General features: G+C 40.7%; 5 protein-coding genes across 21 annotated transcripts in view; 1 reads left to right on the forward strand and 4 right to left on the reverse strand.

Moving 5' to 3' along the window:
* Positions 1-3,103: 3,103 nt before the first annotated feature.
* SNX10 (sorting nexin 10) lies at positions 3,104-39,858 on the reverse strand. 2 transcript variants are annotated; one of them, XM_039712513.1, is made up of 8 exons: positions 39,725-39,858; positions 32,662-32,872; positions 23,954-24,009; positions 18,661-18,747; positions 15,635-15,735; positions 14,953-15,051; positions 6,915-7,130; positions 3,104-6,475 (listed from the first exon to the last, which is right to left on the reverse strand). In XM_039712513.1, the coding sequence occupies exons 3-8, from the start codon at positions 23,975-23,977 to the stop codon at positions 6,397-6,399; spliced, it is 606 nt and encodes a 201-aa protein (XP_039568447.1). In that variant the 5' UTR covers positions 23,978-24,009; positions 32,662-32,872; positions 39,725-39,858; the 3' UTR covers positions 3,104-6,396. The 2 variants fall into 2 exon arrangements, with proteins under 2 accessions (XP_039568447.1, XP_039568440.1); XM_039712506.1 differs by lacking the exon at positions 32,662-32,872 and having other exon boundaries at positions 39,725-39,854.
* An 18,695-nt stretch (positions 39,859-58,553) lies between these two features.
* Positions 58,554-72,783, reverse strand: CBX3 (chromobox 3). Of its 5 annotated transcripts, XM_039712527.1 has the most exons (7): positions 71,766-71,810; positions 70,218-70,268; positions 68,289-68,438; positions 66,344-66,486; positions 64,670-64,835; positions 63,217-63,311; positions 58,554-61,664 (listed from the first exon to the last, which is right to left on the reverse strand). In XM_039712527.1, the coding sequence occupies exons 3-7, from the start codon at positions 68,328-68,330 to the stop codon at positions 61,538-61,540; spliced, it is 573 nt and encodes a 190-aa protein (XP_039568461.1). In that variant the 5' UTR covers positions 68,331-68,438; positions 70,218-70,268; positions 71,766-71,810; the 3' UTR covers positions 58,554-61,537. The 5 variants fall into 5 exon arrangements, with proteins under 5 accessions (XP_039568461.1, XP_039568481.1, XP_039568471.1 ...); XM_039712547.1 differs by lacking the exons at positions 68,289-68,438; positions 71,766-71,810 and adding an exon at positions 72,628-72,783 and having other exon boundaries at positions 58,559-61,664; XM_039712537.1 differs by lacking the exon at positions 68,289-68,438 and having other exon boundaries at positions 58,559-61,664; positions 71,766-71,897.
* Positions 70,524-85,619, forward strand: HNRNPA2B1 (heterogeneous nuclear ribonucleoprotein A2/B1). Of its 10 annotated transcripts, XR_005627823.1 has the most exons (14): positions 70,524-71,120; positions 72,025-72,124; positions 77,227-77,337; positions 78,204-78,350; positions 79,625-79,835; positions 80,094-80,195; positions 80,281-80,370; positions 80,870-80,932; positions 81,389-81,508; positions 81,778-81,900; positions 82,922-83,004; positions 83,156-84,082; positions 84,317-84,447; positions 85,272-85,619. XR_005627823.1 is itself a non-coding variant. In XM_039712455.1 (11 exons), exons 1-10 carry the CDS (start codon positions 73,727-73,729, stop codon positions 82,981-82,983), a joined length of 1,263 nt encoding a protein of 420 aa, XP_039568389.1. In that variant the 5' UTR covers positions 73,712-73,726; the 3' UTR covers positions 82,984-83,004; positions 85,272-85,619. The 10 variants fall into 10 exon arrangements, 2 of the variants coding, with proteins under 2 accessions (XP_039568389.1, XP_039568406.1); XR_005627822.1 differs by lacking the exon at positions 70,524-71,120 and having other exon boundaries at positions 71,931-72,124; XR_005627824.1 differs by lacking the exon at positions 70,524-71,120 and having other exon boundaries at positions 71,931-72,124; positions 80,281-80,361.
* On the reverse strand, positions 85,176-109,760 carry NFE2L3 (nuclear factor, erythroid 2 like 3). 3 transcript variants are annotated; one of them, XR_005627815.1, is made up of 5 exons: positions 109,615-109,760; positions 96,789-96,893; positions 95,871-95,954; positions 85,998-93,492; positions 85,176-85,921 (listed from the first exon to the last, which is right to left on the reverse strand). XR_005627815.1 is itself a non-coding variant. In XM_039712418.1 (4 exons), exons 1-4 carry the CDS (start codon positions 109,621-109,623, stop codon positions 92,275-92,277), a joined length of 1,416 nt encoding a protein of 471 aa, XP_039568352.1. In that variant the 5' UTR covers positions 109,624-109,760; the 3' UTR covers positions 85,945-92,274. The 3 variants fall into 3 exon arrangements, 2 of the variants coding, with proteins under 2 accessions (XP_039568352.1, XP_039568365.1); XM_039712418.1 differs by lacking the exon at positions 85,176-85,921 and having other exon boundaries at positions 85,945-93,492; XM_039712431.1 differs by lacking the exons at positions 85,176-85,921; positions 109,615-109,760 and adding an exon at positions 97,306-97,365 and having other exon boundaries at positions 85,945-93,492.
* Positions 109,761-133,783: 24,023 nt separating this feature from the next.
* The window catches only part of LOC120499395, a 36,429-nt gene continuing 26,033 nt past the window's right edge, over positions 133,784-144,179 (reverse strand). The window contains exon 2 of the mRNA XM_039703118.1: positions 133,784-134,004. Within this exon, the coding sequence (XP_039559052.1) occupies positions 133,784-134,004 (221 nt within the window). The remainder of the gene's footprint in view (positions 134,005-144,179) is intronic.

The raw sequence follows: 144,179 nt of genomic DNA on the forward strand, positions 1-144,179 counted from the left end.
GAAATCAGAGAACGTGCAAATACTTGTAATTACAGTATCCATTTAAACTTTAAAATGTTTTTTTTATTGCTGTTTGAAATAATTCTAAACTCAGACATATGCTGGCACATTTAACATGGAAATTAGATGTGCCTGATCAACATTTTAACAAGAGGAACATTTGGACAAAACCTATAGCTGCAGCAGTACCTGGGTGGTTTGCTGCTCCTGATCATCAGAAAAGCAAAGATAAACTGAGTGAGACAATGGTTAAGTTGGGTGTACTCTCATGAACGATAAATTATTTCCTACCTTTTGGAAAATATGAGATAGTTGACATGTGTCAAGATTTTTAATGTATCAGGAGACAGTAAGACAAAATACATTCTTTGAATGAGAACAATCTAATTGCAATCTATTGCTCTGATTTTTTTGCTTTGTTTTGTTTTTACATCAAGAAGATCAAAGCTATGATCCAGATTACTGGCCCAAATTTAGGACTGAATATATTTCAGTGCCAGGTTTCATAAATTATCCCTACACAATGATGGACATCAAGGCCAACATGTATATAGTCAAAGGTGTACAGAGGATAAGAGACACATACTCCTTATTACCTGTGAGGTTTTTTTTAAATCTGCATTTGACTTTACAGTCTTTGCAAACAATTGTGGTTTTACTGTCCATACACGTTTTATGACTTTTCCCATCTCACAGCAGCAAATGGTGGATCTAAGCAATTGTGAGGAGGAAATGTTCAAGGGCCAAATGGCATAAAGCAAGGAAAAAATGAGAAAAGGAAAAACACTCCTCCATTTCTGCATGGTATTTATCACAAGAGTAGGTAAACACTTAGCATGTAGAAATATGATGAGGCCTCATGAAAACCTTTTAATGCCATTGCCAACAACTGTATTCACTACCAGGGCAGTCATTAACAGGCTGCCAGGAGAGAAAATATAAGCCCCTAGACTGTTTGCATACAGACTGCACTCAATGTTATTACTACCACATCAATGCCAAGAAATGATAATGGGATGAGGGCACTCCCCAGCCAGGCACCACGAAAAACTGAACTGAGAGGTTGTCACAAAGCAGCAGACAAAGGGACTTTTCTTTTTATTGTCTTTGTACTGGGGAACTTAAGGCATATAATGTGCAGTCACCCTTGCCATGGCTGCATGGAGGCCTGTCCTTGTCCTTGGATCACCCTAGGCATCCTTTTCCCTATGAGGGAGGGTGTCACAGTCCAGGCTCTGAGGGTGTCACAGTACCTGTCCTTACAGGTATACCTCCAGTCCTGCCTTCTCCAGGATCATGAACCAAACCCTTCTTTTCCTAAATTGCTCCAGCTCTGGGCAGCCCAGACCCTGTTCCCAGTGCCTCTGACACTGGCTCCTGGGAGGATCCATCTGAAGGTCGTCCCAAGAGGCAGCAAGGCCCATGGTGACAGCACAGACCAGTCTTCCAGGCACTTTCCACCACCCCAGGGCTGCCTTTGTGGCATTTCCATTGCCATGGAGCTGGGAAAAGCCCACTCTGGTGCCTGTGCTGTCCATGATACATCCCTCTTCTCCCTCCCTTGCTCTGCTCCATCCATGAATACATTTCTCGGGGTTTTTTTTCCTCTCTGTATTTTTTTTTCTCTTTCCCATTACCCCTTTAATGCAGAGCAGAGCTGCTGATTACAAAAGAGGCAGTTTGACTTGAGCAATAGGTCTTCTTCACTAATCCTCACTGTCATGGAAATTCCAGCTGCTACAAGAATAAGAGGCTCAATCCATATTTGCCAGCTCTAATATGAAATCTGTCAGGGCCCAAATTAATGAGTTCCAAATTCCTTACATCACGATAACAGGTTAAGACTGGTCAATTAATTACATAAATCCTTCCCGATTCATTGTGCATTTTCAGGCGAGATTGTGTCTTACATAACCGGGTGACACAAGGCCTTTTGGCTCTCGCTGTTCCGCACAAAGGCCTCCATTTACGAGCCACCCAGGCCGCCAAACGCCACACCTGGGCTCTGCGCGGGCCCTAACTGCCTCGGTATAAAAATATAAATAAATTAACTGATAAATAGCAACACGTGCTTTCAAAATGCGGCGGAGCTATGCGGGTCGGTGCTGGGGGGGGCGGGGGCTTCCCCGTGAGGCGGCAGGTGATGCCCCCGCCATACCGGCTGCGCCCATCCCCTGTTTCGCCGGCTGAGGAGCTGCGCGGCTGCGGGAGCAGCTCAGGGATGGGGACAGCCGGTGGGGAGCAGGAAAAGCCAGAAATGACCCAAAACCGCCGGGTCGCCCCCGCGGAGCGCCGCGCCCGCGGAGCGCGCTCCCGGCGCGGGGCCGCGCCCGCTCAGGCAGGGAAGGAGGGAGGCAGGGAAGGAGGGAGGGAGGGAGGCAGGGAAGGAGGCAGGGAGCGCTGCGGCAGCGCGGGCGGCCGCCCCCGCCCCGGCTCCCCCTCCGCCGTTGCCAAGGGCTGCGGTTGCCACGAGTTACCGGATGAAGGCTGGGCGGCCCCGCCGGCCGAGCAGCGGGCGCGGGGCGGAGCGGGGCGGAGAGCGCGGCGGCGCCAGGTAAGGCTCCGGCCGCTCCGCTCCGGGCCCCGGGGCAAGGCAGGGCGGCGCGAGGAGGGGCCGGGCCGGGCACGGCGCAGCGCGGAGCGCGGTCTGGGATGCTGCCGTCCTTTTCCCTTTCCCCGCCGTTGGTTGTTTCGGTGTTTTTCCCCGTCTCCCCGTTTTTGCAGTGCTCCCGGCCGCTCGGCGCTCGTAGCGGCGGCGGAGCCCCGCGCACACGCAGCCACGGCCGCGGCCGCGGAGCAAACACGGGCGCCCGAAGGCCACAGCTCGATTTCTGTTTTGCAAGGCCACTTGAATTCATTTCTAAGGAGGTTTTGTTCCAGAAGGCAAAGAAGCGACTTAACCCGTTATGGTGCATTTTGAACACCGAAGCAGAGAATTATTATGTAATAATTTCCTAAAGCGTTTAGGCCTTTCCTGAAAAGAACCAACCTGAGACTGGAAATTATTATTTACATTTTTGCCACCTGGTAAAAGCTAGGGAAAAAAAGTAAAGCCCCCGGTCCTTAGCCCTGAGCCTAGTCCTGCAATTACAGGGAAACGACATAGGACCATACAAGGTTTATTCTTCTTCTTACCCATACCGTGTATAACAGAGCAAGTCACAAACATTTTTTGTTTTAATGATTCATTGTAATTATATAAAACTTAAATACTAATCAGGAAAACAAATTCAGTATGTCACCTGTCAAAAAAAAAAATACGCGGACACTGAAGTTTGCACTGTTCTACAGCGTGGGATTTAGAATGTAAATTTGGATTTAGAATGTAAATTTCCCTCCATGCTTATAGAAATACAATGCGATGTAAACAACGATTTTCACTCCAAATACACCATCTTTGTGGAGTTTCTTTGCTATTCTTGGTGTAGAAAATATAAAGAAGTAAAAACCCAAACACAACAGTGTGTGTGTGTGTATACACAGTGTGTAAATGTATCCACACATATAGATACCATATATATATGTATACATATATTTATGTATATATACACATATTACAAAAATAAGTGAAGAGTAAATTACACATGGTAAGTCATAAAGTGATTAGGATATTGATATTGAAATAGAGGAAACCTCACTGTCGGGTTTAAACATGAGCTAGAAAGTAGTAACTTGTTTTATTTAATTACTTAAAAGCTTTTAAGAAATCATCATAAAAATGAGGATGTAAAGCTATAAGCAAAAGAGGAAAAAAAGCTTTTGAATGCAATCAGATATAATGTAATCTGATTACTACTTCTAATTTATAAATTAGGTATTATCCTGTTTTTTTTAAAAAAGCAAGCAGGAAATGTCAGCATTGTTCAAAACTTAAAAATGATAATCAAAATACCAGTGACAACTGATCAAACTGTGTGTCATAGTGCTGAAAAATTACCAAATCATTAAAGTAAAAAAAGACATTAAAATTATTTTTTGTTTAACATTTACATTTGTAGAAGTTACATTTAATGTTCCAATGAAACAAAATGCCTTAAAGCCTTTATATGTGATTATATATAGCTGATACATATATGGAGACACTGGAGAGCATGGAGTACTTTCCCTCCCCCATTAGAAGTAAAATTCTAGTAACACCAGCTACGCAAACAACATTCAAAAGATAAATATTTGAACAAATTCCTGTCAAAGCTGAGAGGAAAGTTATAGTAGTCTTAAAATTTTTTAACAGAATGACAAAATAAGAGAATAACAATAGAGCTATTAGAAAACAAATATTTATTTCAGAAACATTTTCATTTGGAAAATACTCGCTGGCGTATTGATAAGCTCCTAGAATTAAACAACACAATTAGCCACAAAGCCTCTCCAAACCTTGTGTTTCTGTAATTTTTGCCAGGTACTGAGGATGTGTTAGTAAGCTAGAACTGTAAAGTGCTTCAAGAGTTTAGCTCAATCTTTTAAAACAAAAGAAAAACCTACATTGTCTTAAATAAAAATGGTAATATTCTTCTCAACAATATTCCAGTTTTTCTTTTTAAACCCTTCCCATCTTTTAAATAAATCTGCTAAACAATTTTTTTGAAATGTGCCATCTTAAAAATAATATAGAAAAAAAATCAAGTAATCAAAATCTCTGACTGGCAGTAACAGCTATTTTTAAGCTGCTTTTAGTGATTACTTGTTGCTTTAATTAAAGTTACCACTTCTACATTAAAAATAGCATTGCTGCTAACTCACATAGAAGCTGAGACGGTGAGTAGATACATTTGTGCAATTCAGTAAGACCGAGCAAAAAGAAACACACATATTTATCTTACAAAGTGCTACCATCAACAAAATACAGTGGCTTAAAGTAGTTACCTAAGAGATGTTATTCTCAGGCTACTAAAACCTGTTTCTAAAATTACACAGATTCCCAGCTGGATGCTTTAAAAGAAAAAAAATATGCCCACACATGTTTATGCTACCCCTTACTAGCTGTCTATTTAATAATCTATTGTTTGTGTAATTCACAGATTTAAAATGCCCCTTCTTTGAAAGTAACCACAGTTTTCATTAAAAAGAAAAGGAAAAAAAAAAAAAAACAAAACCAAAAAAAGGAGCATGTATTTACATCCGTTTCTAGGCTGGTAACTACCACACTGAAGTTAATGGGAGCTTTGCTAGGGTGATCAGACCCCCTAGCTCTTTTTAATAGCAGTTAAATGTCAAATATAAATACAACACCACAGTGAAACATACTCCTTTGACAGGATCTGGGACAAGACACTGCGCAGCTGCTGTGAACAATAAAGAGCAAAACTGACACTTAATCAAAATAAGTGTTGGTGGTTAAGAAGTTGTGTTCAAGCCTGCCTTTTGGTTGTGAAAAAAAGTCAATATTCCAACGTGGTAACTACAGCCACAATGAAATCAGCAGCTCCTGTTGCTCATGGAGAGTGGAGAGGGCCACATCCATGCAGGGTGTTACAGCTATGTGATTATCATCATCTCACAGAGGGGGATACTCCCCACTTCAGCTGCTGAACTAAAACACCTCTACCAGCACCTTCAAACATAGATGCCTAAAGTTAAACACATTGGGTGAAAGCCTGGCCCTAGCGAGGTCAGTGCAAAATTCAGCCGCTGGTTTTCATGGACCTCATCCAGGCTTTTCACTGGGAACAAGTATCCATAATTCCCTGGGAGCTGAGAATCTCCAGCAAGCCTAGAAATGATGTAATTTTTATTTATATTTCTAAACTTCTAAGCAACCACACTCAAGAATTTTTGCCTTCAGTACTTACGCATGATAAAACCAGTCTTTCCATAAACATTACAGAAGGACCAGAGGAAGATGTATTTATATCTCAAATTGTCAGCAGCATATAGTTTGTACGAATGTTGTTTTGCTGATGTTGCTGAGCTACTTTAAAAAGTGAGTACCTTGGTGGGGTGTGTAATTTCATCACCAATGTCAAATGACTTCTAAAGATGAAACTTCTCTGATGCAAATGACTAAAAGATGCTTTGAATATGTTTGATATGATATACCAACTTTTAAGATGAGGAATTAAGCTTTATTTTTCAAATCCAAGACGCACTCACTGAAGGAATTATTTAAGCTGCCACATATGTCAGAAGAGCATGACTTACCCAATACTCAGATTTTTATAGTCACAAAAACATAAATAGGTAGCATGTAGACCTACACCAAGATACATGAAAAAAAATCACCCAAAATATAGTATCAAGGTCTGTTTTGAGTATTTTGTAAGGACATATGGTTGCATTAACAATGGGTCTTTTAGGTACATGTTACCAGACAGCCCTGTTTCTGTGGTACACATAACCAGTAAACAAAGCAGAAACTGCTCTGTACTGTCCTTAAAGGTGCAATACAGGAATGATTTTTCATGATTCTTCAGAAGCTGGGCTTGCTTTACATCCACATGAAATGCTGTCATCACTAGGTCCGAGCCCGGAGGATGAACTGCAGAAAAGGGGAGAGGGGGGAGGAAAAAAAAAAAAAAAGGAGGAAATTGGTTTTCACAACACACTCAAAGCCTGAGTAACAGAGGAGAACTTTAATTATCTCCAGTCACAAAGAGAGACAGGAAATTTGGACTTTTAATTAGCCATTTGGAGTGCAGTTGGATATTTTTTTAGCAAGATAATTTAAACGCGAATAATTCAAGTCTGACTAAATGAAATTCACATAATCAGAATGCAGATAATTGAATTTCTACTGCATTCATTAATTCAGTGTGGAGGTGTGTGTGAAGACTTCTATGATGAGCTGTCACAGCTCAATAAAATCTCAGTCAATTAATTTTTTCATTATCTTAGTATTACATCAACAAAAAAGTGAAGCATGTGCGCGTGTATGTATGGATATATAATCTCAGAAAGTAAGGATATACAGAAATCACCTCTCTGAATCAGAGTCTGCATCGTTTTTTCCTTTTTTTTCCTCTTCATCTTCTATAGGGAAACGTCTGTTCAGAGAGGCGAAACTGAGAATGGCATCAGCAACAGAGAATTTGGTCTGTCCAGAGACACAGGCCTCCATGTCTTCTGGGCTTAGCTGAGTCTGTAGGAAGAGGTGAAGCCTACTATCTGACAGCAATAATGCATCTTGTAGGATCCTGGAAAAGGAAAAAAAGGCAAATGTTTATATATAACCTGCACACACACACACACACACATATATATGTACAGAATGTATACAGAATATGTATATATTCTGAAGTGTTTTCCCAGAACAAATTCTAAATGATGTCCTGCTTTTAAAGTTTTCAGATGAATCCTAAATGAGTAACAGAAGGCAATGAACATATTAAAATGATTAGGTGCGTGTTACTTTCTTATTACATTATTTGGAATTTTAGGTGAGTAAAAACATGAAGCTAATAGTTAGGCACATCTGCTATTAGAATAACTTCAAGGACATTTCTTCCATTTAACCATCTGCTATTACCACATGGATCAATTAATGATTTTTAGGCAGTTAGAGGCATATACTCTTACAAAACTTTGGTCTCTCCCTTTTTTAAAACAGCCAAGCTTTTATAAAAATTACAAGTCACCGATTTGTTTGGTGGAGTAAAGAACTGTGTAAGAGACAAGGGTGTAGGCAGAACAGACTTCATACATGTGCAACATTAGGACTTTGGAATACCTGTCAACAACTGAGCCAACACAGGTCAAAATTATTTACACTGTTGCACTGGTTTTAATTTACTTGCAGATCGTTTTCAGGGACTTTTAAATTTTATTTAATTCCAGCTATTATTTTCAAAAATAGGTTTTAAAATTTGGTTCACATATATTTTAAATTAAGCCTCCAAATAAATTTAGCACAGAGTATTTACTTAAAACACGTGAAAGCAAACAAAATACAATACATTCCAGTAACATAGAAAGTTGTAGAGAGACTTTTCCAAGGCCTGAGAATTGAGGATCATTGTCTCTATTTTTAAAGAAAAGATACACAACTTTTCTTCAACATTTCTTTAAAGAAGGAATTCTTTACTATACAAATCCTAGAATGATTAACAAGAAACTTCTTCAATTTGTGTCTATTGTAATAAAGACGTCAGAGGTTATGACCACGCCAAAGAATGCTCCACATAAAATTATTAAAATATCTTTAAACTTCTCAAAGCTACTCAGACTCAATATTTACTTATTTATACCCGTTTAGGCTACAGTTTTTACCAAAAAAAGTCATTGCTGTGCAAGAGGAAACAAGAGATGACATTAATGTAAGAACTAGTAAGAGCAGGAAGAAATATTGCATTTTAAAGGTACTCTGACTAAAATGAAAAGTGTAACTGATTAGTTCCTTCTCTAGAATAAGATTAATGGTGTGTTTGGACTGTAACATTTTAAACACAAATACGTTCTGAAAACTGTTCTCTAAAGCGGCCAAGATTACAATAACATTTAATAAACACACAAAAGGATTTCTGGCTTCATTCAAGCCCATAAAAATCTGTCAAATTAAAATAAGTAGTAAGAGATCTCTACATGAAACCACGAGATACTTGTGTGCATGCACATTTCACTTGCCTAGGTGAACACGTAGTCTCAACCAAATAACTCTGACACCTTCCAATGAGGAAATGTCTCCAACGCCCCTAATGATCTACCAGGTGTGGGTGAAATTCAGTCTCAGAAAGACCAGATTTTGCTGAAGTTCAAAACAAGCACATTTTCACACACAGAGAAAGCCTTTTTAATCCAGTCTGAATTCTCACCATTTTAATAGCAAATAGACGTCTGTAAAATCAATGTGGGTAATGAATTAATAGTCTTTGTAGTCTAAAGTCCAGCAAAGGCTGTGTAAAATTGGTTCAAAACAGAATTTACAGGTCCACACACCTTGACAGCAACAGCTTCATGATTACAGTTTGAAAAGCCATCATTCAGCAGCCACTAAAAGAGGATTTCAGCCTTGACTCCTGATCAAAACACACATTCCAAACAAAGACAAACATTGCAACAAAAAGCAGAGGTATCATTCCAAACAATAAATCCACTTTTACAATTTATGCAATTGGGAGAGTAAATATTCTACTTCTCTTAAAAAAAACCAAACCAAAACTAAAAACAAAAAGAAGAAAACCAAAAGAAAAATAATGTGCCGCCTGAGTTTCCTGTAGAGTAACTACAGTTACTGTTTTTCCCAGGCACAGTGAGGAGATGCACATTTCTGCAATTCTAACATTTGCGTGTCTAATGCCAAGTAACACAGCAAAAAGCCAAGTCATTAAATTCTTTGAATGGCATTTAGTTTCACAGATTTTCCTCTTGCTGTACCTTCAAAAGTTTCCTGCCAACCAGTGAAAACACGAGTAACTAACTGTTCATGAGATTACACTACACTTACAGCTCTGTTGCTGTTTGAAATGTATTTTATTTTCTTTATAAAATAACGGGTAATCTTTAAAATTGATTTTAGATGGTTTGAGGCATTACACCAGAGAAGTAATGAGCACTAATGTCAATGATATTGGACACAAATTCATTTTAGCTTTATTTCATGTCCAGTACAATTCTGCTAAGCCTTGAACTGCTAAAGCACTGTTATTAACTCGGCAGTAACCTAACACATGGAACAGCAAACAAAAGTGATAAGAGTACAGACTGATCAGGACCTCAAGGCTACTGTCCTTTTTCTGCAGCTATAATTCAATTTCCAATTTTACTTTACATTGGACTCATTATTTCACAGTAATTTTCTTTTCTGCTTCATAGTGCCATCTGGAGGCGAAGGGAGTGAAGAGAAACCAAGGTGCAGAAATGGAAAGATGTTCATAAAGCTAATCACACCCACACTCATATATGTATATGTATGTGTTCACTATGTGTTCACATTGAAATACCCAATGCATTTTGCAAATAATTTAAGACCATCCTGAAAGTAGATATACAAATACCTTTTACCTGGTTTTACCCTTGAAGAATTTCTGTTTTCTCTTAATTAAAAAATAACTGCTGCTTTTCCCACCCCCTCTTAACCAACAGGTTAGACTGCTTTTTAATTGCAAGCTTCAAGCAATCAAAATGTAAAATAAATACGTGTAAGACACCCGTTAGTGTTATGCTTTTCCCTTCAAAATACTCTTTCTTCAAGGGAATACCCACACATTTGTCACCAGATGGTACTAGTAGTATTTAGTACTGCTATAGCAGTTGCTCTCTGAGGGCTTTTGCTGTCCTGGGGGCTCACTGTGTGAAGGGCTTGACATTTAAAAAGTAGACTTGGCTTCAAGGGCTTAAAAAATGAAAATTACAAACCACCACCTAACAAATTAAAAAGGCAGGAGGAAGGGAGGAGCATCAATGCTCGGATGTCTTCACGGAGGCTGGACGCGTGCGCGGTCCCGGCACAGCCGGCAGCGCTCCCAGCGCCGCTTCTGCACTTTCCCTGCAGCCAGTGCCAGGCAGGGCTGTGCTCACAGTGATGGAAATCAGCGCTACCGGGAGAGTCACGGCTCATGGTAATCATTCCTATAAACTGACTGGGCGCATTGAAGAGAACAACAGACCTTCTATGCAAGAAGAACGAAAGGGTAAACCCTGCAAGTCTTGATCCCATCAGTAGTCATTACTTGTCAGAGATTTCACTCCTCTTGGCCAGATTGCTCACATGCATAATGACTACTTATGTGATTAAGGGGGCTGTAAGATAAGGCTCTACATTAGAATTAGAGATAATAAAGTAATTTTTTATTCACAGCCATGTGAATCTTTGTTTGTAAGCTTTCAGTAAATGCTCGTGATCTCTAGACCTTTAAAGAAGCAAGACTGAAAAACATCACAAGCAGAAGAAATAATGTCATTTTTTAGGAAATGCTGGATACTATGTGAGGAATATTTCTCTTTTCCTGTGTTATGGCAAGAATATTTACAAAAGAAATAAGCATGTGTTTTTTGTTATTTGGACAAGGTCCAAAATCTGGTTTTCTTCACCATGATTTTATTATGTATATTATACACTGTTCTGCTGGAGAAAAACAACATATGGCTGAACAGTACAACTTAATCCTAACTAAAGATTTCCTGTATCTACTGTAACCTAATACAATGACAGATGCATACTTGAATGTGTGTGGAAGGTTAACACTCCGATTTTGTTTTCGACAAATTTACTCTGCCCATTTATATCAGCTCACGAGAGCAAGGGAAAAACCCAAGGAGCTGAGAGACGGATGACAGCCTGTACTGTGGTGCCCTCTATTGAGCATCCAGCCTCTCATTCCCAGCCCACACCAAACAAAGCCCCAGTTTCCTCTTTTTAAAAAAAAATGACTGTGCTTCCTCGTTCACTTTTTATATGGGAGGAAATGTTACTGATATTAAGCAACTGTGAAGCAACTGTTGGGTATGTGATAATGTGTGTGGTTAGGAGAAGATTAAGCCACATGTGCCTGCTACACATTATTCTCTCACCAGATAGGAAATAACAGCAAGGCTCCTCTGGAGAGAGGGAACTTGCCCAAGGTGGTTCCACCTGCCCCACAACTGCCAATGCTCCTGCCTGAGCCGGTGGCAGAGGCAAGCTGGCATCCATCCCTTTAGGAGCCAGTCTCCTGCTTTCACATCCCTGAGACAGCACCCAGTGGAGACACCTCCAGAAGAGACCTCTGACCCTGCACCAGCTGCAGCTCATGGGACTGCGGTGGAAAAGGCAAGGAGGTGCCTGACACCAGACGCCTTCAGAAAATGGCTCTGCCTTAGGCAGATGAATTTTAGGTGGCTTCCTCACCCTGGCTCCCAGCAAGCCCAATGCATGGCCCTCTGCAGCAGCAGCACTGTGGATACCCTGTACTCCCTGTGGATCCATGCATTTTGTTTCTCAAAACTCTCAGTGTCTTCTACCCCGTCATAAACAGCATGTCTGAAAAGTAATTGAAGAGTAATCCTTCTCCGTAAATCATGCAAGTTTTTGGGATCCGACTATATTCAATTAAAAAAAAAAGTCATCAACTGAACATTTCATTCAAAATGGCTTTGTTAATTCATTTTCTCATGAGGCAACCCGCTTGATCTTCTCTGAGGGTAATCTAAATCCCAAAGTTAGACCTGCACAGCTACAAATGGATGAAAGCAAAGAGGATCTTGCAGAAACTAAAATTTTAAGATAGTGTTTTAATTTTGATCTCTGGTTTAAGAATAAACTTTTCTGTGAATTCACAGGCATCCTCAAAGGACGAGGATATTTAGTAGTAAAAACACATAATTTTCCTTATTCTTACAAAGTAATTAATAATTGAAAAGGGGCTAGCTGACTTCCGTTAATGCAAATGGCCTCTTGAAATATTAAATTATGCCCAGACAAGAAGTGAGCTTTACAGCTCTTCATCACTCAAGAGATAATAACCTGTAAGACAAGTAGATCTTACCCTGCATTTGTGCAGTAAAACCAAATCAAAACGGGACACCTGTTCCCAGATTTCACCAAAATCTAGTGCTTAACTTCCCAGCTGTTGGCCTAATTCTTACGCTACTGTGCTCAGCACGGAGAGGCTTCACAAAGGCTCTAAGTACACACTGTGCCCTGTGCTAACTTGTCCTGGAGTGGAAAGTGAGGAAGGACAATAGAGCTCTTCAGCCATCCACATACAGGCAATATGGAAGTGCTCCCAGGGCCAGAAGCTGAGCACTAGAGAGCCTCCAGCTGCTCAATCCTGGCTCCTCAGGCACATGGCTCCTGCACAGGCAGGCACTACAGCAATCTGGTCATACAGCACAGGGCACAAACCACGATTTTGAAAGATCTAAAACCCCTCTTCAGAGATGTCTTGGATCCTGCTAACACCTGGGATTCCTGCATCACAGGCAGGCATTTAAAAATGTTACCTGTGAACCTCTCCCCAGACACGTCCACATAGGCTTGAACTGAATTTCTTACCACTGCCACAAAGAAACACCAGTAGGATTGTGAGCTTGTCATTGCTGGGGTGAATGGAGTTCTCTTAGCAGTTTTGGGTTAAGGTCCCCCCTTTCTAATGTATCAGAACGTGCAGCATCCAGACCCAGAGCTTCAGTAAATTCCAGTGTGTGTATTATATGTAATATCTAAGTAACATATGTATATTGTACATATAGAACATACATCTATACAGAATGCATGTGTATATTTTACATTCATATATATATTATACCTATATATTATACCTAGGTATACATATATTTTATACTAACTCTCATTAGGGAGTTCCACAAAATTCAATTTCAGAAGAAGAATCACAACCTTTGGTTCAGCGTCATAAATGGGGGTGGGGGAAGTATCACGGCAGCTGATCCAATAGGAAGATGCCTTCTGTGAGCAGCAGCAGCACAGCGGAGCCAGCCAGCAGAGGGCAATGGCACAGCACATACGGTGCCAGCCCAGTGCATCTCAACACAACCTCTGAAAATTCCTTCCAACTGCTCCCCAGGGCTGAGAGAAAGCTGACACTTTTCTTGCACTCAAGTTTGAACATTTAAATCATTATCTTACAATTGAGTTGCCTCTTTTCCCACTCCTGGACTAACAGCAGCATGATGAAATGCTCCACATGCTGTCATTTTCTGCTGTCATTATTCATTTAAACTACAGTCATCCACCAAACTGGAGCATGAGGATGTCTTTTAAGATAATCTACCTTTCTGTTTTGCCTTTTGAAGTGCAGACAGCAGATGTAAACATTCCTGCTGCTGATATACCTTGTTACCAGACTGGCCTCTTTCAAAATGAGAGTGTTTTTTGAAATGCACTACTCCATTGGGCAGCACAGCTAAGACACAACTGCTCAGACACTGGAACCTGAGCTACCACACTCTTCATATTATCACTGACATGCTTCTAGGAGCACAGCCCTTCCATTTCACTGCTTTTCTTTCCTGAGGTGTAAAAATACCCTCTAATCCTTTTCTGCTTTCTCTTCCCTGTCTCACATGCCTTCAGCCAGTATTTATTGGCTGACCTTTTGGCCACAGATCCTATATAACTGCATGCAGAATATTATTCCTGCAGCAGTTAGCTGTCCCTGCCTTCAGCTGCTAAGCCTAACAAATATACCTCGGGACCAATGATTTGTTGTCTGTTAGGGAGGCTTATAATACACTGACTGGAAAGAAGATGAATAGCCTCTACTTGCAGTGTTTCACCGTGCCCTTACCCCGAGCAGCAGCTAAAGACAGCCAGAGGCACACACAGCTCCTCCTCCAGCAGCTGTGAGCAGCCTGCTCTCACACCAGCAGTGCCAGGGCACAAGTATGGCACAGAAAAAGCAGAAAATAACCCCAAAAGGAGCTCAGCCTCTGCAGAAGGTGAAGTGGTCATAGCAGTGGGATTGAGAGATGTGGTACTGGAACTCATACGCTACTCCCTTGAAATGCAGGTCAGGGTCTAGCTAAACATGATGAATGATTTTATACAGATTGCAGCTGCACTGAAAATGGTCACAGCTGCTAGAGCTTGCTTATGCTAGTGGGATTGGTAAACAAAGCAATTTGCATTATAGGAAAGCTCTATGTTAGGAGATCTCACTAGAGAATTCTCCCAGGCTCACAGGGGTTTAGCCCACAGAGACACTGATTTTCCATAAACATAAAGGGGGGGCTTTCTTTGTACAAGAATAGCCAGCTCCTTACTGAAAGCTAGAAATAGACATCACAGTGAAAGATCTCCCAAACTTAGTATGCAATTGCAAAGTGATTTAAATTTAAGCCTATTATCTATAATCAGTGCAATGAAACACAATGGAAGAGAGCCAGCTGAAGCCTCCTTCTAACCAACCAATAGAGCTGAAGTCACGTGTATGAATTATGACAGTGCAAGTAAAAAATATAACTAAATGTGTAGCATGTACAGATGACCACATGGTGGCTCTCAAGTACCAGAGATGAGCTATTTTAAACCAGAAATTGATGACCTCATAAAAATTCCAACACCTCTGGATAGGCTGTACTCACTTTTCCAGGAATTCTTGCAGACCCTGACGGCGATGGTCCACGTGATTAGGATTGTTCATGTTGAAAAAGGGAGTTTTGGATGGCAGTTCAGGTAGCTGTCTTTATAAACAGGAAAAAAATACACAGTTAAAACCAAATGTGGAACAGCAGAGAAAAATGCAGAAAGCAAACGCCAACCCCAAGCATGTGAAAATCATGGGTTATGTTCCAGAAGCTCTTGGAATCAATTTGGGAACACAAGATTGAGAAACTGAAGGGCTTCTCACACACCTCAAAGGGGAAAAATAAATTAATCTGACTTTTCTGGTCCAATTGTTAAGCCTGCATCCAGGTCCGGCTGGGTCTCTATAGTGCATGCAAGACCTAAACACATAGAAGAACAAAGAGGAGGTACAAACACCTACACTAGATTGTTATTTCTGCTACTCATGCATAGCTAAAGAAAATACAGATCAAGCCTCTTACAAATTAGAGGGGGATTCACCAAAAAAAGGCTGTAAGTACAAACCACATTCTTCTGAGTTTAAAGCACATAAAATGCATTCTACAGAATAAACTTGTGCTAGTAAGAAACACAGGATACTTTCAAGATCTGATTTCTGTAGTTCTCTGCATTAGGATGAAACAATCCGTCCCTCCATGACTGACAGGTTATTAAACAGCCACATATAAAGTTGCTCACATAAGCACTGCATTGCTCTGAAGCCTCTGCCGCAGCCAAACAAATTCTCGATAGCGTCGTCTAACACAGGATGTTTTCCTTGTAAAGCATATACTGTTTGTCTGTTGGGAAATAAAAACACGTTTAATTTGCAAATCAGCTTAAGCTAAAGCGCAGGCATGGTATTAGCAACACATCCAAAATGTTATACTAATGCCCGAGACACCAATGGAAAGCTTGACATTGATTCAGTTTATGTTAAGGACTTGTGCTTTACCTCAGACAGGACTGGTGACAGTTTCTATTGCTTCTCAGGGAAATATTTTTCATTGCTTTCTTTTTAAAAGCATGAGATCTGGATTACAGTACAACTTACAGAAGCAGGAAAAGAGACCTCAGAAAAAAGTTTCAGTAGATAATGCCAATCTTTGCAGGGGAAAAATATTCTAATTATTCTAGTCACAATCCTGCAAACAGGTACACACAGTTTTTCCAGTGTGTGGTCCCAAATTAAATCAAACCAAAGAAACCAATGCGGCTGCTCTCTGCAAGTAGCAGCATTTGGAAATTTTCCCACAGAACACTATTAGTTCACTAGGAAAACGCCAATTCATCAAAAGAGAAACACTTTGTGGAAATTAAATACTTTTGCCAAATTTTCCCACGGAGCATACATTTAAATTAAATCCCATATACCAGACAGGACTGCATTAGCAAACTGCCTGCAGTCCAGCCCACCCTCCCTGCCTGCCAGGAGCCGTAAGTCCAGCCAGCCACAAGATGCAGACTGCAGAGAGCACAAAGACGTCAGCCTCCTGGAACAGAGGAGCACACCCAGGATACCGCACAGCTTAAGAAGATAAATGCTCTAAGAGCTGGGTAGAAGGGGAACTCAGCTGGCCTAAAAGCCAGGCAGACACAATACTTGGAGTCCACTGAGAAGTCTGGATGGTAGGACTGACCTAGGGACTTGGTCTCCTAAAGCCCTGCATTGTGGTGGCAGGAAAGTGAGTTGATGCTTGATAGCTTCAGAGATGCCGAGTGATGGATGATATATCACTGTATGCTGGCTTTGGCTGGGGGAGAGTTAACTTCCTTCACAGCAGTTGGGGCTGTGTTTTGGATCTGTGCTGGTAACACAGGGATGTTTTAGTTACTGCTGAGCCCTGCTTGCACAGAGGCATGTCTTTTCTGCTCCTCACCCCAGCCCACCAGTAAGCAGGCTGGGGGTGATGGGAAACTGGGAGGAAACACAGCTGGGACAGCTGATCCCAACTGACCAAAGAGATATTCCATACCATATGGCATCATGCTCAGCAACAAACTAGGGTGGAGGTTGGCTGGGGACAGCAACTGAGAGACTGGCTGAGCATGGGTTATCTGGCGCTGAGCATATGTTTTCGTTTGCATCACTCGTCTTCCTACAGTTTTATCTATTTTTCTTTTCAAATTTTCTTTATTAATGTTGTTATTATTACTATTTAATATTATTATTAATGTTATTACTACATCTTGGTTATTAAACCGTTCTTATCTCAACCCATGAGTTTTCTCTCTATCTCCCCAATTCCGGTGGAGGTTGGCTGGGGACAGCCACTGAGCATGGGTTATCTGGCGCTTGTTTTTGTTTGCATCACTCGTCTTTCTACAGTTTTATCTATTTTTCTCTTCAAATTTTCTTTATTAGTGTTGTTATTATTAATATTTAATATGATTATTAATGTTATTACTACATCTTGATTATTAAACTGTTCTTATCTCAACCCATGAGTTTTCTCTCTATCTCCCCAATTCTCCTCCCTCCATCCTGCTGGTGGGGCAGAGGGGAAGTGAGCAAGCAGCTGTGTGGTGCTTAGCTGATGGCTGGAGCTGAATGAAGACACACTGGGTCTAAACAACGTCTCCCCAACTCAGCAGTCATTCAGAAAACCTTAATACACTTTTATTCAGAGGCACTGATGTCTGTGAAACAGTAATACAGCACCCATCCTACCAAATCTACAGAATTTCTATTTACCAGAAATGAAAAATATGATTACTTTGGAAGTGGTACTGAAGCACATTGCAAATTAAAAAGTTTCACAACTCTGACTGCCTTCTATTTACCAGAAATAGAAAATTTGATGAAATGAAAAATATGATTACTTTGGAGGTGGTACTGAAGCACATTGCAAATTAAAAAGTTTCACAACTCTGACTGCCACACAGGAGAGAAGTACTTATCACACAGACATTTAATAAGTCATCATTTGACTGCTTGCTCTCATACACTAACTGCTGAACTCTTCCACACAATAAGTAAATGCTTTTGGTCTTGTGCCAACAATTAATCATGTAACTTGGTGCTCTCCAATACCTTTGTTTTACACTGAAATTAAAATCCTTGGATCTAGATTTGAAAAATTAGGATAATGCCTTCCATACGTCATCCACCAAAGAACAATCAAGAAAACAAAATTATGTATAGGACAGATTTATGGCACAAAAGCACCATAATGCCAAGTGCATTCCCATTAACATATGGTGGACTACAATCACAAACCCAAACTTTACACATGCAAGCACCACTAAATTAGCATAATATGAATATCAAGGTACAACCACATTGAAAACAACCACATTGCAGCAACCACTAACCTGGCAAAAAAAACAGAGGAGAATTTAAAGTACAAATAACCAGATAATTACTTGAAAAGGAAGTTATTTTCCCATGAATACCTGAACATCAACATTCTTCTACGACGGTAAGATATCACTGACTGTAACAGTCTTCTAGTCAATAAGTAAAGCTAAGGATTGTCTGTTGCAAGACACTGTGGAGTGCACATGTGAACACATTAGGCTCAACCCCAGCTCTGCCAGACCTATGAAATGGCCATTGGCAAACCCACTTTACCTGTTCCACTGCATCCCAGCTGTTAAAAAGAGAATAATAGCCTCCAGCATCTGAGAAGCAGAAATTCCATTTATATCCCAAAGACAACCCTGGCTTGGACAGAAACAGCAATAAGAGCCCGAAGAATCTGTTCTCATATCTTCATACTTACATGAATAAATATCTCATAGTCTATGTAAGAATGCCATGAGTCTTCTTTCTGTATCCTGGGGTCTCGCACCAAGACAGTTACAAATTCCTGTATGTGCATAATAAAAATCAAGCAATTAATTTCAGAAGACAAAGGCAGCCTTAAAGACTCTCTTGACTGTTCTGCTGTTCCACAAACTACTGAGTCAGATTAAAAGCTGAACTGCTGTTTTATTGAATTTTGCAACCCTATAAATGGAGAAGCATAAAGCAATGAATCATCTGAGCTACACCACATGTCTGGGAAAGTCCCTGCCAAATTGCTAGCTGAAAAGGAATATTTCAGATTAAGTAACACTGTGAAAAGTCATACATGTTTCATGCATGGGAGACGAGATCTTGGCAGCAACAATCTGAAAATCTAACATTCAAAGTCACCCATGTAAAGGAGGAGGCAGGTATTTCAGGCTTTTCCTACATTTTTAATCAACACTGACAAAGAACGCAACTGCAGATGCAGCACTGGGGCATTTCTGTTCCATCAACCTGCCCAAGCAACACAGCTACACTGCAGAGCAAAATTCCCCATTTTGAAGGGACAATCATATACAGTATTTGTTGTAGAAGTTGTCATATCTAGCTTACTTCCTTGTGACTTCTACATTTATATAATTTAGAAGGATCCCAAAAAAGAGAGAGAGAGAGAGAGAGAGAGGGCCTCTGTAATGTAACACTAATGGGAACTGGAAGAGACTGAAGAATTAAATGTTTCTCAATACTCTCAGCTAATGATCAAGATTTTGTTGTAGAAAAACAACACCAAACCAACCCCCAAATCCTGATAAATCTGTATATTCATGCTAGGATGGAAACTATTCCTTTAAAATACAAAGTTCAGAAGTGTGCTTAAATACCTGCTACTTCTGGAGCACATGTAGAGGCTGCCCTATTCCAACTGCTTAAATAAGCTATTCACCCCAAAAGCTAAGCCAACCACTTAGCAAAGACTTAAAGAAAAGTGTATCACTTTAAGCTGTAGATATATTCCCCCTGAGAGAAAGGCACTGCACAAGATCTCCAGGTACAGGAATCAACTGTAGGAGGAATGAGAGTGTCTCTGGTAAAAAAAAAAAAAACAACATGCTTTTTTTAGTGCATATTTGCATAAATCAAGAAATCTTGAACTAGAAAGCTCTCAAACTGTGTCTTCCTATGTCCAAACCAAAGACATCAGAAATAAAAGCTTTACTCTTCAGCCAAGTATTCTCCCCTAACACACACTTGCATGTACCACCACTGACAACCTTCAGTAGACTGACAGGAGAACAGCAACCTTGAAGGGTAAAGATACACCTTTTCTTGAACAGCCATTGCACTCTGTAGTAGCAGGGAGACATTCAACGTCTGGATTAAATAATTTTCCTCCCTGATTTCCAGGCGTTACGGAGATGGGGAGCTGTGGCTCGATGGCTGGACACAGCTTTTGGTTTTACGTCACTTAGCCCAGCCCCTGGTCCCAGAGGTGTTTTCTGTATAACTGGTGGCTACCCTTCTGGTGAGTATCATAAACACCTCCTGCCCCTCTGCTGCTTCTTTCATCTCTGAAGAGCACCAGAGGGCCAATCCTCCCCTGCAGCTTTTTAACCCCATGCCAGCATGACACAAGAGGAACAAATGATCAGAGCTTTAATCATTTCTACCAGCTGAGGGTCATGCCTTTACTTTTACAAAAACACTAGTAGGACATATGAGGAAGTTACTTCTGCTCCAGAGAAGATATTCAGCAATGTGCTAAACACAGGAGAGGACACCATTTTTGGGTTTTCTCCACCTGCCTCACGGTCTATAATATTTACCATACATAGGTAGGTAGGTAGGTAGATAAATAGAGCAGACTTTCAGAACCACTGTACCATCTTTTTACATCGCAAGTTTTTGTCTTCCCCAAATTCCTACTTCCCTGTGTCCCAATCTTCTCCAAAGCTGCAACCACTTCTCAACATACTTTCTTTCCTTTGTTGAGCACTAAATGCATCAGTCCTGCAAGTGGAAGAAAAGAAATTATGCTAAGAAGCTTTCAACAGGACACTGTATTCATCTTCCCTTCAACTGCTGCAGCACAGGAATCACAACCTCAGGCAGCCTATTTATAACCTGACCTCAGTCTCCTTCTTCTCATCTACTGCTCTATCAGCTTCTTGTTAACTTCCCTTTAGTCCAGGTTCCCCAAATTACTCCATTTCCAAATAACCTTCCACAACCTTCTCCTTTGTACAGAATCAAAACAGTCTTTAAAGTAAAATACTTCTTTCAAACCTTTATAGTACCAAAGTATTGTGACTAAAAGTTGCTAATGGATATGCTGTTGGTTAGCTATGACTTACCTTGCAAATCATTCCAGACAACAAGATTTGCATTGGAAAACTTCTGTACACTTTTAACTTGCAATTAACTAGTCACTGAGTTTCAACAAGGAGGCAGTTAAAACCCTTCAGACTCTACCTACCAAAGAAATGAGACCTGCTCTATATGCCATGGCAGGAAGTGTCTAAGAAGTAAAGAACTGAGCCAAAAGTAAAAATGATGTGCAGAACAGCAGAGCACCTCAGCAAAATGCAGCCCTCAGACACAGTCACTGTCAGCTTTGATTTGAAACACTAGGATTTCAACAGAAGACTGGGTGTTCCTTTTTTCCCCCCCTTATTTACCGAAAAAATGACAACACTGAGTCTAGAATGAAGCAAGATAAAAAGTAAGCAACTAGAAATGAAAACTAAAAATGTACAGCCTTTCTCAAGATTTAAGGTTACTTCCCCTATTCATCTCTTGAATTCAGGAAGTGTTATTCCCAGTACAGATTTTGCTGGTCTGAAATACTGGCATTGCACAGGTAGACTGTTCCTTCCCTTGACCTTTAAGTCTTCTCCAGCATACAAGATCCCACTGGGAAAACAGCACTGCTTCTAATCAAAGCAGACCTAACCACCCAGTATAAGTGATGATCCACTGCCAGAAAAGTTGCCTGTACTTTTGCATCCCTAGAATAAAGATGAGTATTCACATAAGAGACTATGTTATGGTACAAGCAGAGTTAGGTGGCAAAATACTCAGTTCTCTATGAGAATAGTGTTATATGCTCAGTCCATCCTGCATTCACTGGTCACAAACAATCAGGAGATTACAGCAATACTGGGTAATAACTGCCTTCTCTTCTCTCTGTGCTCCACTCCCTCCCCATTTTGTTGTAAAACTGAGCATACTCTCAATAGATATGTCTGTTCTCAAGCAATGCACTGTCCACCTGGGGGAGGTGACGCTGACCTCTCCCTCCCACAGACCACTTGAAGACTAAATCATCTGTCACAAAACTGTATTGCAGTCCAGCTGTACAACGTGGGAGACTCAGTACAAAGACAGCCAAGGTTTCAGGGACTTTTTACTTTTGCCAGCTGCAATCCTGTACAAGGTGTCTTCCTCCCCTTCCCAGTGCTGCTTGGTTTTTCCAGAACTGCAGATCTATCTAGCTATTATATCACACTATACATATTTCAGTTGTGGCTTTTTTTTTGTTTTTGTTTTTTGTTTTGTTTTGTTTTGGGGTTTTGGGGATCCTTTTGAGTTGTATTGTTGGGTTTTGTTTGAGTGGCACAATACATGATTCATATATCAATGCATTCAAGAATATGTGTCCTGTAATGCTTCTGTAATGCTTCAGAGCATTAATTCTCTCAAAATCAAAATTTGCTGATGACAGTTAAAAGCGTCCAGGCTTGGGCAAGAAGGCCTCTTGCACTGGGAACAGTATATACTCAAGGGAAAGGTACTGAATGATGTGACACCTCCATTTATTCCTTCTCTCTGGAAACTGCAATATTCAGAGGCAAACAATTTTCTGTCCAAACTGCTGAAGCTATAGCTTTGATATGGATCGCAGCAGACATGCTGACCTAAACATCCTCATGAATATTCAGAATCTTCAAATCTGCCCCAAAAGCAGTCAGAACTACTTAACAAGCAGGAATTGCAGAGCAGTTTCTCTGGCTGGGTGTGCCTTTTAATTCCTGACTAAACCAGCCAGTTTAAGCATAGCACTGGTGGTGTTTTGCTACCCTGTCCTCACGGCCAGGAGCAGTCCAAGTAGATAGGGTCACACATAAATGACAAAATGGCCAAAGTGACACCCAAACCTGGACTACATCTACTCCCTCATGGTTACAGACCTGTGCAAAGAACGTGAGTGTTGACAGGAGACTGCAAGGACAGCGCTGAGGTCACATAGACACAAGCATGGAAAAACAAAATGTTCCATTTTGGATCTGCCTCTAAAGGAAAAACAACCCATAAAGGCAGCTGAAGCAAACACAATAAATCTTTCTCTTTTAATTTTTCATTTCTTTTTTTCTTCCCCTTCTCTCTTTTCTTTTGTTGGATATATTTCTGCATAATGCAATGGATTCCTCAGAGAAAAAGGTAAGGCAGAAGCCTTCCTACATAGAATTTGACCAGAAAAAATGTGGCTTTCTCAGAAATCTCTTAACATTTTCCTACTAAGAAAATAGGAAATCTGACATGGAAACATCTATTTTTAATATGACGGAAAAATCTACCACAGTAAGGAGAAATAAAAACAATCTCACATTGGTTGATTAGTTGTATTAATCATTTCAGCTGCATTTTAATTCAAATGTCTGTGCTCAAGACTGTACCAGGTGATGAGCTTGTGCTCCTATTACACATGTGATTAGTCAATAACCCTTGAAGAGTAATTTTCCACAAAGAAAAATACCATATCCCATCAGGCTGCCTGTTAGTAAAAGGATCAGCCACAAAGGACATGGGACTTTTCATGCTGTGGGTGTTGGCACTCCATGCATGCTGTGTAGTAAGGCTGATAAGAAACTAAGAGCTAAGACAAAATAATTTGTTGAAACTTTTAATGTTCATTGGACTGAGCAGAAGAGAACATGCCAGTGGGATTCTTGTGGTCCATGCAGCTGGTAATCAGAGTTCAGACCCAGATCCAAGTATTAGCCCTATAAAATATCTAAAACTGATAAAAAAAGACTCCATCCAAATCCTTCTCTCCTGTCTCAGTGCCTGAGCCCTTTATGCACAGTCACTTACTCTGAATGAATATCTGATTCTTCTATCAGACTTTAACAGAAGGAACTGGCACTGCATCATTCCAGCATATTCTGTATCCTGGCAACTAAAAGTATGAAGAATACAACCAGTCTTCCCTGATCCATGCGAATCATAATGAAATTCAATCCATAACTTGAATCCATTTTTATTAAAGCTTAGATACCACTTACCTGTTTTTCATGTTTTGGCGTCATCTTCACTGGTTTGTAGTAAAAAAAAAATTAACCTGAAAAAAAACAAAACAGAATAGACATCAGATTGGTATTTAGTAATTATTTAAAGGTCATTATCACTTTTGCCCTTTATAAATAGACAGTGGAAAAAGCCAGGCTTAGTGCCATATATGGCAGAAAACGCATTGCATTACCTCTATCACAGAATTTATTCATTTTTTAAATAATCCCTTTTTAGAAGCACTGGGCTAGTCCCCTTCTCTATATATGTGTCATACTTGACAGTCCAGTTCATCTCTGGAAGTCAGTGCTTTTCTTTTCTGCTCCAAGAGCCATCTCAGGGTTCATCCTTGCACCCACCTCCCAAGAGCTCCCAAGAGCTCAGCCAGCACTCCCAGTGCACAAACACAGCCGAGGCAGTGCTGCCTGTGCCTCACCCCAGGTACCCAAGAACGAGTCTGCGGGACTGCAGCTGAGGTCCAGAGACCCCAAAACATCTGAGTCAAAAGAATCAAATGCCCATCTCAACCATCTTCCTGAAACTCAAAGAACTGGAGCTGCAAACTGCTTGGATCCTTCAGGAGAGCTAAAACTCAGGCTAAATTTCACAGCATTAGTGTTTACAAACCTCCATGTAGGGGAGGATATAATCACACCAAATCAAAACATCCTGTCATTAACTTACATTTTAAATCTACTCTCTCACCGAAAATCCCAACAAATTTTTACCTGTGTCTGCAGTCCAATAAACTGGACAGTTTGCTCAGAACAGGTACCCACATGGGAAGGGCAGGACAGCTTTATTTACTTGCCAGCTTATATACACACCACCTCCTGTTTAGTGATACAGAGCTTGAACCTGCTCTTGCTATTATACAACTAAATATTCATGTCAAGCCCAGCCAAGGAGTGCTGAACACCCCACCCCTGCCCAATGCCTCTTACAAACATTTGAAATTACAGGCTCCACCCATTTTAATAAAACTGGGCACAAAGATAAGCACACATACATTTCTTAGACCAGGAAATTATCCTGAAACAAACACTTTGTTGTCAAATTTCTATAGGGTCAGTCATATCAACGTAGGATACTCTGTTTCCAAATAAAAATGACCATACATAAGACTTCATCCTAAAGGGTGCCATTGTACAGTTCCCATCTCCATAAAGATAAGGCCATCATTTCACTTCTATAGCTAGAATGGTACTGATAAAGTAGGAATATAAAAAACACACTCAAATACTCTTTTTTATAAAAACCCTCTATTTATATATGCTTAACTAGCATGTATGTTTCAAGCTGAAGTTATAGAAGAGCACTCAAACACTTGCTGCACAGGCTCAGCAGTGTCAAGCATCTGTGCAAGGTGGGGGTAAAAATTTGGCTCACTGGTGCTAACTGCTGCTAATGAAAAAGTGTATTAGAAACTTACCTTTTAGGGAGACAATTGGCTTTTTACTTCACAGGAGAGCAGAAAAACACATCACAGATCTTTAATGGAATTGCATAATCATTTAAGCTGTCTCCAAGATCAGCAAGTCCAACCTTTGACTGACCAGCACCTTGCCCACTAGACCATGGCACTAAAGCCCACATATAGCTGTTTCCTGAACACCTCCATGGTGTCTCTACCATCACCCTGGCCAGTCTATTCCAATGCTTAACAGCCCTTTCTGTAAAGAAATTCTTCCTGAGATCCGACCAGAATCGCCCTTGGCACAGCTTGAGTCCATGTCCCCATCCACTGTCACTGGTTGCCTGGAGAACAGGCTGATCCCCAGGCAGCTACAGCCTCCTTTCAGGCTTTTGTAGAGAGCAATAAGGCCTGCCCTGAGCCTCCTCTTCTCCAGGCTGAACACCCCCAGCTCCCTGAGCTGCCCCTCACAGGACTCAGTCTCCAGACCCTTCCCAGCTCCACTGCCCTTCTCTGGGCTGGCTCCAGCACCTCAATGTCCTTCACAAGTGAGGGACACAGAACTGGACACAGGACTCCAGGTGCAGCCTCACATGTGCTGAGTACAGACTGAAAAAACAACTATGTTGGGCTTGGTCTGTTTGAAGAAGATTCTTTCTGCTATCTCTCCCCACTGAGTATAGCTGTAAATCTATATAGCTTGAGGTAACTTCCCCCTGCCCCTTTCTGATCTGGTTGAACGTGCTGTGGCATTTTTTCAAAATGGCAATTAAATTTTATTTTTCCAGTTATGTATCTTTATTCCATCACATTCTGCAGTGCGTTTCTCTCCTGCCTCTAAGCTGATTTAAGTGAGAAAATATGCAAGCCCAAAATATCTCATTCCTAACACTGTTAGCGAATGACAAGGTTGAAATAGCATGTTTCATTTTGTCATCTGTTTTTCTAATGACTGAGTTATGTGTTGGTGCAGGTTAGCAAGAACACCTTAAATTCCAACTAACCAGAAATTTTAAATATTTAATGGCAAAAAATTAATATTTCAACACCAAAAAGCTTCCTAAAATATTTAAAATACATCCATTTATCATCAAGTAATTTGGAAAAAAAAGAAAAAATCAATAATGGAAACACAAGCCCCCTAAAGCTGCCTTTTTTTTACTGATTTCAGTGAGATTGCCCAGTCATGCTGCAGCCACTATATGCACTGAATGCAATATTCTGTCTGGTAGCAAGATATATATTTGGGGGCGTCTGTAACACATAGAGAAGCCAGTGAAGCAGAACGCACAGTGAAGCTAGTGAAATTTCTGCTTAAGAAGTTATCTTTGTATCTTGAGAAAAAACTACCCAAAATACCAGTGATGGAGAAAAACAGCCACCAGAAGACAAACAGAAGGCTTTTGGTCTTTTTAGTCTAAGCAAAATTTCCTCTGACAGGGAAATGAACAAGTGCTGGGAAACGGAATCAAAAAAGCCAGTGGTCAGTCTGTAGTTTTGATAAAACACTCTCTGTTGAGACTGGGAAACCCCCCCACACTGCTTTGATTACGTTTTTGTTCTCCTTCTGATCCATTATCAGTCTGAAGACTTCTTTTTTCTTTTATTAGTTTCATATACTATATCAACTGCTCCTTGCAGTACATATTTTTTATGGTTCTTAATTGCATAACCAACAAAACTGCCAGGGAACAGCTCCACAACTGCTAACAACAGCCACTCAAAAGCAAAAAGATTACGTAGGATGAATTGCCATACTTCCCGTGCCTGAAAAAGAACCAGGAAGAAGAGGGAGGAAAAAACACATGTACTGCAGTACTTTTCTTAGAGAAAACATATAAACTGCAGTGCTCTTCTTAAGGATAAAATATAATACTTGATATTATTTACCTATTATTTCATATTTTAGAGATTAGTTTCTATTTTAAAATCTAAATTAAAACAGATAATCTAACATTACTGAGGATATACCCTTTTATCATGTAGATGGACTGCTCCTAAAGGAGGAAGTGAATTCTCCCCAGCATTTTCATACTGAAAGATGAAAACTCAAGCAGTAGTGCAGACAAAAACCACATCAACTTGCTCCAAGAACAGCATGAACAAATGCAAGCCCTCCTGGCTGTCTCACCAGTAGATGTATTTAGCTGCACTGAAATTTTACTATTTCATTCATTACTGGGCAGTGGCCTATGCAATATCCTTACCTGCTCTGGGAGTGCTCAGGCATTCCATGCGGTCAGTGTTTCCTCTCAAGGATAAATGCTGGTAGTCAGCTCATCCATCCATCCATCCATCCATCTTTGGTTATTTCTAATCATATAGCTAAATGACCACCTTCAGGCTTTAATGGGGAAGTGTGATTTAGTTTTAGACCTTGGTGATGATTGAAAGTACTATCCAGTCATAAGCAAAGTCCTCAGCTGTGCTTTCAAGGTTGTTCCCACTATCAGTACCAAATGAAACTTTAATTCAAGGCTTCAATATGACCAAGAAAGAGAGAAAATTGAATCTCAAATGTTTACAAGTCTTTCCTGCGTTTTGGGCTTTGCTCACCTTAAGACTCATAATAATTTTCATTTACAGCCTGTAGAAAGTTCAGCTGCATCCATATGTGGAGTTCACTGTCAAAGAACATGCCCATGTGCGCCTGGCCACACTATGTTCCTGAAAGGCAAGTGATCTGTCTGGATTTGTAAGGAAATTACACGTGCAGGGGTGATGGTGGAACCAGGAGGAACAGGAAGAATAATTAAAAGATGTTCTGGAAAGCTCAAAAAACCCCTAAACCTATAAAACCACACCATTTTCTGTTGCCGAACTGACCACATCCTAACACAGCCTGGCATTTACAGCAATTGGATACATGGCTATCACAGAACTACTGTTCTTGTTGATGGGAAAAACCTTATTCAAATGCTGTTCCCTCAAGCAGGGACTTTCAGTTGATCCAGAATAACTCAAACTCAGCATAAGCAAATGCCTTCTACTTCACCTGTTCCTCTCAAACCTGGGGTCAACCCAACTGTACTGATCAGACCCATGAGTTCACTTCTGTTCCTCACTGTCCCCGAACCAGATGGCGAGGACTGAAACTCCAGACTGTGCAGGTCACAGAGCACATTTCCTCCTTTCATCTATCCTGATCATTATTTGCTTCGCCCTCGCAAATTACTGAGGATATAAAAATATAAGGACCTGTTGGTCAGAAGTGAAAAGAGTATGAAAGACACGAGCATTTTCATCAAAACTCTACACAACAGTCAGGGGTCTGCAGCCTGCTTAGTGAAGTCAACAAAACAAAGTACCCCTTGAGCAAAGCCTTCTCATTTCCCAGGATCAAGGGATCATCAGCGTTGTATCACAGTAGGAGCACAATCACTTCACTGCTGAGAAAAAAACAAGCGCACTGTCTAAACTGCTTTTAAAAGAACGAGAGCTTTCCAAACCCTGACAGAATTCACACACCTTCCTTTCCACCACAATGCAATGTAGAAAGGCACTGCCAAATATCATGCCCTTGTGGCTGCACTTGAAATTCCCAGGCACTGTTGCCAAGATGCTTAGTTAACTACTCCTTCCTATGGAATTTCACTCCATTTGGTTTCTAAACACTTTTTTATGGCCATGAGGTATAAGACAGCTTCTCCTTAACCACTACATTATCATTTCTCCCCAGTCAGACATTCTCTTGTCCTGCAATCTTCCTGGTTATTAAGATGGATTTTACTAGAAGGATTAATCTCTATCATTAAAAAAGACAATATATAAGACATTTTCTTTTGTTTCAGAGGAACTGAGAATCAAAGAGTTAATGAAAAACACTAATTTCCCTCTTCCTTCCAAAATAAATACATCACAAGGATTACAGTGTCAGGTGTGGGTCACAGATTTCCAATTACAGTGGTATTATACCATGCTTTCAATTGCTTCAAGTTAATACCATATTGCTGGACAGCAGCATGACTTATGAGCCATGCCTTTCTGAAACCTCTAAAAGCCTAAAGACAAACAAGGAAGAAGTACTAAGAAATCTGTTCAGAGTAGGAGAAAGCTGTTCAGATGTTTCCCCATTCTCCTCTTTTTGTTGTTGATGGGTTGGTTTGGTTTCTGGGGGGGAAAAGGGATTTTGTTTGGGTTTTTTTTTGTTTTTCAGGCTCAAATTGCAGACACAGACACCACCAAAGGACTTCACGGATATTCTGCACTTTCAGTGGGTTGCTGGTCTCAGAGGAACTATTACTTTGGTTTTCTCTTAATAGAAGCTACTGGTAAGGCTAACACTGGCATCTTGGGGTTTTAGGTAACAAGTACAGAAGAGTAATTGTGGGTCAAGTCACTGAAAGAACAGTACATGCCACAGATGGTCATGGTAATTATTTATTCCTCAGGGCTAATGCTTGCCACTGCTTCTGCAGACAACTAGGGGACCACTCAGAACTTTCCTGCAGCTCCAGCTCCTGTGTTTTCCAGGCAGCCTGTCAAGCTGGTCTGCCATGTGAGCCTGCCTTTGCTATTATTTCCAGTTCCTATGGTGTGTAAGAAGTAGATTAAACTACGCAAAATTATTTTTGTGCCATACATAATCACAGGTTTTGTTGCTAGGACATTTTCAGAAGGCTGACAGAGAGATACGGCAGTCTTTGAAAGTAGTATTGGTGACCTTCAAGGTAAAGTTTCAGGAAGTGTGCTTGCTCCAGGGAGCTTTTGAGATTCCTTGAACTAGAAGAAAGAGATAAGGCAATCTTTGAAAGTAGTATTGGTGACCTTCAGGAAGTGTGCTTGCTCCGGGGAGCTTTTGAGATTCCTTGAACTAGAAGAAATCAATTTCAGAAGAAACAGCAACCTTGGCAAGCCAGCAAGTTCAACCATCTTTTCATCTGTACTCAACATGGAAAACACTGGCCAGGCACTAGGCTTCTTACTGATACTTACACAGAGCAGGCACACTGCTGAAACTGCCTCTGAGAAGGGAAAGAAACAAGTAATTTCCAGGCTAAACCACCTGCTGAATAGCACTGTGCATTTTGCAAGTGACAGTTTTGTTCAGCTGCAGAAGTGATGAGTGAGGAGATACACACTGTGAACTCAAACCACACACAGATCTTATGATGTACACCAAGACAGACAGATAAGCCACTCTTAAGTATTTTTTACATGATGCAAATTATAAACAACACATCAGACAGCTGTTAGTTTTAGAAACCAACAAGGTGGGGGTTGCAAAGAGAGACTAATGTCTCAACATTTCAGAACACAGATTAAATTCCTAAGAAAAATATTAAATGCTGCTTCTGAAGGAAGGTTCAGAGAATGTGTATGTCTTTCTTTCAGAATCACTTCTTTCTCAGGAATTAAGTATTTCATTGCATTAAATAAAATTAAGTTGCCTTAAAATAGTATTTTTCTCAAGGTACCTCTGTAATAATTAATTTTTACTTATCACAGGAAAAGAAAGGCTGATGGAAGATATATCTTTGCTGCTGAGTAAGCAGAGCAAAAGTCAGCAAATACTATGCAGTCTTATCACTACATTTCCTTCTCTGTGTCTCAGATGCAGAGGCTGCCATCACCTGATCCTTTCCTTCCTGACTTACCCGCTGGAACACTTTGAATCTCATGTGCCAGAAATTTCTAATTTTTTGCTTATTTCAAAATCTTTTAATTTATGATACTATATTTGTCTGCTGCTTGAATTGCTATTACTTAGCACTCCATGTTGTAGCTTGGCTTTTTTCCTGCTGTGGATTTCCTTATGCTATCAAAGCATCTATTTTTGTGATCCTGTTACCTGCATCCAGGAAGTGTTAGTGTTTGGTCTTGTGCCCAGAGAGGAAAGCAAAGCAAAAGTTACAGTTTTGGCTGAAACCACAGAATTAGAAGTCTGTCTCATGACATGGGTCTGCAGAGATGGCTGGGAAAGACCCAGCACAGATATAGTAAAAAATTAAATGAACAGCTAAGCAGTAACATCCTGAGGCATGTTGATCCTAAATAGTCTGTATAACTGCAGCTCAAAACAGTGGGTAAGACAGGAAATACTGCAGTCAATACAGTGTGCCCACATGCATTCTGATCAGCATTCTGATCAACTCCCTTCAAACTGTTGTGTCTCTTGTGTCTTTTGAGTTGACCAAGCCCATGGCACACCATTAAAACAGCGCAGCTGGATCAGACATCCAGTCTTCCACACAATGGCAATTCACTCTTCAGGCTCTTTTCCCCTGAAGAATGCATCAGACGGCCCATCACTGACATAAAATCTTACTGTTGTCACATTTGTGTAGCATCAGCCACATATTGCACTGCACTGTGGGCTGGGTCTATCAACCATCAAATTAACCATTAAAGAATGTATAGACAGTGAGTTTGACTGGGCAGCTCACTTGTTCAACAGGCTTTGTAACCTTTCTAGAAGCTAGACTGTGCCAGCAGCATGCAAACAGTGTTTTGGAACCAAAGAGTTTCTAAACAGTGCTACTTATTACTAAAGCAGACAATTCTGAGAAACAAATTGCATTTGGCAGGAGAAACTTGTCATGAGACTGACCAGTAAGAAAAGCAAGCTGAAAATCAGTGATTCACCCATATACCTGGATTTTCTACTTCTGATTTATTTTGTGCCTACTGAACATTAAGATGTGATTTTTATTGCTTTCACCCCAGTGCTGCACCCTGACTTTATAAGAATGATAGCAGCTTTTGGCCAGCTCCCGGCACAAGAGGCTCACCTGTGATATGGCAAACTTCTTTATGAAGTTGTGAGAGAACAGCAGGAGACATAGCAAATACACAAAAATGGGAGGGAGAGAAGAAAAACAGCACTTGGCTGCTCTGCCATCACAGCCAAGTCAAAGAAGTTGCTGGTCAGCCTGGAACAAATACTGTTCAAGATAAAGTAATAAAAGAAGTAAACACAGAAAATAGTACTTGCGGGACAAGTAAGGCTCACACCTTGCTTTCACAGTGCCCAAACCCATGTGATATTTTTCCAACAATGATTTCAAGTAGACCACTAAGTAGTCTGAACAATAACTTCTGCCTTCAGTAGGAGAAAGATTTCTCACTCACAGAGCAGGTGCTGCCAAACTCAGCAGAATGCACAGATCTGTATGGCAAGCCTACATGTATGGCAAAGGTAAATGCACAGATCTGCATGGCAAACAGTAGATCCAGAGGAAACTGGTTTGTGTTAAATAACATTTATTCCAAGTTCACTTAAATATATTTACTTCAGGCCAAAAAAATATATTCCAGTCTTAGAACAAGTATCAATTAATATAATCATACCTTTAACTAAACCAGTTGAAATCCACACATGATGAATGGATGTATTAGAAGTACTTCTTTGTGGTCCTACAGTTAAACCCATACCAAATGTCCATCACATGGCTGGAAGGATCTGGTAACCATCAGGAGATCCTCTCCAGCTCTACTGGTCTGTAGAAGCACAGCGATGCTGCAGGAACAATGGCTTTCTGGCCTGGGGCTACACACAGATCTGAGAACAAAACCACAATCACAGCACCTCCATGAATGAAATCCACACATGATGAATGGTGCAGAAGGCACCAGCTACCACACACCCCTGCAGCTGGAAGCCCACAGAGGAAAACCCCACTGCAGGTATCCAGCCTACACCTCACTGCCTAACTTTTCTGCAGAAATTACACAATTAGGTCACTCAGTGCCACCGGAGATGTAAACAACTATTACTGAGGTTTGAAACTCACCTTTAGAGGTCAGTTTCAAATCCGGCACTATCTATATTATGCACAGCAAGTGTTTTGCACACTCAGAAAACACTCTGTAAAGATAGTAGGATCCTTGACAGGGTCTGTATTATTGTTCTATCAGGAGAACAGGTTAGATGTTTTAGCCATCTGGACTAAAAAAATGCAACTTTCGTAATTATAAAAGCTAGTTATTAAATGACTGCTGAAATCGAGAGTTTCATCTACATTAAAGAGAGAATAAAGCTATTTGAGTCTGGAAAGTTATCTAACTTAGCCAAGCCTACAGAGAAAAGGCAGCACTCCTTAGAATTAAGCTTTGCCAGATATCAAGTGAAAAGGAGATCATACACATGAACCCACATGATTTTTCCATACTGCTAACAAACTTCTATTTCAGATGGTCTAGGACAAGTCAGTTACCACCCAAGGTTTGAATGAAGCTCTAGTGATCCTCAGGCAGCCAAAATAATTCTGGAGTGTCAACTAGTGTTTACACAGTGTTGTTCATATGCTGTTAAGTCCCAAAGCCTTATTTTTTCAAGCAAACCAATAGGTTTACTCAAAGAAAAGATATTTAAAGTGTACAAGTTGCCTTGGTCCAAATGATCTGTGACTCTGGAAACCCTGGAGAAAAAGAAAGAATCTTTTTTTGATAGAAAATCATTGCTTATGCACATATGCCATAGCACAGGATATTATTTTCCCAGTCTGACTGAAGCCAAAGTTTGCCTTATGTTTTCTTAAAGACAGCCCATAGGACTTCAAATTATCTTGAGGGTTATCTTGCATTAGTTATGAGGTTTGGTGCAAATACTGATGGATAGTTTTCCTGAGAAAATCAAGATGCTTTCTTTGCAAGCTGACCTGGACTATTAACACCAACCTGCCATGGTTTGCATTAAACCCCTGTAATTCAGCTGTGGAAAACTCACCAAAAAAAAAAAAAAAAGAAAGACCTCAGCTGGGAGAGGATCTTGCATTTCTACTCTAAGGTTTAGCACTGGATTACATACCTACTGTTGACATCTTTTTCCTAGCCAGCATATCAAACAGATCTTCCAAAGTGGGCAGATTCTGTCATTCATCTTCATCCACCCAGAGAGGGGCAGAGAAGGGGCTTTCTCTCATCTGGAATTAGTCATTGCCTTCCTGCCTCCCCAACTCCAGTCATACCTGCAACCAGTGGCCAGACAGATCTAACAAATGCCACACAGTCTGAAATCCTTGGGGAGCACAACAACTCGTGTCTCAGCCATTAAACACCACTCCTATTATTTCACATGTCTGAAGACATGTGAGGTTGTCTTTGGGCTGTGCATGACAGACAAGGCTGTTAGACTCAGCTGTTCCCAAAGCACGACTGCAATGACACTATGTGCCAACGTGACTATTTATACACGAATGCCTGGCACGTCATAGGCTCTGGCATTATCAAGATGTTCTTCAGTGCCTGAGACTTGCAGATATGTCCATTCTCCCCATAATCACTCCCCAACACCTCCACTGCCACCTCACCTTTTCATATGTCATTAGTGGAAATTCATTTCTTCTGGGAAAAGACACACTGCTGTTGAGAAAACAAAGCCTTCCCCTCTGGGAAGACAACTGAAGATCTCATTAAAACAGAAGCCGAAGTTATGACTAATTTAAAACCACACATCACCATTACACAATTAAAACAATGAGACTAATAGAAGGCAAAACTTATAACCTGGTGACTGCTGTCTTGCACAAGAAGCAAGGCAGGTGAGCAGCTAGGGCCTCCCCGAGGGAAAGGAGGAGCAGGAACTTGAAGGATGCGTGGGCAGCACACAAACAAAGGTCAGTGTAAATTACTCTTTGTCAATTCTACAGTAAAATAGATGCTTTATTACAGGAGTAGAACATTTGGCTTCCAAACATAGTTTTAGCTATAAGTGAGTGCATCTTCCTAGACATCTTTGGTAGAAAAGAAAGGGAAAGGAAGAAGTAATTTTCTTAAGCCTCAAATCCATTCAATATCAGGAAACAGGAATTCCTTCACACCACAAAAAAGCAGGCATGGAGGGTAAATTGCTTCCTCTTTCCACACACAAGAGAGAAGATCCATAATGAAATAATTGCTGGTTTACCTGTTCTCAAACAAATGGAACTTGCTGGTGTGCATCCTGCCTCAGCTCTGTGACAGTCTGTAACACCAGGCACACAAAAATGCTGGAGCAAAGAGAAACTCCCTCCAATCCTTCAAGTACTTCCTTTCAGGCCAAGCCCACAGGGTGATGCTTTTTGTAACAATTTTTTCAAGGTTCATATCTATTGATGAATTCACCTGCCGTACTGGGAGACAGTTTGACATAAGTCATGCTGAGGTGCCAGCGGGACAAGGTGCAGTGCTGGCATACTGCAGACACCTTGAGCAACACCTGCACAGTATCAGTCCAGAGACATACCCTGTTTAACTGCAGACTTTCAGCAAAATAGCAGAAAACAAGCAAGAATGCAATATGTATGTTAGTTACATCTGTCCCCTAAGTACTGAAGGTAAAGTGCACCAGGGAGCAAGTCAAGGGCCAGCACAAAGGCTGGCAGACGGTGTGGGCTCCTTTCTCTGTGGAGAACAGGCCCAACAAAATCAGAAAGGAAACTGAAACCAGGAGCCCTGAGGATATTTAAGGATTCTGCGAAGACATTTCACTAATTAGGCCTCGAGAAGAAAAATACTGGTTTGAATTTCTCCAAGTTGAAAGAGGATCCCTGGAGGAACACTGCGGGAATTGCAGAACCATTTGTGATTTCATCATTGGATTATGCTCCATTAGAACTCCCACTGCTCTGCCTGGTCTACAGAAATCTGGACAAGCAGGTTTCAGACAGCTAAACTTAGATGTTCGTGTCTTTGTGAATGCTCATAAGGTGTCCTAGTTAATTTTCAGCTGCTGCTCAAGAAGAGGGTGGATCTACTATAGATCATGTGCCAGTCTCACAGAAGTGTTTTAGATCCCTCTGGACAGTCACCTTGAAAGGCATCAGTCACACACACCAGGCCACTGACCCGTGCTCAAACCTCTGGATGCTGCACAGGCAGCACTGGTGCAATGTGCAGCGTAGATGGATTCCTCAGGAGACCCTGCTCCTTCTGCAACATCTCCCACCAGGATGGCTTGTCTGTGCCACGGCTGCTGCAAGTGGTTTCAGCTCCAAGCTGCCTTTGCAGTCTCTCTGCTTCTTCCTTCCCTCCCACAGATGCTTGATCTTAACAGCACAGAGAGCTGCTGCCCAAGCTCTCAGCAATTCAGTTGGAGCTTCTGCCAACAAGGAAATCGTGATGGCAGTCTGCTTTCTGTGGGTGGAGAGGTCACACCTGCAGCCACCAATGAAGTGGCATGACAAGCTTTTTATTTTTGCCTTCCTGTCTTTCAATGTCTATATACAAAACATGAATGTTTTGTAAACATACTAATCAAGGATTCTTCTGGGTTTCTTTTCTTTTTTTCCCCCTCCAAGCTGGGGAAGAAGAATGCTTACAAAAGGTGTTTCTATTCTTAATTTCTGTGCAGAGATTTAGCAAGCAATGATACAAAGATACAGAGCCAAACACTACGCAGCAAACTTGTGTATGTAGCTCCCTGTAGACATGAAGAATGATTTGCTTCTCTTTTCCAAAACTTATCTTGCCAAGAAGTTGGGAAATTCCTGTAGAACACATAGCTGTGTTTTTCTCTTTGTGTTATTATCAGAAGAACAAAAAAGTTGCTGAGGGTTTGGGTTTTTTAGATAATAGAAATATGCAAAATGTTTAAAGAGAAGAAAGAAAAACCACAATACCCTAAATTATTGAGATCTCTTATATTCCTCTGTTTACAAAAGCCAAAACCTTATGCATACTACACACCACACACATGGAAATAAGATCCATGTGACACATTGCAGAGATATGATACACCAAGTTGTCACCTGTCTCATACTGCCTACCTACTTCCAGGAAGAAAGAAAGAGCCCCAGCAGTCCTCCTGAGTAAATGTTCACAAGCTTTTTGTTTTGTGATTTATCACAGTGTGGGTTTTGTTCTTTTGGAGTTTTTTTTTTAATTATTTTTGTTTGGTTTTGTTTTAATTTTAAAATCAACGTACCAGAGGAGTGCTTCCTTCTTTCACATGCAGAAGTTACAAAATTGCATGATAAAAGCAGAGAAGGTTGCAGTTGCCTCAAATGATGGCCATTAGGAAACACACTGAGCAAAAACTGACTAAAAAGAGGCCACAAGATTGATTCATCCTTTTATGGTCAGAAAGGCCCCAACTTCTGCATTGGTACCCTTGACAGCATCTCTCACTCCCCAGGAGAAGGGAGGGTGGAGGGGAAGGACGTGCCTGATCTGCAGGTTCAGCCCAGCAGGCCAAAGGCAACGCTGCTCTGTGGCAGGGGCAATAGGCTGCCAGGGGAAGGAAGGAAGGAAGGAAGGAAACGAGGCTCTGGCAGGCTGCCAGGGGAAGGAAGGAGGGAAGGAAGGAGGGAAGCACCAAGGACAGGTGCTCTAGGGTTTCTTAGCTAGGTATGCGCAAACTGATGACTGCCATGGCCTGTGTCTGGCTGGAAAAAGCTATTCTGTAAGAAATCCATGTGCCGCAGCAGCACAATGGATCTAAAATTTCTGTGAACAGAGCCTTCACCCTCATCATGTGCTGCTCCTCATCTTTTGAGTGGTAGCACTGAACTGCCTTGCATCAGTCATGCCACCAGTGCTGGCTCAATGGTGACAATCCACCAAAGGTCACGCCACTTTGCCAACTGATGGTTTGATTCAATGCTCCACTTGTTCTTACACCTGAGAATTGCCCAATTTCACCCAAATCCTCAGTAGTCTTTGCTCAGTGTGGATTAGTGCTTGCGAAGGGAAATCTCAGGACACTCGGAGCCTCAGCACAGCAAAACATCTCTCATGTGCAACCTGTACACTGCACCTATGCTAAAAGCACGTCACTGCTGTGGGCATGCAGGGATCACAGAATTAGCTCAAGCAGCTACACCAGGGCTGCCTAACCTCCAGAACAGCTGTTCCCCAGAAAACGTGGAAAACCACAGCTGTTTGGCAATGGTAGAAGAGCACAAATCCTTTGTAGTAATATTTTCAAAATATTTCCCTCCCTTTAAAAATTAAGTATAATTATTTTCCTAATAAAATTTAAGATAATTATAATAATCTATAATAAAGGTACAAGTATTTCTATTAATACAACCATGGTGTACCAATGCAAGATCGTTAAAATCATTAAAAGGCAAATACTCCTTAGACTGAGCACAAAATATACATTATAAACAAGAGGTTTCTGGATTTCAAGTCAAGCATCATGAATAATACCCTAGGCTGAGCCAGGCATAATTATTATTTGCATAAAGAAAACATTAGTATTTCCTGCTTTTCTAAAGAAAGTCCAGTATTGTGTCATTCAGGAAAGCCCTGCCTTGCATTACTTTCAGTTTCAGTTGTCCCTAGCACAAATAGGAAAATCTCTCCTTCACTTGAGCTAATTCTGTCAATATGAGAAGCAGAGTGGGCAATGAGAACTCCAGCACATTTTCCCTTGGGTCACGGGTGATGTGGGCACATCCAGGTGGGTGCCTCAAACACACCCGCCTGGGCCAGACCCTGATCCTCAAGAGCTTGGCTCACATTTCCACCTGCCTTTACTCCCTGGACACTGCCAGCAGAATCAGGCAGTATTTACTTAGAACTGCCACATCCTTGAAGGGCTGTGAGAACAGCCAGCCAGTTGTCCTGATCCGATGGCGACTGCGTCTCTTGGGGTGCGATCCCAGCAAGTGGAGATGAGCAGCAAACACAGGCACCTCAAGGAAAAGCACTGCAGCTGCCCCCGTGCCTCTGTGCCCAGCTCCAGAACATGACCCAAGGCTAACCCGGCAACCCTCAGTCACCAGAACTTCCTCTGCTTTATAAAATTAGTTAGTCTTAACTGCATACTGTGTTTTCATAGGCTGTCTTCATATGTACCTAAAAATTTCTCATGCTGCTTAACTTAGATAACACAGAGTTTAAAAATAAGATAAGGCAGTCCCCTGACTAACAGAATAGTACATCGAATATACTACATTTAATACAAAAGCATCCTATTATATATATTATATATTTGTGTATGTATATTGCATGTTATATAATGTATATACACAACAATAACAACATGTATATATATATGTACACACAGAGCCTTGGCACATCCCTGTGATCTTTAGATCACAGTTGCCATAGGCGATGGATTTACTACAGCAAAACAAAGAGGAGCGGACCAAAACAAGATTAGCAGTTGCTTAGACCAAATCTTCCCGCTGCCCGGCGTTAATCATTGCCAAGGGCAGTCATTTACCGCGCCGTAACCCGCGGCGGAGCCCAGAGACCAGGGAGGAAAACACACTGCAAAGGGCCGGGAGGAGCCGAGCGCCGCCCCCGGGCCAGCCGGGCCACAGGGCTGGCTGCCGGGCCACAGGGCTGGCTGCCGGGCCGCCCCTGAAGCGCGGCCGGTACCGTCGACCCCAGCAGCGCCCTCCGTCCCCCGCAGCCCGGGGCACGGCCCGCACCCAACCCCACACCCAGCCCCACACCCAGCCCCACACCCAGCCCGTACCTCAGCCCCGCTCGGCCGCTCCGGTGGGCCCCGCTTGTCCGGAGGTCTGGCACCCCCCGATCCCGCTGCCGGTCCCGCACGGCTCACCCACCGCCGCCGCCCGGAGCCGGGAGAAGCCGGCGCGTCACCCACAGCAGGCGGGGCCGCGCTCCCCGCCCCGCCCGGGCCCGGAGACCCAGAGGTGCGGAGAGGCTTTCCACGAACTGAGGATCTGTCAGTCCCAGCCACCTGGAGGGGGAGGAGGCTGAGCCCTGGGGCCGAGCCGGTGGAGCGGAGTGGGCATGGAGGTGTCCCGTGACCTGCATCCTGATCGGATCTGCGTCCCCTGATCGAGTCACCTTGATTGAGTTGGGCTCCTTGGTGTTTACCGTTAAAAATAGGTTAGAAACTTCTCTAAAATAGTTGATAATTGTTAAGCATATACTGTTAGTTTGGTTATGGTAGAAGGGGTTAAAAGGGTATTTGTAAGAAATACGGTACTCGGCGTACCATGTCACACCTAAGTGCGCCATCCCTCAAGCGAAACGAGCCAGCCTGGACAGCACTGTAATGGGACAATCAAGCCCCTTAAACCTTCATGCAAATGAAGGATCCAAACAGAAACCAATCCAAAAGGACAAAAAAAACAGGATAAAAAGGGGACTTCTGACCCACTGAACCGGTACCGCTCCATCTGGGAAACAGGGGACATCACTGCTCAGGAAGACCCAGCGCCGGCGCTGCAGCATCCTCCTGCTCGGCCCGCAGGCCCCTATGCTTTAGGCCTTTCTTTTTCTTATAATAAATGCTGAAATCACTTTAGTACCGGGAGCCTGCTCTCGTTTATAACATTTACTTGCAACACCTCAGTTGTACGCGCCCCATGTGCTTTATGAGATTGCATCCTAAGTACTCACCTTGCTCTGACTGAAAAAGTCCAGGTTTACGGGGAGCTTTTTAGAAGCCTTTTAGTAAAGAAGGGAGAGGAAAATAAAGAAATTAAAATTATCCCTGGAGTTTTACAAGAAATTACACAGGGGTTAATGCTATGGTCTAGTTGACAAGGTGGGGAAGGGTCAAAGGTTGAATTTTATTATCTTGGTGGTATTTTCCAACCTAAATGATTCTGTTGCTCTGTGATTGACAAATCAAATTGCCTAGTTTTTAAAAGGTGAATAAAACACCTCCTGAAGGTTTATTTTCAGCTTTACTTGGTTTCTCAGGAAATCAATGTTCTAGTAATTTTGTTTCTTCACTGACTAGGTTTTAAAATTCTAAGAGGAATTTGAAAGATATGATTAATGTTGTGTGCCATCACTTGGAGATTTTCTTCGTAATAGTGTTTATGCCACTACTCTAAAATCTTGGATTCCTGGGTTTTGGAATCTGTCTTCTGAAAAAGAGCTTGGCAAGCTGGGGGAAATAATTTATCTGTGACAGTGCTTGTCTCTTGCTGTTGAGGCTTTTCTTTTGTGCTGAAATTTGTTTAAGAGTGATAAATGAAAGCACCTTGGAAAATATCCACTGATGAGAGTGGAAGGAAAAGAGTTAATTTTCTGTTGCAGTGAGAAGGGGTAAGGGTTTCTGCTTCTGAGGAGCTTGAATGATCTTTACTTATCTCAGTGCTGATAAGAATCCTCAGAGGATCTGAGCAACTTCTCCTATTTTGAAAGAGAGAAATAATTTTAGTACCATTATAGATATTTACTTAATTTCTAAATACTGAAAAGGCTATAATATTTTCTTTTCTTAGCTTTTTTTTTCCTTCTGTAAACTGTGGACTAATTTTCCATAATACATCAAACTATGAAGCAAGTTCTGAGATAAAAAATTCTCAAAGGAAATAATTATTAATTTGTCCTGAGTACTCCAGAACTTTTATCCAGTAAGAGCTCTTAAGCAAAACACTGCAGAGATAGGTAGAGATCAAGAAGAACAACTACTGGAATACAGTGACAGAGTACAGAGAATTACTGGGATGTTACATGAAGTGTCTGCATCAGTCTTTTCCATCCCCTGTGGGTGTAGACAGGGTTCCAAGTGTCACTTATCCTGTAGTGGCAAATTTTGTGGTAGGATGGTGGAAGCACATAAGAGCTGAACATCACCTTTTTTGTCTTTGCTGTAAGATGTTGCTTTGAGCAACCACCCTGTTCAAGGAAGGATCACAAAGGATGGCCAGAATAGGAAAAGGCTGCAATGAAAGGAAAGCATGAGACTAATATAACTAAATAGCTCTCTGTGTGATTGCCAGTATAAACTTATTTTCAGAAATCAGGTTTGGTTTTTTTTCTTATATTCTACCATTCAAAAATTAATATCAGTGAGATTTGTAAACCTTGGTTACCTGTGCATAAATGTGAAATAGCGCTACTGTCAGCCACACAATTTTGACACCAAAAAAAAAATCATAACTAGTTATAGTTAAATTTAGCAAAAGTGCAAGTGTTCTTAATGGAACACAGGCAAGTGTTCTTAAAGGAATAAAGAACAATTATGACAGGGAATAATTTTTTTTCTTTTGGAGAAGGCCTGTTCAAACTTCCAAACAGCTTATTTGTGGGATTTCAATCCTTCATTCATTTTCCAGACTTTTTTTGTTCTGTCCCACTTCAGTGCTGTACTGAATAATCGCCTTTCATAAGGCTATGGTGTGCAGATATATTCCAGGAAAGAATGGAAAATGAATGACCTTACTAAGATGACTGTGACAAGCAGCAGAATGAAGATGTGAATGATGCCCCTCCAGAATTTTTCTGCCTTCCTTTTTTATAGGAAAGCTTGCATCAGGAGGGCCAGATGCCAATCATCGTAATATTCACATTTTCTGGTTCTCAAGTGGAAGATCTGTCCAAGCCCTTCTTGATGGATTTCCTCACAGGGGTGAGTTTCTCTTTCCATAACCTAGTTTGGTCAATGAACCCAGTTTTTGTTAGCATGGTTATTTTCCTAACTTAAGTCACCTTCTTGATATTTCTTATTTTATGTTTTTCTCTCCATCTCTCATGGATGATGAGGGCTGCATACTGCAACTGCTCTTCCTCCTTGCTTTTGCCATCAAAACAGGCTCTCAGTTTGCCTTGATCTATATAAAACTGTCTGGCGAAAGATTCAGAAGGACCAAACTTCAAGATTATAAATAAATAAATAAAAAATATAACATCCTAGTTAAAAAAACCCCAGGAAATATGAAGGAGAAAAAGATGAAAGGACTGTAAAAATGAGATTGATTTCCTGAGGAAAAGGACAGAAATCAGGGCAAGGGGGAGTTTTAGAAAACTGGTGTTGCCAATTTAGTTCTGTTTATAGATGAAAATTTGCGTCAAGGAAATTCCTGTGCATTTTCTGTGAAGTCCTCATGGTATTCTTGTCCAGTTTTCTTCTGCCAGTGGCATTGTGTCCTGACACGATGTCCAAGTGTTTCTCAGGGTGCTGCTGTGGTGCTGGAATGGGTGATGGGGCCTGCTGCTGGCACTGGCTGACCTGCTGGTCTCTTTCCCTATGACAAGAACTTGTCTCTCAATGCTATCATAAACTAATAGAGCTTCAGGGAGTTATCCAATCTACGTAAAGTATTTTTTCCTTGTTTCAACAACAAATAGAAGAGGGAATGTTGTTCCACAACAGCTCTTTCTTAAAATTTCTACAGAAAAAAATTTATTCTGCTGTCTTTCCATCAGTTTGATGTATTTCAGATTAAATCTGCCTCAGATATGACCATCCATTTATTCATAAGGGTAAACTTAGGTGTGCATTCATCTACACTGACATTTTGTTTTAGCTGAGGTATGTATTTTTTGAAACTGCAGTCCAACCACAGATGAAGCCAGCCTGGAACAAATCTTCCTGAGCACACAGAGGGAGAAGGTGACATCCTCCACATAAGCTGGTTTGCACTGCAGAGCTTTTCCTGTTGGAGTCCTGCTTTTTGCTAACATAGACCTAGCCTAAGTCACAGAGTGATTACAATGTTGGTTTTGTTACCCCATCTTTATAATCCCTCAATTATTTCTTTCAAGTTGAATACATTTCTGCATCCAGGGAATGTTACAGGACTGGATTCTGACTGCTTGATCATATAATGAAAAATTCCAGATAAAATGGAAGATTCTTAAGTTTGCAAAATACACTGCTTCAAACTAAATAATTAAAGAACAAAGAAATGTGGGATATTATGGGCACAAATTAAAACATTATTTTTAAGACTTTCCTATATTTTCCTTTTCATGGCTGAAGAGGAGGAAATCATTCAGCTGTAGGCTGCAGAGGGATTCTTACGCATTACTTTTAGAAAGCATTAATAAAAAATGAGAGGAGTTGTGTCAATGATTGCAGTTCTGAAAAATGCTTGATGAAGATGCTCAGTGTTTTCATCTTGTGGAAGGTGTAAGGATTGAGAAAAGAGTGGGATGAACAAAAGAAGGAATTCTGTGAATGTTTCCCCTTACGGGTTTGTGTTCTGAGGTAGAAAACAATTTTCCCTCAACTATGGTGTTGTGTTTAGCAAGGAGGGATTTCTTTGTAGCTTATTTGCAACAAAGCATGAAATCAACACATTTTCCAGTGTCTTGCTACTGATTTGTGGCCATTTTCCAAGTATGTAGGGCAACGAGCAGATGAACATATTTAAGTACTCCCACCTGCAAATAGGATGGGCAAATGTTCTCCAATCTAAAACTGCTGAAGGAATGAAACTCTTGGCTTTAGCTTGTCCATTTAGGTGGCCATGGCTAAGGGAGGACTTTTGGTTAAAACAATCAAGTTAGCAGGACCCTGGACATTTTCATGCAATGGGTGCAGTAGCTTTAGACATGGTTTTGCAAGTGCTGTGCTCTCACATTCAGTAGTATCTGCTAAATTGCTGTCTCAAAAGTGCCAGGTTTAGAAGCACAAAGTCTGCCCGAGCAAAATTGGGTCAGACTGTGTGAGGGAGAGGATTATTTGGATTTGCATGTAATATGAAAAAGGACTGTTTATTTTGTTTCTTTTTTTTTTTTTTAACCGATAATTCCAGTTTTCCATATTATATCTGATCTGAAGACAAGGTCAAATGGAAGGCCTTGATGGTTTTAGTGTGGAGAAGAAGAAAATTATCAACTGACAAGAAAAGGATTACTAATGAAATTCCTTTGCCATCTTTTCAACTTGAGCTGAAGCCAAGAGCCTTATTAAAAACTGAAAACCCTCAGAAAGAGCTATGGTTCATTGCCACACACTTGTTTTTGCATAGCGTTGTCTAGTCAACCTGCTGGACTTGCATGATACTCTGCAAGAAAAAAATAAACAAGGAGGAATAAAACATGAATATTTTCATGTTTGATAAAAGCAAAGTAATATAGACTTTCTTTTCCCTTTTCTCCCCTAGATTTTCTTCTTAGAGGGTTGTTATGGTTTCCTCTCTTTCTTTCTAGGCAATTTTTATTCTACTTGGTTTTGTTTCTCAAAGGTTAAATAAAATAGCACAGAGCCACTGTTTATTTTACATGAATACACCAGACTGACCAACTAAAATCAACATCCAGGACAAATTCTAAAGTAAAGATACAGATACAGCCCTAAAATTTGGCTTGATATTTATTACTATTTTAGAGAAGGTTATGATAGTGTAAAGCAGTGGTTGACTGGAAGAGCCTTATACACTGGTTTTCAATCTGCAGTTTCTTATTGTTTGTGTGCTGGTTTCTTGCAGAACATGAGACCTGAAGTCTTGAAGGGGACTCCAGATAAATGGGTTTTCTCCATCTTTTCCATCTTCTCTTTCTATTTATGTCTCTTTCTAATGAGATGCAAGACACAAAAGCCAAGCATCTGGCTGCCCTGTTTTCCCTGGTTATACAGAGCACTGAGATGTTTGTAGTCACGGCAGGTACAAACATCTCCTTCAGACAGCTCAGATTGCCCAGGATTTAATTGGTCCTCCCAAAACACCTGTGCCCCCAGGGTCCAGAGCAGCAGCCGATGGCAATTCTGTACCTCAGGTGGGAGATGTCTGGGTCAGACTGGCTATAAAATGGTAGCTTTTTCTTTCAGTTTCCAGAGGCTTGGCCATGAGCTGCCATTTGGTTAGTACAGAAAATGTACATGTCATTTGAAAGGCAGTGCCTGTGTGCATTACTGTGTACTGCCCACTGCTGTCCTGATACATTCATAAAAAGAGATAGAATAAGAAGAGGCTTGCGATATTTTCAGTCCAAATACTCTCAGTTGGTACAAACCTTTCTGGTTTTTCTTTTGAGAAGAAGAAACCAGTAATGAACTGTCATGTGCTACTTATCCCACATCTGGAAAAAATAAAATAAAACTTAAGAAATTATCCATTCTTCATACATTTTAGATGGAGCCCTGCTTTAAGCAGGTTGCACATGTGTATTTCCAAATGAGCATCTCTTTCCTTTGGCAGATTACCTCACAGTTCTCACCACACTGCTGAATCCTTGGAAACTTTCTTCTTCTACTGATGGGACCCCAAACCTGAGGGGAAGGTGGGTCTCACCTAGTGAGGTGAGTGAGACTTCTTCAGTTGACTTCTAGACAGTGTCTCTGCAATGGCTTGATAAGGAAACTTTTTGTTCCCTTTAGGCAGAAGGAAGTTGGAATACCAGCAATGGGAACCAGCTGTGACAATAAAGAGGCTGGGAGGAATTAGTAATTTTGAAAGGTATTTGGATTGATAGTTTTTGTCTGAGATGAGCATGGATGGGAGGGGTCAAGTTAGTAGTTTAAGACAAGCAGCAGCCAAGTGGCTACCAATGGAGTTAGAAGATCCAGAACAGCAGAGATGCAATTAGGAAAAGCAGGCTTGGAAACAAGGTTTACAGGGTCTGGTAAGACCTAACTGACAGTGGTTAGGATACTGGGGAATGGACCCCTTTTCCTAACATCCAAAGACATCCTAACATCCTGGTCACAGCCAGAACAAGCCTCTCCCATCGGTGCTTTGACAACAAAGTCTCAGAGCTTGCACCTCTGCTGAAGATGTGGCAGCCAAACAAGTTGCTGTGCACCTGCTGAGTTTCAGTGACTCTGCTGTTGGTTCATGTAAATTCCACATCATATAATCTCATTTAGCAGGAAACAAGAGGGGTTTAAGCTAAAGGCTGTCACCTTGCTTTCCCAGTGCTCTGAGATGCTGCCTGTGGATGGATCTCACCAGGCCGAGGAGCTGCTCCCATGGTTGACTCCTCCTGCCTTTGCCCCTGCCTTGGCTGCATAGCCTGGTTACATGCAGGGTTTGTGCTGATGCAGGAGCCTTTTAGGGTGGTATTTTTTTGCCAGAATAAATACAGTAGTACAATTCCTAGTATTAATGTATTAAGTTGATTTAAAGCTACATTACCTTGTACCTAAGTTACATAACTTAGTCTCTTCCTCAGCCCAGGCATAAACATATACCCTCCAAATGCCAATTTAGTGAACTCTTCAACAAGGCTTTATCATTTTAGGCAAACCTGCATAGTTAGACTGAGACTACTCTCATGTGGTAATAAGATTCCCATAGGCAACCTGTACCTCCAGTATTTAACATGTCAATGGCTATCACTTTTAGTTGTATCAAAACCTTATTGCTGCAAATAAATCTTGCAAGTACATGTGGTTGAAATCTACTGAACAAACTGGTTTGTTCAGCAAATGAGATGGGCAAGTAAAACTATCAGTTGTTCAGAATCACCTCTTGTATTTTAGGTTGTTTTGCTTAGTTCTTTTAATTGTAAATCAGATGCATCAGGTGCCTCTTGCTGCCTGGCACAGCCACATCAGACAGGTTTTGCCCTCCCTGTTTCCCACATATTCTGTTCCTTTCAGAAGAGTGTATTCATTGTCTTAAAGTTATTACAGTGAAAAAAAGCTGCTACTTTTTTCAGACTCAGTCTAAAATGTACATAGAATAAGCAGTCACATCTGTGTAATATTTGAGCTTGCAATATGAATTACACTGTATGCACTAGTATATTTGCAACAGCTTCTTGATTGTCTGAGAAACACCTGCAGTGTCATTTACAGCCAAAGAAGCATGTTGTAGGGTGCTGGACTGTTGTTGCCTCTTTGCAGTTGGCAGCCTCGGCTTTGTGAGTTTATATGTGTGAGTTACAGCAGTAGCTCAGCACCACAAGCAGCCTCTGACTATTACCTCATCATGAATCCGTGTGGTCTGTTATTCCATTTCCTTCATTTTGTACATTTACAGTGAAGGAGTAGTGCACTTTGGATTGATCTGTGTAAGGTGGTTACTGGGAAACAATCTGAAATGCAGAACTGAGAGCCTAGAATCTGTGGTGCACCAGTTCCTAAAGAGGATGCTCTTATTTTCCATGATGGATGCTTCTGTTTGCTTTTAACACAGCTCACTTCTCATGGTCAGCTAAACCATGCAAATGCATACTTAATGAAAAAAAAAAAAGTCCCCATGGAAAGCTGTTGCAGAACAGACACTCTGCAGTGGTTATTCTTAGCTCTTTTCTGTGTAGACAAGTCCTGTGATGTAGATCATTGCTTTGTCTGCCCTTAATGTCCTTGTGTGAGGTTTTATATTATATTACATGGCCAAAAAGAGCTAATGCTGAGATCTATCCGAAATGTATTACTTGATTAGACATGGCTTTAGGAATTTGACTGACTCTAGTTTCGACCTGTGGTTCGATTTCCTCTTTCTGACTCCAAATTTTAAAACACTTGGTTTGTTTTTTAATTACCTTGTAAATTACCAATGTTGGATAATAACATAATGTGGGAAGAGTGGTAAGAATTCCTTAGTTAAACTTTTACAAAACTCATTGGCCTGATCTTCAGGTTTGTTGACATTGCAATACTCCAAGGGAGATTTGTAATGCCTTCTGTCTCATCTCAGTTTGGGATGTGGGACTCTACTCTGCACTTGCTCTGATTTCATGTAATTATTTCCATGCTCTGCTGTGCTGTGTTCTCACTTCATTAGCACAGTTAAGTAAGAAACCAGAAGCATTTTTGCAATTATTTATTTATTTTCCCAGAAAGTTTTTGTATTACTAAGCCAAACCAAAACGAAATAATAGAGAAGCGTTTTGCCAGTGTGAATGGAGAGCATGGTAATTGGGTTTGCTGTTGCCTTTACAGAGATTATACTCTGATTACAGAAACATTGTGTAGTATCTGGGGAACAAGGAGATCTGAGATTTCAAGGGACTACATAAGCAACTCTTCTTTACCTGTAGCACTCACCTGCCTTTGCAGAGCATGTATTCATTCATATGTGCAATGTCCAGGCCTTGATATACTGACCTCCCCTCAGACCAGCCTTAGTAACTACAGAATTAATTTCTCACTAAGTACAGGAAAGAGGCATGCAAATGTCAAGCGAGACCCTGCCAAATTATCTTAATAATGACATGTGGCTGGGTCAGACACAAAAAAGATGAAGTTGGATCTGGTTTTGTGCTTATTCAAAACAGACACAAGCAGTGGGCTGTCTGTAGCCGTTCTAATTGAGTCGCTTCAGATGGCAAGGAATATGAAGGTGATAAGCAAGAAAAGGAAGTTTGAACCTCAGTTTTGGTTCAAATGTTTGAACCTCATATTTGAACCTCATTTCTCCACTTAGACAGAGTACCTCTTAAGATTGCAACTATCTTTGAGATACTACTACTTCAGTGCTGATGTGTTTAGGTACATACATCATCCTCTGCTAATTGCTAATGCAATTTAGCATTGCCTTAAACTTTAATTTTGCTTTTTCAAAGCACTCTCAAATGGATTTATGTATTTTTTAAAAATACAGCATTGCTTATTTTGAGAGAAGTTTATATTCATCATGGGAAGGAGTGAAGGATTAGGGATCAAGCCTGTGATGGCATTGGTGTTATAGGTTTCTTGCAGCTGTGTAAAAAAAAATGCTCTCTGTCTTTTGTTTTCACATAGCATCCCCAGTGTATACTCAATCATTCTATCAGTATGGGTAAAGTGCTCTCATTTATTTTCACTGTTCTTCTTCAGGTGCTGTGCTGCATCCTCAGCCTTGCACTGGTAGGTCAGCTCTGAGTCTAGTCCAGCATTTACATGTTGTAGAGTGTGAGTGGTGTTATGCAAAGGAACAGGAATGTTTCGGTAGGTGCTGCTTCAAGGGCTGTGTTAGCACTACAGCTTTCTTGGAAACATAGTGATTTATCAATGCATGGTCTTTTAACCAATTGAGATATTCACATTTTGCACTTCCAGCTGTTGAGATGTGTCCCAAATCTCTGTTTATCACCATTTGTTCTGGTTCTTCTGTTGCTCTTGCACATATGCACAGCAGGCAAACTGCACATTGCTGTGTAGAGCTGGTCTGCGTTCCTCGATACCTGCTCTCCCCTGCCACTCCACACCTGTCCTGCATGAGGTTAACAACTCCTGCCTCCTGCCCAAATGTTCAATGAGGCCATTTGTAAGCCAATGAAGCAAATAGTAGGTCTTACATTTAGGGCATCACACCACCACCAGTGCAACACGCAGCCATGAAATCACAAGCAGGAAGGCAACAATGGCACCCCCAAAATCAGCTTGAGAAGCTGTTCTTTTTCATCAGAATTGTTGGTAGTTTAAAATAGTCCTTTACAATGTCTTTGGTAAGGGATTTAAAATCCTAATCCATATCATTTTACATATGTATTGAATTTAAGTTCAAGATTTGTCATTCATCCTAAAAGTGCATTTACAAACTTCAGCATGGGTCTTGCATATCTGCCATGAGATAAAGAAAATAAAAATCTCATTATTCAAGCCTTGACCCATATTTAAGCAGTTAATATCAAAGACTTATGTTACTATCTTTATTCCCCTGGTTCACTTACTTCCCTTTAAACAATCACAACATCCTCTTAATGGAGGCACTAATCTTCATGACAGGAGCTGTGACTGCTGATCTACTGGCAGCAAATAGATCAGTCATTGGAAAGCAATGAACATAATTAGATTCCTGGACGAGATGTCAATATGTGGAACCATCTTGAGGGAAGTCACCATTCATCTCTGAAATTCTTTGGCCACTGCTTGCCATTCCATTCTTGGGACTAGCACATCCTGAGTGGACCTTCACAAGGAGATGGCCACACAGAAACAGCTGCTTTTGTGGTCCCCCTTCTCCATATCTCATGTCACAGCGGCATAGAATCATTGAATCACAGAATGATTTGTTCTGGAAAGGACCTTAAGGATCACCTAATTCACCCCTCTGCCGTGGGCAGGGACACTTTCCATTAGACCACGTTGCTCAAAGCCCCATCTTCCAACTCTTTGAAGTCATCCACCAAGATAAGGGCCGATATGGTGAAGAACAGTTCAGTATTAGTGTCTGACAGAAAGATGGTGCATGGTATTTTGAATATGGCACTCAGAACATTAGCAGCAAATTTAGTCTGGAGCACTGAACATCCCCAAAGGGGTACATTGTTAGTTTGACCCCTTAGGATGAATCCTTAGTATTTTCATGGGTTTTAAAACACATTGCGTAGGGCAGACAAAAGGTATTTCACTGCAGAATAGCACTCAGGCTCTGAATTCTTTGCCGTTATGTGGAGAAACCCTAACATCACCCCCCAGCAGCACCTTTCTGAAAGTGAAACTCGTGTAAGAGTCTACAGCAGGAGGCACAAGGATGACTGACTCGCTGCAAGACCACGCCACAGTTCCCACCATGCACAGCCGGGTGTTTCCAGAGGATCCCTGTGGCTCCCCATCCTCTCCTCGTGGGTGCCCGCTCCACCTGCTGGGCACTGCCAGGCGCGGGCAGCAGCGTGACTCCCGGGCTGGAGTGCCATCTGCCAAACCGCCACCCTGCCACCTTGGCAGCTTGGTGATTCAGCCGCAGGGGTGGGAATTAGAGCAGCAACACCTGAGGTATTTAAATTATGTCGTATATATAACCACATGTTTAAATGCGTAAACCTCGCAATTGTGTTCTCCACTGCCCCTGAAAGGGTAAAATCAGCTGTAAGTCAACAATCCATTCAAAAAAAGAGATAGATTTAACTAGGTTCTTTTCTAAATTGAGGGGATAGCATACATTTTCTAAGCAGTGATGTGCAGAATACTGAGACACGCCACCTGTACATCTATGACACTTTAGAGAAACAGCAGAATTTCAATGGGAAGCACACAAATTCTGCTATTTATCTAAGAACTACCAGGTATTATTCTGTAAAAGCAAAGTTTTAAGCACCTCCACCTGGGTCATTAATCCAGTGGTTATTAAGACTGTCAGGACACAAGCATTTCCAGGTGACTGGAAGAGTGCTGCCTGCACACTGTTTCACCTGGCTTTTGTTCAATAGAAATGTTGTGTCCTGTCCAGGCTTCTTGGGTGCTTGGTGATTGAAGGAGCAAGCAGCTTTTCAGTTCTTCACCTTCCCAGTACATTTAGTACAAAGAGCATTTGGTGATTCTGGGAAAACCAAAGTCACAATTCATTGCCTGCCTTTTGATTGGTAATTTGAAAGGTGCAGTAAAGAAATTCAAGCAGCCTTTGAATTGCAGACAGTAGAAGAATAAAATGCATTCAGTAGCCTTCTGTTGTCCAACTTGTATGAACATATTGGCTGCTGTATGGTAGCCTCCATAACTGTATGTGTCTTGGTTAGTGACATTCTCTTGGCCTCTTTTGAAACAGATTGTCCACAAAAAGGAAAGATATTTTTAGCTTGCTGGCCATAGCATGTGCACACTAAGGAGAAATTGTTATTGCCTATGGGACAGCAAAAGACAATACAAATCAGTATTGTAGTAGTAAGTGTTATTGTTCTCTGTAGCTGAGAATTGCTTTTAGGTATTTCTCAGTATTTTCCTGTTTTATTTGTGTTAAACTGTAGTTATCTAGTTTAAACTAGCTTTTTGTTGTCATTAAAGGAAAAGAAGATCTGACTTTCTAACATCATTTATGGAATACGTGAAAATTTGCAACTTGATCTGTTAGGGCTAACATTACTGAGAATTATTTTGAAAATCAAAATTTGTAATTCCTAATTTCTTAAGGAAGCAAGTACTGTTTATTCACCTTTACATACATCTCAGCTGTATCTTTGTAGTATCTCTTGCCTTAAATTTCCTCATCCAGAGAGTTGCACTGACCTATTTCTTTGCCAGATTTTACACTGCAGTGAGAGAAATGGGGGAGTTGCCAAATATAAAATCCTGAATTCAGAGAAATGCGTTTATTAGAAAATCCACCATGCTGTCAAAATCAAGAAATATTTAGCAACGACATCCAAAACTGCAGATTAATCAGCTGCAGTAGATGGAATCATAGGGAATAATCAGAAATGCTGCTCAGTAACACACACTGATGTTCCTGCAACAGCTGCAGAATGTCTGTGACAACAATGTGAGATGCTATTTCTCCCTTGAATCTCTGATTTTACTGCCTTCACAGGATATATGGTTTATTACAACTGCTGGAGGATCAAATTTAAAGATTCAGTATATAAGGTAATTGCCTTCCTTGCCCTGGTGAAAAATTTCTCCTTTCTAGTTTTGCAAGTATATGTCTATGTTTATTTGTTTTGTTTTGTTTTGGTTTTTTTCAATTAATCAAATAAATGAAAATTAACTGAAAACCCAAACAGCAACTCTGTTCATATGATTAAAAATTAATTTATAAAACTATAATTTCTTTGTTACACAAGGAAGATTCCTTTATGTATCTATGATTTCACCTTTTCTGAAACATTAAGACATGCTTTTTTGCAGGGTTTTTTGGTTTCAGGTCAATAATTTCAAATGATGGTAAACAATCCACTGAACACAAAGTCTTGAATTACAGTAGGGTCTGGTAGAATCATTAGACCTCACCCAATTTTCTGTAACAGCTCCTTGCCTGTGGTGATGTAGAACTGGTGTGCAACTCTTATGAGCAAAACTGATTCAGTACCTGCAAAATTATGGAGAAGAACCAATTCAGGATATAGTATGAATCAGCAAAGTGTCTTTTCATGACTTCACCTGTTTCCTGCTTTTAATTATGTTCCTCTCTTGCAATGGCATTGCTGCTGCAGTTCCATCTAGCTTGTCTCCCTCTGCCTTGGCTGCAGTGCTGGTGTGTTGAATGTTGTCCTCAGCACACACCTTCAAATGGACTTGCCAGTACTGCTGTAATGTCAGGGTTTATTTGCACTAACCCAGCAGATGGGTATGGATACACATATATATGTATATGTACACACAGAGATATAGATACATAGGTAGATAGAGATCTATAGATAGATATAGATATAGATGTGGATAGTCTTGTGTAGATACTTTTTCCCCAGTGATTTCTGAGAGGTGATTTTGCTCATTTTGTTCCAGGAGTGGGCAGAGACAGTAGCATTTTCTACTGTTGTTTTGAATGTGAATAATGGTGTTGTGCCTAAAAGAACAGCTTGTTCAAACAAGCACAAAAATTTTCAAATTTCAGATGGGAGCCCAGCTGGGGCTGTCTTCTGCAGCCTTGAGCAACATCTCCAACAACAAACACAAGGACTCTCCCTTTTCCTCTGAAGACCACTCAAGAAATAAGCCTTATTGGGGGAGAGATCAACAGTCATTCTGCATTTCAAGGATGTGAAAAACATTGCCAGAGTGATTTGTTATCAGTCTCTAAATATCTGCCTTCTACAGAGTACTCTTAAGTGATATGTAGCTGAGGTTTTTTAAACTCTTGGTTTTCCTGACTTTTGGAGGAAAAACCTGCTCAGTCCACAGAGCTGTAAACTAAACTGGGATCAAAACACTTTACTGATCTGTCAACAATATGGAATTAAGCAGCAAAGTGTTACATTCAAGTAGTAATGCAACAAGTAAACCCTCAGACTAGACTTATCAATGTTAATTAACACCAGCAGTATAAACACTCCCTGCAACAAATGCAAGAGATTTCTGAAATGCTACAAACCTGCCTGACCACACATGCACATTGTTTTGGTACTTGTGAGCATCAACTCTGAAACAAATTCAGGAAAATAAAACCCAAGTTTCCACTTGTAACCTTTTTGATTTGTCTTCTTGAAAGTGTTTTTTGTAGCTCACAAACCCCTGACATTTCATGCAAATAATGGTGTCATTTTTATTCAACTAATTGTGAGTTCAGGGAAGAGAATGGAACGGAAGAAAATATTTACTGTGAGGGTGGTGAGGCACTGGAATAGAATGCTCCAAAAAGTTATGGATGCTCCATCCCTGGAAGCATTTAAGGCCAGGCTGGATGGAGCTCTGAGCAACTTGGTCTAGTGAAAGGAAGACAAATTCCCCTGTCTACAGTGGGGGAATTGAAACTAGGTGATGTTTAAAGTTTCCAACCCAGGCCATTCGATGATTCTATTAATAAAATAAAACAGTTATGCAGTGTTAAGACCAGCATTATGCATGACAAACTCTGATGTAGAAGTGAGGGGTCCATCCAGGACAGCATCTCTCTGTTTTGCAAATCCCAGGCCTATCCACCACACAGGGGCAGACATGGACACAGAAGGGGAAAGGTGGGCGCTAGAAGAATAGCATAATAAATAGTGACTTTCTTAAAAAAAAGAGAGTACTCCTGATTGAAATAATTTAATCTAGAAATTATCGAGAAGAAAAAAACCTGCCACTGTCTTCTTTTCATTATGATTTCCCAGAGCTAGAGAAATCAGCTGCTCTTGGCTTGGACAGGTGCACTGTTCACTGGGTAAAAAACTGGTTGGATGGCTAATCCCAGAAAGTGGTGCTGAATGGTGCTGCCTCCAGTTGTTGGTAAGTCACAAGAGGTTCCAGAGGGCTCAGCACTGGGACCAGTCCTGTTCTTTATTGTTCATCTTTATTGATGATGCGGATGAGGGGATTGAGTGCATCCTCAGTCAGTTCATGGACAACACTGAGGTGAGAGGAGTGATTATCTGCAAAAGGGTAGGAAGGCTCTGCAGGGGAATCTGGACAGGCTGGATTGATGGGCCAAGGCCCATGGTCTGAGGTTCAACAAGGCAAAATGTCGGGTCCTGCATTTGGGTCACAACCATCCCATGCAGCGCTACAGCCTGGGCTAGAGTGGCTGGAAAGTGGCCCAGCAGAAAAGGACCTGGGGACAGCAGGTGAATGTGGGCCCAGCGTGAGCCCAGGTGGTCAAGAAGGCCAATGGCAGCCTGGCTTGAATAAAGGACAGTGCAGCCAGCAGGACCAGGGCAGTGATTGTCACTCTGTACTGGGCACTGGCGAGGCTACACCTCAAATCTTGTGTCCAGTTTTGGGCCCCTCATGACAAGAAAGACATTGAGGTACTGGAACGATCCCAGAGAAGGGCAACGGAGCTGGGGAAGTCTGAAGAGTGAGTCCTGTGTGGAGTGTCTGAGGGAGCTGGGGTTGCTTAGCCTGGAGAAGATGAGGTTCAGAAGGGTTTTGTCACTCTCTACAGTTGCTTGAAAGAAGCTTGTAGCTAGGTTGGGGTCAGTCCCTTTTCCCAAACAAGCTGCATGATGAGAGGAAATGGCCTCGAGTTGCACCAGAGGAGGTTTAGATTGAATATTAGGAATTTTTTTTTTTTTTCTGAAAGACTTGTCAGTCATTGGAACAGGTTGCCCATGGGAAGTAGTAGATTCACCATCCCTAGAGGTATTTAAAAGATGTGTATATGTGACACTTAGGGACATAGTTTAGCAATGGGCTTGGCAGTGCTGGGTTAATGTTTGGACTCAATACCTTAAAGGTCTTTTCCAACCTAAATGATTCTTAGATTCTAAAGACAGAATATCCTGATTATTGATCCTGTTTATAGAAACTCAGGCAACAAGGCCCAGTGCTTTTCAACAAAGATTCTGGAGCAAAACTACATACACATTTCAAATTGTAACTCTGTGCAGAGCAGTGCACCTGGATAACATTTCTGGGAAGGAGAAATTGTATATAGAAGCCAATGATGCCTCCTCTGGTCTAAGGGAGGCATTTACACATTCAATCTGAGGGATTTACACATTCAGTCAAGGAAAACAAACCAAACTCTGCAATCCCATCCCCATAAGGGTGACCTTTTCACCAGATCAAAATATTTTGGCAGACATTGCAATGCATGCAAGTACTTGACCACTTACTTTATCTAGTAAGAAAATCCATCACAAAATGTTATTACATTCTCAAACACCATGGCATCAACGCCAGTATCTTAAGACAATATGAACTTCCATCTGGCAGGTGCCATCTGGAGCTCTGGGAATCATATCCAATTCTCTCACCAAGTTTAAAAATGCTGCAGCACTCTAAAAGGAAGAAGAGCACCATTTCTACTTGCATCAGACTGGAACAATTGCAGGCTTTTTTTTTGGGACAAGTGTTTTGGTTTTGCTTGGCATAACCCATTAGTTTTTCTAGCTTAAACCATCTATCATTTATTTGAAATCAGAGTCCAGAATGTCAGGAGTTCCTGACAGGCATTTTGGGACATGGAAGTTTTCTATTTAAACTTCAAAAGGATGTGGTATTACCCAAACTGGTGGCTGGGATTGCGCCAACAAGAGGCAGCAGGAATGAAGCACAAAGCCTCTGCAACTCTTCCCTGGTCCTGCTGAGATGAAGGTACTACCAAACACTTTTGGCTCCACTGCTGCGTGCCCTCAAGTGCTGTCACAACTAAAGGTTGGGAGAATAGGAAAACACTGTCAGGTGGAAACTGCTTGTGAAAATATAAATCAGTCAGGTAAACCCCACAAGAGCTAGTCTGGATATTCACTCTGCAAAACAATGCACAACTCTTTGAGCTGGTAGTGTCACAGCTTCATAACCCTACAGGGAAAAACATGGTTCTGTTTGATCCTGTGACATTTTGTTCCAGGCACCACACAGCCCTACTTCCATGGTATTGCACTTCAGCTTCTAAGGTGCAGTAGGACTCTGCAGCAACTTTTCACTTCAGGAGAGGCACCTCAGAAACAAATCTGGGGGCATATGGCTTGGCTACTAGCCCAAGTTTAAAAGCCTCTGTCAGCAGAGTAGACATGTCTTAACATAAGCAGCTAAATTCAGGAGTTGAATAAAAGGTGGCATTTTGAGAAGACATTAAACAGAGAGAGGGACACCAATGGCAAGGAAAATACTGAGGATATTAGAGAAAGGTCAGAATAGGAAAGGAGTACAATCTTTTATGCTGCAAGAGTCCAATTCAGGTAAGCAAGTAAGATAATTTGCAGCAAAAGAAAAAAATTTAGTTCTAGTTACATTTCAAGTTATGACAACATATGTGGAGTCCTAAATGTACTACAATCTATTGCTTAGAAATTGTCACACAGTTTTAAGGAGAACAGCACCATAAATCCAGACAAATTACCACAAAGCATGCAGAATCCATTTGTGCTGAACTGATAAAAATCACTTGCAATGCTAATAGTTTTTTTGCAGGTACTGTACTTGTTTTAATCAACTTAATAGCAATTACTCTGATTAATTTGCAAGTAATATAATACTAATTAACAAAGTATGAGTTTTATTTTTTCCTAGCAAAGAAGGAGGAACCAGGCTATAAGAGGATGATATCATAACTGATCACGATCTCAATTTTACATGATCTAGCACTACCCGGTTATGCTTAACCTGAGTATTTTCTTCAGCAAACACAACTGTGATTTTTGTGGTTTTGCGGGGTTTTTTGTTGTTTTTTTTGTTTTTTTTTTTTTTTTTTTTTTTTTTTTTGTATCTAGCACTACCCGGTTATGCTAAACCTGAGTATTTTCTTCAGCCAGAGTGAGAAGTATTGGAGCAAACACAACTGTGATTTTTGTGGTTTGTGCGGGGTTTTTTTTTTTTTTTTTCAGGACAGCACCATTAACACAGAGCAATCACAAAATGACAGCCTGAAACCCATTTGGTTTGGTATAAGAAAGGAGACAATGACAAGAAACCTCTGCAGAACTCAACTAACTACAGAAGATATCTCATTTATTTAATCAGTAAATTTTAAATTAATAACATTTGTTAACTTTTTGCCTATGTATGCAGCACATTCAGCATAACTTTACATAACTTGTAACTTTAAAGTGTTGCATTTCGTTACTAGCAAAACTCAGTTTGACACAAAGTGAGAAGAAAAAAAAGGAAACAAATACCAGTCAGCATATTTACCATCATAACATAAAAAAATCAGCAATCTAAAGAACTGTCTAACAAGCTGCAAAGTTGTTTAAAAGTGAATTCAGTGTAATTTTATTAAGTCAGAAGGAAGAACCAAATATAAGGTAAAAAGCTGTATATAGTTACAAATCTGTGTTTTAAGGGTTACAAATTGAGGAGAACCAACCTTTCAACAAAAATCTTTGTCTACCACTAACAATAACCAATAATTAAAAACAACCGTTTAACCTGTATTGCTTCAAATCAGCAACTTCACACAGACTTGATATCCGCACTTGAAATGTCTTACAGAAACTGCAAAGCTTCAGGCAGTAAAATGCAACTTGTACAGTAACAGTTTTAAGACTCTTTTACAAAGTACTCCATGAAGAAACTGGCAGGAGAATACAAGCTGCTTTGAAATTCCTCTTTAGCCCATGTGTTTATCAAGCTACTGGATAAAAAACCAAGGATTTCAGAATCCTATATACTAGGTGTATAAATATTCCTATTATAGGCTCCCAAAAATTAAGCCATGAACTCTGTAGAAGTCTTAAACTTGATAAAATCAGGGTGATTTGTCTAAGGAATTGGTAAGAGAGGTTAGTTAAGTGTTCAAATTATCATTATCTGGTGCAAGGGAGCCCCATGTTAACAGGAATATCAGATTCTTCCTAGAGCCACAAACAGACTGAATTCTGCCTAAAACCAGTAATAAAAAATCTTTAGGAAAAAGTTCACATAGCAAGTTTAGCCATTGCTGTTTAACTATAAGAAGGTGTTCTACGGTGGCAGGCTTTGTTTTGCAATATAAATGCCTTTTGAAACTATTGAAAGGACAAATAATTATAGTAATGATTTGTGAAACAGTATCAAAAGAACATCAAGCACAGACTGGATTCCTTCCTTCACTCTTCAGGCTATGCACACTGTATGAGGGTTTCCAGGAATATCTACTTCTTTTAATCTTCTGAAAAAACACTCAGGCAATCCCAACTGTCTCACCTTTGAGAAGGGCCACAAAGATGACCAGAGGGCTGTAGCACCTCTAGCACCTCTCCTGTGAAGACAGGCTGAGGAAGTTGGGATTGAGCCTGGAGAAGGCTCCAATGAGATTTAAGAGAACCTTCCAGGACCTAAAGGAGGCTTACAACAAGGCTGGAGAGGAATTACAAAGGCATGTAGTGACAGGACGAGGGGAAATGGCTCCAAACCAGGAGTGGGGTTAGGTTAGATATTATGGGAAGAACTTTTTTACTCTGAGGGTGGTGAGGCACTGGAACAGGTTGCCCAGAAAAGTTGTTGACAACCCATCCCTAGAAGTGTTCAAGGCCAGGTTGGATGGAGCTCTGAGCAACCTGGTCTAGTGAAAAGTGTCCCTCCCTATGGCAGGCAGGTTGGAACTAGATGATCTTCACAGTCCCTTCCAACCCAAAACCATTCTATGAGCCTATTGACACTGACAGTGTACTACAGGATTATATTTTTTAGTCAAAACTCTAAATTAAGGATAATTCTGAAATAATCTTGGCCATTGACATATAAGCACAGCTTAAGGCAAACTATATTATGGTAGTCAAAACACAAACATTGTCTTTAAATAAAAGCAAGTGAAAAGATGAATGGCAACTTTACTCTTCCTGAGTTCCCCACCTTTTACTTCTGCCCTTCTGAAGGTATTATCCAAGCAGCTGATTATAGGACTAATTTCAAAATTCAGTCTGAAATAGAAAGTCTTTTGCTCCAAGTATATGACTTAAGTATCTTCATTTAAATATTCCACTTTAAAAGTTGAGCTATGTAAGTATACTTGAGGTGATGGCCTGAAGAATAATTCCATCTGAACCAGCCCTAGAGTATACTATAGCCTCTTATTAAGAACTGAAATTAAAGCAAGGGCTAATACTGTCAATATATGTCAAATATTTCCTAGAATGCCTGCAAAGGCTACTTGGCCTTGTCACTAACTGCTGTACCTAAGTTGTGTGGTTGCAATCTGTGACTTACAAGAGTACCCAAAGCACACTAATGTTACAGGCCCATCCTGACTGAGAAAAACCTGTGTCTCAGACAGTATTCAAAAACACCTCCAACTAATAATCAAAGCCTGGTACTTATGCAATATTCTGATAAGAGTAGCAGTGGGGTAATATTAATAATCAACCTACCCCCCGAGAGAACAACTTACAGTTAAATATATTACAAACTGAGTTTAACATATCAAAAGTTGAGAAATACCCCGCTTCAAAAGAGTCACAGCCTATCAGTATAAAGGAAGAATATAAAACTATTTTATTGACCACTGCTCACCAGTATTTACAATAAAGTAAACAATATACAGTCTGATAACATTCAAATTACTACAAAGTTAGTTTTCACCTGGTCTTCTTAAGACCAAGTGATCCCAAATACTAAAAAGAATGACCTTACAGGTTTAAAGGGCTAGGTTTGGGTAAAGAAGATACATGCACATCAATAGTATAGAAGACTACAAAACATCTGTGAGTTTGTTTAGACATTCATTATGATTCTGTAATAACTAAGGAAGTTTATCAATGTTTTATAAAAGCTTTTACCTAATATGGAGGAAGTAGTAGTATCAAATGCTCTCTTGTGGTAAATGAAACAAGTTGCAGAAAGCTTTTATTTACTTGCTGTTGATGCAAAACATACTACTTCAAAAAAATATCAAATTTGAAACTTGTTAGAATGTATGCTTCTCACATTGCTAATAAATCAAATTTTGGGTTTTAATATTCTTATATATAAAAAAAGCAATGCAAACAATTATTGTGCTTCATCTTCTGGGCATGAATGCCAAGTTAGCCGTTCTTCATAAAAAGCGATTACGATCTGAGGACACTTCACATTAGCTTCTTTGGCCAGCACCAGATCTGCCTCATCAGAGTCTTTCCTGATGTAGAAGAGAGGAGGATTTGTATTAATAATCAGTAATTCAATTAATAATCAGTACTTCAAAACATTTAGCAGCTCTTCTTAAGTCCCAAGTTCTGAAAAGAATGTCAGCTAGAAATCAGTTTCCAGTATACCTTTCACTAAAGCTACCAAGACTTTCCATGCTAATGGTAATGATGAGGTTTCGTAGCTCCATTTTTCTTCCCTTCCCATGTTTTTTCTGTTTCAAAGGAAAATGCTATTCAAAGGGAATCAGTTACAAGGTTACATACTGGAGTATGTAATGAAATAAATAAAACTCAATTACTTTTGTCTTTTAAAGATTAATCAAAGCTTCAAAATAAGACTTAAAATCAATAGGACCAACCAGTCTTAAGAGTTGGTACTTACATGTAAATTACATTTACTGTTTCTGCAAGTAACTTCCTATATTTCATACTGTTATTCTTGATGCTGTCTTGGGCTAACAAACCAAGTTTGCCAGTCTGACATCACTTTGTTTTGAAGTGTATGCTGCCTTTAAAAGTCAGCTTTGTACATACAAACTCCTATTTATGTTTGTTACCTAAGACCACTTATGAAAAACTAATCAACAGCAACTGAACTAAACAAAAAAAAAGTCCTCTGTGTTTGATATTGCCAATTATCACTACAGAAATTCAAACACTCATGATCTTTATTTTGCAACTTTTCTAAGTTTCACATAAAACTTGTAGAGAATTTGAGAATGCAGAAGGGAGACAATCTCCCACAGCACTAAGCTTCAGGTAAATCACAAGACAAATTGTGTCTCAGGAGATCACTCAGTTTGACTCCATTCTGAAAATTTGCCCTTCTCAAAGGCTGTGGAAAGCCATCCTTCTTATCCCATTACCTTAAGAAATCTGACTCTCAGCAAATGTCAATTCAATCTCTTGATTTCTCAACACTGGGAAGAAGCATTAATTTTACCCCATTTGTTCACAAAGCAAGAAATCCTCCTCCCAACACTGTAGCTAATGAAGCTGGTCTCCCCACCTACCCTCCCAACAACACAAACTCCCCATGTGACTCTTGCTTCTTACTAGCTCCTAATGTCAAGCCTCTACATATTGTTTATTCGTCTCCACCTCTGCTTTCTCCCCTAGTTGCTTCCAATTCCACACTGATGCATGCAGAACAGCTGGCACTATGCTTGGTTAAACAGCTGGCTATCCAGCAGCTGGGTTCTGCTTATTGAAACGTGAAGCTGGATTTCTGCCTGCCACTCCCTCTGCAAGAGCATTACCAAGATCCAGTTTTTTCTATACAAATCCCAATTTCTCCCTATTTTATCAGAAATTACCTTTCAAAGTAAAACTGAACCAACAGAAATGAAAGATATTTTGGGTTTTGAAAGAAGAGGGATTAAATCTTAACTGAATATAGAAAGCTTGTTTTTTGAAGAACAAAAGGTTAATAAGGAGACCACCAGCTTCTGTGTCTTACTCCTGAGATGAAGTTGTCTCTTTAGGCTAAGTGCAGCTACCTGCCCTCCCTTTATGGACAAGAACTGTGAATATAAGACTTACCATTTCATGAGGAACATAAGCTCTCCGCTGCTATCCGTAGCCCCAATTATCCGCTCAGGATCAAGACCCCTTGCAAACCCTCTTGGTTTATCAACCTAGTAAGTTAGAAGATCGTTATCTAGTTTAAGACAAAATTCTATTTTGGTACTAGATACACAGATTTTTGTACATACATGCATGTGTGTGTTTGTGTATCAGAATGAAAAAATACAGCCTTAAAACCCCATCAAATCTATAATTACATAGTATTTTTTCATGACCAATCTTTAGGCCAAGTAATTTAGAGGTTGGATAATAATGGAAGATTTTATATCCCTGTTTCCACCATTTATTTCTGAAAATATAACAGATGAAACAAATGGGTCTAAAATAATTTCAGTAGATAAACAAACAAGGATGGTCAGTAAAAATACTGAAAGCAGCAAAGTAAAAATGCATGCCTGGAAGTGGAAAAAACGCATCCTTTTCAGCAAAACAACAGGCTTGGGTTGGCTAAACCAACAATGAAACTGCACCCTTGGGGAACACCTCAACTCTTCTTGGCTCACTGACATCACACTGGTGACAAAAAATATCACAACTATTTCCTGTATTAGCTCCTTCATAGGTTCACAAGATCCTTTTAGAGACAGTGGCCACTATTGTACCAGATGAAGACGAACAACTGACTCCATACAAAAACCAAAATATTCTTTATATTATTAATGAACTATTCTTTCTGATGCCTTCCAACCTTTTTGACAGTAACCACGTGTCCAAGTGCCTGCCATCTTCAGTACATGAAAATGATTGGCAGTGTCAGGTTTCAAACCGCTAGTCCAGAAGTTTACGGAAGAAAATGTGAACTGTTGAACACATTACTACGTGTGCATTATTCTGTACTTATCAGCACTAAATGTGTCAAGTTGCCTACTCATTTAAACTGAAGGAGAAATCCAGACCTCTCAGGAAAGGTAAGCTTTTTACACTCACCCCTTCTACTCCTTCTCCACCATTATGCCTGCTCCTAGTCTAAGTAACTGATTGGCTTTCACATTTTGCCATCTTGCCACTCACCCTCATTCAAAATCATATACTAAATATGGCAGCAAGCCAGAACTTCATCTTTGTTCCTTCATGGACCTTTTGCTCTAACAGAAACCTATCACTTAATACCATTAATTAATAACTCTTAACCAGTCTTACTTTAAATTATTCAGTAAGTGTTATGGGACAATGTAAGAACTTTTAATCATCATGTCAGTCAATCATCCTTTACTAACCATTTGGACAGTCTCATTAACCATAATGAATGTGTACCCTTTTCAAACCACAGATCCAGATGCTATGAAATTTTTACAGTTTTAAATCGGTGTTCAGTCTCCTTCTCAAAGTCACAACATGATTTTTGGGGGATGGAGAGGCAGGGGAGAAACAGAGGAAACAAAAACTTAACATGTGAACATATACTTACAGAATCACGCTTTTTCTTTGATTTACTATCATCAGATTCGCTATCTGACAAAGATTTTCTTTTGGCACCATCTGTTTTTTCTTTACCAGCTTTCTGAGAGTTCAGAAAAGCTTCAATTAGCTCTGGACAATCTAAGTTCTCTTCAGGCTCCCATGTGTTGTCAGCACTGAAACATACACACATTTTTGTAAAACTAGGTAAAGAAGAAAAATGTAAAAGTAGCCTCATGGCTCCCCTTAAAACAAGCAACTTAATTTTTGTCTCACTATATAAGGTAGGTCTGTTAAACTCTATGGATGTTTATCTTGCCACCTTTAGTAGCCTTCATGTACTGCATTTGATGACTGAAAGGATGCTCCACTAGTATTGAAAAACAACATTCTTAACCTGAAGCTAACACAAAAAGCAGCTCTATTAACACCTGTGTTCTCAGTGGGGTATGAGAGGTGAAACAAGTAATCTGCACCCTACCAAAACTTAACTGTCTATTTAAACTGACTCACTTCCCTAGTTCCTCTAAAGACTGTCCATGAAAACAAACAATATGAGTACTAAGACTTACAGACAACAGAGTGTACAAAGCAGTCATTACAAACAGCCGAAGTATAAATACATACATATATAAGCTTTCAGACATGAGAAACACTCTCCAGTTGTCTCTGAGCACTGAACACATATACCTAGAACTATCTGCTTCCTTCAGTTGACTGACTGCAGGAGGGAACAAAGGTGGGCAGAGCTGGGCACTGCATATGTTTCAATGAAGTATGCATTTTGCTAACTAGAATTTTAAGAATGTTCCCCACAACCACTATGCATCTCACGTGCAAATACTGGCACAGCACTACCGCACCAGCAGATACCTACAAATTATTTTCCATTACAATAACATATTATTACAAGTTCAAATCAGACCCTCAAATACTAAACACATTGTGCTTTGCATTTATGCACACATCACTATGCACATTTCAGGTTGCCAGAGTGCACAATGTTGCAATGCACTCACTTTAGGAGGTATGCAACAATAATATCACAGCATACATAACCATTTATGCACAAATTCTTCTTCCAGCTGATAAAGCAAGCTGCCACAGAGTGTCACTGGAAGGAGGCACAACTGTATTCCTTCTTAAATAATCAGCTTCTCAAATCTACTGCATAGTTTTCACGTATATATGTATGTCCTGGGAAAGACACTCAAAAATTCCTTTCAAGCATGCCTAATGAAGGCAACCATTCCACAGGCAAATTCAGTTAATTTGAGAACAGCTCAGGAAAATTAATAATAAGCAAACTATCTGCTTCAGAGCTGCCTGCAGTTTGCATTCCTGCATGATTTGTTACTCAGAAGTACCATTCACTCTGCTACATATACGATAGCTGTCAGTCTATCTTACCTTGATAGCTATGCACACAAGCTCTATCAGAGTGGTAAAAAAACAATCACTAAGAACTTGGTAAAAGTCTTCAAATATTTTATATAGCATAAACAACAAACTACATTATCTTCTATTTTATTTTCATACTCGACTGTCCCACTTGACTATGCATTTAAGGATGTCCTTCCCTCAAGGTTCTTTGAAGTGCATGCCCATCATCCAATCTCTTGGCACAGTTCAAATCAATGGTGTTTATCATTCTACCATAAAAAGAAAAAAAGGAGTGCCTTACTCTGTAAATCCTTTCCACTTCAAGTAGTATTCCACCTTTCCATTTACAACACGTCTGTCCAGGACTTTCTCCACAACAAATTCTTCTGGCTCTGCCTCTTCAACTTTTTTACCTTTGCCATTCTGTTTCTTTCCCATTTTGTGCTACAAAAGAAATTCAGAATGACATTATTCTTTTTTTTCCCTTTGCTTTACACAGTTACTTCACTGGCTTATTAACATTAAAGCCAGAAGCTCAGACTCCTTTCATGTTAGTGCATGTGGTCAGGTAACCTGAGCAAGACATGGTAATTATTTGGGTTTTTTTCAGTTGCTTAATGAGATACCCAACACCAGTTTTTAAAAAGGTGAAATTTTTTTTGTCCACATACTCAGTGACTATACTCCCCTTAAAAATTTAATTCTCAGTGCTACATGCTCAAAACATCAGGAAGCTTCTAAAAGTTAACTCTATGCCTGTGAAAAGGCAGAGGGCAAGGCAGAAGTAAAGAGAAGTAATAAGGAAACTGTGAAAATGCATAAAATAGAAAAGGGATGGTATTGAAAAAAAATGGCTTCTACCTTTCCCAAAAAAAACTAAGGAGAAACTGATGGCAGCAAAGTTTATGATGAAATGCTACAATAAGTAAAATGCTCAATAATAACCCGCAACTATTGAACAGGACACATGCTAGGAGCATTCCATTACTGCAGTCCCTTCTAATTCTTAGCTATGCACCCATGTCACTTACAAAGAGATGTCACAAAGGTGCATAAATTTAAGACTGCTACACTTAAGTACAGCACTTAACACATAAATGGAATTTTGCTAACTTACAAAACTTTTAAAGTGTTTTAAAGTTTACATTTGATAGTTCAGGTAATATTCTTTAAGTTCTTAAAATAAATATTACATCCACATCATCCTCAAGGCATTCCCAGTTTAATAAGGCACAATTAAATAACAGTAGAAGGACACATTTCAGAATTTCCTTGTTTGTAATCTTAAAAAAGTTGGAACAAGCCTATCATGCTGTATCACAGTTCAGGAGGACTAGCAGACCAAAAGCAGTTTGCTTGCCATTTTGGACTGCACCTCATAAAGAAATTGTCAAGTGGCAGCCATAAACTAAGTATTAAACTCCTAAGAGTTATGCAGTACCCTAAATCAAAGTGGACAGAACTAATTCCTCACTAATGCACTTCCTCTACAACAGAACACAGACAAGCAAACATCACAAAGCACCTCTATTTGCCTGATAGCCATTCTCTAGTCCTCTCTAATGTGGGTTAGTTTGACAACACTGCAATTTTAAAATTTTCAAGCTTTTACACTTGGTAGAAATTTGTCTTGATGTGGTGAAAGGTAAAAAAAAAAGGCATGTTAGAACAAAAACTGTATTCTTTTAGTGAAGACTGGAAGATGATTCTCTTGCCAAAGCCCTGTCTTTGTACCCCTTATTTTTCACAATTAATTTTTCCCTCCCTCCCCAAAATACTTTACTCTTTATGGTTAGCAACCCATAAATTGAAGGTTCAAACAACAAAGAGGAGAAAGTTTCTAGTTTCTCATTTAAACAGAAAGTTTCTCTATATATCTCACATGGCCATCGTTTTGATTTGAGAGCATAGAAGAGAACAGAGCATGTATTTCCAATTAGATTTTAGATGCCTGCATATCCCAGGTGTATTTTGACCACAGCATTCATGTCTGAAAAGTGTTAACTTAAGCATATTGGCTTTTTTTTTTGCCTCCACAGGAAAAAGAATGCAAGACTGATATTGAAGGGAAATACAACATGAAGATGTCCAAGGCTTCTATGAGGGCAGCTTCTTTCAAAAAATGGAAGTGTGAAATAGAAAGGGGTAAATATGAGGGAAAAAACCAAATAATAAAAGTAGCAGAGGGGAAAACGACAACACAGAAAGACAGACTCACTATACCATAGTAATAACATTATAATTACTGGTGATGAGGCAAGCAGGCTACAAGTGGGGAACATCTCCATCTGTATTCTCCGTTGGACTAAAATTCTTTGATTCAGTGGAAGACTGTTTTCTGGTACTCTTTTCGGCTTCACTAATTCTTGTCACTTAAAGATCAATGTTTTGGATTTCTGTATCAAAGCAACAATTTGGTTTTTTACTTTCTAAAATTTAAGTATCTTAAGTATCTTCCACAGAGGAAAATGAATGTCATGGGGGTCTGTATTTTTTTCTTGAAGTGCAGTAAGAAATAGCAAAATAAAGAGTATGCTGCTTCTGTTTTAAATATTAGAAATTTATTAGGTCTTGTGCATCAGCACTGCTCTTCAAACTCTTGAGCCTATTAAAATAACACTTGATTGCAGAGCCTGCAGAAATACTGAACATGTTAAAAACCTGTACATTCTGGGATTATACAAGCCCATGCAAATCTCAGCCCACAAGTGAATTGTGACACCTGACTGAACTTAAAGCATACTAAATGTCCACTTGACCCCTGAAGCTCTCTTCTCTAGGGTTGCATGTTGTAAGCTGTAAATTGGACATCTGACCATTGAAGGCTAATGCACAGCTTGTTTCTCTTTCTGCATTCAGAAGTCATATGACACCACATATGACAGATGCAGATCTATGGATAATCTCTCCTTCTTTGAGGGGCAAGCTTAAAACACTGATGTGACACTGTGGTGTAGAATTTTAACATATGAGATATAAGAAAATGGGAATCACAGCTCTAGAGCTACTCTATCCCTTAACACATTTAGCTTTTGCATGCAAATATATAACGAAGCAGAATTAGTTATGGTTCCCATGGGAACCATAACTGATTTTCCTGACCTGTGCAGCAAAATTCTCAACAACATCAAAAGATTAAAAATACTGCACTCGTAAGATTTTATTTCCTCTCTCCAAAGTACCCCTCCCCAGGCTGGCTAACTCCTCTTCTTCAAATTAGGGATAAGTGAACAATCAATTAACAGAAAGTTTAGACATTCACCTTGGTGAAATATTTTAAATCAGTACAACACAGAGGAAGCACTCCATTGCACTTCTAAACCAGGACTTAATACAAGTTTTGAATATATTTTGAGCTGAATAATAATTTCTGCAAATTTAAGAATGGGCTTTTTGAGTGTATTATAAACCAGCTGTTCTGCTATTGAAGTTCTGAATTGTGCGCATATAATTTTTTGCTTACTTCCCCATCTCAACCTCAGACACATCTCACATTATACTTCTACAGGTCTGTCCTTCATGAAACTATGTATCATTATTAGTTGAACTGTAACCAGCAACCAACTGCCCTTAGGAGTCCATATTTTAATGTCAAGCAAAGCTTTAGAGGACTTGAGATCCATGAATGCATCATTAAAATGGTCCAGGAGGGGTTGACATCTGATAATCTCTGCTCCTATGAAATTCAAAGAAACTGTTATTTGTTAAAAAGCATTTCAAAAGGCATCTTAATTATGCCACATAATTTATTAATAATGTTACTTTTCATCTGTAAAGACTGCCTTTTGTCAGGCAAATAGTTTTCTCCAAATACACTAGGAGAAATTAATGAGTACATGATTTGGACTTTATTTTTTACATGTATGATGAATTACATGGTATGCTGAAAGGACGCTAAAAAAATCCGCAGTGTTTTCTATTGTAGAATAGATGAAATAGTGCAGAGTCCTTTCACACTCTTTTCCCAACAAGTTTCTCTTTAGAAATGGCAGATTTATTAAAACCAAAGACAATGTCCTTTCTAGTAGCCTTACTTTCTGGATCTGAAATTTTGGTCAGAACAATGCTGGGGAGGGGAGATGTGGATGTATCTTTTAAATGGAGATGCCAAGTTATAAGTTTGAAGAAAATATGTTGATTAAATCCTTATATACTTTAGGTGTGCATGAACTTACCAATGTAGTTTTATTGGAGGCCATTTTTATTGCAGACTTGCAGAGCTTTTACTAGAAAAATGCATGACAATTAAAAGGAAGTTTGCATTACTCAAAGAAAGGCATCCCAAGACAAGCATGGTCCTTGTTCCAACCCCCATGTATTCACTGCATACAACATTTCTTACACGGATTAAATCCAGAACAAAAAGTAGGTTACTACTTTGTCTGGCATAACCCAGTAATGCACCATTAGGCTAGCCAGGACAAGGTGGTATATTGAAGGCCCAAGGCCTTCAAAAGCAGAGACATGTTTCTAGGGAAAAGGGGGAGGACCATCAGGGATGCTTATTTCCTTGAACAAAATAGAACAAGAGTTCAGATTCTAGCAATTGAAGATATACCTAAGTTATATTAACTGCAAATATCTGATGGGGAACAGATATATATCTGTGGTGCAATGAATCACCCATTATTCTTACATGGTAGCAAATTCTTATAAACAGCAAATATTTATCTTAATGCAACTATAACGTTGCCTTCTGAGTCTCAAGTTGGCAAGAGTTAAGGTCCTAGAACAATATTAACTCAGCTAAGATGTACACACAACATATTTAACCTATGCAAATTACGTTGAACACAATCCATCCCCTTTTCCATGTCATTTCTCATACCGACCAGCTCCATAGGCATGTATTGTCACCGCCCCGCAGCGAGCTATAGAAATGCTACAATTCCCCATATGCCTGGGTAAAGCAGAGAAGTCCTTTAAGGCCAGAAAGGCTCCCGGACTCAGCAATCCCGCCCAATGCTCCCCTGACACGGGAGGCGGATTTTGGCAGTCCCATGGGCGGAAGGGTAGGAGAGGTGGGAGAAGGGCCAGGGCGCCAGTGCCGAAGGTCTTGCCTTGTGCTCCCCGGAGAGGTAAAAGAAAGGGGTAACAAAAAAAAAAAAAAAAAAATCCCCCAAACCCAGTAACAACCCCCCCAGGACAAAACAGAGGCAGCCCTGCGGAGGCCTGCCGGGGGCGGCTGCGCCTCGGGCCTGCGGCGGGCGCACATGAGGCCGGCGGGGCCGGCCCGGGCGAGGTAACGGGCACGCAGGCCCCGGGCCGCTTCCGCCGCCGCTGACAGGGCCCCTCCACGCCGGCCTCCCCCCGCCCCTTCACGTTTCCCCCGGGCCTGGCACACGCAGGGACCGCCGGCGGGCCGGCTTTGTCTGCCGCGCGGGTACCGCTGCCCCCGCCCCCGGCGCTGCTCTCCTTCCCCGGGGCGACAGCGCCCGCGGGTCCGGGGGCCGGCCTCCCTCCCTCCCCGAGCGGGTGCCGAAGCCCCGGTTCCCCTGCAGCTCCGCTCCGCCCGCCACCCCCCACCGCCAAGGAAGCGGGGGTGGGGAAGAAGCGGCGGTGGGGGGAGGCGGGAGGGTTGCGCTCCGCATCTCCCCGCGGCGGCCCGCAGCGAGCCGCAGAGGGAAGGGGAGTCAGGGAAGGGGACTCGAGGGTGAGTGGGGTGAAAGGAGGCGGCTGCAGCGAGAGAAAAGAGGGAGAGAGAGAGAGAGAAGGATACAGACTTCAATGGTGCCCAGCCGCTTGGGTCTCCTGTCTCCTCCTGGCTCCCGCCCTGCGCGCACTGAGCGGCGGCGGCAGCAGCAACAGCGACATCCGCGGGGGGCTGAGGCGGGGGGTGGGGGCAGGGGCGGTGGCTGGCGGGGCTGGGCTGGGCTGGGCGAGCACTGCGCGCCGGCGGCTGTGACGGGGCAGAGCGCACGACGCCGCCGCCGCCTACGCGCGAGCCGCTACAACCTCCGACCGTCGTCGCCGCCGGCACAGGAGGGGGGCCAAGACGTCTCTCCAACGCGGGGCGAGCGCAGGACCGCGCCAGGCGTCCAAAAGAAGGAAGATGCCTCGCGGCGACAGGGAAAGCGACTGGGTAAGCCTCGGGGAGCGGACGGGGTTGGCGGAGCCCGGGAGCCACGGCCGCCATCATGGCCGCCGCTGCGAACGCGCGCCGGGCCGATGCTGCCCGCCGGGCCGATGCTGCCCGCCGCCGCGGAGCGAGGCCCTCGATCGGTGCGGCCGGGCGGGCCCCGGGCGTGGGGAGGGCGGCCGAGGAGCGCTGGTGGGCTTGAAGCTCATTGGGAGGGACCCCTCCTTGAAGCGCGGCCATTTCCCGCGTTGCGGCGGGGAGGCCTGGGCGTGAGCAAGGGGCGGGGGGAGGGAAGCGGGCTCGGAAAGCAGCGGGGCTCCGGGGCCCGAGAACTCATTCATAAGTGGGAAAAGGGCTTGGGGGAGCCCGCTGGGGAGGCTTCGCTGCGGGCGGGAGATCCGCGGCTGGATCCGCGGTGAAGCTGAAAGGGAGGGGGAGCAGAGGGGGCGGGAAGAAAGGAGCTGCTCCAGCGCCATTTCTTTGGCGCGCGGGGCGGCAGCACTCACCCTTTGTCGCCGTGCGTGTACGGCCGCCGGAGAGGGAAAAAGGGAGGGGATGAAGGAGGGGAGGAGAACAGAGCGGTGGAGCGGGCGGCACGCCCGATGCCGACAGTGCGGGGTTGAGCGGAGCGGGCTACCGTGAAGTCCGCCTCCCTTCGCCGGGGCCCCGCGATATGTCGCACTTGTGCCAAAATCTGTGTAGCTCTCACTTCCTCCTGCCTGGGCGGAGGGGGAAGGGGGGCCAGGGCGAGGTTTCGGGGGGCGATGCGCGCCCGTCCCCGATTAATATTAACGCCGAGGTTTGAGCCTTCGGGGGCCTTTTGTCAATTTCCGGAAAAAAAACCCAAAAACAAGTTATACGATGCCAGCAGCTTTCGAGGCCGCTTCGGCTGCGCTCGGGCACGTCTCGCGAGCCTGTCGGTTGTCGGAAACTGCCGAGCTGGCTGAACTAGTCGATGACTTGCTGCGTCTTTCTGTCCGGAAATTGCCGAGCTGGCGGCGAGCGCCATTTTCGCGTGCTGCGGCAGATTCCGGAAATTACCGAAGCGAGTCGAATGGGCTTCCATTCCTGGTTCGGCTTTTTCCGGCGGCTGTCGAAGCAGATAAGCTCGACAACGACAGCTCCTTCGGCTCATTTCGGAGACGGCCATTACTAACGGAGTCGATGACTTTTCATTACACGATAAAAACACGTAGGGGCGTTATTCAGAACTTCAGCCCATTTGGAGATATTTAAGCTCCAGATCCTGGCGCTTTTTTTCTTTTTTTTTTTCCTTTTTTTTTTTTTTTAATTAATTAAACGTCGGAAGCGAGACCGAGCTGGAGTAGGAGGGCGCTAACACTACGCGAAGCTGAATTTCAAATTACGTAACAGCTCAGGCAGCCATTACCGACCGGTTGTAGGGTACTCTCGAGCAGGAATACATAAACCATGAAGAACATGGTACGTGGAATGGGAAGATTTAGAGCTTGCTTTTAAGGAGGGAGATGCGTTTGCTTGTGCAGACAGAGTGAATTTTTTCGGGGCTGAGAATTACAAGCACGCTTGAGTTGTCCGCGCCAGTCCGGGTGCTGCTGCCGGGTCGCATCGCGGGGCGGATGCTGGATGTCTTTGCGCAGAGGAAGGTTCTGGAAGCGGCGGCCGGGGCTGGCGCGCAGCCGGGCGAGGTGGCGGAAGCTGCGGCAGCGGCGCGTGGCGGACAGCGCGTTCTTGAGCCCGTGGCCGTGGCTATTAGCTGCGCTGCTGCTGAGGTGTCGCAGGGGGAGGGGGAGTCGGAGCTCCGCGGGCTGGGGCCGTCTTGGCCCCGCGAGGCGCGGAGCGGCCGAGGCGGCGCTGCGGGTAATGGCGGTGCGAGGGGGGGGGGGTAAAATGGCGGCCTGGCCGAGACTCGCGGCTGCGAGGGGCAGTGGGGATCCGTCCGGCAGAGCGGGCGAGGCGGGCGCCGGCTGTAGTCGTCTGGTGTGCACGGGGGCGAGAAGGAGCGCCGGAGAGGTGTTGACTCGCGGCGGCGAGGGGCAGTGGGGATCCATCCGGCAGAGCGGGCGAGGCGGGCGCCAGCTGTAGTCGTCTGGTGTGCACGGGGGCGAGAAGGAGCGCCGGAGAGGTGTTAGTACCGTGTGTGTAGGTGCGCGCTAGAAGCAGTTCGCAGCGTTCTCCCTGCAGGCGGCGGCTGCTCCCGGGCGCCATTTTCCCCGCCCGGCTCGGGGCTGCGGTGTTCCCGCTGACGCCACATGGCGGAGCCGGCGCGGCCGCTGAGGGATTGCAGAGCCCTGGAGTTCAGGGATCCCTCTCACTGGTCTCCCTTAAACGTTTCTTCTACCCGAATTCTTAATTCCGCAGTAGCGTGGGTTGTGTGTGCGCACGTTACTGCTGTATTAAACATCTTTCTTTCTTCTGGTGGTTAATTTTTCAGTAAAGGCTATGCGTTTTTCCATGCTTTCAATTTGCTCTAAGCCTGTGAAGGAAAGCTTAAAATAACACACGGGTGAAGATCCTACAGAGGTAAAAATTTCCTCTGGTTCCTGCCATGGGATGTACTGTGGAAGTCGTGAAAGAGGTGTTACCTCCAGCTTTTTATATTGTGGCCTTTCCTAGGGATGAGGTGTCTTTACCAAAAGAGTATTTTCCTCAGGATTCTAGGAGATACTGGCATGGTGGTAGTTACTGTTGTACATTTTAAACTTTGAACACAAACTTTAGATAGGCAGAACTCTCTGGACTTTGGTGGGAGGTTAGTGTTACACCAGCCGGATCTTCCTGAAACCGGCTCATTTAAGACAAATACTTTCTCTGCATTAGTGAGGCAGCGTGTGTGTGCTGTTTTCGCAGTTGTTTTCATTAAAGAACTGGTAATGAATTTCGTTACTGTTGTTTTCTGACTTGTGGTGCCTAAGTGTTCTAGGTAGATAATGACCCTAAATACATCTGTAAAATGCATTACTATTCTGTTCAATGTGTGTTAGTTATATGTAGTATATTTTCATAATTGTTACAGCTGATAGATTCCATTCTTTCCTTGAGTTCCATTTACAGGTTTATAGCTGTTTTCACGGGTAAATATAACATTGAAAATATCCTATCTGCCTACTGAACTTTTTAATTTTTATATTTTTATAATAATGTTCTTTATTAAATGCATGGTAATTGATTATATAGGAAAAAGTTTCTCTTGTAGATCTATGAAACTGTAAGCAAGTGGTCCTTAATTCTCAAGCAGCAGAACTAAAGGGAGGATTTTTACTTTTGCAGTATTGCTTAAAATTTTTTCTTCACCCTCCTACTCAAATTTAACTCAACAAACAATAGTATGACATATGGTGAATATATTATTTTTTTAACACTGGTCTGGTGTTCTTACATTTGTTCCTTTTATGCGATGAGGTGAAAAGAAATTAGTTAAAGCATGTGTCTGCTACTTTTGAACACTTGTTTTATTTTGCCTGTGTCTGAGACAGTACTAGCTTTCCTTGTGTTCCTAAAAGGAAAAGAACTAGATTAAACAGCAGATTCCAAGTATTTTTCAAGAGAAATTTGAACTGATCAGTCTTAAATAGAGGATGTGTTTGGAAGAAGGAGGGGAGAAAGTTGACTTCCGTGTCAGACTGCAGTGTGTCAGGCTGGTAATACAGAGGCGTAGTTTGAAAAAAAACCTGGGTTGTCACTGCCTACAGTAATTGTGTTCTGTTCCATGCATCTTGATCTGGGCCTGCCTTGGACAACCTCAGAAAATATGTTGGTCTGCATTAAAATCGGCTTAATACTTCCAAAAGCATATGTGCACTGAAGTATTTTGCCTGTTTTCTTAGTCTCAGTGTTTTTCTAGTTTTCTTTTTAAATTTATCTTAATTCCCATTGCACAGTTAAGCATGTTTTGTTTTCAGTTACACCTCCTGGTGCAATATTTGAATTGTATAAAAAATCACCACCACACTAACCAAACACTCAAGTTGATTTTCTTGATTTTTAAAGTTAGTTAACAGTATAAAGCTGAAGTGATTTAGTCTCAGTTCTCATGTCTCTAGCAGAACAGTTGTCTTCAAAACAATATTCCAAAAGAATAAATGTGTGGAAGGTGACTACTTGTTAATGCATTTTTTTAAGTGTTTGGCATGAAGTTTTTGCATGTATGAGCTAGTGATACTTTTGTATGTAGAAACTGGCAATTAAAAGGCCTGTTTTGTATAAAAAGTTACTATAAAAGTGCTTTGACCTGATAGGAGTTGGAAGGTTCTCATTTCTACTTTAGTTTACCAGTAAATACAAAAAATTAAATGCAATACCTTATTACTGGTCTTGGTTTTTGTTGGGTTTGTTTTTGTGATGCTCTTGTCATTGCATAAACGATCTCTGCCTGACAAGTGCAGTGATTGTTTCTCTGCAAGAAAAAAGAGACTTACTCAAAGCGTGATATTAGTGGATATGAATATGTATTACTCACATCTCTGTTTTTTAGGAATTATTTTAATGGTGCTCCTGTTGAGTGTGTATAGGTTTGTTGATAATTCCAGTGGTGTGGGATCCCAGATTAATTTTACAGATGCTTGAGTTTCATTTGTGTTATTAGTTATGGAGAAAATATGAACTGTTAACCTGTTGCAGAACATATTTAGATATATTTAGTTGATTTTTACCTGTAATGCCTTGGATGAATAGTATGGTAGTATTAATGTAAAACAGTTAAAGCCAGAATAATTTTTAGAAGTGAATGTTACCCAGAATAGAATCAGACAGTATAAATTAATTAATACTTTCTGTAATAAGAACAAATTCCAAAGTTCTCATTTTCTTTAAAAAGCATCTCATATGGGTCTTACAGAGGAATATTCTGAAAGTCGTCAAGTGTGGTCCCTTGTTCTTGATGTCTAGAGGGAGACACAGGAATGAGGACTAAAAAAAATTTGTATTTTAAAAGTGGACCTGTAGAATTGCATAAATTGCTTAATATATATAATAGGGGTAGAACCTGTAGAAGAACCAGATCTCATTTTGAAAACAAGTCTTACTGAAAGTCTTTGACACTTCCGAAAATCTTGGTTAGTGTCTGATTTGCTAATGCAGAAGAGGTGTTTCAAATTCTATTAATGTGATTTTTTTTCCCATGGCAGAGGGAAAAGGAGCAGTTCCGCAAACTGTTCATTGGCGGCTTAAGCTTTGAAACCACAGAAGAAAGCTTGAGGAGTTACTATGAGCAATGGGGAAAGCTTACAGACTGTGTGGTAAGTTTGGCATATATGCCAATACATAGCAGTGGCATCTGTAGGAATTTTAAATGTTTGTTTTCTGCATAGCTTAGAGATGATGGAATATTAGCTTTTAATGGTACAGTTGGTGGTTTATACACAGTTCAGTCCATTGTAGCAATGCATACATTTTTTTCTTGCAAACTTGATAGTTAGAGAAAATTCACAATCTGTTTCTCTAAAATTCTCCCAGATAATTAAAAAAAATTAACCACCAATTTCAACAGTTCAGCTTTTGTATCATTGTCTGAAGTGCATTAGAAAGTGCTCTCTGCATTACAGAGAGAACTATTACATCTGGGTGGTTGGTAACCTTTGTTAAAAAAGGGTGTTTTTCTCTATGATGTTTTCATAGAGTTGTTGAGGTTGGGAGAAACCATTTAGGTCATCGTCTGTTTAACCAAGCACTGACAAATTTATCACTAAACCACATCTGTAAGGCCCGAGTTCGTGTGTCTTTTAAATACCAACAGGGATGAGGGCTCTGTAGAAGTTCTCTGCTGAATATTCTTGGGAGTAGTAAATCTTAACACGGATTTGGAGTCTATGGTCTTCATGAAGCTTAAAAGCTTTTGGTTGCAAAAACCAACACAAATATAAATGCATGTCACTGATCTTGCAGCATTTCTGAGTTAACTGAGTCTTGGAGGACAACAGTGGTTTGAATTTCTTTGATCCCAAGCAGTGTCACTCAAATCAACAGAGTCTGCTACTTCATTGTAACTGTGTTTTGAAATCAAACCAAGGAAAGAGTACATTAAGCTTACACACCTAATATTGTTTTTGCAGGAAGCTTAACATGAGACAGGTATAAATAGTTTAAATGTCTTTATTGATTTTAGGTAATGAGGGATCCTGCAAGCAAAAGATCAAGGGGGTTTGGTTTTGTAACATTCTCTTCCATGGCTGAAGTTGATGCAGCTATGGCTGCAAGACCTCACACGATTGATGGAAGGGTGGTTGAACCTAAGAGAGCTGTGGCTAGAGAGGTAAGTATGGCTTTGAAAGCAGATGCTTCTCGTGCTTTGGAAAGTGCCTGTTTTGGTCAGACAGTTAGGCTTTGTTCTTGTTTGAAATTGCCTAGGTTTAAATTACCGCGTTCAAAGCCCATAGTTGGGGCACTATTTCCCACACTTTTGGTCTCTTTCATACAAATGTCTATTACTACAGTGAATTATTATGTTATTCTGGTTGTGGAATCATGTCTTCAAGGGACACATCTAGGGTCTGAAATGGTTGTAGCAATCGTGTTATGTTGAATATCTGTAATTATGCAAATTCCAAAGTAACTTTTCTCTGGAATAGTTCCTGTTACACACCTCAAATTAATAAACTCCTGTCAGTCTTTCTGATTATGCCTAGATTTTTCTGGGGTATTTCTAAAAGGTACATAAAACCAGAGCATGTAGCAGGAAAGCTTTTCCAGTGGTGATGTACAGAATCAATCATCTATGGACTTGGCTGGTTTTAGCCACAGACATACTTGATTTCCACTTCAGGGTATGAATTAGGGATGTGTGTACAGGAAGGAGGAGGTGAACATGTAAGCCAGGTTACTGTGGCACAGAGGTACTTGAGGAGCAAGGGTGGATTATAAGGCAAGTGCTATTCATCACACAGAAGCTCTGGGAGGGTTTACCAGATTAAGGTTGGACTTATGATGCACTGGACTGATGAGCTGTCCCAAAGATATGGGGAAATGGAAATTGTAATCACTGGTACCCTTGTTAGCTATCCCAGTTTTCTTTCCATTCTCTGCAGAATGCAGAGTTTGGTTAGCATTTGGAAAAAGGTAATTACAGCAGCATGTGTGTATACTGTTTAATGGGGTTAAAATGCTTAGTTGTGAGTTTGCTGAGGTTGAAGAGACTTGATACAAGTGGAATGTGGGTTCACTGCTTTGGGGGAATTGGGCAGAAGAAGCTGATGCGTCTTTGTTCAAACTATTGCAAAAGTCATGCTCTAACTTAAGCTATTAAATACTTGAAGTTCTTTCAAACACCTGATCTGTACTGGTTTTCAGTGCTTTTAAAGCTTTGACATAAAAGGGGGAGGAAAAACCTCCAAGCAACCCTGTATTAATTTCCTGTCAGAAGCCCCCCTAAATGAACTTGTAAGGTCATGCTTCACAAAAGGGCTGTCCTTTAGTGCTTGAAAAATTGTAGTTTATCTGAATTCTCTTCCTGAAATACAGGTAAAATAGTGCTTTGAGAAATTGGATTTTTTTTTTTTTTTTTGCTAATGTAAAAAGTTCTTTTAACAGGAATCTGGAAAACCTGGTGCTCATGTTACTGTGAAAAAATTATTTGTTGGTGGTATTAAAGAGGACACTGAAGAGCACCACCTTCGTGACTACTTTGAGGAGTATGGAAAAATCGACACTATTGAAATTATTACTGACAGACAGTCTGGTAAAAAGAGAGGGTTTGGATTTGTTACATTTGATGACCATGATCCTGTGGATAAAATTGTATGTAAGTAATTTCATTCTTTCTATGGATAGTATTAATTTTTACAGCCTGGGTGGTTGTGTAAAGCTAAACTTACAGATAATGGGATTAGTTACGTGCCTGTATTATTTCCTATATCAGACGTTGCTGAATAGTGTGGGAATATGTATTTCAAACAAGTGCCATCCTTGTGTAAAAATCTGTGGTATCTTGTGTTCTTTTATGTGATTCAGAATGTGTTTGAGTGGAAGTCTGATATTCTGTTATTTGATATGGTTACAGTGCAGAAGTACCACACCATCAATGGACATAACGCAGAAGTAAGGAAAGCTCTCTCTAGACAGGAAATGCAGGAGGTTCAAAATTCTAGGAGTGGGAGAGGAGGTAGGTACAGTGGTTAATAGTTTGTGATTGGTTTTTGTGTTCACTTTTCACAATCTCACTACTTAAAAATGTTAAACTGATATAGGGAACTTCGGTTTTGGTGATGCTCGTGGAGGTGGTGGCAACTTCGGTCCCGGACCTGGCAGCAATTTCAGAGGGGGAGCCGGTAAGACAGGCATGTTTGTAGCATTTACATTTTTTACCTTATTAATGCTGTCTTTCTGGTTCTGGATAACTTTGTATGCTGTGGTGCTGTTTAACTTAAATGCACCTGTAGCAGTTGAGAGAATTTTTGGGAAAAGTAACTTGCAAATGAAGTTGTGTTTTGGTTTTTCTGTTTTGTTTTATTTGTGTTTTTGTGGTTGGGTTTTTTTTTTTACCTTTAATTGAAAGCTAAAAGTAATCTAAACTTAATTATTTGCCGAAAAGGTCAGAGATTTCTCTGGTTCTATGCAGCATTTGCCTGACATTTTAAAACTGAGTACCCTACAAACACAATAAAAGGAAAAATGTAGCGCAGTGATTGGATGTTGAGCTTTATTTTTGTGAAGTTAATTGTACATATTCTTAATAAATAATTTCTGAGATTTAGTTCTTAAGGTCATAAGAGTTTGAGAATTCTACTAGTTTCATACAGGTAAATTGAAATCCTTTGGGGTTTTTTCTCCCAATAGATGGATATGGAAGTGGTCGTGGATTTGGTGATGGATATAATGGATATGGCGGAGGACCTGGAGGTTAGTTTGCTGTTGTAGTGTTTATTTTCCTTAAGAAACACTTCATATTTATATCCACATGTATAAAATTTATCTGAATTACCTGAGCCATTTTGTTTGTTTTAAGAAATGTACATGGTTGTTGGCTTATGTTGAAATTCCATATGTCAAATTGTATGGTTATTTCTTGGACAAGCATTCTTTAGGATAAGAGTGGGTCCTAAATTTCCTGGAAAATGAAGATTTTTAATTAAGCCTGTCAGTTGAGGTCTTTAGGCAGTCTGACTGTTGGGATTTGGTCATAGTTCAGTTAGGGTGGGAGCTGGTATGTGCTTTAAAAAATACTGTCCATAGAGTTCCTTTACAAAACTACCTTTTTATTTCTCTTTGTTCTTCTAAGCAGAAAGACATTCTTTGTGTGTAATTTGAGTGCATTTTATATTGAAAAGTTCATTTAAAAGGATTATGTTCTCACAGGTGGCAACTTCGGTGGCAGTCCTGGTTATGGAGGAGGAAGAGGAGGCTATGGTGGAGGAGGACCTGGTTATGGCAACCAGGGTGGGGGCTATGGAGGTGGTTATGACAACTATGGAGGAGGTAACATTTAGGCTTAGTGTTCAAGCATTTCAGTTACAAATTACTGCAAGTCATTTGAGACTGGGGGGAGGGTTGTTTGGAAATGTGCGAGGAAGCTGTTGTTTTTCAAGTAATATGAAATAGAACGAAAACATTGTTTGGTGCATGCACCGCTGGAATACATGTGTGATTTTGTACTTTGTTTAGAACTTTTATAATGGGGTGTCTTCGAGTGTTGCATTCATCTTAGCTCATGTAGGTATTTCTCCACTTTTGTGTTGATAACACAGGCAATTACGGAAGTGGAAACTATAATGATTTTGGCAACTACAACCAACAACCTTCAAATTACGGTCCGATGAAGAGTGGAAATTTTGGTGGCAGCAGGAACATGGGGGGACCATATGGTGGAGGTATTGTATATGTCCTGTGTATTTCCTTGTAGCTGGAGTGGGTGGACTTCTAGGACTTGGGGGAAATTGAAGAGAAGACATGGGATAACTGTTTTGAACTAAAAAATGGTAGACTGGGATGAGATATTAGGAAAAAAATTTACTGTGAGGGTGATGAGGTGCTGGAACAGGTTGCTCAGAGGTGGTGTGAGTGCCCCATTGCTGGCAGTGTTCATGGAGGGGCTTTGAGCATCCTGATCTAGTGACAGATAACCCTGCCCATGGCAGAGGGGTTGGAACGCGGTGACTTTGAAAGGTGCCTTCCAACCCAGGTTATTCTTTGTGATTCCAAGGTGGATATGTAGGAATTGGGTAACTTCTGCAGTAGATGGACTGCAGATCCTGTTCTTCTGCAAGTTTGCTTCAGTGTCTCAAGACTGTGAAGCTTGTCTCAGGGAAATCGATTTTTATCATTTTGGAACAGATAAAACATAGAACTTTTTCCAGTGTTGTGTAATTTGTAGTTTAAAGATTCTATTTCACGTTCTTTGCTGTCAGCTCACACTATTTGTGGAAAGTCTAGTTACTCAATTTCCATCATATTTGCTGTGATTTCTTTTTATCCTCCTCTTGTGTCGTTTTTTTCTGAGACAATCCTGCTTTTTGTTTTCTAAAGTTACTTAATATGGAGTATCAGGCTTGTGAAATGGAAACTGAAACATGAAGCCCTTTCTTGTAAGGTTTAGCCTGCAAGCAAATTCAGCCCTCACAGGCTCAGACAGCACAGTGCATTGAATTACATGTGGCACTGTTGAGGCTTCTAAGATTTCAGCATGTAGTTGCTTCCTGTGGTAGTCTTTGGAGGTTTTTCAGAGGAAGACAGTGAAGTGTTAGAAGTCTGTGTTGCAAATGCTGTCACTGGAAGTAAAGCAGATGTTACTCTTGATTTAGTCAAGCTTTGATTGATTTCTTCAATCAAAAACTTTCATAGACTTAAAAATGTATTGATGGGACCATTCTGTTTCTTGTTCTGCAACTGTAGGAAACTATGGTCCCGGGGGCAGTGGAGGAAGTGGTGGATATGGAGGGAGGAGCCGTTACTGAGTTTCTTCAAGCATGCCATGGGTAAGTATGTTTTTAAGTGTTAAAATTGCAGTGATTCTTGAGAGTAGCTGCAGGAGTTAAAAGCTTTTTAGGATATTATCTTTCCTTTAAAAAATGGTTAGATGAATAATTTCATAACCTATTTTTTTACTCTTTACTTCTGTTGAAACAGGCTTCACTGTATAAATAGGAGAGGATGAGAGCCCAGAGGTAACAGAACAGCTTCAGGTTATCGAAATAACAATGTTAAGGAAACACTTATCTCAGTCATGCATAAATATGCAGTGATATGGCAGAAGACACCAGAGCAGATGCAGAGAGCCATTTTGTGAATGGATTTGGATTATTTAATAACATTACCTTACTGTGGAGGAAGGATTGTAAAAATGCCTTTGAGACAGTTTCTTAGCTTTTTAATTGTTGTTTCTTTCTAGTGGTCTTTGTAAGTGTAGAAGCATTCCTTTGATAATGTTAAATTTGTAAGTTTCAGGTGACATGTGAAACCTTTTTTAAGATTTTTCTCAAAGTTTTGAAAAGCTTTTAGCCAGGATCATGGTGTAATAAGACATAACGTTTTCCTTTTAAAAATTTAAGTGCGTGTGTAGAGTTAAGAAGCTGTTGTACATTTATGATTTTAATAAAATAATTCTAAAGGAAATATTGTGTAATTTTAGATTTTTTTTTTAATACTGTAAATAAGGCAAGGAGTGGGTAGTATAAGGTCCCACAAATAATACAAAGCTATTGTTGTACGTGTAAAATTAAATGCTGGTGAGAAAAAGTATGTTGTCTGTAAATGACCAGGTTTAAAATATCTAGGTAACTTAAGGGGTATCTCTGCAAGGAGAAACACCTTTTTAGATTTTTTAGATGCTGCTTCTTCAATGGCAAGGAAAGGAAAAAACCCCAAGGTACTCTTCCAGGGACGCAGGTCTAGTACAAGAGAACTCTTGAAAACGTCACTAAAAGTTCAGCCAGTCTTAAAAAGCTGTGCTGTATCTCTGCAAAGCTTTAACTACGGTAGATTGTTTATAAGGATGGCAACGAAGGCTGAGGGTGTAGAGCAAAATAGTTCTAAGCTTCAGTTAAACTTCTTTAGGTAAGATCTTATTTACTTTTCCTTTCTTAATATTTCAAACCCAAGAAATTAATAATGTATGACAGTATTCTTTCAGTATAGTGATTATCATTATGTAGTTTAACATATAGCAATGAATTAACAATTACAAATTGAAAAGAAACTTGTGAATCCTGTTTTCTTGTATTAAATTTTTTTTACAAAAAAATTGTTAATTTCAGCTACTTAACATATTTTTTTCCTACTGGAATCTAGCTATGATATGAACCCTGGACAAGCATAGACTGCTGCCACTGTACACTGCTACAGTTGAACAAATGAGACCTGCAAGTGTCCATTAGTAAAGCTTTGCAAGGGTTCCATCCCTGGTGTTGGTAGTTAAAATGGTAGGTCACAAGTTAATTAAATCATACAACTTTATTTTTGCATCCTGCAACATTTTCTTTTTTCTTGGGAGTCTATGCATTATGGTGGTTGCAAGGTAATGCAATGAAGGTAGTTCTGTGCTGTTGAAAATGAACTATGTTGTTACGTGTCTTGTCTGCTGTAATCTATTCTATATAACACATTTCATCCTGAAGGTTCCCAAGTAACTGTAGAGTGTTTACGTGTAAGGAAAATTTCACCACAGAATACATCTGCCTCTGTGAAGGAATGTGTCGTCCATTCTTTTAACAACTGCATAAGCAGTTCTTTAGGAGGGCAAGTGAAACCTTCAAATGAAACTGCAGGTGGTATTCCATAAGTGTACAATGTATTTATGTAAATTGGAATTTGGCTAGAATGTTGAGGTTTCCACCATTTTTTATAGTTCTTGCAGCTAACAAACCTTAGTGCCAAATTTAGTCAGCCTTACTCTCACTGCATTGAATGTTTGCACCTCAAATTGATGGAAATTTATCAAGTAATGAGTGAGTTACTCAGAGTAAGGATGGCATACTCTACAAGATTTGGTTTTGATAAAAATCAACAAAACCTATCAAAGAAAAGGCAACCAAAAATGCCTTAATTTCAAAGTTCATTGCCTCTAAAAGGCTACCCATTGAAGAACGTGGACTCAGCTAACAAAAGTCCTGTTCCTTTTGTGTTAGACACACCAGTGAACTGCTTATACTTTTTTTTTTAAAAATGGCTGAAGTTCCCCTATTGGTAATTTGGTTTAGACATATGTGATAAACATCTTCAGATACACTTTTTTTTTCTTTGGCAGGAAGGTGCCATGCTGCAGGTAACTAATGAAGAAGTGGTCAACCACAGAAACGCTTCAAGAAATAAGAAATTCTGTATCATCAGAAAATAGTTGTTTTTGCTGCCTTCATTAAAAATCTAGAGGTTAAATGAATACTGATAAAACATCACAATTAGTACAGCTCCCTGTAATGATGGGTTTTTTAAAAAATTACAGTAATAATGTCTTGTAAACCTTTCGAATAAAATTCAGATTCGTTAGGAGAAACAAATCACTAATGTTAAAATAGCAAACATTCTGTGAGTAGAAAGTTTAACTACATCTATTTATAACTTTCATAGCTTTAAAATAAAGTATTTTTATACCAAAGTAGTTCTAGTGTAATGCTTAATAAAAACTTAGTGTGTATCTAACATTAGATAATGTTTATGTTTAGACCCTTTCATGATCTGGAACATTCCATTTTGAGGTGAATTTAAAACAGAATCAGTTCAACAAGTGTGTTCATGGAACTTGTTTCTCTGACCTTGGGCATCTGTTCTCTTTTGGGAGAAACAGTGCTGCAAATTGAAAAGTGCTGATGTCTTTGCTGTTGGACACAAGTGCTTAAAACTAGCTTTTTTGGCTGTGTTTTATATTACCGCATACTTCGCTGTTAACAAAACTACAACCTAAGTCAGTTTGTGAGGTAGCTTTTTTGACTGTGTTTTATATTACCTCATACTTCGCTGTTAACAAAACTACAACCTAAGTCAGTTTGTCAGATTGCAATAGGACAAGAGCTTTATCCTTTCCATTTTGAAAGAGCTTTTAGCATGAAGACAGACAGACTGACTGGAATGTAGAGTTCCAGCTGTACAAAACTATTATCCATAGCTGCATCTGGAGGTGGAAGGAAAATACCAAAACAAAAAACACCAAACCAAACAAAACCATTAAACACCAAGTGTGAGTTTGAGAAAGCTTCAGTTGGGAGTGTATTTAAGGGGAGGTATCTTGAGGTTATACTGTTTTAACCACTTACCTTCATGCATGGTTCATTCAAAACTTGAAATGTGTATGCTTTGGCAGAATCATCATGTCTTTAACCTTTATAATACTGTTTAAGGATTCACATACCATTTTTTTCTGTTTCTCAAGTTGAACTTTGAAATACTTGAATAGGTAACCGGTGGCCTGCAATGGAAGACGCACAAATCTGCTTTACTTTCTTCTTTCCAACAGAATGACTGACCAGGTCATAAGGAATTTGCCTTCTTTCCTATAACTTAGATGTAGTTGATGGAAGTTTTTTCTTTACAGTTGCCAAGTCTACATTCATACACCGTTTTAAGAAAACTAACCAAACCACTTCAAAGGGCAGTAATTATTTTTCTGTTTCAAATACTATTTCAGTAGTGTAGTAACAAGGTTTAAAATTTACTTGCATTGAGTATGTTTTCCATAAGGAGGATGTTCTCATTTTGATCTGATGGCAGTGGGGGAAGGGAGCATACAGAGGGAACAGCACTGTGCAAGAATTAAATCACTGGATATTTCAAGTCTTGAAAACCTGGTGTCTTTAAGTTTCCTGATGTCCTTCTGTTGAGCTCCCATGACTTTTCTCTTGGTATGGTCTTAAAAGTTAAGGCACGTGACAGTCAGCAGTGGTCACCAGCAAATGTGGTGAGAGAAGTCACAATTTTGAGTCAACCTGATACTGGAAGTTAGCAACTTCAAATAAAAGCATTATTGTGTGGTCTGTTACTGGTCATCAATTTGTAGACAATGGATTCTTACTTTCTGTCAAGTGGGATTTTGTCACTACAGATTTTTGTCTTCCAAGTAAGTGTAACATTGCAGTGTTTCCAGGTACTAACAGCTGAGGATCAGGCTGTCAGGTTGTCCAGCTTTCCCCCAGCAAACACTCTGTGCAGCCAACTGAGGGAAGAAAGAAAAACAATGTAACTTGTTGCTAACTAGTATGTGAGCCAAAGAACACCCAAAAATCGAGTATGACTTGTTTTATGAAGTGATGGGGAAAAGAGGTCAGCAGTAGGCTTCTGGCCACTCAGATTTTGTGTTACAAACAACGAAAGTTGAATTTTTTTCTTCTATTTTGCTGCGGGTGCTAGAAAACATTCAAGAAAATTCGAACAATTGCTGTTAATACTGTAAAATGAACAGGACTTGAACTTTGTCACGTGTAGGAAAATGTTCTTTTAGATGGATGATGAATGTACATGATCTCTTGGTGATGAAGTCATGTTGATTCTGGGGAAGAAAACCCAAGCGCCAGAAATGAATCTGAATTTTCAAACAGTTGTCAACTGAGTTTGTTTTTGGCAGCTTTGCCTCATTGGTAGAGGATAATTTGTTGGGAACATACTGGGGCTGTGCATTCCCTGTAGGTTCAGTGTTCCATTTGGTTTTTGAAGTAGTGTGTGATGCAAGTGAACACTACTATAGTAGTGCTGTTGCTTTTTGATGTAAGGGAGATTGCTGTTTCTCTTCAGCCATGTTTATTCAGCCATACCATTCAGTGTGTCTAGGAATGCATAGGAGTGTTACATGGAAGGGTTTGCCTGGGTAATAATCCATTTTGCCAGAAGTACTGTCCCTTTTACTAGTCATGTTTTTGCTTTGCAGCTACTGTTGGCTTGTGTTGTACAGAAATTTTGTCAGGACTTATTCCAGTTAATGGAGCAAGAACTGGTTTGTTCATAGCAGTAAAATTACCATTGTATAAATAATACCTGTGTGACTTGCCTGACAGAGTGCTATGAACATTGGGTTAACAGTGTTTGGGCATCTTGTAGTCACAGACTAGCTTGTGAGACCTCCCATGCTGCTTCATTGTACGAAAAAGGTGACTGGGGGAAAGTCCCAAGAAAATGGCTGTTACCAGCGCTCTTCCCTCCCCCCTTGTTAGGTTAATTTTGGGGCATTCTTGTATGAAAATGGGTGGCTGGAGGACTTCACTGAGTTCTAGTAGCTGTGTAGCAGGTGTCAAGTTGCAGTACTTCATGAGGTATGCACTACAGTAATAAGACATCACATGGTTACATCTGCCATCTCTATTTGGTTTAATTAATAAACAGTTTCTCACTACACCCTGGTGCTGTGTCCTGTTGCCTTATTTATAGGTCTCTGATCACCTCTGTCCTCAAGATTCTTAGAACTGTACTTCTGACTCCCAGAGGATGAACTAATGTGTGTGTGTGTGTTTTGGGACAAAGATTAACAAGTTGATACTCGTGAAATGCTTTGTCAGTTCTTTCTCTCATTGAAGTTTGTTCCGCTTTCCCCATCTAAAACTAGATTGTAAGCTCTTGAGCAGGAACATCTTTAGCTTGTAAAATTTGGCACTGTAAAAAGCCGAATCTACTGAATAAAACCTAAACCCTGAATTTAAAGCTGCACTTCAGTGCAGTACCGTAGTGGTCATTTAAGGTGCGTGTAGGGTTCAGCAGAAAGCTGTGTCTGTTCTGGGAGCGCTTGGTGGCAGGATGGCTCTGGGCGTGTCCAGCCGTGCAGGGCACAAAGCAGGCACTGGCGCTTGCTGTTGGATGGGAGTACTCTGCTTGCCTTTGCTGCTGGTGGATGTTCCTCCAGAACCAGGTGTGAATCTTGGAGCAGCCAGCAGGTAATGCTTCAGAGAACATGTTGCTGCCATCAATAATGGGAATACAGTCCACCCAGTGTTTTTCCTTTTTCTTAATCTGACCTTTCCTAACCTTGCAGATAAGCTCTTTCTAACATAACAGAAATGTAGTTTACCACTGACTGTTACAGACTACTTAAAAGCTTTGCTATGGGACCAGTATTTTAATGATCATCCCCACTTGGGTATTTCTGGTTTTTGTTGCTGTTGTCAACAGCTATATTTACAATCATTAGCTTAGTGGTTTCCTAGTTATATTTAAAAAGTGTTTTCAGTCTAACTTCACAGGCTTGTGTTTCAACAGAGTAGTAGTAAGGTAGGATGCAGCTGTAATGTCCTTGTGTCATCTGGGTCCAGAGTAGGTCTGATATCACATCGTGTCTTTCCACGCAATAAAGCTCATGGTTTATACACTTGGGATTTTGATTTTGTGAAAATCTTGATCTATCAATAATAAAGACAAGACAGGCTTCAGTCAGGTGTTACCCACGTTTTACAACCCTTTCAGCAACAACTTTGATCAGTCCTGTTTACCTGAAAAGCTCAATTTTATACTGTGTCTATTTTGGTACAGAGATTGCAAATATGGTCTAAGGCCAGTACAAAAAGTGCATTAAGAGCTTCAGCTGTCTAGCCTAACCACACATCACTTAAGGACATGGAACTATAAAGCATAGCCAAAATCAGGCCCTGTTTGGGAATTTTTGTTCGGTGTGGATTTTGTGTATGTGTATATGTCTGTTTGGAATTTTTCTTTAAACACAGGCTACTTGTAGAAAGGGAAGACACTTCAAATGAGTCTGCTCTAATTAGAAACGGGACATTGGTCTGAATTCTACCTATGGTTTTGTCCTGCAGGCAGGTAGCTGGTGGTTTAAAAAACACATCCAGACAAAGTTCATTGTATCGTCAGTACTGTTGCTGTCCACCCAAAATCAGTATTTCAGCTCAGTCTTTTGTAGGAGTAGAGTTGCTTGTTGGGTTCTGAGGAACTGAGGCTCTTCCATCAATGTTCAAGAAATAGTTACTGGGCAATAATGGCAGTTGAATTAGCTGAGGGCAGTTCACAATCCTTTACAACCTGCACATTTACAGGGAATGGAGTGGTATTGGGGCTGATGCCTTTAATGGATCCATTGGAATAAGCTGTTTTCCATTAGCATTGTGTTCGTGAAGGGTTACAGTATGCTTTATTTTTGGCATGTAGCAAAATTTACCTGTGTAGCTGTTTCCCAATTGGGTATGTGCAATTGTCCATTAGCAGCTGGCCTTACAAAAATCCACAGAGCTCACCTGCCACTGCTACTGAAGGAGTGTGCACCAGAAAATTTAGGCTTTTATTTTTCCTCCCCGTGTGAGGCCCTAAAGCAGAAATACTTGGCTTTCTGGATTTCTCAGTTGTGAGCCTAATGTAGTAGCTATCAGAATTTATGCACATGGGCAGTGAAGTAGATTTAAAGACCTTGTCCTGCAAAGGGTAAGTACGTGGATTTAAAAATGTTCATGTCATTTAATTGATTATGATAATGCTGACTTAAAGCTGTACTTTTTCCCCCTACAACTAGAAATAAAATTAATGATTCATCATATGTATCTGACACCTATAGCATGTTTTGGTTGGTGATGCAGCCAGTAGACAAATCCCATGTGAATACCAGTTAGGATAGACGTGTTTCACACTGATGCTTAACCAAGAGCAAAAAATTGCATAGCCTCAGTAATGAGACTTTCTGCTATGAATTTACACTTACCAATTTGAGACTGTGGTGAAACCAATAAAGAACACATGCATACAAATATTTAAAGAAATATTTTAATAGAAAATGTTGAGAAAATTGTTCAGTCTGATTTCATTATGGATAATTCAGTGCACTTGGCACTATCTTACGGCTCCCTTTTTAGAAAATGTCACTTGACAGTATCAGTTTGTTACAGATAAATGCAAGCAGCCAATGTGACTTCCATGCTAGTGGCAGTTGATTTCTTCAGCAGGTATAAATAGGCATTTAAGCTTGTATATGTAGTTGGCTGGTACAAGTGATTTTTTTAACACACCTGAATGTAAATTTGCTCCATTGTCATCATGCCATGACCAATGAGAACTTTTTAAATACCAGTTTTATGTGTTTTAGTTAAAAAATTAACAAGAAGTATTTGTTTTCTAGAAATTAATATTTGTAGTTACTTTCATAATATACCTCAACATTCCTCTGTTATCATTCATTACAGGCCTTTTAGGCCATCTCTCTTGCAGACCTTTTTCAGGCTGTAAAACAGTAAAGGATGGGATGTTGTAAGTATGTAAGCGACTAAAACTTCTAATAGCACAAATAAATTTCAAAACCAAAGAACTTCATTTGGAGCACTATCAGAGTGTAACCTCATAATTACTAGTACAGATAAACAGTAATTTGGTTCAACTTAATTTAAAGGCTAAGTAAAATGTGTATTTTAAAAATTTAAATCTGAAACATTAAAGACACTTAAAAAATATCAGTTAGAAATGCCGCAGAAAAAAACTCAAGTACTTCTTGAGGAAGGTCAAAATAGGAAGAAAAGAGAAGGTACACAAATAAATATCACAGTCACTAGGAAACAGAACAGATACTCCTTCATCACTGGTCATTTTTGTGGAAGAAAATTGAGAATGATTTAGTTGCAGAGAAAATAAAGGTAAGAAAACACTGAATCAGACACTTTTTCAGCATGTTTGCAGATTGAGTGTATGAGTTGTAAAATTAAGTGGCATATTATCTTTACTTGGGAGTTATGATGCTGAAAGTACTGAGGAAAAATGCAGTAGCCTCCTGGGCTGCTCTCCTCAAAGGAATACTAGGAAAAGCAGAGCTGTTCTGAATAAATGCAAAGCATGCAGTTATCTCTTGAGCCTATGTAAATGCACAGTGAGTTTAAGTTGAAAATGCACTAGAACTGTAATTTTTCTTTCATGGTAGACAATAAAATAAGGTCATTTTCTGTATAAAAAGTCAAGTATTCAAGATTAAAACATTTTCTTGCATGTTTAACATTGATTCAAAAAGTTTACTTTTATCCCTCACTGATGTTCTTCCCTCTGCCCCCCATTGCCAGTAACTAAATTCCTAGTTTTAAAATAGGTCTATGAAGCTACATTACACTGATGGTCTAGCTCCTTTAATTCCAACTAAAACTAAACAGATTTCCTCATCCAGAAGCCTCAGCTCATGGACCTTCTAACAGATCACAGCTGGTTGGGTTTGCCAGACCCTTGAACATAGAGTGATTCTCCTCAAGTGTAGTTTCTGTTTGAACTGCTGTAATCAATGACCTGTAGTTGTCACACATATACTCTTATCATCCTTTCAGACAAAATGAAGGTGATTTAGGTGATCTCCAGTCATCTTACTTTTGTTTCTGCTCTTTTCTGTTATCTTGTTTCTGTTCAGATTTGGCCAAGTGCTTGGGTATTATGAAAACGCTACCATTGCTACTGCAGTGAATGACATACTGGCATGGGTTGACAGGTCTACCCTGGTCATCCCTCAGTCTGCTGAAAATGTCATGGTACAAGTTGTTTAATTTTTGCTTTATCTGGTTGATTAATTTGCTACACTGAGAGTGCTCCTTTTTAAGGCTCTCCTTTTGTGTTTGGAGATTACACACATCTTCTTCCAAGTTAAGAATTGCATTCAGTTTGCGTTTACGACATTTCTGGGCAGCTACCTTGTTTTTTCCTCTTCGTCTGATGTCACGTAGAAGTGATACCTGAGTTTCTGTCAGCTGGTTCTTTGCCAGCATGGTGTTGAAAGAGTCAACAGACATGCTCACAATTTCCTCGACTGAAAATGGTATTCTCAGAGCTTTTGCACGCCATTCATCTCTGCTCCGGTTTGTAGCAGTAGAATTGTGGTACCTCTCCTTTACTTCGTTTGATTTCTTCATCCACATCTGTTGATGATGCTCTGGAGTGAATGCTGCTTGACTTGGCAGCTGATTGTAAGTGTGATTATGAAGAAACTGCTGAAGCATGGCTTCTGTAGGACCCTGTGCAACACCTGGATATTCCACATGGCTGTGCTTAATGTTTTCTTGGCAGTGGCCAGCAACAGCTCCTAAGCTGTGCGAAGGAGCAGATTTAACACCGCTGCTGTAGCTGTACCCAACAGAATCTTCACAGCAGACTGAATAGGAGGTGGTGCTGTGATTTGAATTCAAAGGTAGTCCCGAATCTGAGCCAGGCTCTTCAAAGATCTGAGAAACTTCTATAGGACTAAAGCCTTCTTCTAAAGCCAAAGACATGAGCTTAATTTCATCAAAATTATCATCATGGGCTGTTAGATTTCTAAGGTCAGCAGCCGAAAACAGCCCTGTCAAATTTGACCCATGAAATTGTGATTCTGGATTTGTGATACCAGAGTTTGATTGAGGGAAAAACTCTTGCCTTTGTAAGTGTCTTGGTTTTGGATTTAATGGAGTGGGGTAGTCTGTTCTTAGTAGCATGGCATCAGGAGGACTGAAACTGTTCTGAAGTGTCTGGGTCAAGTTTATATTGTGGTGTGAGGATGATGGGTCTTGGCCTCTACTAGAGGTAGCAATTTGTGTATCTTCCAGTAAGTTCACCTAAAAGATGAAGGAGGAAAAAATGAGATCTTTCATAAAATGAATGCTTCTGCATCCCTCACCTACACAGGCACAAACATTTTTCAACATCCACTACTTGATTCAATTAAAGCCAAACTTTTGTATGTTAAACTCTTCTTCCAGCTGTTTGGAATGCTCTTTCCCATCTGTATAAAGCATAAGCTGTACTGACATATGGCAAAAGGACGCAGGAAGAGTGCAGAAATGACTGAAGGATCGGGAGAAGGACTTGCAAAGGACAGTGTGGGACTGATGAGGATTGGGGGGTAAAAATGGGACTATTGCAAGTGTACAAACTATGGCCTGCATGTTCTGTCTGATCTGATCTAAGAAAAAAATCCTGCTGGGAGGAGTGGTCATGACCCTTCCCTGGCAGTGGTACTGATGATTCAAGGGTGAGCTGGTTCAAGGTGCTACACTGTTAAAAACCAAACTTTTAAAAGAAGATAAATAGCTCATCTGCAGAAGTTAACCAGTAAGGACAGTGGTGAAGAAAAGACTGGAAGACAGGAATATTAAGACTGTCCTTTTGCAGTCCCACTACTTATTTCACAGTTTATGAAGTTGTCAGGGATATGAAGTGCCACATTTGGTTTAGTTTCATTTAACTGAAGTCTATTGCATCCAAAACTCAGCTGAACTGTTTTACTGATCAGTTTGGAGGTAACATCCCCCCACCAAGTCACACCTTTTGTGGATGTCTTGACTTTAAATAACTACTCAGGGTTTTTTTTACAAAATCAAAGCTGATACACAATGCCTCAGCTCTGATGTTCAAACAATAAACTGGACTGGTAATGCTGTAGTAGCACTAAGGCCCACCCTTTGAGGACCTGAGTTAGAGTTGCTGGGTCTTAGAAGCACAAAGCAACTGTCCAAGATTTTGTCAGGTGCTTGCTGACAAGGAGAGTAGTCATGAAACAGATCGATACAAGTACTTGAGAATGTAAATACATCAAGTAGGAAGTGTATAGGATTCCTCCATAGTTGAGTGACCTTACTGTGTTTCAGGAAAGAACTTTCTGATTTTGCCATTCAGTGAACATGTAAAAAGCACTTTCCACAGGGAAGGAATAATGTATCATAAGGACCTGAACATCTGCAGTTCCCTATTATGCTTACTGGGAGCTCAGGTAACAAGAAGGTGGTCTTGCCTTATTTCTCCTAGGGAGTTACCTTGTACTAGGCCACCTGCAGTCTGTGAGACAGAGATGCTATTTTCAAGTAATCCCTTGAAAAGACTGATTTTTAGTAAGTCAGCTATCAAAAAATCCCACTCACTGTAAAGACTTGATACTTAGCAGAAACAATCCATATTCAACAGATAGATTGTCACAAGATGGCAGTGCCTTAATGATATTAGATAAAATATGCAATATGTTACCGTGTATTGTAATAGCTGTATAAAGGCTACAGCCACATTGCTTTCAAATTCTGAGAACAGAGAAAACAAAACTGATGAACTTCTGTATCTCGTTAGTATGCAATCCATTTCCAGAGCTGAACAGAAGAGGAGGCTAATTTATGGGCTACTGTCCAAGCTAGAGATTGCCAAAACCAGATAAGCATGGTTAAATGGAGAACACTGATGACCCCAGAAGAGGATCCTATGATGGGAAGTGTATGTAAGATGCCCTTGAAGTATTGCAAAAAAGGAATGTAGGGAGTAGCTTCATGGTCAATAATTGCAGCTATGAGCTGTGGGAGGAGGGGGAGACTTCAATTACGATAACAACTGGTTTTTGTGAAGATGGGCACACAGAAAGTAAAATATAGTATCAAAGGGCCACAAGATGTAAAAATACAAAAAACCCCAAAACACTACATGGGTTTACTGCTAATGCTGACTGACCTGATTTGCAGCAAAGGTGATCTGTTCTTGAGAGTAGCAACCCTGTAATCACTTGACCCAATATTTAAGACAAATGTAATCTTTCACCATAAATACCCAATAAATAAATTGTAATAAATGTGTAATAAATCAGTGTTACTCTAGAGAAACACACCAAGAGCTACTGCATAAATACAAACTGGTATTAAGTTTCAGAAAGGCAACTCTTAGTTCAACTAATTCAAGTTGTCCAGTGGCTCCATCCAACTTTGAACACCAGATCACAGCAAAGACACAGCTCTTACACCAAAGAAGTTGCTGGGGAAAATTTTTCAAGTAAAGCCAATGAGAGCTGCTGTAAAAAGTGGACAGTAGCATCTTTAGCAGTTTCAGGTAAGTTTACTACATTGATTTGCCAGTAAATTCCCAGAGCAGGTAGGTAGGCTGTGGTGGTTTTATTTGATAAAACAGAGTAATTGCTGACTGTATTCCAATCTATTGGCAATACCTGTATTTTCTCATTTACCTCTAGCATGTTCTCCACCTGTGATGACAGAAGCTGTAAATAGCCCTCCAAGGAGAGAAGGGAATCTACATGGTTGCTGTTGCTCTGTGACAAAAAGAGAAACATGGTGTAAAGCAGTTATTTTATCTAAAAGGAGGTAAAAATCAAAGTCTGAGAAGAAACAGAGCACAGAGCAATACTGCTGCTGACCCAACCATCAAGTCTTCATCCTGATGGGAGATGACATGTTGCTAGAAGGAGCAGAACAGCTCCATGGCCTGAGCATCCCCACTCTGCCCACAACAGCAGAACTGGGCTCCTCTGAAGCTGTACCTGCCCACCAGTGTGGAAAAATCAGGTATTTTCTCAAAGCCTGGCTCTCAGGGAGGTGGCAAACAGAGAGGCTGGCAAGATACTGGATCAGATGTTCTCAGCTCTCACAAGGTCTCAAGAAAATTGAGTGCTCTTTTCACTGCAGCTCTTAGAGAGAACAGAACTGAAGAGTTCAGTGTCCCAAATGTAATTCTACATTTGAGCATCAAGCTTTATAAAAATGGTGAGAGCAGTATAATTTAGCATCCACGTCTCTAGTGTTTGTAGGCAAAAACATCCTTGCCCACAAGCACAACACCTTCAGAACAGAGAAAACAAACCCAAATTAAAAAATAGTTGTGTTTTCTGTAAACCTCTGAATATTTAAACTACTCAAAAAATAGTGGAGGCAGTTTTCAAAAAGGTGTACAAGGGCATCATTCACAAGGCATTGTCTGAAGTGAACATTCCCTTCCTCCCCTAGCAAGGAACCCTTCAAATAAAAAGAGGAAATAAATTATTCCTTTCAAAACTTTTCACTCCTATTTATCTTAGTGATAAGTTCTGTATCCTCCCTCACTTCCTCTTCAGTTTTCCCTTCTTCCCTTTTTTTTTTTAATCACTTACTTGATTTTTGTCTTTCTCCTCTTCTTCTTGCAGTTTCAGCTGATCCTCTCCTGGAGGTGGACAGCAGTCATCTAAAGCTCCCCGACATGATTTCAAGTCAACATCCTGAAGACACAAATAAAATGGTTCTATTACACAGCATGCTCTCAAAATTAATCTTTAAAAGGCACTTTTTTTCCTCCAGTGATAGCATTCCAAATAAAATATGAACAGGTCATGTGTATGAACTGAGTGTGTAGACTTTGGGGGCAGAATAAGACCAGTGTCAGTTCAGGGAGGCAGCCACCACCTCTTGTTTTGGTGCTCGGCACTGAACCCACCTGCAGTAGAAATGGACACTGGAACAAATTCCTCCAAACCCGACAAAGAACCATGATGTGATTTCATGAAAAGTTTGCACTATCAGTGTCTTTTGGAGGTCATTTCATAACAACATGTCCAAGCCAGAGAGATACTCAATGATGGAATCATAAAGCAGGCAATTATACATAACCAGTTAGCAAAATCCCTTCCTTACCTGTATTGTAATAGCAACTCTGCTTCCCATCACTTCCATGCAGACATTACCCATTTTCATTTATCCAAATGATGGAGTTTTTTAATCTCCAGTGATGAGATTGTTCAAATTTAGGGGCCTCAGAAGCAATTTTCAAGGGTTTTTTTTTTCTTTTTTTTTTTTATATTTGTATCATCAGACTTCTTCATTGTTTATTATATAGGGCTGGAGTATTGCTCCAGTAAGAAGGAATCGGTGCTAATTTTTATTTTTAAGAAATGTGTATTTATATTTAAAAATATTTTCATATTTCAGCTTTTGTAGGGCAAGCCTGTGCTATTAAAATGTGAAACTCAGAGGAGTGGCAGCCAGGAAACCAAGTGGCCACACTGAATTAGTTCCAGGTATTCCCAGCAAAATGCTATGGCAGAAGCAGAAAATACAAGTTTACAACAGCAGCAAATATAATGAGATAGTGTTCAGTTCTAAAAATCTCAGCAAACAATTCACTTCACAAGTTTGTTATGAAAGCATAAACTACATAAAACCTGCAGTTGTAATACTCATCAAAACATATAAGAGTTTTTAAATCATTCCTTCATACAGAACACATTAAAAAGTAAATATAAAAAGTTAAAAAACAGGACTCGGGAGAAAAATTAAATAGAACCTTACAACAATTTAACATTATTTTCAATTTTGTACATTCCATTTAAATATTTAAAAATATGAAAACTAATTCAATTTTAAACTTATTTTGTTGGTTTGCTTTCAATTTTTCTGTATTTTCTTTTCAAGACTGGAAGAGAACTTTAGCTTTATAAACAGCCATTTGTAAAAACAAATAGATCTTCAGGGCACTCATCTGTCATTCTGATGTAAGAATGAAGAGTTTCCTTCACTGATGCCTAACATAGTTTCCACCCATTAGAAATTATATTCCAATACATTATCTCTTCTTTGTCAGCTGCATCTGCAAACGACCAGCTGATTTTTTATTGCCAAACATGAGAAAACAAATTTACTTGCCTAAAACCAGACATACACACATAGAAAACAACAATAACAACAAAACAAACCTCCTAACCAACAGTTTTCTTTATGTAGTTAAACAGAAGAGGGCATTTACTACACAAGACACTGAGAACATGGTAAGTATCTACCTGCAAACACTTAAATGAGTCCAATGGAGCAGATCACAGACACAAAGTTAGTGCCATACTTATGTGCTTGCAAGATCAGGGCTAGGCTTTAATTTTACAGAGAACCAACCTAATACTTGTCAAATTCATGTGACCTGTCAATATTCTAATTAATACAATTCATGATCATCAGAAGTGAATAAGAAGTGAAGGACAACTGCTATTAAACACCTTAAGCAGCTCCTCTGGAGCCAAGTGTCCTGGAAAGCTGCTGCTGTGGCAGAGCATTCAGCTCCTGGGTAACACAGCAAATCCATTACTCTACTGGCTGCAGAAGAGGCAAATGCAGGAAATAGTTAGAAATGTGGTATCTATAATGTGATGCCTCTAAAAACCAACTGCAAGCACTGGGTTTGTATACAGAAGGTATATGAGTCACAAACTTTATTGCTCCTTTTCAAATTTCCAGGGGTATAAACCTATTTCTTTTCCCTCTGCAAGGAAAAAGAAAAGCTTGGGGTGGCTTTGGGAAGAGCACATGATGTGTCCCACAGATCATTCAAAATCCTTACAGTTCAACTTTCTTACAGTGGAAATCTAACTGCAGGTGATGCTGGTCTGCTAAAGTCTACAATGGAGATGGTCCTTCCCCAAACCACAGTGAGGACAACTAAATTTCTGATGTACCTGATGGGACATCTCCTTTCTGAAGGGAAACTAAATACTCCTGAATCTCACAGAAATTTGTGAAAATTGTCTTGTATTAATTTCCCCTAGATGTCAAAGATTACTGAATTTTCAGGTATTTTCTTATCAGTATACAAAACTGCTGACTGTTAAGGAAATGGAGAATATTTCCCACTACAATTTTTGGAATTTATCTGGAGTCTACATTCATTTTTATGTATCTTTTAGGAAAAAATATATATCTATTTTCTCTACTCAGCCATGATGGTGTCATGGCACCCACAGTTTCCAGGCTGAGAGCCACCAACTGCACTGCAGCACCACCATGATATTTTCTGAAAAATCCCTTCACCAGGATTTTTCTCCTGAGAAGCCTCAGAAAAAAAAATGTGAACAGTAATTATCTGATTGCTTTGGAATGTGGTCTTGAGGTTATTTACCAACAGATACATCTTTGATTAGTTCCATGTGAATTGTGTTGACTTAATGACAAACAATAGTCCAGCTTGTGGGATTCTGGTCAGTCACAGGTGCTTAGTATTAATTTTTTTTCTAGCCTTCTCTGTGTCTTTTCTCTACAGTTTAGTAGAGTTTTAATATATAATTTCTAGAATATAATATAATAAATCAGCCTTCTGAAACATGGAGTCAAATTCATCTTTTCCCTCATCCCGAGACCCTCACCAAGTGCAACACTACAGGATCCCAAGCCATTAAAGGACTCTTGGCCTTAAGCACAGAATGGAGGTCAGAACCTCCCTCTGATCTTTGCACAGAGCTCCTGCTGATGTGAATGGAACAGAGGTGCCAGTGGGGAAGGGAGGGAAGCAGGGTCTCACACTTGCAGTCGTGCCCATTCCCTGTAGCTTACCAAAGGGAATGTGTCATCTCTCCTGAGTGGGCTTCACAATGCTGCACTGTGTGGCTCTGAAGATTAGTCTTACTAACACCATGTCTTCCTCCAGCAGATGATGTTAAAATATACCCATGGCTGTTCACAGCGATTATTACTACAGTAAGTTTTCCATCCTTTGAAAAAATCTGTTTTCACCACTACCAGAGCACTTGCTAAAGGATCCTGGTGCTGTAGCCAGGTTTTCACAGCAGTGGTGGAATAGATACAGCACATGTAAAGTAGTTCACATCACAAATTTTCACCTGTGGGATCATTTCAGCAAAACCTTCTATACAGCAATCAACCAGAACCTTTTTGCATTCGTTTCTCTGTTCTGGCTTTTCACAAAAATCCCCCTGGATTATGCTGGGTTTTGCATAAACCAGGTATCCCCTGGTTTTTTGCTTTTTATTACACTTTGCACCAGACTGTTAGTCTTCCTCAGTGATGAAGAATGACTGAACAGCACAGCTCAACAACAGAATGCTTCCTTCCATGCCTGTTGTATCACTTGGGACTGACTGCTGGATTACTGCTATGGGGAGAATAGCAGGGGTGTCTCCCCAAGAAACAGCCACACTATGTTTTTGAATAAGACATTTCATTAAAGATACCTTAATTCTACAGGCTGGATGTACATCTAATGACAAAAGTTTTATTACAGAGGATATTAATCTAATGGAAAGAAGGATTAGGCATAGATACTATTTATTCAGCACTGTGCTGCCACATTCAGTGTTTCTGTCCTTTCCATCCTTATTTTGCAACAAGGGTAACAGAAGAAACAGTAATTGAGTTACAGCAATACCACTGAGCCCAAGAAATCGGGAAAGCACACAGCTGTCTCTGTATAGAGAAAGACTAAATTTTTGCTGATTGTAGAAGACTTAATAATACCACCAAGCCCATCTACTGCAGGAACCTTTCCCTTTCTACCGCTGGAGGGTGTGGAAGTTCATGCCTCCAGCAGCAGGCTGTTTCCAAATGGTAAACTGCAACCCTACCTGAGGGCAACCTTCAAATTGCACTTGGAAGGACTCATGTGCAAGCACAAAGCCAGAGAGTTACACTAAAATTCTCATCATAAAATAATAATAAAAAATAAAATACCAAGTATCTGAAATTCTCATCTTGCTTCTGCCACTTACTATTTTCAGTTGCATTAAAGAACACAGTCTGAGACTGAATATGATTTACCAAATTATCCACCAGCCTTGTCTGTGGGGGGCTGGGCTCTAACCGTGCACCTGCCCTTTCCCTAAGGTGCAGCTTACCACAGGTCAGCTATAGGTTTCAGTTTGTCAAAATGAGAAACAGTAGTTTATGTCAAATCTGCTACTTAAGGAGGGCCAAGAATCAATGTGAAGTGAGGGAAAGTATGGTTTTGTGGGTGGGCTGGCCTACACTTAATTGGAAGCATGCTGCCTGCTCCGGCAGGTTTCCAAAGTTTGTTACTCTATGTCAAAAATAGAGCCTTCAGATTCCAATTAAGTAAATCACAGTATTGATCTCAGCATGAACTGGGTGTACTGTACATCAAACTTATCTCCTCCCTTTGCTTCCTACACCTGATGTCCTTAAAAGAATGTACAGGGAGCAGAACCTGTAATGACACCAAAATACAAAAAGGTCTACTGTGTTGTATTGGATGGGTGAAGAAGATCCCTCTGAAGGAGCAGCAGAAAGCTTAATAAATCTCTTTTCAGCTGTTGACCTTTGTGCAGTTGGCACACAGGACTAGAACTACACAATCCAGGGCTACAAGTGCACAGAAATACTTGAACTAGCTTTGGAGTAACAGGAAGGTCTTGCTGGAAGAGAGCAGAGCAGACAGGGTGGCTTGCCTGGGTGCACAGACAGCACTGAGAGGCAGGGGGTACCTGCCCCTGCAAAGCTGTTTCACTGCAGTCACACTCAGAGTTATCACCACAAATATCCCAGTGCTGGAGCAAAGGTACACAACCACAATTACCTGCAAAAGAACTTGTTTTTGGTGCTGTTTACAGCAAACACAACCACAATTACCTGCAAAAGAACTTTTTTGGTGCTGTTTACTCATGCATCCTGTTCATGTGCTATCTTCTAGTTACTCTACATTATGCTCTCTTTATTTTAGTTGTTAAGTTTTAAACTGCTCCGTTGATGTCATTAACATTTGTGATGGTTTTCTACAGACTTCTGTCCCTCCTCCATTACTAACTGCACTTCTCTGTGGAACTAGCTCTCTCCTTGTTATTAGCTGAAAAGATGTGGCACAGGCCTGGCACTCTTTGCCACATTTTGAATAATTAAGTAGCATTTCCAGAACAGAATCACAGAATGGTTTGTATTGAAACAATCCTTGAAGTTTGCACAATGCCAGCAGAAGTTAAGCAAAACAGCTCCTAGTAACATAATCAGTAGTTTCCCTTTACTACTTGGCAGGATTAAATACAATTAATAATTAAATATAATGATGTGTATTTGATATAATTCAGCTCTAATTTTAGTGATCTTGCTCTTTGCCTGTGTACTTTACATATGTGATAATAATCTTACAAACTGATATCTACTTAATAGATAAGAAAAACAGAAAAATATTTCTTGCTGTTTCTCTTATCCTGAAAACACCAGAAGAGAAGAGTACTTTATTTTTTTAAATGCAGCTAGGGTTTAGGATGTGTGGAGGGTGGAATGGTGGATGGACACATCAAATATCAAAGTAACTTCCATGTCATATATGCCTAGGCTTAAAAATTACAATAGACCATGCTAGGTAAGCAATGCAACTGAGTAAATCAAATGGTTCATAGATGTGACTCCAAATGTGGCACCTGTAAAACATTTATGTTGTATCTACTCTAAATCCTAAAAATACCATCTGGGCTGCAACCAAACACTCCCTGTGAGAGCCCTCCTGTGTGCTGCAGTGAGATGATAGCACCTCTCCAACCACACACATTTCAGGGCTTTAGATAGCATGGGCCAGCTGTGTCAGCTCTTACAAAACACACATACTGTGTGCACTCTGTTCCAACACAAAATTAACACCAACCTACTCCCCAGATGGAGGCAGAGACAGGTACATGTTGAAGACACAGAGACTGATAGCTTTGTCATTAAAAACATTAATTAAAATGTTTTTAATGACAAAAATTAAATTAAAACATTCGATTTTCAATTAAAACATTAGATTTCATGTTGAAATAGCTCAATGACCTCTTCAAAATGAGCTTTTAAAACCACTTCTAACAAAGTGCACACTCCAGCCATTTGTTACTGTGCAGATGTTTTCCACCAGAAACCGATTTCATTGTAATGACAGGCAACATAAAGAAAAGAAATTTTCAGTTTCCCTCGAAGTTGCTAAATAGAGCTTAAAGACGAACTAGCAAAATAGATAAAAGAAGCAAAAGTAGACACACAGGATGCTAAATACAGCTGGAACCAGTGGATAAACAGATAACCAGGAATATATTGGCTTTTGTGGCAAAGCCACATAATAAGAAGTAACAGTGCATGCCCTAAGACAAGTTCATCTGTCACACTGGGGGCACTCAGTGAGTACGAGCACCAGACACTCCTTCAGAAACCCTCTAGGACCATAAAAAGGCTTTCAGTAAGAGGCACATGCATGCAAATTAGTTCTTGGAAAAGTGATGTTTATGTATTAGCTAGTACACTGCAATGAATATGTATGGTCCTGATGGAATAAACATCTTCTTGTAAAGTTTCACAACACATTCGATTAGAGGAGATATTCTCTGGGTGTGTTCAGCACACTGAGAAAAAAGAATGCCTCCTTTCTAATATTCCAGTTGTGTTTGAAAGTTTGTTCTCTGTCCAATTTTGGTATCAGTAAAGTATGCAATATCCCTGAGAGTAAATTTGATGAGGGTAATTAAATTTATTCAGTCACTCTTTCAGATGGAGCACAGTTAAAAAAAAAAAACAAACAAAAAAAAACCCCAAACCCCATGTGCCCCCTCCCTCCTTTGCCCTGAAAAACAAACCACCCAAGCCAATATCTCTTTCTATGCCTCTGGTGCCCCAAGATGCTTTCTTTTGTGGTCAGTGAAGTACCTGACATCAGGGTTCTGTAAGATACCTCCCTCCCTTCCTGCTCTACCTTTACCAGAGTGGCTGTATACCCTTATTGGCAGCAGTCAGTAGTGAATAAAGACAAATTACCCAGGGACCCCTTTAGATAAAATTACCCTTTCAGATAAAACTCTGTCCACAATTCAGTTCTAGATGTCTTCCTTTTGAGTTTTCTCAGGCAAACATACTTTCTCAAGTATCCAGCTTATCCAACTCCCAGCTTTTCCAAGCTACCAGCCTCTCTACAACACCAAATGCCTGCCAACTCACAGTTCTGAACAGGGAGCACTGTTAAAAGTCAGTCTGACACTCAGCTCCTCTAGGATTTGAGTATCTTCATCTTCCCTCTGACCCTCACTGTAATTCCTCTTCTACTTTCCACATTTATCACACTCTAATTCTTCTTTCTTTATGCCTGATATTCCCCCATTTACTTGCACCCACCCCCTGCACTGGCAATACCTTGGCCACTCTCCAGAGAGCTGGAACTTGCTGGTGTAAGTCAGCCCTTCACCACAACTCCAGCTTCCTCCAACACCCTCCCTGAACACTCCTTTGACCAGGCTTTTTCAAACCTTGCAAGACTAAGTTTGAGGCTCTTCTCTTATGCCACCTCCTTCTGAAACAACATGAAGTCCTTCCCCCACCTCCTTAAGGCGAGTTCTGGCTAACAGGTAAGGGCCATTCACAAGCAGGGACCCATCCCATTTATCTACTTCCAGACGTCTCTCCACAGCAATATTGCCATGTCCTGCTGCTCAATGAACCCAAAAGAAAAAAAGAAAAGAATAATTTGAAATATGTTCTGTAAGTTAAGCACACAACTTCAGTGGGAAGCTCTTAAATGGATTACAGAAACAGCCTGTGGAGAAAAGCCTTCAGAGAAAAGCCGACCTGGTTCCTACTTATCTTTTACTTTACCAAACTTTTACACTCACCAAGGAAAAAAAGAAATAATCCATAACTCAAATTATTCTCACTCAATATAGATACTTCAAATGGTGTTCAAAATCTGGGATTGATTCACCCCTTCCAGTGCTTTAATACCATAAAACTCTGCCTCTGATGGTATTCAAAGAACTGTGCTTATATGAGGTTTTACATAACCTCATACTCAGTTTGACTCAAACTGCCCTTTCTAAAAAGTAACATAGAGACAACAGTACAAACAATACGAGTTATCCACTGTGCATCTTCTTCCTTAAATTTTATAATTCATAAACAACAGAAATGTTATGCTGTTAATTATTAATTAGAGCAGGTGTGAGACAACAGTACAAACAATACAAATTATCCACTGTGTATCTTCCTTAAATTTTAAAATTCATAAACAACAGAAATGTTATGCTGTTAATTATTAATTAGAGCAGGTGTTGTTTAATTGAGTGCAGGAATTCAGCTCTTGGGAAGGGCCTCAAAGATCTGTTGAAAGAATGCAATACATTGAGATATAACAAACCTACTTGACCTGTGTGGGAGCAGAACCTTCCTTCTCTGTCCCGCCCTGAGCTGGAGCTTGTTTCACATGCAGTGCAATGACCCAGCTCTGCAACTCCCGCTCTCATTCAGGCACTGCCTCTTCTGCTGGCATGGGCAGCATCACTGCCTGGGGTTCATGAGATTTGGAATGAACATTTTTACTGTATGACTGACACAGAGAAAAAGCTGAAGAGCTACACAGTCCATTCTTGCTAATCTAGATATTTTCCCATGTATAGTCTGTAAAAGATGAAGAAACCATTGCGTTTTTAACCTCCCTTTCTTCAAATGTCTACAAACATAATAAACACACTTGCACACCTAGAAATACTGATATACAAAAAAGAAAGGGAAAAGCAAATCACTGAATCAAGCAGAACAGTTCTGAACCCTTGCAAGACCTTCAGCTAAGATATTGCTGAGTGACAAGCTTCTTGAGACTTTCTCTGTTGGGCAATACTATTGCCATACACATAGGACTGATGCCACATCTTGTAGCACTGAGGCCACCCCGTTTCCCCACACGCAGTTTTTAAGGCACTTTGGAAAATGTGTCCCATTCAATTTTCATATGGACTTAGGGTTTAGTGTAAGAGCTTTCAGAAGTGTTTTCAGGCAGAGTTACATTGAGAAGCCCAAGGAAAATGCAATTGGCAGAATGGGGCGTGGAATGTAACCTAAGTTATGTGCCTGTAGAATGGCTTCTCTCTTTTCCCCATCAATTTAAGGCCTACACACTGTGTCTTCTCCCTGCCTCCTTTTTTTTTGGCTCTTTCTGAGCTTAAAACTTCAAAATGTACACAACCACACAGTGACTCCAAATTTCAGTCTTAATTTTCCTTAAAATAAGCTATTTCCTTGAGCAATCCAACAATACTTTACAAGCACATTGAGGAAAAATAAGCAGATATGCCCAACTTTACCTGTGTGAGTAATTTAATGTGGCCTACTCAATGCGACTTACTTGTATGAGTAGGTTTGAGTAGAACACAAAAAGTCAGACACCCTGTTTTCAATAGGGGATGTCAGCTTTCAAACAGGTGGTGAATATTAAGCAGCAAGTGGTGCTTCCATTATAAACCCTTTCTTAAAAAGAATGCAAGCAAAACCAGCCAAGACTGCAATCTCTTTTCCCAGCAAACTGTGAAGAGAAAGACTAGGTGCAGCACAAACACTGCTGGAACTCGGAAAATAAAAGTAGTAAGAGAAATAATCACCCCAAAGGAAAGACCTGGCTCACTCTTAGGCTTTTTATCTGTTTCCTTAGCAAACATTCCCACTGGAGCCTGAACTCTTGGACTCAGGTGTTCTGCAAAGAGGTAGGGCCTGAATCACCACCTTTCATTAATACAGAAATGAATCGATTTCCTTGCATGAACTGATACATGTTTTTCCAGTTATCCAAAGCGAATGTTTATTGTTTGTTTTTTTTTCTTTTCCTCTAAACTCATGGTTCTCAGGGAGTTTAGTCTCAAACATCCCTGAGAATGAAGCTGACAAGCTCTGATGCTGTAGCTGACCCAGATCAGAACAGTGCCGAGGCATTAAACTAACACCCTAAGCCACAGGACACATCTACCAGCACCTGCTCTGACCTGCTGTAGGGGATGCAGGACAGGGCAGTATGGACAGGGCAGAACCTGGAACAAAAAACCTTTTTTTAATGCAGTCTTCGTAGTGGTACAAACACTTCCATTCCAGTTTCTGTTACACATATCCATCTAAGAAAAATGAGTAGCAAGACACTGAGATATTATGAATATTTTCTCCATTAAAGGGTGTATTTCAGAGGAAGCATTTCTCTATTTGCTATTTCTGTTACTAAAGCAATAAAATATTGTGGGGATTTACATTTCATCAGCAAGCCTATGTTTGATTACAGAAAGAAACAGTTTGCTGGGGATGTAGTGAATACAAAGGGTAGGGCTGATCCCAACCACTGAGCAGCAAGCTGAGTGTAGGAACCCCCCTACTCACTTTACTTCTTGTCAAAACCAAAGTGCTCAGGCTGTCCTCACACTGCACCTCATCTTAGCATAGGACAGAAAAATAAGCAAAACCCTGCAGTTTAGCATCCCTCAACAGCATGCTTTGGCCACTGAATTAATCTTCATCTGCAGTTTTCTTCAAGAGTAGTTTTAAGCACCAGAGCTCAAAAGATGAAGACCAATAGCTTGCATTGTGTTGCCAGAAATGTTCTCACCAGGGACTGGAGTCCAATGAATAAAATCAATCCAGAGATGGCTAAATCAAGCTGCAAACTTTTCATGATGCCACACAATACCAAGTAGAAAAAAACAAATACTTCCATCTGTTTACACAGACTTTTCATCCTGATCTAGTGTGGATAAGAGAAATGCTAAAAATAGCTCAAACCTATTTTTACAAAAGGCAAATTGAAGGTTACAAATTGGCTGAACCACTCTGGAATCCATTATACTATTATAATAACGTTTTAACAGCATAAGTAGACTCAGTCAAAGCTACCAAAAGTCACCTTAAAAACAAAGATCTACTTTTTGATCTACTTTTGGACCTGCCGTGTGCTTCAAAAGACATCCGGTGGAAGTGACATGGGAGTTGCTAGACAGATGTCCCTTTACACTTTATTTCAAGAACTGAACAATGCCTTATCTTGCTCCAATCATTATTCCACTTAAATGCACTGTGGTAAAGAGAGGGAGGCCTAGAGCTACACTTAGCAAAGAAATGAATCATCTTCTCTCACATAAAAAAAAGTCATCTCTTACAGTCAGGGTGTTGAAATTAGTTTTGCAACTACTTTACAAAAATAACCAAGTTAACACATGGGGAAACAGGGAAAGAGAAAAAATGTTAAAAGAAAATTTAAAAAGAAAAATAAAAATCTATCATGTATGACAAATTAAACAATTACTAGTTGATGTTGGTCCATTAATTCATAATAAGAACCAGCTATTCACAATTGTTCAAAACCAACTTGAAAAATGTTGGTAGTTCAACTTGGTATTTCAAAATGTACTAAACATCAGAGTCACAAGCCCACCGTCTTGGCATTCCAGTACCTTTTGTATCCATAAAGTGTTCCACAAAAGTCCCAGATCATAAACTACGCAGGAAACAATGAAACTCTATTCCCAACAGCAGCTTAACTGGGAAAAGCCAGCCCCGCAGCTGAGTGGCTTGGCTAACCTTGGAGCTACAGCTGTGCACAGCTCTTCAGCTCTGTGCAGGACGGGGCCGGAGCGGGCACAAGGCGACAGAGGCGCAGCAGGGACCGAACGAGGCGGGAATAAACAGGGAACGGCTCAGCGCCGCTGGCTGCTCGTTGCCTCACGGCCAGTTTTGAAAGTGCCGCGCTGATAACGGAGAGCTGATAAAAGCAGCACGGAGGTTCGCCCTGGCACAGTAAGACCCTCTACATGTAAGAAATGTTCCTGACAAGGGTAGTTACCGCGTTACTACGCACAGGTGCCCTGCGCCCAGGTGAGGGGTGCACCATGTGAAACACTCTGGAGAAGCTGCGTGGTATTCCTGAGAAGCCTGTGTGCCCACACGAAGAAAACAGAGGCGATGCCGGAGGAAATGCCAAGCAGAAGTGTCCGTCCTGGCCGTACAACCCTGCCCGGCGGCGCTGGGTGCGGGCTGACCCCGCTCCGGCGCAGGAGGCTCCGCGGTGCTCCCTCAGAGGCTCCGCGGCAGCGCGGGCCCGCCGCCCGGGACACGGGCAGGAGGTGACAGCGGCGCTGGGTGCGGGCTGTGCCCGGCCAGGCCAGCTCTGTGGGGCTGACCCCGCTCCGGCGCAGGAGGCTCCGCGGTGCTCCCTCAGAGGCTCCGCGGCAGCGCGGCCCCGCCGCCCGGGACACGGGCAGGGCACGGGCCAGCCCCGCACACCGCCCGAGATGTGTCTCCCTCCTGGCCTTTTTCTTTTTAAATTTTTTTGTTTGTGGGACGCTGCCTGGCTCACAAAAGCGTCCCCTTTCGCGTCCCCACCGCTCGACCCCCACGGACAGCCCAGACCGCCCCGCTCGGCCGAGGCGGCTCCGGGACCGCCCGCGCCTCACTCACCTCCGCCATGGGGCAGCCGCCTCGGCCGGGGCCGCCGCCGCCGCCGCCTCATCCTCCTCCCGCGGCGGGGCGGGGCACGGCTCCACCCGGGCGGGGCGGGCGGGCCCGCGGGCTGCGGGGCTCGGAGCCCCACGGCTGCCCTGTGGCTGTCCCACGGCTGCCCAGCTCAGGCCCTCGGCGGGTGCCTGTGCTCGGCGGGACGCGGAGCGCAGCCCCGGCTCCGCGGCTCCGCAGCGCAAACCCGCCCCCTGCTCCGCTCGCCGCCGCCGCTCCGGCCCTTCCCGCGGACGGGAGGCGGCGCCGGGGCGGGACGGGGACAGCGCGGGCACGGGATCCCACCTGTGTGCTGGGGGGTCCTGCGTGCCGCCGGCAGGGACAGCGTGCGGCTGCTGAGGCGAGCTGGAAATAAAGGAGACGAGTTACAAGGGACAGCAGTCGGAAGGAAAAATAAAATAAAATAAAATTCTAAGAGATTCTTCACAACCCCCTATAACTTTATTTGGAGATTCAATACAATCTCCAAATAAAGTTATAGGATGCTGATACAGGTTTTAACTGCAATCAACCTGCTGCTTAAGCATCTCTTCAGGGCCTTTTCCTTCCCACCTACTGAACCGCATTTTCCTCGGCGCATCTACTCAGCGCTACAGGAACTTACTCTCGCACATGCCAGAGATACATTTTCCAGTTGTGTTCTCTCTGTCTTCTGAAAAGGTCTGTTATCACTTCTCATCACTTCTACTTATCTGAGTGTTTCAGACTTGCTTTGGCACTTGCAAAGCGTGTGGCTGCTCGGGCAGACCCCGAAAGTGTCACTTCTCCAGTGATAACTCTGTGTGTAACGGGTGCAGTTGCTCAATTTCGCTGTTATCACAGACGACATTTCCCTTTTTTTGTGGGGTCCAGTGTGATACCACGCAATGAGTGTATTACACTATCCTAACGTTTTATTGCAAAACTTTTTTCTTGAATTCTAACGAAGTAACAGTTTCTTTTCAAAAAACTAAACGTACTGGAATAGGATACCGTCTTCCATGACTTATTTTTGTTTTGTTTGTTTGTGTTTTTGTTGGTTTCTTTGTGTGTTTTTTTCCCCCTTTTTTGGTGTTTTTTTTTTTGTTTTGTTTTGTTGTTTGGTTTTTTTTTTTTTTTTTTTTTTTTTGTTTGGTTTGGTGTTTTTTTTTTTTTTAATGCCTGAGTGAGATCTCTGGCTTTTAAAGTGGAAGTAATGTTGATTTTGTTGTGGGAAAAATAAATTATATGTGTGCTAAGGTAAATATATTTACAATCATGATTCACTGCATAAAAGCCAAGACAGCCACCACACATTTATATTCCACATTACGCATTGGTGTTAAACCTTTTATTTTTTTGGGGGGGGTTCATCATGGTCAAAATCTCACATTATTTGTAGATCAAGTCTTCTGATGATAGGAAAATACACGACAATTGAAGAATTTCAACTGGCCTGTAGAATTTCTTGCAAGAGACAGAGAAGGAGCTCGACACATCCCACTCCCCAAGGGAGACAAGAGCCTCTTTGTGGCCACTGTAGGCCACTGCAAGGATATCCATGAAACAGGCCTGTTCAATCGTTTAGTCTTCAAAAACAAAACATGTTCAAAATGTTTTATAGAAGCTCTGGACTGTTACAATTGCTTTTGGCTGCTAGTGCTTTTTTTTTTTTTGCTTTTGCATGTGCGTTGCAAAAAATTAGTTCACTACAGGTGTTTTTATGGGCAGTAAGAAAAAATAGCAAATGAATCTTCAGTGGCCAGGTCTGGCATTTTTGAGTTAAAAGACACAAGTTGAGCATGGGCCTGGCAGTCATTTTCTACACATCACATTTTTATCACTTTCACACACTCAAACCAGCTCTCCTTTATGTCAGATGCACAGGTACAATGCCAGTGAAATCACTGTATAAATAGCAGACTGGATCATGTATCTTGCTGTGCTCTTACTACAAATCCTTTGGAAGGGCTCTGAAATAGCTGCATTAGTGCTGCTGAGGCCATGGCTTATAGAGCTGGACACAGATCATGGCAGAGGGGCTTATGAAGTCCTCCTAAGCTGGTCTGTAATGCACACATGCTTTCATGTCTTGTCTCTCATTATACCTCCTTGCAAGGGATATAAGCAGATACAGATATAAATCTGTCTATCTATCTATCTATCTATCTATCTATCTATCTATCTATCTATCTATCTATCTAATCTCTCCTCAGGGCTGGGAGGTCAGTTATGCCTCAACACAGAAAGTGTTCTAAATATGGAAAAAGTAAAAAGTAAAAAGCTTTGTCCTCTGGACATTGAGCCACTCATTCACAGATGTAGCTGGTTAAGTGTGTGACAAGAAGTGGTATGAATCTGAAACTCACTTTATTTTCACAACCCATCCCCTAAATTCAAGCTGCCAACTCTCCATCCCCAAATGCTTACCCAAGCTGCCCCCCGTGCTGGCACTCTGCCTATGGACAGCAGTCTCCCACAGGAAGGGATGGGTCCTGGTTTTCTCTTTTGACCCATACCATCCACCTACTTAGTGTTTTATCTCGGTACCATCTGGAGAACATAAAATGAATGTCAATTCCCTTCAAAACCATGGGAGGTATCATTTTTCCTTGTTGACATACAGTTCAAAACATAGCAGACATCCAACCTTCAACACTGCCTTTTTTAAGGTGTGCCTGGGTATGATCCAGCTCCCTCTCCATCCTCCACAAGAGAGACCATTTGGCCTGTCCCAGTAGCTCTGGGAAATTCACTCTTTGGTCCTCTGTGACATCTTTTTGTTACATCAGTTGATCTCAATACCTGAAGTGTTGGTGGCAGCCCTGTATAAATGGGCTTTTTTGTGTATCTGTGCCTTAATGCTTTATTCCTTCTTCAGACAGTAGTTGGGGACCAGCTGAGGCCACAGCTCAGCAGGAATTCCTCCTACCAACACGGTCACAGTGGCTTGTGCCAGAGGAGAAGACAGCACTCATGTACAGCAACACATTTGGAGTACAAGGCTAGTGGAAATAACAGTTGTAACCTGAGGAGCACTTGACTTCTTCCTGGAGAGAGTGATAAGTAAGAAGTGATTGATCCATATTAAAAAAAGAACCAAACTCCAAAAGCCAAAAGACAGCAACAAAAACCAGTAGGGGCACTACCTGAAAGGTAAGGAAAAGAAGATGGAATAAAAAAATCTAAGAAGGAAATCCTTTAAACAATCTCAAACAGAATGAAATATACTGAAATACAGATAATAAAATAATTTGATGTATGTGGCAGAAATGCTAGGAAGAGGGCAGAAGTCATCATGTACTAAACTTGGTTAACACTTGTCAGTAGAAAGAACTACATTTCCATTTCATTTTCAGCTGAAGCTGTCACTTCCACAGCATTGGAATCTGTGTAATCCAAATATGATAAGAGGTCCTGATTTTTGGAGGCAGTCAATGCCTTAACTCTTAAGAGCCTGAAGCAGTGTTCTACTTATGGCCACTTACTACCAAAGTAGAGACAAACAGTGGAGACAGAACACTTGGTTCTTTCAAGATGGTTTTATATTTGATTTTTTTTTTCCTAATTGATGCAGTTGTATGCCAGGAACAATTTGTCACTGAGACTGTGGTAACTTAGGATAGAAAGGAAAGATAGTGCAAGGTGAAAGGGGAGATTGCATTGCATTTTGCAGCCACAGCATTTGGAAAGATAGCATCCAGCCAGCAATGGAGTTCATGGCTAAATGCCAAACATATTTTGAGTCATGAAGATTTGCTGGAACATAAAGAGTTCAGAGAAGTAGGTCTGCAGTTTACCTCACTCTTAAAAGACTTAGCAATTTTAGGAGTTTGTTAGACTGGAGATTTCAACAGGAACATGGGATTTTCTCTTTAGGTGAGACCTACAGCAGGCCAAAAGTTTTATTCTTAGGATTTAGAAAGATTTAGGGATCCACACCTGTCAGAAAATATTTTGTTATGCCTGGAAGAAAATATTTCAGCTCTGAGTTTTCTTAGTCAAGCTAAATTTTTGCTATTGATAATTGCCTGAGCAATTTTTGAAACTCAGTTCAGTGCCTATTGGTGCTTACATATTTTGTAACTCTATCTTCAAAACATTTAAATATTCCTTAATCTCTTTTCCTTTTAGATATCTTAAATATGTATGATTTTATGATTCTCTCCTACTAGATTGCTTTGTGTCAACAGTGCACTGTATATAGCTTGTTTTGCTGGGAGATGCTTTCAGAGAAAGCATGAAGAAGGTAGAAATTGTCATATTATTTATGTTGCTGCAACAGCTTCTACCTTTGTAAAGGCTGCATCTTCACCTTGGTTAGATCAAATGCAGTTGAAGCTAGGTGTGTCTCTTAATGCCTTTTCTCTTCGAAGCTGATTGCAAGAGGAATTGCTAACACTGTGGTGGTTACCTTTTGAGTATCATCTCTTTTTTCTCTGTTGTTTTTTTTTTTTCTCCACTCTGTGTATTTTTGTGGGATTTTTAAAATTTTATTGCTGTTTGTTGTTGCCTTTTTTTTTTTTTAATTATATTTTCAGCATCAGTATAGGTCTCTTTCAGGCACCTGCTTGTGTTCTCCTATGACATCCTTTACAGTGGGGATGACTTACACAAAACAGTACATTATTACCAGATTGAAAATCTTTTGCAAAACATCTTTTGCAGCAATTCTCCAAGTGAGGAGCATGTTGGAAGGCACCAGTTATGCATGCCTAAATAAAAAGCTGAAATCTCTTTTATCTGCTGGGGTCCTGCAGCTTGTATTTATTTTAAGTTCTTTAATATAGTTGCTGTTGCTAAAATGCCAGCAGGGATGATAACAGTAGCAATAACAATAACATTTGAAGAACCAACAAAGAACACAGGTTCTGCTGGTGATGAGTTCTGCTAGTGTGGAAACTGCTACCTGCATTTATGTGCAAATTCTGTGTTGGCTGAAACACTCTCTTCTGTCTTGGTGTGTATGGAATACATAGAATCAATAGACTAGAATAAATGGAATTAATAGAGTAAATAGAATTAATGTGTACCCTAAGTACAAAATCGACTTTAAATCCCACAATCAGATTAGAACTACCACTTTCTCAAGCACTCTAAAAATCCTTTGTTTTCTTTAAATAAAGAAATATTAGTGAAAACTTGACGTCATTTCAAACACAGCTTTTATTTGGTCACATATTTTTTATATGTTTTTAAATTCACTAATGGCACAGCTCTTCACAGAAGGCAACGAGAAAAGAAGCCATCCCTTATGGGTTTGTGAGTTGGTGCAGGGAGTACAGCCACCTGCTGGGTAACCCACCGAGGTGCTGCTGGCTGTGCAGCTCACAGAGCAGCATCACCAATGTTAGTGGCCAAAAGGAGCTGGCAGAGAAGGAGATGGGAATTGCTGCCAACTCATATCCTTCCCATCACTCTGTTCAGGACCAAATGAGATCCATCACTCTTTTTCTGGAGTAGGGTCTCACAAGGACTTGTTTTCCTCCCCCTGTGGTGTCAGATGCTGACCTGTCTGATGAATGTGCTCATTTAATAATGATTCTTTCTTCTGTGCCATACCTGCTCCTTGAGTCGCTCAGATGATACCAGTATGTACATTTTAAATTAAACATTTTTATGTGTGATTTAAAGTAATAATAAGGAATGAAACACTGTCTCCTTAAATCACAGTTCTGGGTAATAACAACTAGGATAATAAGCACTGGAGACCAGAAATGAAACCCAAACAATTAAATTGCTGTAGCAGAAAATAATTCCCTAAGGTTCTGTTGCAAGGTGCTCTGCCTAAGCAGGGATACAGCAGCTTGAACTTTTGTCACATTTACAGCTTATCAGTGATGGATTGAGCAAGGAGGGTCTGCTGATCACTGATAAGCTTGAGCAAAGGGTCTGCTGTTTTTAGAGGATATGAAAGCCAGGTGCTTCCTGGCTGAGGCTGGGATCAGCAGGGCTGTGCAGGCACTGATACGGAAGTGAGAGTCAGAAGTGTCAAGCAGAAGAAACCAACGAGCTCATAACACCTTTCCAGCAACAAAGCATATTTTGCTGAGTAAACCTGACAACACATAATCTAATAATGCATATGACTGACAATCAAACACTTTATGAGGCCAGTCCCACATTTTCATGGTGAGGACATCTAACATACCTCCCTGGAGGTATGTGAAGAACCTTCCCTGAAGGTTACTCCTCAAGGCTGAGCTAGGCAGTGACATAGCTGTTATTTTTCTTTTATATTCGTAATGAAATATCTTTCATGACATCATTCACTAGAGTGATACAGAGCTGTTGGCCAAAATCTGCATTCACAGTCAGGCTTAACAAAAAAAAACCAAACCTGAGATTAGGCATGCAGCCAAGTGTTTCTGGAGTAGTCCTGGTTGTTGTTCAATGCTTCAACAAGCTATTTTCTTTCAAAAATAGATGTGTTTTTCACATATCGGCTCTGTTTGCTATCTCACTCTATCTATTGATTTTTGCAAACTTCTCCAAATATTTTAAGACTAGAATTCAAACAGTGACATGAACCAAAATTTGGACTTCTATGCCAACAGTGAAAAGCGAAAGCTTAAGTTTAGTTATAGTAGGACATAATACCAACCACCAGGTCTGTGGTTCCCTACAACTGATACCACAGGACTTCGTTTCATTCATGGAGGGCAAGTCTGCCTTCTCTTACTCATGCTGTGTGTCTAGTTTCTAAAAACCCCTCAGTTCTAGAAGAATATTATAGGAGACAAACATGCTGCAGATTACGGTGTATATTCTCTGAATTATATTATGGTATATTCTCTGAACCCCTAATGGGAGGGGAGTCTATGTGCCAAGTCTTGTGGCCAAATGGGCACCAAAGCACTCCAGAGGGTGTCAGATTCATTACTTGCATTTACTTTTGTCTTTAGAATTTTGAATATGCTCCACAGCAACCTCCCTTGATTATCTACTACAAATTCTGGTTTTGCCTTGATTACAAAGAACAGTAAATTCTTGATTCTTTTTCTAGTTGTACTTTCATTTGGCAAACTTGTAGAAGAAAGTTAGGAAAAGGTCACAAAGAAGTTGCACTGTGACTCACTCAATGGAAGCAAGATGTCTGATTCTAGTAATCTGTTCTGACAAAGTAAAATTTATTTTAATAACAAAATTTTTCAGGATGGATAGGAACAAAGTTTTGCCCCTTGTCTAGAACTCAGGCAATAGAGAAAATGTAACATACTGAAAAGCATGAGTTGTCAAGTTCAAAACCAAGCCTTAATTTTATGCCTCAGTTTTTATATTTGAAATTTACTGGGTATGCATTTTTAGCAAGAATTACTACATGTAGATAATAGCTATTAGCAATGAGGTTTCTTACTGAGGTGCAGCTCAGAGGTCAGAAATCAAACGTGTGGCATCCATGTAGGATGGCTAAGCATGTAAACAGATTGCATCTGTAATTTTGTGTCTGCAATTCAAAACAAGTAGCTTTCCATCCTCATTTCAATATTTGGTTCATAGCACTCATTAAATAGAACCTTCTCTTTTGAGCTGTACGTAATGACACCAAAATACTAAGGCTAGACTTTCATGACCAGTTGATGACACCAGAATAGTACATCAAAGAAAGTGTCTTGTAGATGGCTGGTCAATAAATCTGCTTGACAATTTAATTGGTATAATTGATAAAATCCATATAACTACTAGGGAGGAAATTAAATTACTTTATACAAATCAGATTGGGATTTAGATTAAAATTTTCTGGGTCAATTCGCTCTCTGCAAATTATGTTATGTAAGACCCCCTGGTATGAAACACACTTATTAAGCTTTCTCCTAAAAAGTGTCTTAATACATATAGAATGGCATAGCCTGATATCTCTATACACAATGTATCCATTTTTCCCTTGTAGTCTTTAATTCTCCACATGGAGAAAATATGCAAACACTCAAAAATGCCACAATAACCCCAGACTGTATTGTTCTTTTATTCTTGTGTGCAAAGATACTGCCTTAGGAGGCACAACAGGTTGTTGCAATGCTTAGACCTCACTGGTGTTATTTATTAAGGCCTTTTACTGTAGCAGTGGTGAGATTCTTGGAGGGCTTCTCCAAGTTCTCAGCTGAAGGGGAAGACAGCTGGAATTGCTGAATGGAGATCCACGGCTTGTGTTATATTGTGGTAGAAAGGCTAAATAATCACAACACCTTCTTTCACCCTTAAAACCCATGAAAGGAAATGCATTTACTTTTTTTGCTTTTCAGCCTTGATGGAGAGCAAAGGCAGAGTTTTTTCTTTCTGTTAAATAGTAGAAAAATGATAGGACTTTTTCCAGTCCTGTTGTTTCTATGATGATGCATCTGGACCTTCTCAGGTTCTGATGGAGAGGCACAACTGCTTCAGCCAAGTGTCAGAAGTCTCTATTTCAGCTACAGCAGAGTTTAATCAGGAGTTTAATTGTGATCTTGGCATGCAGCCTTGGGAGTGCTTGTACACACATTTGTAGGAAAGCAGAGACTCACAGGAAAACGATGCTCTTAGATGGGAGGGACAGACAAAGCCTGGAGGCAACTCCAGTCCCGCTGCAGTCCTGCTTCCAGGAGATGGTACTGCAGCCTCTGAGAGGGGAAGATGCTTTTCATGGGAACATAATAACATCTACCAGTTGTCAAGGAAAAGAAATGGTCATAAGCCTGCTGCTTGTGTTTACATGACTGCATACCAGCTGTACAGTAATATTGTAATAAAAGCTGTTGGGGCAATCATTGTTATGCTGCTGCTGTTTAGCAGCTTGCTTCCAATATTGCATTACAAAAATTACATATTTCATGTAATCAGGTCTGTCTCTTACTTAATCATCCCACTCTGTGTATAAATCTTTAAAGTGGACAGGTCTATAAATCACATGCATTTTTCATTTACCATTTATTCTAAGCCAGGCAGTTTCTTATTTAAATTGCCATATGAATAAATCTAATAATCCTTATTCACTTACATCATCTCAAACTTTAAATCTAGTTCTGACTGAGGTCATAAGTGAAATCAGTATTAAGGGCAAAACTAGCAGCTGTAACAACTGTAATAGCTCACCAAATTATGTTAACGGGCTGAAATAACATTAAAAATGAGGAAAAATTGAATTATATTATTAAAGCACGCTATGCTGAATCAGGAAAACATTTAGCCTAACCAGAGATCCTGAGTGTGCATGTACTGCGTTTATCATCACACTAGTCCATATGCCCTGGACAAATGAGGAGTAAAGAACACTCACCCAAACATCTCTATTTATAAACTGCATTTGTATATGGTATTATGCAGATTTCTGTAATGCAATAAAAAAATTCTAAACTACTGTTCTCACAACTAGAGCCAGAAATGCCCTTCTTGACTTAGAATGGGTAGTTTTGCTGGTCTTTTATTATGTGATTCTGAACCTTTACATCAGCAACACAGAAGATCTTATGGAGGAGCTATCAAAATTCTTCCTCCCTCTTCCTGAAAAACCCAACAAATCCTGTCAAAGAAAATGGAAGGACTGACTCAAGCATCCCATCTGTCTAAGAAACTACTTACAATTCCTATGAAAATTAACACATATAAGGAAAAGAGGGAGTTCTTTGGTGGTAAAGGAAACATATGTGACAGAGGAGGGTCGGCAAATCTTCAGCATTACTCCCAAGGTCGATGGATTTCAGAGTCTTTGCTTGTAGCTGTCACCAGGGTGTCACAGTGCTTGCCTTTACATGAGGCTTCCTGCAGCAGCTTCTGCAAGGATGTTTAAATCCAGAGCCTGGAGAGAAGAAAGACATTGTTCACATTTTCACTGCTATTTTTAATAGTAAGTGGACTTGTTATTTGTGTGGAATTGATAGGTAGTGTTTGGATTGCTGCTGCCTATAAAGATCACTCATTACATCTACTTGTTTCCAGCACTGATGGAAAGAGTGTGAGGATCAGGGTAGGATCATTCCTGTGCTGAGCTCTTCCAGCTTCTGGCAATGCACAGGGCAGGGTCTTCCTTAGCCAGAGGTTGCCTTTGGAAAATCATATTTCTCAGCTGTCCCTGGCCCTGTTTCAGTTCATCCAATCACCTTTTGAAATTTTTTATACTTTAGGTTTCCACAATATCTTCACATGGATGTCTCCACAATATCCTCATATGCTGCTTGGGGTAATCTGGTAATTTTATTAAGTGTGCATTTTAGTAAGTGTGCATTATATATGATCTGTCTTATGAGGAACAGTAACAAAGCAAAATAAACATTCTCTGTTGTAGGAATGCTACAGACCTTTCTCAGTCAAAACCTTCAGCTGAGCTAGTCCATACTTCTGATCCACCTTCTTGCCTGTTTCCACCCCTTTATTGGTGCTTTGTGCAGTGGCTTGCTCTGTTTCCCATTTGATTTCCAAGGCAGCAGAACATTTCATTTACTAGTGGAGTGCTTAGGAGATCCATGGGCTTAGCAGGTTCTGGGACAAAGAAAGAAAAACCAAATCCCCAGCTCCCCAGGCTCTCTTGCACCGCCACATCAGCACTGCTGAGCCTGGGTATCCTGAGGCAACCATTGCTTTGATTCCTTCAATTCTGTGCACTTGGTTAGGATAAAGCCAGATTGCCTCTGTGCATCCTTTCTTTATTATCACGGATTTTCTAGAAACAGACTAGTTGGCACAAGTAGCCAAAAATTACTGCAAAAATTTTTTTCATCACTCTAATTCAGAAAATTCAGCAAGCAAACACACACCCAGACCCAGACCCTGATCCAGACCCAGACACAGACACCCACAAGAAAGGTCAGGATAATCATTGGAAAACACTCCAGGCTCATTTATTTTGCCAGATATAATTATTTATTGTTTATTAAACCAAATAGAACAATAAAATTTCATAGTTGACATGCAATAATTGCCAGGGCATTATGGAGCTTGGGAGCATCCTAGGGGCAGCAAACCAGGACCTCACAGGTAGGACCTGGCTCACCACCCTGGCTTGGGAGCAGGAAAATCCTGGGCAGCCCTAGCTCTCAGCATAGGCACACCCCTAAGGACATCTGGGGACCCCAGGGCCATGGCAGAGTTCATCAGTGGCACAGCAATGTGGGGAATCCTGAAATGTGGCAGAACTCAAACCACAAGGTCACTTCTCTGCTGACCACTGTGGGGTATGATACCTTGTAATATATTTTGTAAAAGAATTAATTTTTAGCAATATGGGCCCTTAAACTATTATGTCATATCCCAATGTCATATTTTTACTGGGAGACAAGTCACCTCTCATCTTTTAGTGACAGTGTTTGAAGGCTTCTCCAAGTTGTGTGAGATCTGGTATTTAGAACCAGATCTTGCCATGTTTTGTGAGATCTGGTATTTAGAACTTCTCCAAGTTCTGTGAGATCTGGTATTTAGCAGAGACATGACACCTTCCAGTAGGTTTATTTGCCTAACTTTTCTGTTAGGCAAATAAAGATATTTGCTAAGCCTCTACTTTAATTCAGCTTTAAATAGTGACTTGTTCTTTTTAGCCATATCATTGTAACTATATTCTCATACATTTTAAATATATGTCTTCCAACTAGCAATGAAGAACTTGCAAATATTCCATACTAAGTCCCTGTGGAGAGTGCCAGGTCCTTGTAGATTTTAAGTGTACCTAATAAGCAGAACCACATCTGCATGTACCAACAAGATACACTGAACATCTGCTGCTCTTCAGCAAATGGGACAGTGCTGGCTTCACAAGCAACCTCAAAGGAAATCATATGAGGTCTTTGTGCCTTCATTAGCTTTTCTGTGACTTTAACATTTTCTGTGTCTTTGCAACTGCTAACAGCTGTCAAGAATAGTTAGGTCATGTTTGAGTTGCTGTTTTTCACTGCCAGAGATCTCCAAGTGATTAACAAAAGTCTTTGTGATCCTCTCATGTCACCTGCATATTGTTTTAGTACATTCAATACTTACACATTGAAAAATGCTACTCTGGGGATGTCAGATCTTGTTTCTCTCTGCAGACAAGATTTTAAGAAAAAATCCATCACACTGCCCTTCTTCTGAGCTGGTCCTTCCCTTTAAGGGAATGTACTGGGTTTGGCTGGGATGGAGTTAATTTTCTCCATAGTACGTAGTATAGGGCTGGGGTTAAACCATGACAGAATGGAGGGAACTTTTGTGGACAAATGTGCTTAATTTCAGTAATAACTTCTTTTTACTGACGGAGTCAGAGAAAAAAATGGTGGTTTTGGGGGCAGGCATGGGGGAAGTTGCAGCAGAGGGAGGAAATTACTGTTTTGCATCTAGATATGCTGGTAAGGATCGGTGGCGGCAGCTCCTCGAGCAGAGCGCTTTAACCTCTCCTTTTCCTCCAGCTGCCAGAGGGGGAAAAGTAACTCAGGGACTGCTGGGAATTGCAGTCCTGGATTCTGCCAGCCTTTAGCACAGGAATCTGGCAAAAGTCCCCACTGGAAAGAGCACAGTGTTTATACAGAACCTTCTCTGCACATGGGAGGAAATCCAAAATGCAAACTCCTGTCCCAAAACTCTGAGGAGTCTCCTCTCTTTTCTTAGCAGGCTCTAAACCCCACAGCTGCTCTTGTTCCCATGCCCCAGGGATGAAATCCTCTTTTTTCTTTTCTTTCTTGCTCACTTCACCCATAATCTTTGGAGTAATATCTGCTCCAGGTGAGGGCTGTTGCCTGTTCTCCCCTCCTCCACGGAATCCTGCTGAACACGGGGATGTCACTTGCTAAGTGCCTGTCTCAGAGCTGTGTCATGCACTGAGTGCCACCCACTCAGCACTTTGAGCCTGATATCTTCTCCATAGAGTATATCCTTATAATTAATGCTTTTTAGGGAAACCATAAAGATTGCATTTTCCTTTCCTTACCCCCCCCCCCCCCCCCCCCTTTTTCCACTTCCCTGCTCCAGGCTGCTATAATAAAAGCACACTGAAGCTGTTTATCTTTTGTTTAAGAGTCTGCTTGGTTAAAACATTCCCCCTGAACAGCCTTTGGGCCTCTGAACAAGTTTGGGCCTTTTTCCACATAAGAAAGAGGTTTCATCTCCTTTCTCAGAGAGCAACTTTGTGACCACCACAAGAGCAGAGAGAAACTACAAGTATATGGAGAACTCAGGTGCTGTAGCTGTTGGGAGGGTGCTCAACAGGAAGGGAGGATTTTTGTGTTTGGGTTGTAGGTCACATTCATACTTTAATTCAATGGAAAATCCATGACCACTGTGGGAGCTGTCTCTGCTGTGTTGCCTGGTGGCACAGTGTCACTCAAAGAAAGGCTGAACAAACCCCTCAGCCCAGCCAGAAGCCTGAAAACATAAAAGATGGGAATTTGAACGCCTATGGGCCAAGAAGGGAAATCTCCAGGTTATTTAGGCTGCATGCAAAAGGGGGATGAGAGCTACAGCTCTAGCTCAGCCTTGTTGTTATGTGTCTGTGTACATGGACAAGGTAGGTTAGGCTTGGGAGATTTTGGCTGCCTGTGAGCCTGCAAGCTGATGCAGAGCTGGAGCTTCAGCTTGTGCTGCCTGGGCATCTCTGGAAGCAGGACCACAGGCACTGCCAGGGGTGGATGTAGGCAGGTCAGGCATCCCCACAGTTCAGCAGCAGCTGCATGGCTTTTTGGAACAGAGTTTTAGCCTCTGCTGTCCACAGTTTTCCTAAGCCATCTCTAGAATCCGTCTAAATAAAGACACCAAGGTGAATACATGTGATGTTAGAAGGGAGTTGGTAATCTCATCCCTGTTAAGTAAGACTGTGCCATGAGTATGGGCACTTCTACAGGGACCTACCAGGAGGGGGCTCAGGGTCTTGAGGAAAAATCCACACTTGCTCCACACTCTCATCCAGCATCCCTGCCCATCTGGTTTTTCTGTCTCTGGAGCTTGTGAAGGGTGAATAGGTCAAATTCATACAAATGATAACATTTACAAATTAGTTCATGCATTACAGTTCAACTCAAACTGAGTACACCTGTGCTTGAAGGTATGAGGGATCTGGGGCATTATTCAAGTTTCTCCTAGCACAATAATTCACATTCAGCACAAACAGACAAATGATGCACTGTGTAACATCTATGTCTTAGTGTCAGTGATTAACTTTCTGTAAGCTCTGACATGCTTCTACATTAATAGGAACAAATGGAATCATAGAGTAGTTGAGCCAAATTAATTATAGAGCCATGTGATACAATTTCAAAATGAAATGTATCAGTTGCTCTGTTTTTATTTACAAATAGGTAAATAAATTCATATCAAGGTAATGCCTCAATGGTCTGCCAGTAAAAAAAAAAGGCTTTGGTAGACAGGTTTAGAGAACAAGATCTATGAACTTAATTTCTTAGCTTTTTTCTTGCATTAAAGAGAATGCTGTGGAGTTGAATGTCTCTCAAATAAAACACTCTGGAAGAAGTTGTTAATATGTTTGATAGACATGATGTATCATGCTCTGTGCCTGTAAAACGGTATCAAGCAGTACCTGGCAATCTTCATCACAAAGAGATAAGACACAGTGTTCTGTGCTGCGAGAAATGCACAAAAACCCCACAAGAGACACGCACACACAAAGAAAAATTAACAGTTCATGTGCAAAGTCTTGATTCTGTCAGACTAAAAAATGTCTCTCTTCTGCATCCTGCCTGTTTCTGCCCTCAAATGTTTAACATACTTTTGGGAGCTGTATAAATAAATAAAGCTCTTATTTTATGACAGTGTTCCAAAAAGAGTAATTTGTGAAGAGAAGTGGCTTCACGAAGGTGAGTCATAATCTCCCAATTCTCAATCTCTGTCCTGGTATAATCTATAGTACAAACTACTTGAGACAGGGATTAGCTCTTGAATTTAGGTCACTACGGTGTCTAGTCCAAAACATTAGGTCTGATTTCTAATTCTACAATACTCTTCATTCCTGAGCTGTTCTCACTGCTGCAGTTCTTGCTCAGTTCTGGTAGATAAAAGTGCAATACTATGCTACTATGCTACCCATTGCCCAACAAAATCATTGGCTGCAATATTAGCCAGTATTATTAGTTAGTAACTGGTGAGGTTTGTGGTTCAAATAATAGCACTATTCTAATTATCAGCAGAAGCTAAGTGAAGTAATTTACATGATTTTATTTTTTAAAGAAGGTGGTGGAGGAGGAGACCTGAAAAACATGAATTTTGTAAGGACAGGGATAAGTATGAGTAATTAGGGCATAACAAAAAATTAAGCAAAGCACCAGACTCAGTATGAAAGTTAGCACACTTGTCTTGTAAACACCGTGGGCTGAAGCCATCAAACATTCTTCAAATGGAAGAACTGATGGCCTTCTTTCAAGGTATGCATCTCTCTTTTTTTTTTTTTTTTTTTTTTTTTTAACCTGGAACTGTGCACTGTTGAGAATCAGAATATTTTTTCAGCATAAATTAAATAATCAGAACCCATATTAATCTCATGACAGTTTGAACTTGCTATATATGAGGGTTTGAATCACAGGCTTCATACCTTACTTCCTGTCCTCTCTTGCCCCTCTGAGGACCATATACTTCACCACATCCATGATTCCCTTTTTTTTAATATGTTGGATTCAAATAAATCCTCTGTCTTTTCAGGGCAGCCTTATTCTTGCCTGCATTTCTGCATGGAAGGAAAGGTCTTTCAGGTAGTGGGAGGTCTGACTGTGTGCTCGCTGTCTCTGCTCCTCTCTGCTGCCCTCTGGCATAACTTTGGCCAGGTCTGTGCAGGAAATATCTTTAACTCTGCAGCAGGTTTGCATGCTGCCTTCGTCATCTTCTTTCTTTGACAGAAAGGTTCTGTAGATATGAGTGTGTAGATGTACATATGTGTAAAACTGGTTTTTCACCACTTGATGAACAGATGTATTCATGAAGAAAAAATTATTTTTTCCATCACATGCTTTTTATTGGTGTGAATTACACAAGCAAACCTCTGTTAACAGGCATGAGGCACAGCCCCTACCTAATGCTTACCTACTGCTCTCTCAGTCTTTCCTTCTCTCCTTCAGTCCCACATGCTCACAAGCAATATTTTGCACTTGGATCAGCCACTCCTTCATTAAGATAATTCCTTCTTTATTTTCAAAACTCACTTCAGATGTCTTCCTTCCACTTAGACTTCACTCAGTGTGCCCCCCAGCACTTTCTGCCACCATCTCTTCACTTGATCTTTTTGTTCTTATCATCTGTATTATTACTGTCTTCTTCTTGGGGTAGAGACCTTGCTTTCCATGCTCTTATAAAGGGATATTTTCCATGTCCAGGAATGCAGAACTAGGAGAATACAAGCCTAGAAGAAAATGTTTTCAAATTCTATTCTGAAATTTCTACTGTAATTTTGCTATTGGGTAGGCAGACTGAAACCATTTAAAATCTGCCAGTGTAATATCCAGAAGCAAAAAAAAAAACCCAGCCCCTGGAGCTCAGCAATTAGAAAATGAAAGAAGATTGCTTTCTATAGATATGTTATGATTTGCAAAGATCTAGATACTGGAATGAATAGCTAATTCACACATATTATCATTTAAGAGCCAAATCTACTAAACACACCCCTGACTTAAAAGAAATCTAAGAATAGGAGGCATGTCAATTACTGTAATCCTTAAATTATGCATATCTTTCAAAATCTTCTATCAGTGTCTTAGGTTTTTCTTCTTAGGAGGTTTCTGTACTTCCTCCACAAGGCAAAATGAAACAATTGTTTATTTCAATAAATGTTATGCCTGAAGGACTGTTATTTGTTACTAGGAATTAAATAATTTAAGGGATCATGCCTTGTCATACCACCCTAAAAGGCGTTTTGGTCCATCAGATCTTCCATCTTGCTTCAGAAGTGATCAGCAGGTAGAGGAAAATGCTCTGCTTCTGTTACCCAGAAGGGAATAAATTATTCAAAAAATGTTAATGTAGAAGGCAAGCAGAGAATAACTTTCTCCATCAGTAACTTAAAAAAACCCAAAAACCTTTCACATCTGTCTGTATCAGAAAAACACAGATACAAGATGATTTTGGGTTTCTGTTTAAGAACCCTAAAATGAGAGCATCTGTTAGCTGCAAAGGTAATCACTGTACAAACATATGGGTATGCAATGAAAGAAAAAAAATGTATATATCTTCATCTTTTTGTGGTTTATACAGTAAAAGGTGGGGGTAGCTCACTTGCATAACAAAGGCATCGGAGCCTTAGGCTACGGATTTTGAGGATCATTCTCATTCTCCAGGAAAAGCAAGTATATAGATTATTCTTAATGCAAGGTCTGAATGCACACAATTGGATTTGAGGGAAAATGGAACTGTGCAGGAACTCTCCCCTACTTACATGGAGAATTTCTATTTCTTTAACTCTCCTCATACCATGGCACAGCCTCCCCCAACCAGATTCAGCTCTGTAGGTGCAGAGATTCTCATGCCTGAAATCTTTGGTAAAACCATATTTTAATTTTATTTTTAAATTATCTTAATCCTGAAAACACAAGTCACAGTCTCAAAGTCCCATTCCAAAGCTTCTCAAAGTGTCATGTCCCTCCTGCAGGAGGCTTTTCATTGATATTTCCTTTACTAATGCCATAAATCCTTTCTTTTCACCTGCAGCCTTATGGCTTGGACTGAGTATGAAGCTGGTTGAGCTCAAGTGGCCTTTTGAGCTTCCTAAGACAGTTAAAGCACAAGAAGAGCATTGCCACAGCCAGGCCCAGCCACCTTTGGCTGTGAGCTCCAGCACCAAATACCTCCTTGTGAATGGGTGAGCTTCCAGCCTGGGTCTGGAGCGAGCACCTTCTGTCCTGCTCCGCCTGGCTCGGAGCACTGCACCTCCCAGCTGGCAGGAATGAGGCTGTGGCACTCTCTGGTTTGGTTAAGCCATGATTATTCATGAGTACCCACCATACCCATGCTCCTGATCATGACACGAGCATGACAGCTGTTTAAGTCTCATAATCCCATTTTTTTGTCTAGATTTTTTTTTGTGTTGGTGGTTTTTTCTACAAGAATTTCAGCCGTGTTTTTGAAAGCAGATAAGAATCTGATTGCAATTACTCTGCTTGCCTACACTAATCAAGTAAATAAAACTGCTTAATACATCTTTTTGGAATATTTATGCATGTGGTTGTCCATATGCAGGTATAATACTGAGAAATATCAGATTCCTGATCTCAAAGATGTCCTCACTCTGTGCAAAAAAAAAAAAAAGACCAGGCATCAACACAAATCTCATGGTAATTTTTTTACACAATGTCTGTTTTAACTCTGTTATAACTCTGCTGCCAGATAGGACTATCAATTAATCTAGCAGTGGGTTTTTTTTAATATGGTCTTCAAATTGCTGGACTTGAATGATAAATCTGTCTTATAGAGTCTATGGAAAGATGGATTTTATGCACTGATACTGAATCAGTGCTATCTGAATGCATCCCAAAGCATCCATTTCTTCTGTCAGGCTCTGAAGAACTGCAGTCTTTAAGTGTGATTTTAAATTATTTTTCTTTTTTTAAGGTATGCATCTAGAAAATTGTTTTGATGTCATAATCAATCATCAAGAAATACACAGCTGCAATTAGCAATACAATCTATGGGATGCCATATTCCTTTGTAAAGGAAACACTTCTCATTTGCACAGTTTTTGACGCATGGGGATATCCTCAAACTGTTTGTTGAGATAAATATCCTAAGAAAGTTCCAGTTCAAGACAAACCTTGAGGCAATCCACTGCAGGATTTTAGGATGCAGATCAAAACTGCATCCTAATGCGGTTATATTAGCTAAAAAAGCTTCTTTCAACCCTTGCACACGTATGTGGGTGTGTTCTAATTAAAGCTTGGTGGATAATGAATAATTTATTTGAGGTCTTTCACCTTCTTTGTTTGTAAATTGTAAACAACAAGATCACAGTTTTCTTGAATTTTTTACTGGAAATTACTGCTTGGGCCCTATTTATTTCCCCTTTTTACCAGTTTCTACCTTTTTTTGGTATCCTATTTTTCTTTTGTCTTTTTCTCTCTGGACTCTTACCACACATGATCTATATGTGTGACTAACTACCTTTAGACATCCTACCTATCACTGCATTGCATTCAGGCTCTGCTCTAGCTATTTTTTGCTCCTAAAACTGTGGAGTCATCCAGACCCTGGCAAAATGGATATAAAATGGTGCCAGCTCACAAGGGGAATTTTTTCTGCTTCTTTTGTGCTCGGATTATACACTCATAAATACATATGTAGGTGTGAGGAAATAAAGAACCCTCTCAGTCCATTGTGGTTCATCTTATTCTCCCATGTGTGGCTACTAAGGTACTGTAATGATTTTGCTACAGTTGCTACATTTTGCTTAATGGGGTTTTTTTGCCTTGTCATGTCATATCAGTCTTTTTTCCTAGTTCCCTAATTTTTCCTTTGTTTTTCATAAAACTACAATTTCTCTACAGCCTAAGAAGGAAAACAGTGACAGCTCAGCAATAGTAGTAACTCGTTTGTATTTCTTTCAGATGCAGAAATGGTAGTCTGTATATTACTGAGCTCTGATATTCTGATAGTCAAACATTTTATAGTTTCCCACTCTATTCCACCTTTCTGAGACACATTCAGATGGTGTTACCCCCATGCACGGGGGGTCTTTAACCTGTTCACAGAAATTCCAAGTCTAATGGCAATGCTGGACATTGAATTTGGGTATAATGATTCTTTTCACTTGGTACCAACAGACTCAGAAGGTCCTCAGGTAGGCTGTATCCTTGGAAGTTTTGTTGTTCTCTGTCAGCCTGGAATAACTGCAATAACCCTGGAATAACCCTCAGCTGCAGGTTCAGACTCTGCAGAATGCTGGATATGCCAACACAATCATGTGTACATGGAGGGCAAACAGGTGTGGATACCCTTAGCAGGAAATCACTGTGTCCAAAAAAAACTTTTTAGGTTTTGGACACATCACATGTTAGTCTATCAAAGAGATAATTCAGAAATCTCTCTTGTGACCTTACATTTTCTTAACATCAGTGTGGCTTTGTGGAAAAAAATACCCCTTGGGTTTTATAGCTGCTATGGATCTACTAGGATCCTGCAGTCTTTTACTTTTGCAGGAAATACATGGAAAACACTACTGAACTGGAGAGACTGGATAGTAAAGCATTGTTACATTCAGGAGTTGTTTCTTCAAATAAGAGGTGACAAAAATCAAGAAAAAAAGTTGGAAGGAAACAGCATGGCAAACCAGTCTACAAAAAGAGGAAAGAGACAGATTTTAGGTTAATTTCAAAGTGTTGTTTATGGTTCAGAACAGAAAAGAGTAGTGTTCAAGCAGTGTCATTCCTGGGAGGCTTAGAGAGCCTGCAAGTGGTGTGCACAAAACAAGGGAAGCAGTCCAGTGCTGCTGCAAGCTCCTCACTGGAGCCACCACTCTTGTTTCTAGTGCAATAGAAAACAAAAAACAAACTTCAGGCAAAATTTAAAGTATTGTTAAACTCTAGAATGGCAAGAGCAAAACAGAAGTTGCAAACCTTAGACTCTCTAAACCATTGTAATGATGCTAATGCAACACTGAAGCCTCCTGTATCCAGTACTGAAAGGTTTTGGTCTTCCAGCTGGTGAATTTCTTTAGATTGTTTTGTAAGCAAAACTAAACCATATAAAACAAAACCCTGAAAAGTCTGTCTGCTCCAAAAAGAACTATGTTAAATTCTGACAGCTTTATTGCTGTATACCAGGTGGGGAAACCCTAGGACAAATGACTTGCAAAAAATATGTATTTTTTCCATTTTCTCTTCCATTTTATTACAGTCCTCCTTGGAAAATGAAGCAAATCTTAAAAATATGCTTCTCTGCTTTCTGTATTAGCAACCACCTAATTTGTGACTTCTGCTACCTCACTTCCCAGTGTCTGCCTTGAACACATTAAAAGCTGAGTGTACTCTTCCCCACTCCCCCACCCCCATCCTGACTATCAGGGCCATTTCAATGTTTTGTGAATTGTTGCATTATTTAGTAGCTGGTGTCACTAGAATGCTGGTAGGTTTTAATCAACCATTAAAATACACTTACATGCTTCAGAGCACGTCAGCTTCTTATCTCAGGGGCTGTCTCTGGAAACAAAAATAACCCTGAAACACTTGGGTTAAGTGTAGTTATGCAAAACTTTGCTTCCTGTATGGCAGAGGCACCAAAAACATTGAAACGTCTTCTAGCTTCAGTGGCTGTGGGCTATGTTGCATACCTGGCTTCACTCAAAGCTGGTTTGTCTACTTTTCTGAGGGAGGTGAGAACTGCCTAAAGGGCACTGGTTTGTTTCTTGGCAGAGCCACAAGCTGTTTTTTCTTGATAAGAAATGAGAGGTGCAAGTTAATACCTAATACCAAGGTACTATTTTTGGCATCTATTTTTGTGGTTCTGACTTAATGTGCCTTATAGTGACCAAAGTTCCACCAGGTAAAATAGCCAAACAGTGGTTGTGTTTCTTTTTTTACCCTCTTGTATCTTGAGGTAATTCTCCTGACTTTCCTGGAGTTTGCCCTCACAAAACCAGGTGTTTGCCTGGCAGCAGAACAGTAGGTAAGCCGGCTGCCTGAGTAAAAAAAACTACACTGTAAAAGGCTGCCAGTGGGAAAACCCTGCCTAGATCTGCTACAACACCTCCTACACGGGACAGGACACCAAACAAAGTGATCTACATCTCCATTCTGCCCCTGCAGTCCAGAGTCACCTCGGAAATTTGCCCGCTGCTGTGCAAATGTGTGTCACCTCCCTGCAGCCACTGTCCTCTAGGCCAGCACCTTGATGAGCATAGCACTTGCTGAAAATGATGGGACTTCCAAAGGAGACTGGATGATTTTGGCCACAGGTTTTCATTAGGAATGTGTTCTTGTGCTCTTCAGCTGGGGCACAGGAGAAGGAAAAGAGGTGGGTATGTGATCTGTAGCGGGGAGCAGATGGTTTGCCTGTCTTTGAAACAATGAAAGTGTGACATCCACGTGGAGTGTGACATCCACGTCCCACTTTCAGTCATTGACACTTCCCTTCTCACCAGGAGAGCCTTGTAGCACCATGAGGCAAGAGTGGCCATCACTGGCAGGGGGTTGCTAAGGCTAAGAGGGACCCTTGGAAGAAGGGAATGTGAGAGGTGGGGTGCGGGAAGCAGCTGGCACAGCCCTGAGTCCAGGCAGCAGGCAGCTTGCTCACTGCTGGTGTTTTATTACAGTTTTGTTACAGTGGGGGTTCCTGCTGCCTTTTAGGCACAATTTCTGTTTGGCAGAGCTGGGTACTGCAGGTACCTGGTCAACTTTAGTAGTGCCTGGCATTCATGGAGATTCTGGCTTGTTTTTCTTCTTGGTGTAAGAGTGATCAGACCAGGGCATCAGCTTTGTAATGCCAGTTACTGTACCGGTGGAGAGGAGCATCACTAAATCAGTGTCTAGATCACTCTTTTAAGCCTAAAATCCACCTTGGCAGAAGCCAGCTCCCACTTTGATTTTCTACTCTTCTACACCCACTGTTGCTTTTGGACAGAGCTGTTCAGGATGTGCATGTGAGGGACTGTCCTCACTCAGAGTGGGCACTGATGTAAAAAAGGCTGGTTACTGTTTAATTGATGGATTTAATTGTCCATCAAGATGAGCAAGGCCAGGACCTTAGTTTAAATGTGTTGTTTCACCTCCCATCTCCACTGAACATCTCAGAAACCTTCACACTTTGTACTTATTTTAGGCACTTGAGGGAGGCAGCTCCATAGATTTTGCTTGCTGTTCTGCATCAGAGACACTCACAGCACTGTAACCTAGTGACAATAATCTAATGCTAGTAAGTGAACAATAATCTTTATTGGATTGCTTTAAAATGTGTATCAATGATAAACATCCATTTTGTTACAGACAGCATTTGTGACAGCAGCTCTGTTTGTGTTGGAGTAGAGTTAAGTGGTCTGTGAAGATGCAGTCACAGTACAGGATGACTCCCCTATTGCTTTAGACTGGCAGGCTCTTAAAAGTCTCTTGGGCCAAATTCTTTCCTTCTTTGCATCTCATATCATTAACTCCACCAGAGAAAAAAAATCAATCTGATGAGAGCAGTCACTGTGCAATGTACCTGACTTAGCATGGTGAGAAGTGATCAGGAGTATGAATTGCACTGCCTTTAGTCCTCCCTCAACTTAATTCTTCACCAGCTTACATCTTCACTGCCTGTTCAAGAATTACGGTTAATAATATTATTAACAACTGACACATGCTCTGTCTTAATTATAAGTGAGTAATTGTGGCAGACTGCCAAAAAGAAAAGGTCTTAGGCACCCCTGAAAGTAGCATTATGCTTTTGAGTTTGATTGCTACTCTTTTTATGAGTTTATTCTGCATTGTCACTCTTCCATCACTTTCACAATTCAGATGAGTGCAGATATTTGAAAAGTTATACAGACCACTATTGAAAACAATGGTTTGAAACATTGCAGTAAATGAACGAGTAACAAATTGCACACCATTTCATCTGTGTATTATTTATTTAAAGCCAACAGGAAGGTGAACTTGCTTAAAATAAGCATTTTTCAGGTATTCCAAGGTTTCTGCACTAGTGAGTTGGTAGTGTCAATCCAAATGCCACCGTTGTTGGTAGGACTCAGCAGGCTACTCCATAAACATAAAGATGGACCCTAGTACTGGGATTTTACCACCTACCATAGCTCTTCAAGAAGTTATTTGCTTACCGTGACAAAGCAAAGTACTTTAGTGCAAGCTTAACTAAGGCTTGTGAGTGTTCCCAATGAAATGAACAGGTCTGTAGTATGTTACGAAGCACCTACTGGGTATGGTAAACATTGTTCCTAAAACTGAGCATTTTCATCACAGAATTTAAGCTTTAATCAATGTTTAATTATAAAGGCTTCTATTTCAGGCAGTTTATAGATAAAATGCCAGTATCTGTGTGATACTGTCTGTGTTTCACAACAGACATTTAAGTGAATGTGCAGAGAGAACACATCATACTGCATAAGGCAACCCACGTCTGTAATTAATAATGTGTTTGGTGCAGCCTCTACTTAACTGAAACATAAGAGAAAATTGCTTCAGGAAACTAAAACACGCAAAGATGCAGAGCAAGCACTTATGGTGGTCTCAGCCCTATGAAAAATAATAAGAATATGAAATGCATCCATATGGTTCAAATAAAGGGAAGCGCGTGTTCCCAGTTAATGACACGCTTAGCGGAGAGCCATTCCTCCTCCTGCAGGGGAGCTGGGAGGTAGCGTCACCTGGAGCTCCCGACAAGCCAGGAAGGCCCCTCCTCTGAGATCACATTCCAGTGCTTCCAGATGTGGAGCTGTGTAGTCAAGGCTACTGTGTTTGATTTTTAACTCCAGCCCTCGGACACTGGGGAGGATTCCCTTGGCCTGGATTGCCATTCCCCATAGGATTCTCATGCCTTAGCAAGACGAGGTCAAGAAAAGGGGAGCAGGAGGAACTGGACATGATGAATTACATCTGTTATTGCGACGGTCACAGAGTGCAAGGTTACTATGGCAATAATTACTTGTAAAAAGACCCCCAAATTTGCAGGTCTGGCTAATGCTGAGAGCAAGCCGAGAGCTCCGCAGGGCTGTGCAGCACAGGGATGGAGCCAGGCAGGCGGCTGGGGTTTTACACTCCTCAGTGCTGCCCTGCCGGGCTGCTGCCACAGCCACAGCTGGAGACACTTTGGTAGGCTCTGCACTACCCCTGCCTTTTAAAGAACAAAAGCAACCAAATGCAAAGCAGCAGTTCTTTACATTCTGCTTTCTACTGAACATATGGTAGAGTCTCCCATATAGCTTGTGATAATGCAGCTGATAAAAAAACCTTAATATTTGCAAATGCATGTTAAAAATCCACGTGTTATTGACCTCAGCTTTTCCAGATCTTTTAAAGGTGCCCAAAGTTTCATGCTATGTATTCCATGAACAGTCTTAGCTCTACCTCTCTCTCAGTCCTTCATCTGAGTGGAAAACTGCTTGTGAGGTAGCAAAGAGGCTTTTGAAATTCATTGCCAATTCACTATCAAGGAGACCTTCAGGTGAATCAGATAAAGGCCTGACTGGCTCCCTTTAAACCAGACTCTGCATGTGCATTCAATTGTTTTGTGTGAATGCAATGAGTAAGAATTGAATTAAACTCCCCTCCTAGCCAATATATCTTACCATTTTCTGGTCTAAGAGGGATGGTTTGCAGAAGTCTGTGGGGTGTGGAGAAAGAGGAAAACAATATAATATTTTATGAAATCTCTGATCATGTATTACTTGTTTCTACTTCACAAACTTCTGGATTGGTAGTATCTTCAGGCTATTCTCCTGATGGATGAGAAAGGATCAGCCAAACAGGGAGCAGAGCCAGTGTTACAAGACCCTTGTAATCATGGGCAAAATCAATTTTGAATGAATTGTGTGTGTGACACACACATGCACAACAAAAAACTGAGCATTCTAATTGATTAAGAAACAAAGACTCAAGTTGCTACCCTCATGAACAAAAAATGTTAACTATGTTTGGGTAATTAATATATCTGGTGAAATTTCAAACTAAGTGCAGCTGTTACACAATCACAAAAAGCAGAAGATTTGTGTGTATTTGCTTGCTCAGCTATATTAATTGGCACTGAAAAACAAATACTGTTTCCTGTGTTCATGGCAAATGGAAACTTCTACAATGAATTCAATTTCATCAAGATTTTCCTGATGAAACTTTACTTATCAAACTGCAGCTTAGCATTTTTTTGCCCATCTTTTATTTGAAGAAAATGGGGAGTTTGAGTATGTAGCCTAAAACAGAATCAGATTTAGGACATTACAGTAGATTCTGATATACATTTGGTCACCTTAAGGGAAGTCAGAATTATTTAAAATATGAATTCCTGCATCGAACGGAGTTCTTAGTAGTCACAGCCAGAGGAATGCATTTTATTAACATCAAGTGGTATTTATTTCAGAAACAGTTTATGGTTTAAAGGGCTATTTTTGATAGTCATTGTTGCTGGTACATGAAAACTAGAGAAAACATGCGTTTTATTTTTAATTTTTTTTTTCCATGGCAGTGCAATATATGATCAAGTAAACGAAAGATGTTTCTATAGGGATAGAAAATGTATCTCAGCTCAGAACCACACCAAATCTTGTAAAAAAATTTTTGGCTTAATAAAAACTACGTGGTGAATGTATGGAATCCAGAGAATGTGTTTATCTTGGGAGCTCTTGAGATCTTGTTCTTGTATTTCTTTCTCTGGAAAGTATATAGCACACTTTTTTTTTTTTTTTTTTTTTTTTTTTTTTTTTTGGTTTTCAGGTGTTACAGGATAGAACAGGTACTGGGAAGGATTTATGAAAATAGAGGTGAGAGAGAGGACCTTGAGACACTGAAGACTGCAGTTCATTACCAGGACTACAGAAATAAAAAAAAAATTGGCATGGTACATTTGAACCTCAATAACTACTTCAGTGGCAATTTTTTGGCAAGCAACTCATAGTGCACTACATATCACACGATGTATATTTTGTTGGAAGTTGTGATGTTTCCCTTAAGGAGTTGAGGGAAAGAAGTGAGGGCAGGGAGAGCCACAATCACCCTGCTCTGCATCACGTGCTGTCTCACCTTCATGAATTTTGAAAGCTCCACAAAGATCTTCCACATCCATCGGGCCTGAGGAGCCCCATGGAGATAAAGCAGTGAACAGATCCTCCTCTACAACTCTACATGGGAAAAAACCCAAACACAGCACAAACAGTTACTGGCAGCAATTTCAAGGGGCCAAATTTCATATCCCATCACACTCCAGGGTCTAAGAAAAAACCCCAAAGAAGCGGCATTCAGCCCGTGCAGTTTTACTGCTAGAGGTTTTCTGGGCTGCCCTCTAGTGAGACCTCTCAGTGGCACAGTCCCTAACCTGGAGGAGTTGGCTGGGCAGGAGTGAAGGTGCTGTGTTTAACCTCCTTGTCTTGGTCTGCAGTTTTAGATCTGCAGCAGTTCCTCCCTGAGCAGTAGTGACTAGGCACTGGACACATGTGAGGGCAGGAAAGAGAGAAGTTCTATCCCGGGAATTTCTTGGCATTGTCACGATGATAATTAAAGGGTGATTTTCTCATTAAAAAGATGGGCAACAGCATGTAGTAGGTTTCCGCAGTTATTTTACATTCTAAGATTTAAGGATGGATGATTTTCAATTGTTAGCCAGGAAAGATCATCTTATCCAAGTATTTTGAAATCTGGTTTAGTTAAGTGTGATACTCAAACTCACTCTATTATGGGCCACCATTTCTTACAAAATCTGTCTTGAACATAAATCTGTTGTCTCTTCATTTCAGGTACCTCAAAACCCCGATGAAACTGTGATATTCTCAGAGCCTTTGCAGTCACACCTTGCAGCAAGCTCTGTGAACTCAAGAGGGGCCACCTTTACTGCTTCCACGCCTGGACATGCTGCTGGCATGTTTGGTTTAGCTCACGTTTGACTTTGGAAATAAAGAGGAAAGGTCGGGCCACATGAAAGAGGCTTGGTAACTCTGGGAAATGAGACAAAGGCTCTTTCTTCTGAGCTGCTTTCAGTTCCTATGCCCCACATTTTTATCAAAGAGCATAATTTCCCAGCGCACACCTGATGTGCAGAGGCTTTTCTTGAACCCACACCTGTTAGGGCTGCTTGCCCTCTTGTTTTGTTTTTCTCCAGTTGGCATTTCCCCCCTTCCTGACTCCTTGCTCAAGCTGTGCTTTCACGGAATGATCTGAGCATCCACAGGAGTTGAAGTGCACATACCTCAAGAAGGGTCTGCATCAGCACTGGCACATGTTCTGTATTAGTCAGTGTTGGAAAGGATGGGTGAAAATGTTATGATCAGGAAGTTGGACAAAGACATTTGCTCACCACCTTTGGCAATGGATGCAAAATAAAAAATATTATTTTATAGCACTTCCAATTCTGTTTGCAGCAATCATAGTTTGGCACAGACCCTCTACCACAGCAGGCAAAATGCTATTAAACTGTGTCAGATTTAAGGGAAAAATAATGGAATTTTTCTTCCATAAATCATAAAACCCCGAGTCTTTGCAATCTTGTAATGGTCTTGTAATCCAAGCCCCTGCTTACATTACTTTATCTTTATGAAGGTGATAAAGAAAACATAACATAGTGTACTTGATTATAAATTATAATTTTATAAGCATCAAAAAATGCAAACTTGCAAAGCTTTTGTTCATGCTTAGGTTTTCACATACTTAAGTGCCAGCAGATGTTCAATGATCAATAAAACTCAATTTATATACATTATTCTGAAGCATCCTTGATCATAAATACAGGCTGGGAATGTCTAACTTAACTCTGAGTAAGAAAGATGATAATAGACTACAAAGCTGCAATATGGAATTCTATTGTGGTAAATTTTACTTCAACTCTGGAAATAAAACACTTCTTGATTTTCATTGAGACTGCTGAGACAGAGCCCATGATTTAGAACCTAAACTGTAGCTTTATGGAAACAGCAAGTGGCTAAAATTAACTTCAGCATTGTCAGGCAAAAATCTTACTTATTATGGTAAACTAAACATCCCCAGAGGCTATAGGCTTTCTAACACGGAGTCCCTGAGTCGTGGTGTTTACATTTGCAATGACAAACAAACATACTTTTATTGGGGAGCGATCACTGATTCACGCAGAGATCAGGAAAGCAGGTCCAAAGATGTTCTTCATTTCAGAACTGATTCTCCAAAGCAAACATTGAGAGTGTAACACCATGCATGGGGGCTCATACCCATCCCAAGAGTAGGATTGGAAGAACAAACTCTTCTGAAACCAGGTGCCTGTCAGATGAAATAGAAGATGTCAAAGTGGAGCAAGAAGGACCAGTTTTATGCGCTTCGTGTGTTAAATAAGAAAAGCTTAAACAAACAACAGAAGAAAAAAAGGTAAAGTGATATATTGTCTTCCTCTTTCCTGTCCTTTCACTGTACTTTGTCCACAGAAGTAGCAAACCCAGCAGAATTAGGCAAGAGTGACAAGAGACCAGCCCATTTCCCCAGATGCAGAGTTACTTCAGTGCTGAAACTACAATTTCTGGTTTTCCTGATCTCTGCTCTTTACTCCCTGCCTTGGATATGAAAGGGGCACTTGACCAGTCAGGGATTTTATCTTTGCTTACTCAATTGCCTGACTCCTGTTCCTTCAGCATGCACAGCCAGCTCTGAGGCTGCTGCCGCCCATCCCCTTCCAGCACGGACGTTGTACAACGCTGTTCCACTGTGTCAGTGAAGATTTGCATTCAGGAGAAACAAGTTAGGCCAGACACTTTCCAACTGTAAGTTCCTATAAGAACAATCGTGTATAGTTACAACCCCCAGGTCATTTTTCAAAGTTACTTCTTTCTGTAAACTTCAAATTGTTTTTTCAAATATAATCTCAAATTACTTTCTCTTTTGTTGAAACACTTCCCTTTCATTGGTAGCTGTCGTTTAAATTAAAAAGAAACCAGGCTGCAGGATTGGTCTGTAAATCTTTGCAACTGCCTTACATGGTGGAGAAACTAGCCTGATAATTATTTTACTTCACTACTTAAAGCTGTTTTTTCAGATATAACACAGCTTATGTTAGTCTTGGTTAAGACTAAGACTATGAGAGCACAACCATGAAATTTTCAGCTGTAAATTGTCTTAGTTTAAGACTCCTTTGAAACATGATAAATTGTGGAGCTCAGAGACATTCTTACTGATATGTTTATTTTTGTCATATAATCTGAAAGGGTGTATATTGTAATTTTTGGTTAAATCATTCATGTACAGGCAGTGTCTGTATCTGGTTCTACATAATATCTGTCAACAAATTCATTACTGATGCTGAAAAGAATTTTCTGTGAACACATTTTTTTTCTGGCTTATCCAGCTACAAACCCTCTTTCATTCCAAAAGTTGTCTGATTCAGAATTTACAAACTCAATTGGCACTTTACTGCTAACAATAGTGGGCTTTTAATTGTGTTCCTACTAATTCCATGAGCTGAGACAGCACTGCTAGGGTTTTCTTAATAATTTTGTGATGTACTGTTCAGATATTTGTACCTAACCCACCTGTCATAGATTTCCCTTCTCATGTGGTGTAATTTTTTCTGTATAATTCTCCTGCCAAACAGTCTCCTGAACCTCCCCACATGCTAGCACACTGATAAGGGCTTTCACACTGAAATGAAAAACACATCCTTTCCCAAAAGCTCCGGCATATGTTCCTGCTGGAGCGGTCTGAAGCGCATACACAGGAATGTCATGACGCCCTTGAGACTGCGACCTTGTTTCTGAGAAATGCACTGCAGAAAGTTAACACAAAGAGGGAATTTCCCCAGTGCAACCCCAAGTTTCTGTGCAGAGGAGGTCTTGCTGCTGGTTCAGCAGGCACCCCACCTCCTGTCGTGTTAGTACTGAACCAGCATCCCAAAATGTGAAGAGGCACTTTTTAAGATATGCCATCTTCAACTTGCTGCTGTTAAATGTCTCCTTATGTCACAGTCACTTACTAACTCGTCCAAGCACTCTGTGTGCGTGTGTGTGTTATTGGTATCCATTTAACAGACATGCACAAATAGTAAAAAATTGTAGAGTGCCTTTTTGTAAGTTATTTTTTAAGGGAAAGATATGTCCTTGAGACAACATTATTATTTAACAATTCTTATTAAAACAAACTTAGTTTGACACTTGAGAGGATTTGGTCATGGTTAACTTCAAGAATTATGTATCTCATCTTTTCACATGCGTATCTTTCACTGGTTAAACTGAGCAGAAGTTCTGAACATAATTCTTGGTGAGAACACAGCTGACAAAGACAGCACATGGAGCCAAGAGAAGAAATATGATTTTCACCACAGTAATAATTTCTAGGTGTTCTGGTAAACATCTGGAAGCTGTAGTTTGGATGTAAAGATTTTGCCTGTATTTTTTAAAGGTGTGCTTCTCTGAATATTTTGCCAATTCTACACTTTTTGCTATTGATCTATATGGACCAAAAAAGGCTTTTCCATTGAGCTGCATTCCCAGACGAGCACCAGTGCCATTGATGCAGGTTTGTGTCCAAAGGCTGGGCTCCTCTCCTTGCCCTCAGCTCCAGGTGCACGCAGCCATGCATCACAGCTGGCACCGTGTGCCTCCTCGGGCTCTGCGAGACCTTCTTGTGTAAATAATTGCAGATAGCTGATAAACGGGTACTTTGTATTGTGCCGGTGGAAGGGTTTTGTTAGCATTTCCTTTGATCGTTTCGTAAGGAAACTTCTGTTATTTACCTAGGAGGCACTCACAGTAATATGTTCATTTACTAAGTCGGCGCATAAACGTTCGAGCCGCGTTGCCTCCAAACTGCGGATGTGCTAAATGCTCCATGTGTCTGGAAAAAGTCACACCGGGGAGAGATGTGCCATCTGCAAATCATTTTCTAAAAAACTCCAAAGAGTAAGGGACTCTCATTTGAAAATGCTTTTATTTGAGAAATCAATGTGTCCTTCTTTTGATCCTGAATTGCCTTGGGCAGAAACATTTGAGCTTCCTCTTTGGAAAAATACTTCTTATTTTACACAGCTGTCTAATGTTTTGATGGTGAAATTCATTCTCTGCTCTGGTGAGACTCATAGTGATAAGGGGAAGAAAGAGTGTAAACTTCAAAGACAAAAAAGACAGAGGTCTTCCTTTCCAAGCCTTTTAGTGTATAGTCTATAAATCCTCCCAATTTCTCCAGATAAAGGTGGCTGAGACCCCAAAATGGTGCTGCTGTCACTCATGTAGACTTTGAACACAACCCCTGAGCTGCGTATGGAGGCAGGCAGAGATGACCTGACCTGTCAGTGCCCCTCATTGCTGAGATGCCTCCTCCCTCACCCTGCAGGTTGGGAAGTGGGGACTGCCCAGTCAGCAAAACATTTGCTGTTGCCTTGGCCCTTAACTGGGCCTCTTAATTGCTGAGTCAGGATTCTGGTATCACCAGAAGTCCCCTGCTTTGTGCTCTGCTTTGAACAAATTTAGCTCTTTTGGTCTCTGTGCCAGTGCAAGTCATGCATTCCAAGCCCTTCTACAAACCATGGCTTGGGAATTCAGCATCTTTCCTTGGCATCTTCACCCTGAGCAATCGGCTCCTTAGCACAGAAATTCCCTGTTGGATTCTGGGCAGCTACACATGATGGGAGGAACTGCATCCTGCTACTTCAAATAGTCCACATGCCTCCAAAATTTTTCAAGCTTCCTATGACCTTATTTCTCTTATTCATCTATATCATCTTGGTGTAATGTCACAGGACTTACTCTGAAACTCACTGGGCTGGACCAGTTCAGCTCACAAAGCTGGCAGACACCTATGCACAGTTTTCTATGGCTTTAATTCTCCCCTGGGCTCTTGAACTGAGGTCTGTGGCTGATCCTGCTGGATGCCAGGCTGGGCACAAAGGTAAGTGGACAAGGAAACTGGAGCCAGCAGCAGAACTGAGAAGAGGGAAATGGATCTTCTTCCCATTTTGGCACCAGAAGCAATCATATTTGATCTAATCACGTTGTATGTCTTCACATCAAGATCTGGGGCCTTCTGTAGTCAGTGGGGGAATATAAGTCCTTTGGACAGGGACTACAAAGCACCATTTATCTGTGCCAGCAGATCCTATGCTTATCTTATGGAGATACTCTTTTCAGAACATCATCAAAATAAAGAGAGAATTTTTAATTTTGGACTTCCCTCATTGTCCAAAAGATTGGAGGACAAGGACCTATTTTGCTAACGACACAATAAAATTTTAAAAGACTTCTTTAGCTGAAACTTTTCATTTGTTTGAGGTTAATGTCATTGCCAACAGAGCCAAACAAACAGTACATGCTTCTCTCAGTCTCCAGGATCTTTATTTGCAGTATTGCAATGCACAAGAGTCAGAGGCAGAATAGCAAATTACAGCTTGCCAGTACAAAGTGTCACCCTCTCTCTTTCAGACAGCATTTGTATTTTCTGCAAACAGCATTTTGCAAACAGCTTACAAATCTGTAAAATCTGTAAAATCACACCTGTAAGTAGCAGATTCTGCATTTGTCCCCTTGATAAGGCCTGGAAATAAAAATAAGGCAATACTGATTGTGGTAGAAAATAGACACTCCAAACCAATGAGGATTTATTTATAAAACAGATTTCAAGTTGTTCTGGACTCATACAGCCTCCTATAGCTTCACCTCAGGACATCAGATGGCTTCATTTCCTGGCATGGAGATTAGCTGGCTGACTCTCTCAGTGAGAACATTTGATCTGAACTCCCAAACATCCTGATTCAGAGCAAAAAACACTCCACAGAACACATGTATTCTGCAAAATGTGGAGATTAGCAATATGGTCCCCACTGTGCTGATCACAGTGTCCTGATATGCTGGAGTGGCTTCTGGAGCAGAAGAAGTCAGGAACACAGCTGACCTTGCTAAAGGTTCATTCTGGTACCCTTGAGCAGTGGCATTTTGAGACAAGCTTAACCATGGGCTTCCCAGACCCGTCTGAAGCACACTTTCTAAGTCCTATTTAATCCACACATCTAAATCCTATTTAAATCTTCAGATGGCTCTTCCTTATGAGCACCTGGCAACACAGTTTAAACTTTTAAAATTTTATTTCAAAATTTGCAATCAATGAAAAATGCATCTCTTTACTGCATCCTTGCTAGCCACCTTTCAGAGAGGTGGCTTACAAAGAGGGGAGCTTACAAAGTTTATTTTACAATACTGCCACAGAACCACTTCCAAGAAGACAAATTTCCAATATGACCTCATTCGAATACCATTCTGATTTCCAGTTTCTGCTGAGATCACATATTTCAGCGTTTGCTTATTGGAAGTTTGGGGATTTGCCTGCAGTTATGTTTGGTATTTCATTTTCCTGCAGTAGAAAGAAATGGGGCGGGGTAAAGGACATACTTGGCAGCAAGAACTTCTTTCCAAAACATAGCATGTGGTAGGAAGTGCCTGGCCCTGAACATACCTTGAGAAGCAGTCCCCTTGGGGTGATGCTATCTCACTTTATATGACTCTAGTATTCCTGTAGCAGCATCTTTATTTTGGCTCCCTTTACAACACTAAACAACCTTCATGAAGGAGAAGGTTGAAGAAGGAAATGGTTTATTCTGCAAGAATTACAGCAAGAGTTCTAGTTACGAGCTCAGAAACAAAAGGCTGCAGGTAGGGCACATGTAAAATACCATTCCAGTCAAAGTGTAAAACTGGATATCTTGGTAACTGCTTATTCCAGTTTACTTGGGTGACTTGAAGTATTTTTCTGTCTGAACTGTGGCTTCTATCTCCCAGCAGCACCCTGACTTCTGAGAGTTTGTGGAAGGCTGATCTGGGAATGGTCACTCATGTTGCCTCTGTGCCTTGGACGCTCCCCTCCTGGGCAGTAATTTCCCTGCTGCTGTACCAAACCGGGATGGCCTGACTTACATCTGCCAACTCCCACATGTGCACAAGCAGCTGATTTTTCTTTCTGTCTCCCTCATTTACTTTGCATGCTACTTCCTGGTTCATATTTACTGCTGGCACAGTCTCAAAATATTCCACTTGCCACGTGGGCTAGTTCACACGCCCTGCTCTGTGCTAC

This window comes from Passer montanus, unplaced genomic scaffold (genome assembly GCF_014805655.1).
Source record: "Passer montanus isolate IOZ18808 unplaced genomic scaffold, ASM1480565v1 scaffold10, whole genome shotgun sequence".
Taxonomy (NCBI): Eukaryota; Metazoa; Chordata; class Aves; order Passeriformes; family Passeridae; genus Passer; species Passer montanus.

Excerpts from the sequence above, each read along its gene's own strand:
- SNX10 (XM_039712513.1), bottom strand. The coding sequence starts at position 23,977 with ATGACGCCAAAACATGAAAAACAG. Across the intron at positions 15,736-18,660 it reads ACTATGAGATATTTATTCAT|ACAAACAGTATATGCTTTAC; the intron begins GTAAGTATGAAG and ends ATTTCCCAACAG. Across the intron at positions 15,052-15,634 it reads CAGAGCAATGCAGTGCTTAT|ACAGCTACCTGAACTGCCAT; the intron begins GTGAGCAACTTT and ends CTGTTTATAAAG.
- CBX3 (XM_039712527.1), bottom strand. The coding sequence starts at position 68,330 with ATGGAGATGTTCCCCACTTGTAGCCTGCTTGCCTCATCACCA. Across the intron at positions 64,836-66,343 it reads AAGTGGAAAGGATTTACAGA|TGCTGACAACACATGGGAGC; the intron begins GTAAGGCACTCC and ends TGTATGTTTCAG. Across the intron at positions 63,312-64,669 it reads CAAAGAAAAAGCGTGATTCT|GTTGATAAACCAAGAGGGTT; the intron begins GTAAGTATATGT and ends CTAACTTACTAG.
- HNRNPA2B1 (XM_039712455.1), top strand. The coding sequence starts at position 73,727 with ATGTCTTTGCGCAGAGGAAGGTTCTGGAAGCGGCGGCCGGGGCTGGCG. Across the intron at positions 78,351-79,624 it reads AGAGAGCTGTGGCTAGAGAG|GAATCTGGAAAACCTGGTGC; the intron begins GTAAGTATGGCT and ends TTCTTTTAACAG. Across the intron at positions 80,196-80,280 it reads TTCTAGGAGTGGGAGAGGAG|GGAACTTCGGTTTTGGTGAT; the intron begins GTAGGTACAGTG and ends AAACTGATATAG.
- NFE2L3 (XM_039712431.1), bottom strand. The coding sequence starts at position 97,365 with ATGAAAATGGGTAATGTCTGCATGGAAGTGATGGGAAGCAGAGTTGCT. Across the intron at positions 96,894-97,305 it reads GAGTTGCTATTACAATACAG|GATGTTGACTTGAAATCATG; the intron begins GTAAGGAAGGGA and ends TTGTGTCTTCAG. Across the intron at positions 95,955-96,788 it reads AGGAGAAAGACAAAAATCAA|AGCAACAGCAACCATGTAGA; the intron begins GTAAGTGATTAA and ends TTTTTGTCACAG.